Genomic DNA, 143,354 nt, shown 5'->3' with positions numbered 1-143,354 from the left:
GAGTTATAAAAGACCCCCTGTTGTAGCGCTTTGTGCAAGATATGTCAAAGAGCTGAACACGTTGTCGAATATGTCACTATATTTGGCAAATGTTTTCATGACAGTTATATAAACATAATCCCTTGTTTGTATCCTGTTAAAAAGGCCCTTATTCGACGAGAAGAGTTTGCCAAAAGCGTACAGAGGGTGTTGTGAACTTCTGCTAACAATAGGTCAAACGTTTGACATAAAGTAATTTTATCTAGTTTGTTTTATCAAAATAAAATATCAGTAAGTCATGAGAAGAGCTGTCACTAATATCATGAGCTCTTTTTGGCATACACAGTCCTTGCCAAGCTCTCAAATCCAAACCCCTCTCCTCTCCTTATACACAAAGAGGCGAGGGATTGGTGTTTACGCCAAGCCAGCGAAAAAGGTTATACCACAGCAAAGCAGCCAGCCTTGAATGCAGAGACAGAACAGCGTGCCCGAGACGAGATCTGAACCCAGGGCAGCCAATCCTCACTGTACCGGTGACCGTTGCGCCACAGGACCTCCCCAAAGGAGAGGAAAGGAAAGGAAAAGAAAGTAGAAATAATCTGTTACGTGTATAGTTTACTTTCTGATAAGATATGAAATATTTCAAATGTTTTGGTGAAAAGCTGACCTCTTTATTCTGTAAACCAAATCTTGCAGTCATGTCAGCGAAGGGCGATGCATCATTCATTATATCCCGGGCTTAGGTTTACCTCTGGAAATGCAAGGTCTAAAAGGTTTAGCCAGCGTAGTATCTCTACTACTTTCCAGTTGACTCTCACACGCGACACGCGCACCTTGTCACAAGGTATTCGGCTCCATCTCTCATCGGCGCTTAGGATGATGATGCTTGTGATTGACCTAGGTACAACACAACAACTATTCGTCTTGCTTTATTAAAGCCACACCAAAATGAAGACAAGAATAGCTGCTTTTTCGTTCAATGAATTAGCCATGCTACAACCTTCGGTAACCTCCAGGAGATATGCTATTGGTCCTCCCCAGTCTGATGTCCACAATGGTGATCTTCGTGAAGAACCTACGCGTTTCGTAGTGAAAGTGCGATAGAAATAAATTGTTCACAAACATGTGTCCTTACATTACTTCAGAATATTTTGCAGACTAATAAGGACTATTCAATGATATTACAGACATCTAGTTGATAACTGTACTTTCTGCTATATGTGTATAAATATGTTTATATTAGATACTGTCATGGTTGTAACCTTGTGATGGAGAGAGCGCGAACCCGCGACATCTCTGAGAATAACTTACAGCCTGACACGCAAAAGCTGTTTGCACTTATCTACAGTCTGGAGTGGCAGAAGGTTGTAGCAAGATATACATCAAGCATCACACTACACCGTAAACATCCAAATCGCTTTCTTCCTCTTGGCACGCGCGCTCGCAGCTGACATCCGTCATGCTGAAGCGTCAGTGTAGTGCGATCTCGGCTCGTCACCCTTCACCTTCCACCTTTCGCCTTACCTCGAGGGTGAATTCAGATCGAATAGTCACATATACGATATACGGCGATCCATTACCGTGCAATATTCACGTCGTTAAAAATCAAACGCTCTGAATGGGGTGTATGCGCTGACAGTAGTTGAAAATACACTTGACGATTACCGGTACGTCTGTGAGTTAAAGGTCCAGTGTAGAGTATATTTTTTCCCTCTAATGACTGAGAAAACCTCCGTGTGTGATGCTATTTCCTCAAACCAGCGAGGAAACCCCCATTCCGCTCTAAGGTTCCACCTTCAAATTTTCACCAGGTACAGAAAGATTTAAAACTAATGACGTCACGTTTGACATGCCTAATTAACATGCGACCCCAGTTCTCCCTTTGGTTGAAGCCATGACAACGTAAACATATCAATGTATCCTCTCTCAAAGCATGATGATGTTTGAACGTGTTTATCTCGATAACCGAAAAGGAATAGTATTATGTACTGAGCAAGTCGTTAGAAAAAAAAATATATAAACCCTACTAGGCCTTTAAGCCATTCCGTCTCTACCAGTCGGCTGCTCGTACGGGGACTGCTTGTTCAGCTTGCCTTTTTATATATATTTTTGGACGACAGCCTGGAAAAACGGCGCAGACCTTATATAGCGAGGCTTATCGTGTATCAGGTTATGCCATGTCAACCTCGTTCATACAGCTTGGCAAAGCCACATCCCTGCCAGGTGTGATGAGTGGCATAAACGCACATCCAGGTATCAGCCCGCTGTCCAGTCAGCTCAAAATTACAGGTACTTAATGCGCTAGTCGGCTGCATTCCCTTCCCGCAACAAGGGCCAGCCCAAGGCAAGCACAGCGAAGAGTGGATGGGTTAGTGGAAGGGAGGGGAGATCAACGAAAGGGGTGCAACGTCGAGGAATGGCATCCCGTGGCGGCGGCAGGCGCCCAGGTAACTCGTGGCCCGCACAGCCGTTACTATGAGGACCTGCCCGCAGTGAGCGAACTGAGCGCGAACCCCACAAAGCTCGCCGGACGCAGAATACAAGCTGGGGGTGAACCGGCTCACATTTTTGTGATATGATGCTACTATTGGACAGGGTACTTTAATCAAAAGTAGATAATTCCTACGGAGTGAGGCCAGGTGTGTAGTCCTCTTCTTTTATCTATCCGAGGGAGGAAGGGAATGTGTGGATATGCCATAGAAAATGGCTTCGCGCTGTCTGAACTTTGAAAGCGATCAACACAAGAGTTAGGAGCAGGGTTGCACTGCACTAAAGGTCACGTATTTATGAATCGAAAGTATTCACGGCTGCAGCTTGAAAAAACTTGACTGGGGTAGGGGGGATATGAACAGACACTAAACTGGCACACGAAGACTAAAGGAAGGTTTACTCACCACCTGAACGGATAAAGGTGTACTGAAATCCACCCCTCCCTGAAGACGAAACCCCCATGGGGTAGCTGAGTCTGGCCTTCGGAGCTGGATGGTGAATTTTTCAGCCTGGTATTCCACGTTGCTCATCTTGGTGTTGTAACAAGTCCTGCGCTCATTAAATTCACTTCGGGAGCTTTCCGCAAGTGTCGTCTGCTAAGCCCTCTTGACCAGCTAGGGAGGGTAAGGCCTACGATAACGACACGCCTGCGAAGGCAGCCGACATTCGTGCAAGTCCGTAACTCCCCGCCTGGCTGTCGGCTTGCGTGTTTTGCGCACGACACTCTTCAAGGGCTATGACGTCAGGCAGCGGGAAATTCTTGGTGCTGCGGGGGAGGAGGAGGCAAAACGGCGAATTTATCACCGGAACTGCGGTGTTGTCTGCCTCAAAATGCAAGGTTCACACATGGCATCGCTTATTATCAGACGACTCGCATTGTAGTCTGGCAAACGCTTTCTGATTGCTAACACAATGCGACCTCTCCAGGCCTGCGCTAACCCTGATCATTACACCGAGCTAATCCTCCAATAAGACGATCGAGGATGTGGGGACTGGGGCAGTGTATGATTAAGCCCTCCAACGGTGACGAATCTTATCAGTGAATTTGTCGCCGTTGTGGTCAATTTATATAAAAAAAAAAAAATCTGATCGGAATTAATAGTGCCATGACACACGCTCACACATTGTTGCTCACAATCGTATTTAGAATAGCCTATATAGAATTTATAAAGACATATTTAACTGAAGGCGCTTTTTGACATAAATCATCAGTTTTTCTTCTGTCACTATATCACTTCTCTTCCTAAGCCTTTTTATCCCCTCGAATTCCTGACAGGCTAAACTTATGTGTTTATGTTTTCTTAGGAAATAATTAAACTTCCTGTAAATATTTACATTAATTTCACAATTATTTCTTTTTATTATATATTTTTTGCAAATGTTGTACAGTTAGTATGCATTTTATTCTTTACAGTAAAGCTAAATTAAAAAATAACCCATTCTGATGTGCTCACTCTATATTCCCCGAGCCAAAAATGTAGTTGCATTTTTCTTTCTTTCATCCCAAACTGTGAGGCTTGGGAGAGCACGATCAGTAATACAGAGTGAGAAGTCGAAAAATAAATTACATAAATTAAACAACTGCATTTGGACTTTTTCCCGCGATCTTCCGAAAGTAGTTTTGTTTATCCAATATAATCCATCATTGGTTAGGCAGCTTCTGAACAAAATCCACGCAGTCTCCTCCGTTTCAGGTAACTTAAAAAAAAAAACAAGACAGTGAAGCCGACAAATAAAAAACTACAGATACAAATAAAATGAGCGTCTTCAAATATCTTAATCGCCACACCATATACACAGTAAATACATACTCAGTATTAACGTTTAAAAATGTGTAAGACATTTTCGACTAGTACGTGCTGCTGAGTCATGAACAACAGAAAGTTTCAGCGACACACCTCTGAGCCTCGGCGATGCAGAATGGTCTAAGGGGAGACAAGCAGCCGCGAGGTGTTAAGGACTTAGAGTTACTCCAAAGTTTTGTGTTGATTACAAACAAAAGCTTCCAACATTTCGCAGTGCACGTTATGGAAAGTGATGATGATGATGACAACGAACGTCAGTTTCTGTCAGAAGTGCACATGGCCTCCCTGGCTGAAGATCTCGGTGTTAACCGAAGAGGTGCGTCGGTAAGAGTTCGTGTACTGCAGTCAATGTGTGTTCTTGCGGAAAAATTCAAGACGATATCAACGTATTCTCATTGTGAATTACCTTAATAATAAGGTTCATGATTAAAAACAAATATACACGTGCATAGCGCTTTACCAGGACATAGGGTCATGCTCTGATTTGTTTACATAACAACACCAGCACAACTTCCACAACAATCGAAAATAATAAAAGCTGTGACAATATGCTACAAAAACGTACATGGGGTTTAAAACTCGAGATTTTTCTCAAACCACGGATGTATGTAAGAGATAGAAGTTCATGCTCGAACTACGCATTCGCAATATCGTACTAAAATGTTAAAAATAATATTTTTTTATGCTTTTTACTTTTGTTTGCTTGTCAAACAGTTTCCAGATTCTTCTTTCAAATACCAAAGGCACTCAGACCAAACATAGACTGTGATGGGGGTAGTGTTGTTGAAGACCAGAAACGCGGCATCTTGCAGGACGCTGTTCCCTCAAAAGAAATACAAGAGATACTACAGGGTACATTAAGTGAGACAGTACCTTAAGTAATGCAAAGGATTTATCAGATTTGTAAATTATAACACTCAGATGAGATTGTTAAAAAAATTCAAAAACAATAAACATATTTATATTTATAAAAAGATTACAAATTCTGAGTTTATTATTATAAGCTATCATTCTGTTGTGAATTAAGTACTAGTAATGTGTAATAAAAGAGGATTGTTAATCTGCATTAGAATTACTTTCTCTTCTGTATAGTTTGAATTATTAATGACCTTAATATAAACATAAAAATTACCTTTGATTATTTAAAGTCTTTTTCATTTTTTATCTTGATAAATAGGATCATCATACAACGGAGAAGCATGTAAATATGATGACGATGAAGATGGAGACCCAGTGATAAGCAGACAGTCAATACAACAACAAAAGAGAGATAACAGCAATACTTATGATGCTGTCATAACTCTAGGTATTTGCAAAATATATCTAGCTATTTTTCTACATTTTCTACATATATTTTTGTACATGTGCGTGCAATGCTTTCTGTCATTGTGCTTAATCAGAAAGCTATATGTGATGTATGAAATCTATTTTTGAGTCAGGTTTTTAAAAAAGGAAAAATGTTGAAAATATATTTCTGTATGCACTATAGTTTTTTTAAATTTCCATAACACTTCATGCGTTTATATGAGACATTTGAATTATATTTCTGTTTAGGTATAAGGAGGACAACTCTTGTGACCTTCTCTTTCTTTTTCATCTGTATACAGTTCTCATTACTTTTGTTGCAGAACATGCTATGACTACACCACTAAAAGATGTTGGGCACCAGGTAAACTCTGTGTTCTTAGCTCATTGTTCACATTATTCCTATGAAGGAACAATTTAACAAAATCTAATATCTCTTCATCTTCTGTATTGAAGACAACTTGGTTGAAAATGTTGGTATATGATTGGTAATTTTCCATATGTCAGCAGTTCAAATCTCTTGAGATCATATGTTCTTAATACAGGTGTGGCTGGGTGCTTTGCTTTTATGCGATTTCATGCTGTATGCATGGCAATCCTTTCATGAAGCCATTGTGTTGGATCTTGGAGCAGGCGTAGGGTTGACAAGTATTGTTGCAGCATACATTGCCCAAACTGTCTTTTGCACAGGTGTGTATAAATGAAGTTTTATATTTTAAGCATTTGTGAGTGGTTAGATTACTGGCATCAGAAACTAGAGTCACACTCTTTGGTTGGTTTTAAACCCTTGTGGTGTAGCATACTTCTCTCAGTAGACCCAGCTGTTGAATGGTTACCAGACCACTTAAAAAGGGTTGGGGAAGACAGGCACACACTTCAGGTGTGTGGCATAGCATACTTCTCCAAGTAGACCCAGTTGTCTAAAATTGGCTGGGTAAGGCTAGCAGGCAAACAAACTGGGCAGTGCCCGTTCAAAAAAAGGCTGACCTTGAGAAAAGACATGCACATGATTTATGCCGTCATTTGTTAAAAAAATGTTAAAGATGTAATTGTTTTGTTGCTCTCTGACACACATAAACTTATTTTTGTTCATTGGTCAGATGTGGTAGTATTTATGAATTTATTGTTTATTCTGAAAAGACAAGGGAGACCCCCTGCTTAAGTTGGCCCAGCGTAACGTGGAAAGGAATACAGACACATTACCAGTGAAGGGAGAAGTTCGTGTTCGAGAATTAGACTGGAATACTCAGGCATTTCCTTCTCCAGAATATAGTGAGTAGTGTTTGCTCTAGCATTGCGTTTGCTTTATACTTAAAAGCCTGTAAGAGTTGTGTGTGTGGTTTAGAACAGCAAATGTAACATTAGTTCTTATTGTTTGTAGTATTTTCCAAAAGACTAGAGCACTAGATATATAAGTGAGAGACAGGAGTGGGTGGAGACCAAAGAAATACATTTTACATAAAGATTTACCATGCTGGGTAATTTACGTGACCAAAAAGATATGACATTATAATTTTTTTTAACATATTCTCGTTTAGGTGAAATATAGAGGATGAGCAAGTCGCTAACTGAGACGAGAACTTTAGAGTAAAGTAGTAATAATAATTTAGACCTTGAGTATTCACTTGACATGTTAATGCTTGAATATTTCATTTGTGTAGATCAACGACAGACTAGGAGTGAGTTTCCATTCAGGGCCCAGGATTTACAAGTTTTGGAGAACTGTTCAGTCATTCTGGCGGCTGAAGGTAACACCATTAATTGAGATAATCAGAACAAACAGGTTCTAAAGTTATTTTGCCCCAGAAACTGCAGTTATAAAGCGACGGCAACTGTGTCATAGGGTCAGGAACCAGGAAGTGTGGACAGTGCTTTATAACTTAGGAAACGAGTCACCGCTCCTTGAGTTCCACATTTTGCCATGGGGAAACAACTTGCTCTTGCTTCATAACTGCAGCCTCTGGAATTCCTTTCTGTCTTTCCATTTTATCCTCATTGTTATTGTTAGCATCTCCTGTCTGGACTGCTATAGCTGCTAAGCTGAGCACCTCTTGACAGCTTGGTGACCATGACAACAGACAGGCGCGTCAGATCTACTGAAGAGTGCCGCCTAAGCTTGCCCGGAGGAAACCAAGGAAGCCTGAGCATCAAGGCGCCATCAACAGGAAAGGTGTAACAAAAGGAGTAACACCTGCACTTCACGTCAGGCGTGTGTTTTGCATTGTTCTCTTCTTTCTCTTTGTTGCAGTCGTGTATGATGTAGAGTTGACTGACGTGTTCTTCCGATTTCTGTACAGCATTCTCATCAGACCTCCGGCCAAAACGGCCTACTTGACAGTAGAGAAGAGGTAACTGATGTTGTGTCTACAAGCACGCATTTTCCAGTATTTATTTCCTTTACATTGCATTTTTTTTTATTGTGTTTCCCACAAAATTACAAAAATGTGGTTTCATATTTCATATATCTCTGGATGTAACACCTGTTCGCAAGGTTGGCCGTCTGGGGTTTTCTGTCGGTGCTCCGGCAGCTCCTCTCCTACACAATACAAACTCAGAACCAGGTGGTTACTAATGTAACCAATCCACCCACTCGAATGCACGCACCTTCCGTCTAACCTTTCCTGCATCCCATATGACATCTTTATATGTTAAAAAATATATAACGAAAGGTGATATCTTCGCTTTGGTTAGAGAATGCTGCCTACAATGAAAGATGATATTTTAATGTTGGTCACTGGATATGACCATTATCGAAAAATGGTGATATTTAAGAGTTACTGGATATTGCACAATTGAGCCAATAACTCTTTCGTCTGCAACAAGGGTCTTCAAAAAAATGCAGATTTCATAGCAGCAGATGGGGCTGTTGAAGGAATATTATGTATCATTTGAGTCTGCTGATTGACACACTCTATCTTTTCCTTCTACTTTAGATTTTCTGAGAGGGGAGAGGAGACGATTAATATTATTATCTTTCTCCTTGAATGATAAAATGTCTCGGTAATTCCCTAGATCGGGCATGCTGCCTAAATTGGACACCGGGGCCTTTTGTGTCAACTCCGACACAATGAAGGGCTCGGAGAAATTGGAAGAAAGCTTAAGCGGTACACTCTAGGGCTACACATTTTGCGTTGATTGTATTAAAATATATATGATATTTATATGCGCACGCGTGTGATATGTGTGTGTGAGAGAGAGAGAGAGAGCATGTCGATTATAGTAACAACTTTTGTTTATCGAAGGTGAACGAATAAGAAAAAATGTAAGGTTTTATTTTAACATCTTGCTTTTGGCTTAAAAGGATAAATAATGTGTTAAGCAGGAAACTAATAATATACTAAGATGCACGAAACACTCAAAAGCAAAATTCTACAAGCTAGTAATTATAATCTTTATGCAGATTTATAATGTTGGAAGTACCTACAATCACAAAATTTAGTGACAGTGTATGGCCCTAGTCGTCATGCTAGTATTGGTATGAGGGCTCTGCAAGAAGTATAAATGTTTCAATAATTCTGTTTTGTGAGAAATCGTCACCTTTCAAGTCTATAAATATATAAATCTGATTTGTGAAAAAAATTGCTTTTTGTGTTTCTCTAGGGTTTGTCTACTGTAAACCCTGGAGGTTGACTCCGTCGGGTTGTAATGGTAAAATGCAGTTAACACTTCGATTGTCTGTTCTCCAAGGCAGGTGTTCAGCATAGCTGACCTGGACATCGTGAGCCCCGCCTACGAGCAGTTCCGGGAGAACCTTGCGGACCTGGCGAGCGTGGACCAAGGACCCGTACGCTTTGTGTGCACACAGGTGGACACCAACTTCCCACAGTTTTTTCAGTACCAGCGTGTAAAGGAACTGGTACGTTGTCTTGTCTGTGGTGTGGACTTACGGAAATCTTTGCTTTTCGATTTTTTTCAATAGTCCAATAGGCGACGTATGTTTTGATGGCATGACCACTTTGTTATAGGGTTGAGCTCAAGGCAGGAGTTTGCAACTCAACAAAATTCCCACAGTCTGCCTATCTACCTGTCTGCAGTGAGATCCTTGGTCCAAACGAGAACGCGAGCATGATGTGTGTGTGTTAGAGAGAGAGATTGAATTGAAGGAATTGCTCATTGCACATTTCATTTTGAATAAAACTTTTCAGTACAGTGTCGTCGCATTTTATGTAATTTTGTTTTTTTCAGGAGTTATGGAAAGTGGAAGTTGCGTTTACAAACAGCTGACAGCCGCTGACCTAATGCACTAACATGTTTTCACATGCTGGTTATCGGGATCACCTACGAGTTTGTTCCTTTGTGTTCCTATTAAGGTGAAATAAGGCATTGAAAAAGAGACAGTCGTTGGTAAAAGTGTTCCTGGAAATCATTGGTGGACGTCGCCCAATCTTTTCGTCTTCATAAGTTTTTTCCCTTGTCATAGAGACATAGACAAAAAGACACTGCCAACGCTGAAGTGATTATCTCTCTTGGATAAATGGTGTGATTGAACTTTTAACACAACAGTTTCAATGGTTTATACACATGTTTGAGTGTTTGCAATAATAATAAAATTATTACCCTTTTAAGGCTCAGTCCTCAGTACTCTTTCCGTCTTTCTCACACACACACACACTCCCTATCTCTGGGGGGGGGGGGCGCGCACACACACACACATAAGAGGAACTGGGGGACTTAACAGAGTTTAAAAGTTTTCTCTTCGTTCTGTTTTTCTTTTGAACGAGCTAAAATGCTTCAGCTTACATCAGCTTAGAATGTATGGCTGCCAACAAAAATTTTCTCTGCAGAAAAAGCAGCTGAACCCATTAAGAATTAGAACTTTCAAATAAAAGCTGAAGCGTAGCGTGGTTGGACAAGAGGGATTGAACACAGCGGGTAGAGAAAAACAAAATAGACAAATTTTTTACTCACGTTTTATCTCAATTGACAGAAGAGCTGAATATGTGATATGTAGATACTTTTATCAGTCTGACGCCTGCCAGTCTAACCCCCGCTTATGATCTTCGCGCTTTTTACCCCCTGGGCCTGCTAAATCTGACCCCTCGTTAGAAAGTGCATTGGCCAATTCGTAAACTGCATTTCGATGCCTTGTGCCGTCGAGGTCTTTTCCTTGCGTTTATTCCAAATGAGCTTCACCTGCAGGGAACACCTCAGTGAAAGTGCATGGTAGTGTTTCATACCCTCAACCAACGCAATTCAGTTTTTGTTGTTGTTGCTGTTGTTGTTTTTATCGCGATAAATACGTCTTCCCATATAAGTGAGAATGTACGGAGTGTGTGTAAATTCTATGGTCCCAACCCCCGAGGTGACATCCGTGGTGTGAAGTCTTATTGTAACACCATCCCAAGGGTTGGCAGGGCAAGTCAGGCATCTGTAAACAGTGTGGGCAGTTCTTGTGTCTCAATGTCTTGAAACCGAATAAGTCTGCTAACAGGTCCACCCCACTCCCCACAAGATGTGAATGGCGAAATAGAGTGGTCAGAACAGACTTAGGAGACGAGATGTACTGGGGTCCATTTTAAAAGCTCATTTCAAGAAAGTAGATTATTTTCTGAAATGAATTAGATTTCACAAGACGGACACCCTGTCTCCCACGAGCTTTATCGGGGAGTGTCTTACAAATGAGTTTGGTGATATACATTTCCTTTTCTCCATTGTTTTCTTTTCCTCACTGCCACGACTAAAATACACACAAAATACTTTAATTTATGTCTTTGAAACAACAGTGACCCTTTGATGATTTTTTTAATTTGCGAAATGTAGGCTTGTGCTCGCCAGCCATTCGCCAAATTCCCTAGATGAATTAGAATAAAACATTTGTTACATGGCATTCAGAAATGAATGCTCATTAGGTGTCTTATCTTTGACAGCAGGGCGGACAATGCCAGGAAGTAGAGAAGGCTGATAACTGTGATCGCAGAAGTCTTCCAGACTTTGTCTTGTAAAGATTAAAGACATTTCTTCTAGTGGTAAGCTAAACAATGACTTATTGACACTCGACCGTTTTCCACTCAAGCAGGCTTGTAGACAGATCCATGCTCATCGCAGTCCGGCAAATTCGAAAAGTGTCTAAATTATCTTCAGACCTAAGCATTGTAATTGTGCTCCAACATCAGATTTGCTTATCTGCAGAGAGGAATTTTTTTTAACCCCCTAGATTTTACCATCATTGCAATGTACGTCCATCTGAAAGGTCAAGGATGATGGTCATACATCCGAATATTTTTTCCTATTTTAATTTTCGTTCGCGAAGCCGTGCCCTGTGAATATTGCGTGCACTTTCAGTCTTGCTGTCAGTCACCTGTTCACGCACGCGGAGCTAAATAAACGAGAGATAATTTAGAAATCCAGACGAACGAATATTTTTCTTAACTTGAGCACAGGGAAAATAAGTCTTGATTAAATTTAAAATAAGATATAGGTGGTCGTGAAGATGGAGGACAGTCAAATATAGCTTACTAATGTCGGTCATTTGCTCGGTAAAAATACACACAAATGCCACTACACTATAATATGTAGACTATTATATTAGAAGATGAAGGTGCTTTTTGGAGTGCCTTTTCCCCTCTATTAAGGTAGGCTCAAAGCACAAAATAAAACATGGTTGTCAAGGTTCTGGCGCACACAGGTATGACGGAGGTGGCATCACTACAATGCCAGTGAAGACGAGGAGGCAGAAGTATACACAAAAGGTCAGAGGGTCATGGCCACGAGTGTTGACTCATCTAGTTCAACTATCTAAAGCAGCGGGAAAAATGTGAGAAAATGGACCTTACAGCAGAAAGCTTTGAACACATGTGGGAAAACAGAGAATTAATGCAGCAAACGAAAACCCAGAGACAAGATGGCGCAGATATGGCATTTGAGACCGTCAGACAAAAAAAGAAGGCAACAACGAAGCACATACTCAGGAAAACAGTTCAGAATGGTGGCAGGCGAACATAACTGAAAGCAGAGATCAGCAATATTCAGTAAACAGCCAAAGGAACTATTAAAATAAAAGAAAGAACGGAGAGAGGTCACCCTTCCGCTGAAAAAGGCGAGGGGACATCACTCTATCTCACTATATATATAGTACACTATTACATGTACACTATGAACTGAACATTATTATTTGTGCACTACTAAATAGATCCATAGAAAATGAAATAAAAAAAAGTCTCTCCATGCGTCCAGACATCACACCCCTAACACACGCACAAACCCCATAAAATGCAGGTCAGATAAATCAGAAAAAAGTAGGAAGAAGGTCAAGAAGGGAAAGAAAAAAAAAAAACTCATGTAGTTTAAGAACTCGCCTTAGGTGGATTTTTTTTTTCGCTTTTGTCCCTTTGGGGCGAACTTGGCGTGACATTCTGTTATTAACTCCTCCGCAAGGTTGGCGGCGGTTCCCAAGTACAGTCACTAATTGGAAATCCTACTTTTTAATACTTGCCCGAAGTGTTCGTATTCTTGCATCCAAGTAATTTTACAGCCTCGTACAATATCTTCTGCCGTCAGACTGTCAGTTGGAAGACCAGAAATACATTCCTTGTCATGTTCGTCAAAGTTTGCATTGACAGGAATGGTCGACAGGGTCATGGTAGGTCTTTAGACGTTGAGCGTGAATAGGCGACCTAATAGGAGCTTCACCTCTGCTACAATATATTTAATAATTCTTTTTAAAAAAACCACTGGGAAGTAAATGAAGCAATCAAGTTGAGAGTGTTATAGCCATTTAAAATCAGAGGAAATAAACTCCGCTTCTCCACCAGACATAATGGCGCTTTTATTGAGGCCATTCAGCCAGTGACACACTTGCACACAAAAGAGATCGAGGCTTAATTACACTTTTCCAAGTTTATTTTTTCAAAAAGGCGGCGACAGTGATTATAGTCAAGGAATTTGCCACAAAATTTAATGTCACAATCAAAACAGTAGGCAAAGATAGTGGTCAGAGCAGTGAGGATCAGGAAGACTCGCCATATTAGTCTCATTTAATTGTCAATCTGTGGAAAAAAAGTTAAATCTTGTGATCGTACTGCAGGTGGTCCATCTCATCAGAATTGTAGCTGTTACAGCTTTGTTATTAGTAAGTACTGTCTGCCTTAAAGCTGGTCAAAGTTACAGATGTCTGCCACTCATAACCCGAGAGATGTTCATTCTTTCTGCCGACAAATCTCCAACTGTTTGAAAGGAGGTGGGCTGCATGTGACTAACCATACCTTCAAAGAAAGATGGTATCTATCTCTCACACGCACGCAGTACTTTCTCTCAAAATACAGGCATGCACGGATATAGATAATGCATCACACTAGCTGTTTGCAATGAATACCCAGGAATTTTTTTTTTTTTTTTTTTTTTGCAGCCTCGCAAGCTGAGAATAAGTCATCTTTTGCCCAACCACTCACTCTAGCAAATATAACAGAAGTAGCGCCATTCTCATAAATGACAAGCAAAAATTGTAATAAGGTCAGGATCTTAATAAGAGAAACACTTTAAAAGAGAGAATAAAAGAAAATAGGTGAAAATGGTTAAGCTGATTCTTCCTCATTCTTTTTAATAAGAGTTATTACTCTTTGCCTGTGTGGGAAGCTCATTACGAGTGTGTATATTTTTTCGTTTCTAATTATTATCCTTCTCTGCTAATTCATCAATTTATTTTAAACTTTCAACATTTTTATCATTAGTTTACTTAATTTATTTTATTTCATTGTCCAGTCCCGAGTCGTTCAACACCTTTCGTTTTCTCTAGTCGCTTGTCAGCATGGTCGTTTCCTTTCTTCTTGCTTTTTCTCGTCCATCAAGTCAGAGGCGTAAGAAGATGCTTAGCTTTGGAGGGGAAGGGAGGTAGCAAACTCCATGTTGACAGTGAACGATGTTCACATTCTTGCCTCATCAGCATCTTCTTAAGGGAGCGGCTGTCCTCCCTCCTCCTTGTCCCTCCTGGTTTCTCCACCACTGCCTCAAGTATTAGAGGTGTTAGCCATCAGCTAACTCTTCATGTCTGCACAGAAAGCAAAGAAAGCCCATAAGCAAATAAGTGCCAAGGGAATTAGTGTTTGAGGTTTTAACTTAAGCTCGCAAGTTGAGAACCATTTCCGTCAAAGAAATCGTCTATGCAAGTTATGTATCCTTCAGGAAAACGCATAGCCGTTGGTGAGCATCATGGGATTGCACAAAGCCTTGTCACATGGAGTTTTTCTTGATGGGCACTCGGACCTTAGCACCCAGGAGCAAGACACGTGATAATTAAAAGACCTACTTTTGAGATAGCACTATTTTATTTTCATTTTGTTGCGAAACTGATGTGTTAATAGCCATGGATGCCTCCTTGCCTTCGTGTGTATGAAGATAACACTGAATATGATGTATGTTGTATAAAAGGAAGATCCCGTACTAGCGGGAGACGTTGATAGGTGAGAGAGAAAATGTATTGCATCGGACGTTTGTGGAACATTCTAGACCAGTGGTCTCAAACTCATATTAGCATGTGGGCCGCAGTGGAAAAAAACAGCCAGTCAGCGGGCCGCACCACGAAAAGAAAATGTTTTTTCATTAAATTTTACGAACACTACTGTCACTGCAGTTAAATGCTAAAATAAAGTTTTTATAATTATTAATTACATTTAGTGTAGTTTATTACATGCACAGGCAGTTTAGTTTATTAAAATAAGTTGACGTTGTCTCTGTCACTAATAACGGGGGTAATTTTCACTGCGGGAGTTAATCACCAAGCACAACATACATATACACCGCGGACGTGGCCGAGGGCCGCACAAAAATGTTTCGCGGGCCGCATTCGACCCGCGGGCCGCGTGTTTGAGACCCCTGTTCTAGACTGTGTTCACTAAGACTGAGAAGGAATTGTGTGGTATTATTGTTGGACATTCGGGGGATCGATCGTGTAAGACATGTGTAAGATGTGTGTATCATCGAAGCCTTCACTGTCTAGCCTTGTCATATATACGCAATACATTGTATTTTACATCACTTTATTGCTGAAAAGTCAAATTAATAAAAAAGAAGGGGTTAAAAATAGTTGTCAATATGTTAATACTTTATTTCTAATAATAAGACACAAAGAACTCAAGCTCGTACAACTTTTTTGTGTAACCACTTTGAGCTCAGAGGTAAGCAGCTTCAGTTACTTGGGAGCCAAGAACGTCCGCTCCATCAGATATCCGCATCAGGACCGCAACAGCAACAGCGGAGATTGCTAAGCTGGATAGGATCTGGAATAGCCATAACATCAAGCTTGCTACAATGTAAAACCAGTACAAATCTCCTGTAGTTGCGATCCTGCTCTGTGAAATGTGGACTCTGCTCGCCGACACAGTGAGGAGAACCAAAGAATTCGAAAGCAAGTTCCTGAGGAGGCTTCTTTGGATCTCATTCAGAGAACATTGAGCCAACGACAAAGCACGGTTTCCACAATCGCAGGACATCAGAGACCTGAACTTGCGACAGAGGCTGGTCTCCTTTTGGTCATGTGACCCGGCACGACATCCCGTTGAAGACAGTACTTCAAGGTACCTTGGATGGTAGTCGACGCCGCGGTGGCCAGAAGAAAAACTTGATTACGAATGTCAAAGACTGGACTGAGGCATTGTGGGCCCCGTCAGCTGCCGCTGTCTATCCATGTGCTCCAACCAACGATTGGTACCGGTAAAGAGACAAATGACTGACTGACCATGGTTAAAAAGAAAAGAAACATTATTATTTACTTATTTAAAATAGCCTGGTCTGCGATTTTGAATGCGAGATATTTTGCATTCCGTCCAGAAAATTTAAAAAATCTCTCCCCGAGATACCCTTCCTAATACAGTTGGTTTATTAGGTTTGCAAACTTTTGGAAAGAGCCAAAAAGTTATTTTTACGAATTTGTCCTTTTCAAAAAAAAAAAAGAAAAAAAAAGACGCCAATATTCTGTCTGATATTCTTCATATTGGTATTGACGTACTCCAGCTAATGCGCAAAACACTCGGAGAGAGATTGTTTGATGTTCATTTTTCTATGTGATGTGGTAGGTGAAGCTTGCAAAATAACGTCGTTAAAAAAATCAGTGCGTGATAGAGTTGAATAGAGTATATTTTTAAATGTGTGTGGCACACCTGTTTAACCCCACAACTGAAGTAGAAAGTATGTATGCTTCTCTATATGTGAGGACACGTGGGCGTCCTCGGCAGTCGCACTGAAGGCAATAAATTGATTTGGCGGCAGCTTGACAAACCACATTTTTCGTTTCTCATCAACGATTAAGGGCTGGCGATGACCCTTGGGTGTGACGAAAGAGCAAAGTCGCATGGAGCCTCTTATATATGAACGGCTTGAAATGTTTTGCCGTGTGATGTGTGCTTAATCAGTGCGTTGTACACTGTCATTCAGACAAAACAAGATGGCAGAGCTCAAACCACTACCTATTCGCTGCTCACCTCTTTGTACTCCAAGCACTATTTAAAGGGATTGTAAAGGCAAAATAAAACTGCTTAGAATCTCGTAAAGAGTAAGACTAATTTGAATATCGTCTATTTTCGTGTCTGTTCATGTGGAAAAAGTTGAAGGTTTTGTAGAATTTTGTGTTAAGTAAGAGAAATTTCACGGGACTCTTTCGTTTGCTTAGACAAAGTCTAGTTCTCCGTCACGTGACCTTATGACATGACCAAATAATAGCAATGATCAACGATACTTCCTGTCTTAGTTCTACGTCACACGGAAGTTTGTTTGCTTACCTTTAATAAAACGTTTGTTTTGCGTGCGTGCCGCTTACATCCCTTCTCATAACAGTATTCAATGACTTACAAATAAGTAAAACAAAAAAAAGTGATATGTCATCGACTTTACTGTGTTGCCTGGGGATAATTTTTGTATCCTCTCCACCCCCCAACCTGTGTGACATACGATAAATATGTTTCAAGCTGTTGCGCCAGTTGGCACGTGATTTCTCCTCTCGCGCTCCTCTTCCTTTCACGAGCGACCCTTCAAAGGCGGTGAGAAGTTCCGGTTAGGTCAGCTTCCGCTGTCGGAACTATTTTAATGATTGGGAAGAAGGTCGGGAAACGTAGTTAGTGACCCGCCACTGGATTGATCCAGCAATGGAGGCTCGGAGGCTCCGCTCTCGGGACGAACCACTCTTCCAAATGTTGAGCTCAGACCGCTCCGCCGTTACCACCAGCCTCCCTCGGCAGCCATCTTCAACTCCCGTAGGTGTGTGAGTTTATTCCCACCGGCGATGTGGCAAGTGATGTGAGGGTCTCTTCCCACGCAGAGAAGGAATTCGAAGATCGGAAAGGCAGGGACGAGAAAAGTGAGTGCATTGTTCTGGAACTCAAACCCACGTTTATATTTCTTTTTTTTTCTGTTGCATATTTGCTCTCCGGCTTTTCTTTCCGTGGCGGGCATTGGCAAAAATGTGTAATGGTTGTAGGGCTGTATCGAGCTGTGGCTTTAAACAAATACAAAAAGGTGTCGCGTGTACAAAAATAAAAGTACACAATGCATAAGTTCAAAATCATGAAACAGCGGAAGTTTTAACAGGGCGTTAAAGGCCCTCCGTTCTCTCTCTAGTTTATCTTCTATGTTATCCTTAGTTAAGCGTGTCAGTGTGTGTGTTTTCTCTTATTCTTGGCCTGTTAGCCAAGTCGCGGAGAGCCTGGCCAAGTGCTGGGATTCTGCATTATACAAGGAAACATCATACAGCCATCCATTAATGTCTATGAATAATCAATCAATTTAATTAACAAGGCAGCAAGTGAGTGAGGGGTGAGAGAGAGAGAGAGAGGCAAATTGGTGTTTTACACCCAGCCAGCAATTAAGGCTATAATAACGACAAGGCAGCCATGTAAACAAATGCCACATGCAGAGAAAGAACAGCGTGCCCGAAACGAGATCTGAACCCAGCACAGATAACCCTCACGGTATCGATGATAGGCGCCCCAGCGCGGGGTATCTAATGATCAAATACAAACCATATGTCCTACCCCAATCGAATTTGCCAGGAATATTCGTTTTGATTACAGAAAATGTTGTATGATATGCTTAGCAGTTGCTCGTTGTTCCAGAACGTGTTATTTTTGTTTATTTTTTGTGTTCAAAGATTTTTCGCTGGTTCAAAATAAAACGCTACACAAAATAAAATTGCTCCCGACATTTAGGTTCCTTCTCCAGGCGAACTTTTGCTCTCCGCCCCAAAACTGTGCCTACACTATAAAAATGGATGTAATAACAAATTGTAACCCCTAGTACATTTGAGTTGCGGTTTTCGAAGGAAATTTCGAAAAATTAGAATTTATTTTTCAAACCGAAAACACGCACCTACCGGGATTTGCGGCTCAGTCGCCAGTCTCCATCACAACGTGTCCTGGCACCTACTTGTGTCCTCCGGAATTGAGTGGCTGGCCACCCGTTTACAAAATATATTGTACTCATTCATCCTTCCAGAAACTTCCAGTCGCTCACGCAAGCACGCACTCATTCCCATTCTCCCACAGTCTCAGGCCGAGCAGTGAAATATGAACCAGGTCACAGCCTTGACAAAGACATGACGAGAACAAGTATTTTCACTTTTTCCACACACGCGGATGGGTGGATGGGCGGATAGGTGCGTGCATAAATGTGTCTGTGTGGTTTGAATGACGAAATGAGCCTGTCATGCGAGTTGTGAGTGTGTGGGCGTCTTCGCGTATATGTATATAATTATTATTTCTCGACCCTGATGCCGCACACGACATAATTAAACTCAAATGAAGCGATAAACAAAAGATGACAATAAATCTCAGCTGGCAGAAGTGGACCCGGTGACATCAGATCTCTCTCTCTATATATATACTCTCATAGATGTCATGTGGACATCTCATTCAACCTGACATCGTGAATAATTAAACATGTTGATGGAAATTCTAGATGAAGGAGGTTGATGTCAAGTGTGTCGATGAGAGGAACCTATCCGTATAACTAACATATAAACCAGCTTGCACGGCCTTTGAACGGCAATGTTTTTCGGCCAATGGCAAAATCGATTTTTGTATTGATTTCTCTTCCAATCCGATTTGAATAATAGTGTCTATCTGCCTTGCCCAGGTTTTGCCAGAAAGCAGAAAGAAAGAAAGTGGAAGAAAGACAGACGGGTAAGCAGAGAGAGAAAGAAGAGGCAGAGAGAAGAGCTGTGTGAACTATAGCATAAACAGATAAAGGTGACTGTAGAAGATGGAGAGTACCACGAGTTTATTTATTTCATTGTGTTCCTCTCACACGTCTGCCCACCTTCTTATTTACATTTCAGTGTTCGCTTCTCTAATGCTTTCACCTCCTTACTCCCACAAATTTTTTTCCATTCCAAAAAAGAAAAAAAAAAAAGAAAAGAAAAGAAAAGAAAGACAGTTGAGACCTTAATTGACTTCTGAGGCTGGAGTGTGGGCGACGGGTCGGCAGCCCATCTCGTTACCAGGTAACTAAATAAGCTTTGTCTCTTTTTTTCCGCCTTTCCTCGTGATCTGTTTCGTTTGCTTGTGTCTGTATCCGCCTGTACCCATCTCAGTTACAATGATGCAATTAGGCTTTGTCCGCCTACATATGAGTAATCAGTAAGTTAACAACAGGCTTGCCTTTAGTAGTGAAAGTCAACAGAGAGAGAGAGATATCGGTGACCGAAAATGTGAAACAGCTTACAGAAAATTATGTTGACAGTTTGATATTTGACAGAAAGTTTATTTAGATGTCTGTTAGGTCCACATCATGGAGAAAGGATTTATAAGGCCTTCGTGCAACAGTTAAAGGTTTTGTCTTGGACTAAATGTTAGTGCATAGTTCAGAGCACACACTGGTTAAGAAATAGTCCATCCGTGTGTAGGTCAAAGGGCACGGACCTTCCAGCAACGCTCTTCTCTCACCATCAACTACACTTCCGGTTGCCAGTGAATTATTTCATTTGTTTCTCACCACAAATTGAGACTAAAGTTCTATACTATTTTTTTTAGGAGAGGCTTCATTTTTTGAACACTTTATGGCGTGGAAGAATAAGTTTAATTTTGTTGTGAACGGATGGGTCTGAGAGTATCGAACATCTGAAGCCACACTAACAGACATTGAGTATCCTTGTTTCCGGAATCTCGGCAATCCCGACAGGGCAGGTAAATTGAATTGTAGATACCAGATTTGTGGGAAAAATCTGCCAGACACCCCATCCCTGGCAGACAAGGCACAACTAAGCTGATTGTAGCTAATATCTTATTGTCGTGTAGACAAATCCCGAGAGCGACTATTATCATTATCACATCCAAAGTCACATTCAGACTCGTTAAAACGCTGCCGTACACATCCATCAGGAAAAAAAAAGTTTTTCATAAGTTTGCAAACGAGCAGAAAGCGTGGAATATAATAAAATGGAAGGAAATTTAAACTAATTTATCGAAACTAGTTGATTTCTCAACCGGACAAATGTCATTGAGAAATCAACCAAGTTTGACAAAGTTTTATGTGAAGATCACTGGAAACCGATAGTTTCGGATGAACTTTTATTGAGACTAGAACTTTTTTCAGTAAGCTGAGCCAAGTTTCAACATATCTGCCAATAAATTTGCCAGTAAAACGGAACTTTGTGACACGTGGGAGGTTGGACACTTCGGCTCTTTACTCGGTTAACAACGGTCTTCATTCTTACTCTTCTGCTGGGAGGGTGAGGAAGAAACAATTTGGAGGTGAGACCGCATCACTGGCAGCCCACACATCACAACTGATCTGTCACTTCCCACAGGCTGCTCTCACGTGCTCCATCCTGCATTGGTATACTTCAGAAAAAAGTCTTCAGTGAATGAGACATTCGCGAGTGATTTAAAAAAAGCAATCGTGAAGTGAAGAGCTTGCTACAGGCCATACTTTACCAGACAATTTAGATAGTCTTTGGATCAAGTTCCGCAAAGTTTTTACATGACGATTATATCAGTGTGCGGTTTTTAAGGCCACGCAGCTCCAGGGTTAGTTTGTTTTGTTTATTTATTTTTTGTATTCCGTTTATTTGCTCAGTCAGCCTCACTTTCGTCAACACAAAGAAGAATGCTTACAACTGCGTAGGGTTCAGCACGTTCATTCCATGACAGTAATGAAATCAATGATGAATGGCCGGGAGAGGTGTGTAGAAATGTATAGTAAATAACAATGAAGCTTAAACAACAAAATACATGTCTTAATTTATCGTTTTTCGCCAGTCTCCCACAACTGCAAAGAAATAATTTCCTTCTATTAGTCTTTTCTATTCCGGCTTTCAATCTCTGTCTTTAAAAGATTTAGAATTTTTTTTTTTATCTTTACCTGTTTTGATTATGATGCTTAGCATAGCTTGGAAGAAGACCCAACTTCACTCTTCCATTTAAAGGCTAGATAACTCTTAATACACCGAAATTATATGCACGGGCTGTTTTCTTGTTCACCCTGTACCCTGATGACCCTTTTGACCAGGGTGGTTTACTGGCCTGTTTTCCACCCGTGATAGGTTATGCAAAAACTTTGCCAAACATATCAAACCTGTGTCCATGTTTGTCCAAGTAAGAAAGACCTTCAAGAACTAGTGGCGACTGGTGGCTTTCACATGATTAGGTGCCAGGGTAGCTATTATTTCCCAAAATCTGTGTGAAATCCTTTCTTCCGTTGATGAAAAACAGCGGATCACTACACCTAATTTGTTTTAAAAAGACATTGTAAGGTTTTCGATTTGTTCAAAGATTTTGCATCGTATGAATAAAATACGATGGGATTCACGATAAACTTTATTCAAAGGCATCAGTTGCGAAGAAATCGCATTTTTGGGGAAAAGGATATTGTGTTCTGACGATGAAATCATAGCAAAATTTTTATTAAGAAGCCCGTTGACCTTACAGATGAAGCAGATTTTTTCCAGCTCAAGAAGAACAACTCACTGCACGACTGAAGGTGTTTGTCTAAGATTTTATACAACTGGCAAGTTTCAGGACTAGTAGAAGAGCAGGCTGGCATCAGTCAACATGTTGTATCAGGATGTGTAACCAGACTCACAAACGCATTTCATATCAGAAATAGAGACATCTGCTATTACAACAAAATGCAGACGACAGAGAAGAGAACTGTTTGCTGCAGCAGGATTTACGACTCCAAACGACAGCATTGATTGCATACATGAAAAATTCAAGCACCAGCACACAACGAATTTGTGAATCGGGGGAAAAAATCAGTTAATCAACAAGAAATCGCTGTTTGTGTTTCTTTCTCTCTTTCTCTCTCTCTCTGTGGTTTTTTCCAGTGCATGTATGTATGTGTATGTGTATGGTTTTTGTATATGCTTCGGTCCCTTCCCAATAGCTTTCCATTTGCGTTTAATGTCGGCAGCGAACCATTTCATTACCTTGCAAACATGTCTTTATAGCTCTGCCCCATCCCTGACCCTGCTTGTTGTTTTGACAATGTAAACATGTATGTTTATGTGTGTGTGAATGTATGTTGCCGACTTTGTTTTTGTGCATGGCGATGTCTGAGGGTCTTTATCCCGAGAACACAAAGTAAGAGGATTAATTACCCCGCCCCATATTTCCGGATCTTGGGAAAAACGATCTTGCATTGAGCTTTACCAAGTCAATAAACTGCACCCTACCAACGCCTCCTTCACCCCAAAATGGGAGCAAAAAATAGGTGGACAGAGATAAATATTGTGGAAGTTAGTGACAAGAATTAACCTGTAGGTCCTGATTGATTCCAGGTGGTGGCGCTGACCGCGCTGTGACCCGCGTCTTGGACCACTTGCCCGCCGCCTGCTGGACGTCAGAAAGTGTCAGGACTGCGCATGCTCACATGATCAAACGTATCGATTATGGCTCTGCTGACTAAAGCCGGCTTCATGCGGACTCTGCGTGCTGTTTAAAATGATGGAGACCATTTTTGCAGGTCTGTTTTCAGTGTCGTTATGACAATGGACAGATCAAAAAGAGGGACCTTCGTGGGCAAGTCGACTGCCGGTGTTCGAAGCTGCTGTTGTTTGTTAATAGTCTAGCGTCTGCGAATTTTCTGGGTGGTCACGTGGTACCCGAGACTGGTCATTACTCCTGGGGAGTAACTATTGTTGGTGTTCAGTGAATTACACACACTGTCATCGTCAACAAAGAAGATTGGATTGGACATCAGTGAAATTCTGAATTTTTTTCTTTATAGTGTATGCCGGTGTTCATTTAGCGCTTCAGTATTTAAAAAAAAAATGAAAGAAAGGAAAGGATCAATGAAGTTTTAAAGAAAAGAACTGCTGAGGAGGAAAAAAAAGTGAATCGAAAACAGAGATTGAAATGATGTTGTTTACAAGATAATTCTCCGCCTGTCTCGTGTAGCTCGTCTATCGACATTAAAGGGTCTTCATGAACGTGATCCTTGTCTAGTCCTGTTAACCTCCCCTTCGTCTCTGATTCCGTACTCGATGACCTTGTTTAACACGTGGGCATCCATGCTGTCCCTCGTTCGCAATGCCTCTCTGCCTCTGGAATCAAACAATGTATCCCATCGGCCCTTCCTCTCTGACGTCAACGATGTGGTGGCCTTCACCTTGACCCTGCCGGAGAACTCGAGCACGCCGAGGAGGGATGCTTGGCGGCGGATCTGGGAGTGGGAGCGACTGGTCGACCCCCACTGGCTGCAGCAGGAGCCTCTACCCTACGCCATGCACGTCTGCATCGGCGTTGTCGTCTTCTTCGTTGCCGCCTTCGCCATCGTTGGCAACGTCCTCGTCCTGTGGTCCATAGTGAGGTGAGGTGGTTACTGATACTAGAGGCATGTCTGGCTGGTAGACCGGCTGGCTTATGGATGAAAAAAAATGAAGAAAAGTATGAAAGGAAGAACGAATGAGTAAAGAAAGGAAGGTATGATTGAATGAATGAATAAAGGAATGAAAGAAGGGATGGAATACAGGAAAAAAAATGCCAGAAAATCCTGACCAAAAAATTCAGTCTTTATTTGAAATCAAAAGACCATATTTGTCAGTGACTAATCACTTTTTAATCAGTTGCTTTAATCAAAGGGATGGGGTGGTGATGATATTTATCATTGTTTCATTTTTGTTGTCGTCTGTCTTTTTGAATATTTCTCTGCCATCTTGTTTTTTTATTTTTATTTTGCAAGAAATACTTTATTTATGTTTATTCATACAAAATTTTTTAGCTTAACAGAAAATTGCGAAAGGTTTCAAAGAACAACAGCGTAGGAAACAGAAAACTGTTTATTAACTGTCATTAACTATCATCGTCATCTGACATTTTTCCTAAACTGTTTGCAATCCGATTCTCTAGATAAAAAAAAAAAACAAACAAAACAACACCAACAAAAACCCTCATTATACCGTGTCGTTGAGAGCAAAATAAGAAACATGATATACAAATATTCCTTGACTCCCTGTTTGCCACCTACTCGTCTCTCGAGTTCGGGAAAAACGAAAAAGCTTGTCTGGGCGTGCGCTGGATTTCGAATCTCACGGCAGGAGAGTTGCTGTAAAAATATGTGCGGTGTCTTCTCTGCTCTTTGCCCTTTTGTCTGCAGTTTCATCCTCACATGTTCTGCCGACTGCAAATTGCCAGACATCTGACATCATATCTAGCCACAAACATTCTCATCACGTGCTTCAAAGGGCTCTTTGTATTATCCGACTGCATTTAGTCTCCTGTGCGACTACAGAACTCTGTCTGTTGAGATGTAGAGAACCGAGTTCTCATCGATGAAATGTGAGAAAACTTCTACATCATATTCTGCAGAGTTCCGTTTGTCTTTGAGCTTGCTCTCTAATGTTCCAGTGTTTATCACGATTCTTGCATGCGTCCATCTCTCTGTTTATGTCTTCAGGTTGTTTCGCAGTCCCTTAATACAAAAGAAATGATACTAGTGCACAACCTCTCAATGTTTCTATCAAGTAACCATCAGTATTTGATGTTGATATGGACCAGATGGCCTTCCAACAACTGAATAAAAAATTATACACACTCTATCCCTCACCCACACACACACGAACACAGGCACGCATGCGCGTGGGAGGAAACATTATCTTGGCTGAACGACAGAGGTGGACAGGACTTTGAAGGAGTGTCCTCAGCAACCAGTCTTCTGTTACCTATGTCATTGAGTGCAAGCATGATCTTAATTTTGTGTTTTTAATTATTAAGTAGGCGACTGACATACGGTCGCCTCGACATTGATACTGTGGTTTTATTCAAAACTTTGTGAATCGTGTCCGAAAGGAGGCAGTACATCATTGTCATATGGCAAACACAACCTAATATCTACATCTCGCGACAAGATAAAGCTGAGAAATATGTTTCAAAAATTTGTATCTTAGGGTTAAGTAATGGCAGGATTGAGATGGAATATTATACCTGTCTTATCGCCGAAAATATTGTCTTTTATTTCAAATCTCGTGAAAACTTATTTTAGGTGCTACTTAAATTTTTTTTCAGTACGTACTATTCCCAGATCAGTTTGTTTACAGAAAGTAGCCGATGTACTCATAATATTTTAATACATTTAATGATTCTTTAAACTCTATCTACATAGCATGAAATAGTAATGTCCCAGCTGTATTAAACATCAGATAGTGTTAGGTATTGTAAAGTGTTTATTCCCTACAAACAAATATCCTTGACAATAATACTTTTCTTGTAGCCAAAAAGTTTCAGAGCAAGCTGTGTCATTTTACCCTAAGTAAACAAGGAACTGTGATGTAGATATATCTCGTGCTAAACTGAGACAAAAACATCCGACATCAGGCTTCACGTCTGACAGGTGTAAATATAACCGGCGCAACATCCTCATCCCCTGCGCTTTGCGGCTTCCCTTTCAGCATCCTCCATCAAGGAGTTAGTAGCATTTATTCGATACGAACTGCAAGCCCAGTCAGTGCAGATGAATGAGGTTTGTTTCTATTTTGCTATGACGTCAGTGCTATGTGAGCCGCTCTGGCGCCGGCCTCCAGGCCTCGTCACGTGCCAGGTCACGTGGTTTTTGACACGTGTGCGCACCTGGCTGACTAGTAGGGTACACGTGGTGTTTTTGGTGTTTAGAGTTTCTTTTGACAGTCACGTTTCATGTCATGTAATCAAGAAAATCTTTAGAACTCCTATTAATTTCTGTTTGACTCATCTCGTCCTCAACCTCCACAGTGCAAACTTATCGTTAAGACAGAACTGTTGCGAGCTGATTAGAGTTTTGATGACTGGTTGATGATGAGGGCGATGATGAGAAAAAAAAATCTCTTAAGATCGATAAGTAATTCTGTTTCCCGCCTGCTCCCATCCATCCTCGCAAATACAGGGCGTTAATCAAAATAAATTTTTGAAGACCACAGTCTTAATGACCTCATCGCGATGGAGGCAGAGATAATAAAATTTATAATCGCTTGAATTCTACCCACTTACCCATCTTGGCACAAGAATCTCGACAACACAGTGATGATATGGAGCTACGATGATAACAAATCTCGTCGGAATTAAAATGTTGCATACTGTGATGTAAAGTGATTGACATTATCTGCAATACATCTGATTGTATGGTTTGTTGTATTTCCATCAACTTAGACCAGGGGTGGGCAATTAATTTTCCCAAGGGGCCGCATGAGAAATTGGGATGGTTTTAGAGGGCCGGACTAATATAGTTAACTCAGTTTTATCCAATACTGTATATATAGTATATATACTGGCGGGCGGGCCAGCGGGCGGGCCGGCCAGAGACAGGAGGCGGGCCGGCCTTTGCCCAGGTCTGACTTAGACCAAGACCATGTAACAAATGCAAGCCTTGGAAAAATGTTGCATGCCACCCACACATTTCAGTCTGCAGAGTTCAGTGTATTTATTACCTACAGTAATTATGGAAGCAATTTTTTATATTTTACTGTATTACAAACATAAAAAGAGTTCTTCTAAGGGCAAAGCTGTCAGTGTTAACCTTCTCAAGATAAACTGTAAAAGAGAAATGAGTTTTCCAAGTCGGAATATAACACGATGCCTCTTCGATCAGGTTTTCTTAACATATTTTTTTTTTCTTCTTTCTTTCCTCTCTTTCTCTCTTCATCAGAATGCTTGCGCTTCGATGGTAAACAGCGGCAAAGCCCTAGGAAGTCCATCTTTTCCAGTCCCGCGATTCTTTTATGTGGAGTGTGGGGAAGGAGAGAAACAAATCGTTGTGGTCTGCGTTCTCCAATGTGGTGACTCGATTAGCCTCATTATTTGAGCTTCTCACTCCTCCAGTCCTTTCAGGTCACTCGATCGGTCTGGCAAGGCGAAGGTCGTCTGGTCGTCACCCCGTCCTCCCTTCTTCAGTGCAAAATCTTTTGTAGTACAAGTCAAAGCAAGTAAACATTCTTGAGCTCATCGGGTGAGATGATTGCTTTCCCTGAATGTAATGAGAACAATTTACAAGAAAAAAAGATAATCTTTAGGGCTGGAGTCCCCATTTTGTTAATCCATTTTGACAATTTTCGCTTCTTTACATGGATTTCCTGTTGTAGGACAACATTTAGGCCAATGGCACAGTTCCTTGTCTCTCCTGACATTGATTCTAAGATAGGTTTTTAGGAGGGGGATGTCTTGGAATATGTACTTAATTGGTATAATCGTAATCTTGTTCACAATTTTGATGATGCGATCTGCAGAACACATTAAAGGGTTTACGTCCTTCTTCAAAGAATTTTGGATTCTAGTTGCTCGTGAGAGGAAATTACGGGTGAACACTGCAGTCAAAATTCTTCCTGTATTTACCCAGCAACACCCGATCATGATTTACTGGGGAAAAAAGCATTTACCCGATGTGCCACAAGACCGTGCTACATAGACATACACAAAGTCTTATCAAGACCTGGATCATCAAAATTAATTCCCCTTGACATTTCCAGAATCCACCTTCTCCCCCTACCCCCGTTTCCCTCCCACAAGATGTAATTTTACGAATCAGACAAAGATTAATGAGTCGGAGTCCCAGAAAACTTCTCGCTCCTGGCTGAGCCCCTGGCACAGAATCACTAAGAATACTTGTGATCTGACAAACTATCTTAACCGTCTAACAGGCTTTCTGTGGCTTGTCATTTTCTGTCAGACGAGAAGCCGTAGCATCCTTCTGTGCTTTCATGGAGCTACTGAAACTTGAACCACACTCTCTACATTGACTTTAGTCCACCAAACAAAAACAACAAAATCAACAACAAAACAATAAACAAAAACACCCACTCTGTCTCTCTGGTCCTCAATAACTCACAAGTACTGGGAGAAGGTTTGGTGTGGAGCTCACTCAAGGGACTCTGGCATTTACTGAGTAGTTCTAAATAAAAACAGTGAAGTGCTTGGACCAAAGGTCGAATGACGGTTTAGACTAGTGTCTTTGAAAAAGACTCGAACAAAAAGTTTCTTAACATTTCACTCACATTTGAAGCTTGAACGGAGAAGTATCTTCAGCTGAAAAGTTTTGTAAGGAAGGGAAAATCTACCATCGTCAAGTTCTCTTTCTGATATTTATAGTAGGTCTTGTGTTGTTTGGTGTATTTGGTGTCTGGCTTCTTTGGGTGTTTGGTCCGTCGGACTACATCATGCTGAAGTAAAACAGAGGTTGTTAGGAGTGTTTAATAGGTCTGAGTGGAACTAAAAAGAAAGAAAACAAGACCAGTTGACAACAATCTGTAAACAATCTAGTGTACCCTACTATTCTGACCTCAGTCGAACATCAACCACTTTCACTTTCAAGCTTCTTAACTACAGTTGAAAGGTAAATGTTTCCATTATCTTGACAACTGAAAATTAACCGTCTGCTCATTCCTTCTTCGTCTGCGGGAGTTCGTCAGGGTGTTGTTTGTAATTCGTTGTGCGCAAGAGCAAGTGTTTATATAACTTACTACAACTATGTTACCATAGTTTGGAAGCCGGTTTTCGTTGAGATATTTCTTATTTTTAGAAGGGGTGAGGGGGTGTGCAGATCTTCCCACAAGCCTCCCTCCCCCATCAAAACTAAAATCTCTGATCGATTGTTACTCATCTGATTTAAAGAGTGTGTTCGTTTCCAGCCTTGATTATGCCATTAATTTCCAGCATGTAGAGCTGTAACATTTGTTCTTGTCTCCCAAGGGAAGTTTAGGATGCTGGCTCAAAGACCTCGGTTGGCACACAGAACACAAAGCAATCTGCATCCACTGCACGAGCAGAAAACAACTATTGATTGTCGTGTTCTTACTAAAAAAAACCATCTTGGTTTACGCCATAGGGAACAGTGTCAGGCGTGTTATTTAGACAGCCCCGTGATGTTTATTATCGCCATGAGTCATCCTGTAACTGGCACTAGCTGATCATCAGTTGACCGACTGCTGGTACCGGCCATCGGCCTGACCTGGCTGGACGCAGGAGGGTCAGTCGTGAGTAGGTCTTTCCAAGAACGACCAGTCCATCATTTTAAATTCGCCATCTCCAACTAGAACCTTGAAGATTTCTGCAGCGTTTGGGTTTTGCAGCTTCTTTAAGTCAAAGAGAATTCTGGGAGAAGTTGAGCGGAGTTTTGCCTGAACTTCTTCAACTTAAGGCTCGATAATAAGACTAAGCTTTGGTAGCTATGTCCAAGCCTGGATATGTCCTCGTTTTAGTCTTGTTGATACTGGATTTGAAATACCTTCGCAACAGAATTTACCAAGATAAGATTCATGACGTATCGTGTGTACACGGAGGTTTGTCTCTCTGGACTGCTGGCTGTTTGCCGAGACCAGATCTTAGCCTCTCACCAAGTTGTCAGGTCTCAGTGAGCCATTTAACAGTTTAATATTCAGAACTTCAATAACATTCTTTAAATCAATAATAGACTTGAATAAATTTCATACTTAGCTACTTTTTATTTCCTTGTTTACGGCGAAAGACTTCGACCTCCACTTCCCAGTACTTATAACCAATAAAGACCATAAGCTTCATACCTCCGTCAACCCAAAGATAGCACCGTCTGCTGTATATCTTGATGTTGGTAGTTAACCCAGAAGCAAATTTGTGCTCTGACCTCGTTCTAGGAGTTAATGCTGAAAATATGTCTTCAAGCAGTCCATCGTGGTGTGCAGGCTGACAGGGCTTTCTCCGGTTTTTCTTTGCTAATCGTATTCTCATTGCTTTTGGTGGTTCTGTGCCACTAGGCCCAGATTTGGTCCACAAGATATCTCTGGCAATCGATGGAAGCTTTGCTGTACGGATGTCCTCATACGGAAAGGGAGATCAATTTGCATACATATACATACCTTTGATATCTTCTTTTCCTGTGCCCCCCATCTGCTTCCTACCAAAAACTCGTTTGGTCCGTGATGAACAGCCCAGCTCGTGTATCACGTGTTTGTACACTTCTTTGTCGCCGGGGTCTCACTTTGGTGATGTCAGGGAAGCAATCAGATATCGGATGCGACCCACTTTCACATCATCTTGTAATTCAAACCGTGCATCAATGACCTGCAGTTCACTAGGTTTCCGTGAATACATCTACAAATTGGCTGTCTTAGACCACTACTTGCGTAACGGGAAAAAAATCTCATTTTCCGCAGCTTGTCTTAGAATTACGATGTCACGCACTTGGGTCACAAAATTCCATTAGCATTCCAAGTTTATCTGACAAGCTGTAGGTCAAGGCTGCGTTCTTTTGTTTCCAATCAATAACATTATCTTAGTTTCTAGAAGGATCTGGTCAAAGAGCGATCTAGGATTACTTCATTATCATGATATAATCCTAAAAATATAAAAGCAAACAAAAATAATAGTAAACAAACGAGAGTGTTTGGTGTTTTATGGCAAGCCAGAAACTAAGGATATACAACGGCAAAGCTGCCAGCCCTATAAAAAGTGGCAACACGCAAATAAAGAACAGTTTTCCCGGGATGGGATCTGAACCCAGGAAGCCAATCCTCACTGTATTGTGACAGGCGCTAACCTTTGATACTAACCGAGCAGCGTCCTCAGGCACTTGTCGAATGTCGAATGTCACTTTATGCATATAACTGATGATGTAGTTTGAACATACAGAAATTATGTTCGGCACGTCCACGTTCTAAACACTGGAATTTGGACAGACCCGATGGCAATCACAAAGGGCAAACGGCAAATAACTCTTCTAGACGCTTCATTTACTTTTTTTCAACCGAATGGCAGGAGTTTCTCTTCTCAGCTTGTCTCAGGATATGTCTTCTTCCCAGGAAAATATATTAAATGGCTGGAAAAGCTGGAGAAAAAGCAATGAAACAGCTCGACGAGCTCAGGGACACTTACTCGTTTCGCCTGTAAAATACTGGCCAGTCATTACCCTGGCAGGATGCAAGCCACTCTTGACGATTATTCATCCTGACTGTGCAAGAGGCTAGTAAAAAGATTTGTCTGTCAGCAAACTTGTAATTAGTAGTCAGTCATTAAGCCTGCAAGATTTCAGCCTGTCCTTTCATCTCTGTGTAGCCAAAGATTGGAATCGTTTCTCAGCTTGTGGGGAGTAGACTTTTCCATTTGTTCATTATCTAACAGGCAAGGACACTCGCACTCGATGATAAACATTGTACAGTCATAATGCATCTGTTTTAATCTCAACAGTTACCTCTAACGATTTTGTAATAAATTCATTCTGGAGAGGAATGATGCCTCAGTAAACAACGAGAAAGAGATAATTGATGAAAAGCTTTTCGTGAAATGTTTTCTGTTTCCTAGTGCATCTTTTCTAAATTGTAAAATTTATGTTCTAATGATTTTTTTTACAACAAAATTAATTCTGGCGAGGGCGAACATGTGGATATTTGAAGATAAACAATAAGATGATGGAACTTGTTTTGATAACATGTTTTTGCTTCCTGCTGCAGGTTCCGCAGCCTCAGAACATCCTCCAACCTGTTCATCATTAGTCTAGCCGTCGCCGACATCATCATGTCTGTTATCGACTTCCCACTCTTTGCTGTCTCCAGTTTCCTGGGTTACTGGTCCTTTGGCTACAACAGTAATGCATATGTTTAAGAAGATTGAGACGAATGAACGAGCGGACAAGTTAATGTGTGTGTGCGCTTGTGTACTTGCGCGTGTGTGTTTGTGTATGTGTGTGTGTGTGAGAGAGAGAGAGAGAGAGAAAGACAATAGAACATTTATGCAAAGATACCCCAAAGATGTTAATGAGAGTGTCAGGCGACCAATGAAAACTTTATATTATATTCATCATACTTTTATCATCGCCCGTTTGTTTGCCGCCCTCGCTACCTGTCAGCTATCCAATTGTGACTGAAATTTTTCTTAAAGCTCAACTTCTCTAATCTCCGGGCAATCAAAACATCTTTTATAGAACATTGCAACATTGAGAGGCCGTGTGCTCAGCAAGATGCTAATCGCTAACTGAATAACTAGCTCCTAGCAGTCAGCTAAGTCAGTTTAGCTGAGTGTTAAGTCAGTTTAGCTGAGTGTTAGTGGGCTTCCGGCCGCTGATTGCGTGGCCTGAGGACAAGTTGTAAGTTTGATTATTCAACTCACTTCAAGAAGCTGTGTAAATGCCACTGTCACGGGAAAAAAAAGGTGAGCGGAAATGAGGGCGCGCTCAATATCTTTGAGAAAGTTCTGTCGCCGCGGGAGGATGGGAAGCTGAGAGGGTTAACGCCTCTGCTGTCGTCTGCATCTTCCTAGTTCTGTACTAACTGGATGAAGGTCTGAGCACAAATGATAAAAGTATCAGGCATCACACAAATAGATACCAATATCAGATGAGATTGGCTTTTTCTTCTACTGATAGGAGCTAAAAACTAGAGGCTGAAACCCATTTTCTGTTATTCACAGGGAGTGACACAGATACTACGTTGTATTACATTTACAATAATTGTAAATGAGGTTTGCCGCTTAATAAACAATAGACCAATTTTTCAGGTCCAGTAGGTCAAGAACAAATAATTCATTACAGTGCAGTTTTCACAGAAAGTCGAGCATAAACATTATTTGCCGAAGGTAGCACAGGAATCTAGTTGTGTCCCTTGTCGAAAAAAAATGAGACAAACAAACAATGTCTTTAAAACTAATCAAGCAAATAGAAAAGAAAAAAGAAAGAAAGCCAAAACAAAAACAACAGAAGCAGATAAATCAAAATAATAATTGGAGGAACATCCTCACTAACAAGTGCGAGACTTCAAAATGAGAAAAAAGTATCTCAGGCTGCCAACGTTTTCAAGAAAACAACATCTTCTAATAAATATTTTCCTTCCCACTTTTCAAAGCAGATCTCAAGAACAGGAAACTGCCAAAATAAGAAGAGAAAGATTGAAAGCTAGAAAGAAGTAATAACATAAAAATGTAATTTTTCGGGAAGTACTGAACTACCAGTTTATTTTTGTCCTCTTTTTCATCGTCTGATTTCAGCCTGTCTCGGCACAGTGCAAAGGATTATTTTTAGTATTCTGTGTACTACAGAACAGCTACAGAGTAGCATTGGCAATTAAGTAGTAAACAGTGTTGTGGAAGCAGCATTAGTCAACAATAATTTCACCTCTGATCACACCGCCATTGTATTACTGTTTTTGTGTATTTAAAAGGGTTTAAACCCTGTTTATTTATCCAAACTAATTTACCGTAAACCAGTTTATTTAGGGCTAATTTCTCCCATCAGTGAATGTACAGGTCAACAGTAATCTTCGCCAAAGGACATTTTCATGTCAACATGTTTACTGGCCAATGTCCTCCCTTGGGTTTGTGAATGCGTAGAAGAACAAGAGAACCGGACATTGGCGAGACAAAAGGCATCGGGTGGTGAGCAGATTGCCCTGGCAACCAGAGTACATACAAAAACAAAAAAAAAAGAAAAAAAAATTTCCAACCTTGCCACAACATCATCGCGTGATGTTGGTAAATCGGAAACTCCGCAACTCCGAGCATTTCATTACCGCGACAAGAGATTACGAGTGCGACGGTGAGTTGCGATGCACGATCTGTGCGAGTATTTGTCTTTGTCGGTTCGTTTCTCCACCCAGTTGATGAACAGTTGCATGTGAGCTTTACCATGATCTCAAGCTCCATTCCCACTCCATGAACACGCTCCACGTTTTGTGAATTTCGTTTGAAATTCGTCTCCATAGCTCTACACCATTTCACGAGTACAGTGATCGTAAATTCACAACTTGATTAACCCTCGACAGGTGGCTTGAGGATAGAGTCGGAGAAGTCTGCAAATGAATGTCACATCCACCGTTGACGATCGTTATTATGTTTCAACATCTGTCCTGTGTAGTCTCCCCTTTCCTGAATATTTTATGTCGAGATTTAGTAAACCATGGATTATGTCCCTTGAAGTGGCATCTCATCTGTCTTACTCATTATTATTTTTTTTTTTTAGCTTGTCCTTTTTATATATTCTTCTTTCTAGTTAAAAAAATTATTCGCATAGAAATTTCTACTTTCTGCAGTATTACTGCATTCACACTAATTGAGACAAATTTTGTACGACTTTTTACGAAATAAAACCTCGATCGTTGTGTCATTAAGGACATAAGCCTCGCAATGAATAGGTCTGTGTGCACGACAGTTTTGCATTAAATAGGCGTGTGTCGTACATCAATAGTTATAAGTAATTATGGCAACGTTGGGAAAGTAATTATCTTCCGGTAATATCGAGATTGCATCGGCGTAATTCCCGCCCAAAAAGGACAATACAGCGGGCTACAAAGTCCTGGAAAGTTCAGGAATATTTGGACTCAGAACCAAATTTTTGAGACCATTTAAATGTCAGCAATATAATTATTAGAACTGAGAAAAAAATGTTTAGAGTAATCTATAATGAACTTAAGAAAGGTTTTAAAGGGTAGGTGGACTGACCGAGAGATGGATCTGATGAAGGCCACGTTCAGTGTGAAAAGAGTGTTGCCAAGGTAACCTGGTATTTTGAAGGGTTAGGGTCTTTAGTTTTTTTTTTCCTCTGAAGAACAGAGTGTGCGATGCTCAAAGGTTTGCACCTCGTAAAAAAGAACCGTATTCTGGCTCCGATTTTGAGAATCAGGACATAATACACTTATACTTGCTCGGATCGAGAACCGGTCAATGAAACCTCTAGTTGGCTAAATTAGATCGTCCACATGTCAGGCAAAGTGGTGATGGCACAGATGTGCAGTCTAGACATTTCCAGTCAGCGCACCAGAGCGAAATCACGAAAGTTGGCGGGCACTTCTCTGCTCTGTACTTTATGTCCTCCAGACGCATTAAATTCCACCTCCCTTGTTAAAGCAAAAAATTATGGTAACAGTTTTATTTCTTCCGCCACCCGACTCCTGAATACTAAAATGTGATGTAGCCGCCTGTGTGTGTGTGTGTGAGAGAGAGATGAGTTTTTACTTTATGTATGAAGGACTAAGTGGTGGTAATGGTTTTCTTTTATGAGCTTTCCTTTCAGAGGATGAATTTAATTTAATAATTTCATATAATAAAAAATTTTGCCCTCGTTAAAATTTAAAACGTGGTGAAATGGTGGCCAAGACATGTCTTGATTATGACGAGTGTGTTTTGCGTTGGGCAGTGTGCCAGATGTACACCATTAGCACGGGCGCGGCAGGCTTGGTCAACATCAACACCCTGGCTGCCATCTCCTACGACCGCTACACCGTGGTGGTGCGTCGAGTGCTGCCCGTGCATCACGTCTCCCGGTCCATGACCCGTCTGGTCATCGCCGTCATCTGGATCTCCTCCGTGCTGTGGATGATGTTCCCCATGATGGGCTGGGGCCACTTCACGCTGGAAGGCACGGGCACGTCCTGCACCTTCGACTACCTCGACCGCAGCGCCGCCAACCGCGCCTACGTCACGACCTTGACCCTGGCCAACTTCGTGGTGCCTCTCATCGTCATCGTCTTCTCCTACGTCCGGATCTTCCTCTCCGTGTCCGCGGTCCGGCGTGGGCTGATGGACAACTGGCCAGAGTTCAGCCTTCAGAGCCAGCGACAGGGCCGCAAGCTGCACACGGAGCTCAAGATGGCCGTCACGACCCTCGTCATCGTTGGGGTCTTCTGCGTGTCCTGGACGCCCTACGTCATCGTCGCCACGATCGCGCTGTTTGGAGATGCGCACTTAGTGACCCCGATGACGTCTGCTGTTCCCTGTTTGCTGGCCAAGGTGGCCACCGTGTCCAACCCGCCGTTGTATTCGCTCGGACATCCCAAATTTCGAAAAAAAATTCGCCTGCTCGTCATGTCCGCCATGAACAGGAACCCCAACGTGTCGATGAGCAGCTTCACGGTGTCCATGGACCACCCACCCACCACCCTGTAGTGGTGACGTCATGCTGCAGTTGCACCCAGTGGATATCGGGTATTTCTGCGGAACAGGTGCGGGGACAAAATCGCGAAGGTAACTACACCCAGACTAGATAAAGGTCTACGTGCTAGTGACAGCTACATCCTGGTGACGTATACTTCGTAGTGACGTAAATATAACAGATAATGGTGACGATTGCATCGTAGTGACGTAAAAGATAACGGTGACGTCTGTATAGTAGTGACGTAAATATTACAGATGTGCAAAGATCATGGTGACGCAAATATCAGTATCGTCGAGATAATGATAAACTCACGATCGTGGTGACGTACAGATGGCTGTTACATGTGCTTCTAAGTGCTTCTAGTTAGTTGTGACGTCTCTCTTATTGAAGAGGCTGCTCGGTGGCGCAATGGTTAGCCCCTATCACCAGTGCAGTGAGGGTTGGCTCTCCTCGGTTCAGATCTCGTCTCAGCCACACTGTTTTTTCTCTGCATGTGGCATCTGCTTATAGGGCTGCTGCCTTGCCGTGACGTAACCTTAGTTGCTGGCGGCGTAAAGCACCGATTCCCCCCACCACCTCTTATTGAAAACATCTTCAAAGTTGTGAACATGTCTGAAAGCCTCTCTTGCCGTCGTGTGTCCTACAGTGGATACAAACTTCGGATTCTTTAGGGTCTAACATCGTGGATCGTCTGATGCATCCATCTGCTACACCTTGAAGTGTGTATTCCATTCTCTGGAAGGTGTGTGTGTGTGTGTGCGCGCGCGCGAGGATAAGCGATTAATAAACGAACTACAAGATGAGTTCAATGACATTATCGTCCTCTTTAAACGGATTCTCTGATTGTCACGTATAAATCTTGTTCTCTTTGTTCATTCGGTGATTACTAAGTCTTATACCTGTTACATGCCAACAAAACTGATTTAAAACCGTTGAAAAGAAACATGTAATATTTTAGCTTTGGTATTAAAAATATTGGTTGTTATTTTGTTCAATTGTTTCTGCTTGTGGAAGCTAAAGTAAGTATTTAAGACACGCCCGACCTTCTGAACTCAACAAACCCTTGATTTCTTGTCATAGCCACTCCACTCTCTTCCATAACCATCTTTCTATCGACAGAAAAATGTTTAAAATATTTCTCTTTTTTACATTTGTTAAAAGTATGATAAAACTTTCATTTATTGCACGTTTAGACATGTAAATATAGATTGTATGTATGTACAAATAGGAAAGATAAAACTAGTTCATATTTTATTTACAATGTGTACAATAACATTAAATTGAATTGTCTTTCTGTTTTAATATAGCTTGTACCCTATACTGAAAACGATTGAAAATAACATTTAAAGGAAGAACGAAAATGAGGATAGCACCCTGACCATACTTCATGTGTACACAGATATGTAACTCAAACGTGAATAAAATGTTCCTGCTCTTTCTATGAACCTCATGTAGGGTAAATAGGTAAGAAATGAGAAAAGAAATTTATTTATAGTTCGTGTCTCGTGAAGAAGTTTGTTTGCTGGATTTGTCTGCAACCAGAGAACGTTGGTCCACGTGTGTGGGAGAGAAAACAAGATCAGGCTGGAAAGGTTGATAAACAGTTTAGGTTTACCCCTCTAAATACCACTTTCTGTGATGTAGATAGGTGCGTGCAGCCAAAGAAAGAAAAGGTGAAAAGAGATATCATTAATGATTAGTGTTAGGTAAAGGCAATTTGAATAACTTCTGTCTCTCATTTTTTGTAAAGAAGCCATGATACTAATTTCTGCATCTTACGAAACCTTATTGTCTGTCCTACATCTACATCTTCTGTTTGGTTTTTTTTTTTACATCACCGGGATGTTCGAAAGGGTTAACACAGAATGAACCGAATGAACCTTCACCACCTCTACAACAATTTATGGTGTGACAGGAAAGGATGAGGAATACTTGCTAATCAGATAATTATATTTGTAATGATATTTGTTGTCTGATATGATGTCTATGTAACATAAATGCTGTTTCTGTCACTGAGGAGTTTAAAAGATTTAGGCTTTGCCTTGTACAATCTTTAACCATTAATATCAGAATTGTTAAAGAACCTTTTGAAAAGCCTAATATTCTCTCTCTTCGTGTGTACTTACTTGAGATTAGAACAAGAAGTTTCCGATTTCTCCACGAAGTCATTCATATAAAAACAATTTTTAGCAGAAACCGGAAGAACATCGACAGGCATATGAATTTTGGATATCATTCGGTCTTCTCTAAAAGAAAGTTTTGAACATAATTCATTTATTAAAAAGCATTTAATCTTGGTAACACGTCTATGAGCAGGTGAAGGGCAAAATTTTGGTTAATGAGAAAATGTCAGCATTCACGAAAAATATTCCAAGCTTTTACCAGAAAATTAGGTGGTTCCATGCACTCTCCTGAATAATAAATGACTTGAAATATTTCCCTGCAGCAATCAAGTCAAGAAGAAAGCTTGGGTTGGGATTCCTACATTTGCTGATCACTCATGCCTACTTGAACAGTCATCCGTGACCTGTCACCTCATCATTATTTTGGTTTCTCCCTCGTAAGTGATTGTAAAACCACGTACCGATACTACTACCTATCCCCTTCTCTGGAATTTTTTTAATTTTGGAAAGTGCCGAATGACAGGTTTGTTGAGTCTTGAGTGTTCGTCTGTCTCTTGTTCTTCATCACTACAAGTCTTCACGATTTTCACCCGGCATATTTTCATGTGGCCGGGAAGTCTTCTTCTTGATGATGTAGTATAAAATGCAATAGAAAGGATCCTTCTGTATCACCTTTTTTATGGACCATATTCTCCTTTACATATCCGATGCCATAAAACCAAGTTTCGCTTGATTCTAGGAAAGCAGATATGGTTACAGAGCGCATGCGCATGATTTTGTAGTAGTCTAAATGCAAACTCCAACAAAACCCAGTCAACATTTTGCTTTAAAAATAACTTTTAAGAAAATCAAAGTAACATCCACCTGTGCCTCGTGCTGGCAATGAGGGAACATTTCATCTTCCCTTCCTCGTCTGTCGGCCGCGTGGTTATCTCTTATCGTCGTCTCTTATCGGAACACGAAGAGTTCTTGTACACTTGGGGGAAGCTGCTCCAGTTTTCGCAAACACTTCGGTGAATCGCGTGCACCACTGACTCAGTTATGATCACAATGATGTATTTAACTGTTAAAGCAGGTGTTTCAGACCAGTGGCGAAGTTTTGTCCAACATGCAGGTATCAACAGGTTGAAAATAAGGACATAAACAGGACGTGTTTTGTATCAGGACAACACATGGGACTCAGATGTCCAAATACACCCCCGGTGTTTTGTTAGAGCTGATCTGTGAGAAAAAAATCTCTGTCTAAAAATGAAATAGAAATGTGATATGTGGCATTATGCTGTGTGATTATATTGTGTGTCTGAATGCGTGTGTACTCATCCTCTCCTTCTCTCCATTTCTTTTTGACTACGTTTGGAATGTGCGAGACTTCGTGTCAGCTAATCACTGACATGGATTTTCCAATGAACTCATTGACCTTTTCAAGAGGAAAAATCGCTGCCTACAGGCTTTGGAGAGAAAGACTTCAATATAAATGTTGCAAGATTTGCGCCTGTAAGATGGGTTCACAAATGAAAATCTTTAAAAACAAACAAATAAGCAGTGAATGGAGATACATGTAAGCTAACAAAAAAGAGAAATAACTCGAAGCTTTCAGCTGCTAATTTATTTTCTGCGGTGAGAAAAAAAAAGTCTTAGAGCCAGAAGTTTTACCAAAATGTAAATAATTTGCTGAAGTTTGCATCAGAACAATAGTAATAAGATTGTAGATTGCTCAAAGTTACTTCCCATTTCCTGTAAAATCTTAATTGAGTGTGGGAAGATGACAAAACACATAAGCCTCAGATGTGGTATATGTTTTAAGGTTCCCCAATCTTCTTATACTTTCTTTGCTTTTTGTCATCCTTCAATATGTGGGTGTGTGCTTGCTTGCTTGCTCTTGTGTGAAGAAAATAAGTCTCTGCCATATGGATTACAAAGCTTGTACATATATTTTTGGCAATCTGAGAACTGAAAGCAATGGCTATTCCTAGTTACTTGCCATAGCTATTACTGTATTCGTGTACTGTAGCGTGAGGCTATTACTTATTTTGCTACTTTGCCCTCCAGGGTACCAACCCCTGTAACGAGGCCTGTGGTCGAGAGACTCTGGTTTCGTGTGATTTACTTTCAACTGCTTCCTATGATTAAATTATTCATTCTGTTCTGTCTTTTGGATGTCTTTGGTTTGTCCGCTTTCTGTCTCTGCCCCAAATTTCTTGGAATGAAAGTTTCTTAATGTAGGAGTTATCCATTATCTTCACTCTCTCCTTTGGTCTATTTTTGTCTTCACTTCCCATCTTCCCCACTCCTATTGTTCGTCTGTGTTCACTTGTGTAGTGTATATTATTGGTTCTTCGTGAGCTTGCATGGTTTCACGAGCTTTGCGCGTGCATGCCACCCAAACATTTGCAGAAATCAGTCACTGATAGGAGAAGAATATCATTTTGTCACGGCACACTCTGTGATTCACAGATAAGTATATATATATAAAAGAGTAATAATAAATAAGGGTTCAGGATCCGAAAGCAAGAGTTCAATGCCGCTGGAGAACAAATATTAATTAAATTTGACCATCATGTCAGAACATATTGATATTCTCAAAGTAAGGGCTCAGCCGCTCATTCAAACACTCTGCATCATCTAATACAAGATTTCATGTAAACATTCAACATATCAAACATAACTATAACAACGTCCGACCCATCGTCAAATCATAATAAATATTTATTATCAGAGTCAGAAAAGTTGGACGAAAGTTTCAAGTAATGTAGTTACTGTCAGACCAGCGTATGACTATCTCAGTTTCTTCAAATTTTACAATTACTGAGAGAGATGGACCTGTGCTAACATAATTAATCAGCAATACTCGTAGTTTACTCAAGTCGGTGCCCAGTCGGTGTAAAAAGTGATAAAGTCACGTGTTCCAAAAACAACAATCGTTGAATCGTCCAAAAGAAATGAAGTCTTTCTAGTTTCTGTATTTCCCGAGGTGGGGGATCGCCAGGTACAAGTGGAGGTATGAGCTCACATTTACTCCAGACCAGTAAACACTCGAATCTCCATTTCCAGGCTCGGGGTTACTCAGGGCACACCCAGGTCACCGGTAGCATTTCTTGAAGTGTCTAATTTACAGAAGTATAGAAAAAGTATACATTTTCCCACAAAAATCAACTTACGGACTCTGATGTTCAGAACAGAAACCATTTTTTTGAGATTACACACCTAAGAGAAAAAGTTAGAAGTGTAAAATGGTTTGTTTGTTTGTTTGTTTGTTTGTTTGTTTGTTTGTTTGTTTGTTTGTTTGTTTGTTTGTTTGTTTGCATCGATTCTATGAAAACCAATCGTGTGACATGAATAAAATCAACTTTTTTTGTGGCTTTAATCAAGAGCAAAATGAACGAAATGAAAGCGAACAGAGATATCTTGTAAATATTTGATTTTCAATTTTCACTTTTCTTGTTCTTTCTTTCAAAATACTTCTTGTTATTATGCCAAAGGCATCCCCTCTCCACATGCCTTAACACCTTTGAATTGGAGAAAATGCTAGACCTGGAGCATCTCTCAAAACCCACAAACTTTTAACATGCTCTTTGTGTGATTAATATCTTGATTACATCTCTGCCGCTGCTTGCCGGGAATTCAAAGTTGTAAGCTGTTTACTTGTTGTTGAATATATTTTCTGCGTGTTGTGTGGGCGGGAACAGCTCTGACAAAAATTTGTTTTGTTGCAAATGAAAGAGCATGCATGTCAGAATGTGAGTGGTTGAGAAAACCACACACACGCGGGCGCGCACACACGCTCGCATACGCACAAACTGAGAAACAATAAATTATGGTAAATGTATATTAACAGGTCTGAGTATACTTAGGTATTGATGTTGTCTCGACACCGACCTCTGTATGGGGGTCACTTGCTGACCGTTGCTGGCAGACAGCCATGGCCCTGTCGCTGGTGTCGTGTGATGACCCTCCAGCACGCGCAGAAATTGTCCTCAGCCATGAAGTGAGGACAGAATCATTCTGTCTCTTGCCGATATTGCTTACGTTGATTGATTTCTTTCCGTTTCCTGCACGGAATTAGTTCTTATACTCAGTCTATCTCTGGCTTGCTCTCATTCTCCGTCTCTGTCAAATGTGCTCTCTCTCTCACACGCATGCTAACCTACATATACATTCTCTCTCTCACACACACACCAAGGGGTCGCTGACCCGTACCCTCTATACCTGTCTATCTGATACTCAAAATAGACAATTTTCTCTATATTTATTTTTCTCTCTCAATCCTTTACTATCTTTGTACGTTGGTTTCATGACTTCTTCTGCTCTGTTATTTTAGTAGTCTTGCAGTTTTCTCATACACTCTTATGAGTAGGGGTTAACCGTTAAACCCTCCTATCTCTCTCTTCTCTGTTCGCTCGCTCTCATCTCTCTGCCTGTTGGCTACTTTTTTCGTTCTTTCTCACCCCCCCCCCCCGACCTTTCATTCCCGGTCTTTTGGCTGCTTTCCTCCCCACCCTCTCTCTCTCCGCCAGTCTGCTAGTGGGTCTTTTTCTTTCCATTTTCCTGCCAACTTGTTTTTAGTTTGAATTTTTTCCTTATTGTGGTTTGTTTACATTTCTGTTTTTATTCTGTTCTTATGCAATATTTTTTTATATACAGAAGAATGTTTCCGTTACATTTTTACAAAACAAACTGACATAGCTGCTCTGGCTTAAAAATACATTATAAAGACAATCTCTAAAACACAGTTATCGTTGCACGAAAAAGTAATTTGGAAGGAAATGAATCTCTTCCCTTCCAGTTCTAGTTTCTTAATTTTTCCCCGTTTGCCTTTCTTTCGTCGCCTTTTGGCATTAAGTAAGTGAAGGCTTTGCTGCTGCCATCCGCTGAAAGAAGGAAGAGACTGTGAGTAGTGGAGCTTCCATTTGTCTCATTTAATCGGGAGATACACCTTCCTGACAGTCGCTACATTTTTTATGGGGTGCGCCTCCAGACACTCCCTCATCCCTCTTCCCTCGAGGCTGTCTTGAGATGCTTGCTGCCTCATGGACTGGTCACTTGGGTGAGAAATGGTCTCTTTTGTTCCAGAAAAAACTACAGAAACCGAGAACATTCGGAACAAATAGCAGGAAGCCGCTTTCTTAGAAAAAATATTTCAACAGCAACACACTAAATACAAAAGCACATATTCTTTTCACAAAGCAAAATGGAGGTGTCCATTATAGAGAGATGTGTGTGCCGTTCGATGGACGAGACAGAAAGTAGGTTTTTTATGTGTCGAGAGGTTAAAATATGTCTCAACTTACATCTCATTTATCCGGCTACCCACCCATTGTTCGGATTTTGCACCAAGTTTTAAAACTTTTCTTTCAGACAAATACTGTTAAGTCTGGGAGGGAATCCAGTCTAGAAGATTCCAGTAAATCCACGTGATGTGTCTTTGTGGGATATTGATGCTTACTGATTGGCTAATCAGCTAAATCATGCACCTAAGGGTGGATAAGAGATTGGCTTCAAATGTCGACATAAATTTGCGATATTTTCATTACCTCTTTTGGAACTGGGTCAGAGACATAAACAGTATTGCGTGGCTTTGAAGCGCGAGAAGTGCGCTGAGGAGGCTGAGACGAATGATGAAGAGAAAACATTGGTTTTATTGCCATAATCAAGCATCTCTCCTGACGAGCCTCTTCACATTGGCTGGATATAACTTCGTTTAATCCCTTGATGAAAAACGACAGACACGCCTCTGCAATTACCCAAACATACCTTCTGGTGGTCTTCCTTATTGAGTTTCTGAGGTTGATTGGCCCCTGACTTACAATTTAGCGAAATGAAATATCAGACCCAGTCGGTGGCATTGACATTACCTCCTGATGGACTCCCCGGTGTGTGGGACTAGGGAGCCGGGAATAATTGGCTTCCTCCACCTGCATCTCGCTCAAGAAGCGAAAACTCAATCGGGATCCACGTTTTACACAGATTCAGTTAGGTAGACAATATAAACATAATTCTGTAAAATTTCAGAGCATGCAATACAACCTTTTATTTATTATCTAATCTCAAAGTTGGCGATGGTACCTGTCATTATCAAGTATTGCAAAATCTCTCTCCAGTAACAATCATGTTACACGCACCCAACATAACCATAACAGATGTCATACAACTTAAACACATAAAATTTATTTCAACTTAAAAAAATCAAGTGTCATGCAGACCAAAGCATCATCAACAGTTCATTCTTAAAAACATGTGAAATTATTTACAATTACCGGTCCACATTGTTGTCCATCTTCAAGTGTGATTTCATTGTCATCGCCAGAAATAATATGAGGCACGTATGATAGCAGCTGTATTAATAATGGCAACTGTATCACTGCTGGCAGGATGAGATGAAGACAAACAAAAACAAAACAAAAACAAATAGAAAGAACAATTAAAGGCTAGCATTACCAGTCTTTTTTTAAGCATAACTTAAAAAACCTTATTTGATTTCTTTGATACATTTCTCTCTAAATATTCTGCAAATGAATCACATCTTCTCCAAAATTTACTTAGTGTGTTCCATCAACAAAGCTGTGGTATCTTGGCTTTTATATGCTGTATACCACACTCTTACTGTCAAAGACCATTTTTGCACACACAAATCCCGGCTCCAGGTGGTATCTACACTTTGTAGACCTGCTCCACGGACATTCTGTAGACTTTCATTGTTAATATGTGTTCTTCTCATCACATTGTAATCAGTAAGATGTGTAAATACTGGTTTGACAGCCTTACAGGCAAAGCACGAGAAGGTGGGATGGTTTCAGAAGGGAACCTCTTGCCATTCCTGGCTGGTTCCATAGTGTCATAGGGTCCACATCCCTGTAGGACTTTTCCGGAGAGTGTTTCTATTCTTATGAGTAGCAAAACTCCACTTACATAATTGTAATCATGCCTCTGTTGGCTAAACCATAAATATGTTCTTTCACTTTCACGTTTTCTCCACGTACACTAAACACCTTTGTTCATCAACTTCTTTCCATCATTGAATACGGCCACAACATTTAAGCTTTTGTTCACCGGAATTCACCTTACACCAGCATCCTTCATTGAAGCATGTAGTGTTCGCTCCCCATTACCTAAATAAGGATGGGTAATTTTTAACACGATAATAAAAAATGTTAATATCCAGAATTACCATTCAAACAACACATGTCAAACAGCATGCATGATTTCTTTTAGTCTCGTAAAGACCATTCTTCACCGGACAAGTATGAGTGTATCACAATGTGGAGTAGAACTTTAAAACTGTTCTTAACCGGGTAACATGAAGTGTCCTGAAGTTTGACTACACTGACAAATGTGCGAATATGTTAGCAAACAGGTGCGGACCTAACTCAGCATGTTGACATCAAAAATATGTCATTTCCCCTACAAAAAATAATGCAAGTTAAAAGTAATATTTTGAGCTAAGAGAAATAGTAATTAGAAATTATTAAATAATAGTTAAGTCCAAGCATCAGGAAACATTCAAATTGTAATGTCGATTAAACAAGTAATGATGAGAGAGCAGTTAGAAGTACAATGAGAGGGAAAACAAACACCAAACAAAAAGGAGCAAATCTTTCAGTTTTCACATTTTCAAATGGCAAACGCCATGGAAATACCCTAGTGACATCGGGTAAAAATACCAACAAGTCTTTAATTAAACCAAAAAGTCTTCAAACAAGAGGACATATTCACAATGGGTTAAAAAAGTGTTGTCGACTCCACTTAAATATAAAACAAACGCAGGGTTAGTGACAACAAAAGAAGTCAGATGTCATCAAGCCAAAAAAAAAAACAAAATACCAAAAAAAAAAAAACAAAACCAAAAAAAATAAAAAAACAAAACAAACAAAAACCAAAAATAAATAAACAAACAAACCAAAATGAGCCGCGAGAACTAACTGTTATTAAAGCCACCAGTCTAGTTGCACTAACCGGGGGAATAACAATTACTTAACAACTTTGTTTGTGTCTGTGTTAGGGGCTTTTCTTTCAGACTCGATTAAATGATCGTATGTCGTCCACGGAATTGTATCCGAGTAGAATTACTTGTAGAATTACTTGCAGACATCTGTATACCACGCTCGCATTACCCACATACCCTATCCACCCCATCCACACTTACAGACACATGCGTGTAGGACAGATCGTATGCAGCTACCAGCACATGAAGACTAACGCACAAACACATTTAGGGTGGCATATATCTTAATTTATATATTAACAGAAAATTTATATAAAAACATCGATGCAACCATTTATTTATGTTCAAACTCTCTTGAGCTCAGACACCAACACACACGGTCCCACACCCACCCACACGCAGAGCCAGAACAGCAGCATCCTTAAGGCTGTGAACTTACAAAATAATGTCATAAAAAGTCCTCATAGTTTCGTCCCTTAATGTCAAAGTCTTTCTTCACACCTGTGAGGGGACAAGTACAAACAAATAAATAGCTGAAGACCCTCCTCCACAAACACGTTTCGGAGGGAAGAAGAAAGAGAAAAGGTCAGACGACGATTAGTTGGAGTTGGATTGCGTGGGTTTGTTTATTACACTTTGATGTAGCGGCGACAGTGAAAAGGTCAGAGTATAGATTGTGGAGGTCAAGGTGACTAGTATTCATCATTTGTGCTGTGTGTTGTTGACTCTTTACCTGACAGTTCTCATCTTTGTTGTGTTCTGACCAGACGTGAAGTCTTGGTCAGACCTTTCAGAACAGTTTACTCACTTAAAACCCACTGAGTTGAGTTTTGTGAATTTTGAGTTTGCATTCAGATTGTTGTTAGCTTTGGTTTTAAGCAGTGGGAAGTAAATCAAACATATTTTGACGCATATATAACAAACAGGGTAACATAACAAATTTGCAGAATGTTTAGATATTGAGGACATTTTTTCTACCGGTGTTCTTATGTTGTGTTTTGGTTTTGTTTTCCAATATAGGTGTGCCAGTTCTAGCTCACTGGAACCTCGAAAAAGACAGTAACCGGGAGAAGGACTGTTCCTTTTCTGATTGGAGCTCCGGAACTGACGAGTTTTAGGAGGCAACCCAACACGTGGGCAAGAAACTGTAACTGCCAGAGATTTTTTGCTATGGGGAAATTATAATTTATTGTTTATAAATTTACTTGCAATATACTTTAATTAATTATTTTATTTTGCCAAAAAGCTTTTAACATTATTTATATTTATTTCTTAGTTCTGATCTTGGTGTTTTCTCTCTTTAGAAAGCCGCGGTAGAGTATCCGTGCCAGAAAGCAAGAGATGATAGACGGCAATCTGATATCGATGGTACAGCTAATCGCTTAGCACATCTACCGACAGGTAAAGACAAAACTGAAAAAAACTGTGACAAAACTGCAGAAGGCTAAAGGCACTCAAAGACCGGTTTCCACAAGGAGGAAAGAGCTTTCAATAAATCATCCCGGTAGGGGGCAGCACCTACACTTGCGTTCATTACTACCACCGTATCCTTAACTGAGCACGATCGTAATGTCTTTAAGTGTCAATCTGCTTGGCTCGTGAAATGATATTATAAGTCGACTTAATGCCAACCCTGTTAAAATAATCTGTCCACATTGCATTTTCCTTCCTGTCACTTTTTATTGACCTAATTCTCGGTCTAACTTTTCCAGTTCGTTCTCTCCGATTTGTCCAAATAGTCAAAAGAAGATAATTACATGTTAAGACGACAAATATTGGTATTAAGAAGAAGACAGAGGAGGGGAAGAAGAAATGTCGACACTATAGCTTTCCTATACAACCCCGAGGCAAAGGACATGCAATGCCCAACCTGATTCTTGACGATGATTACCCAGGAGAGACGGAAGAACACAAAATTGGATGCAAAGAGGTGGAGTTCATGTCCTTTCTTTCAACAGACGCTCGTAACTGAGTATCGATAGGAATTTTTATATACTTGTTTGATAGGACAACAGGAATGAATATTGTGAGGAAGCGACGATGACACGATGCCTGATGAGAAGCAAGACCTGGCACACATGACCAAACTCCAGCTGTCGTGGTTAAGAAAGATGCATCCATCTGTCCGTTATACATTCCTTGTTATTAGCTAAGAAAATAAACCAGTCACAATTTGAAGAAAAGGTTGTATAGTTAAAACAAAAAACCAACAGAAAAAAACAGAATGCTGTGTGGCAGTTCGCTACCAGCAGACGTGCGACCATCAGACCAGACAGCAGGTGTGCATGTTAACAGGCAATTCAACGTGTGGCAGGTGTGCAGGTTAACAAGCCATTCAGCAGATCGTGTGGCAGCTGTGCATCAGTTCGCTACCAGCAGACCGTGCGACCATCAGACCACAAGCAGGTGTGTATGTTAACAGGCCATTCAGCAGATCGTGCAACAATAAAACAGCCACCAGGTCTCTAACAACAGGCTGTGCAGCAGCGGGGGATCACTAGCAACTAGCTGAAGTTCCGGGCCGGAGATCGTTCTGAGGTCGAGGATGCATGGAAGCTGCGGCGCGGTGACGTACTCCACAGCAGACGTAGCAGCGTGACGTGCAGCTTGCGCCGGACCTTGGGGTGGATGATGCAATACAGCACAGGGTTGGACACAGTCGACGTCTTGGCCACCAGGCTAGACACCACCGAGGCTGTGACGGTGACTTGAGATCGGTCGCCGAACAGCCCGATCATGCACACCACCAGGTAGGGGAACCAGGCCACCACGAACGCCAGCACCAGCGTCAGGATCGTGCACGCTGTTCGTGTCTCCGATCTGATCCGCAGCCGCTGGTTCTGTCCCTGCAAGAACTCGCGCCCATGGCGCCTCTGACCCACCGTGTGATCTCGCCCCTGATGTCCTTGGCCTTTCAGGCTTCCATGCGCATGCGCGGGCGATTTCGTATTCGTCCGTCCGGCGTAGACGTGGACGTTCTGTTCCTTCAGGCGCCGCTTGGCGTCCAGCACCGCTCTCCAGATGTGGAGATAAGAAAAAGTGATGACGCCGAGCGGGATGACGAAGTTGCCCATCATCATGGCCATCACGAAGGAGATGTTGTTGGCCGTGCGGGTCAGGAAGTCGAAGGTGCAGGTCGTGCCAACGCCATCCAGAACGTAGCGACCCCAGCCCAGCATGGGGGCCACGGCCCACAGCGCCGACCACCCCCAGATGAACAAGACTATCAGCAGCGTCGTCGGTCGTGACGTTCGTTGGTGGTGCTGGCACAGGCGGTTGACGATAGCGCGGTAGCGGTCTGCGGAGATGACAGCCAGGGTGTTGATGGTGACGAGGCCCGCCATGGCGGTGATCAGGCTGTACACCTGGCACACTGCAAGATGAGGAAGGACAGACTGTAACAGTTTCCGGAAATGACTTATATACCGCTAAATTTTCTTTGGATCAGGACGAGACATCAAACACAAACGGGACAAGCTGTAAACAATGACAACTCACCGTTCATTCCAAATGGCCAAAAGTTGAAGAAAGATGCGACCGCAAACAGAGGAAAATCCACTACGCACATGACCAGGTCCCCGGCAGCCAGGTTAACGACTAGCAAGTTGCTAGTGGTCCTCAAGCTTCGATATCTGTGAACAAAATAGATAAAACTTTTGAGTGCATCCATACAAGGTGGATTTCGTTTCGTAAACAAGATAATACCTACCAAAACTTCGTTTCGTAAACAGGAGAATACCCACGAAAGTCAGATCTTCTCAAAGTGCAACTTCCTTTGATGTTGTTTACCGAGGCAAGATTTATTATTTTCGTACAAAATATTATTGGCTTGACTGGATTTACACAGCAGACAACCCAATTCTTTGGCCTCAGTTGAAACCATACATCTTGTGCCGGAGAAGAATCGATGTCTTTGTTTATTTGACCAGAATGGATGTTTCGTGACAAAAGTTTAATGGATGGTTTCCACGCGACATCTGTCTCCAGATTTCTATACAGCTTCTTCTATTGCGATGTATTGGCGAAAATTCAAGACGATGAACTTAAGTATACATTACTAAACAAAATATAAATGCACGACTGTGGGTGGCATCGGATAATTCAAGTGGACTTATTGATAATTAGGAATGTCGTGGTAATAGGATTCGTTTCACCAGAATCGTCCTGTTCTTTTATTACAGTCAAAAAATGTGTGAACCTTATAAGATTCAGCGAGCTTTCTTTGTCTAGAATATTCTTTGTTTAATGGATGTGAACTAGAGGTCTCCTTCTTGAGTTCACGCTGCTAATCGTCTGAGTGCACTTTGTAATTCCCTTAATTTGCTGTTTTGCAGGCTCACTTCCTCCCAAACCTGAAAACTTTGGCAGTCTGGAGTCGGAGGATCAGCGGTGTGTGTAGCAGGCTGGAGTCCATATCGCTCTTGTAATTAACCAGAAAAAAATTGCTTCTCCAGCAAGATCGGCATCGCACCGTGAGACACCGACTGAGCGAGAAGCTATCAATCTTCTTGTTCTTACAGTTTAGCGTGAATGTAGGATATTCTGTTTTCTGTTTCTTATGTTTTAGTTCTCTTAATAATTCTGATTTTTTTTTTTTGGCTTAGTATGTCAAGACATTATATTTTAATCATTTAAAATTGAATATCATCCATTATTTTAGCTTTAAATCGTTCCCTAACCGTCTTTATGTCGTTTTGATGGAGAAGGAGGTTAATGGTGGGGTAAAAGGCTTCATTTTTCTCTGTCAGGTCTTTTTGTGAGGGCAGAGAAAATTTCTTCTTCCTTTCACTGTCTTATCTTCCCCAGCTGACACGTTCCTGATAGCGGGGTCGACAGGAGGAGATTCACTACTCAAACTCAACAGTATGAGTATTTTCACATGAATGATGAGTGTTAACTCAGCTGGATTCCAACATCGTGGGTGTAAAAGTGAAAATACACAAGCACGAGCTACGAGCAAAGCAGATTTTTACAGTGTAAACTCGAACTTCTTTTCCAGTTGGAAAGAAATCAGGGTAAAGGATGCGCTTGGCATAGTCAGGCATTGATTCTGAAATAACAGCTGGTTGAGAGAAACCCAGAAATGTGAAGATTAACACTGATGTCAAATATACATTGATAAATATCTATTAAGCTGTCACACAATTACTATTCTTTTATTATAAGAACGAATCGTTGGAGAAACGGAGAAATGTGCAGAATGATGTTTTGCCTCTTGCCTTTAAATTTAACTGTTATGTGCTTGACAGATCCCTAAAATATACATGTATACAGAGAGTGCAATAAATAGCAAATAATAATTTTTGTTACAATTCTACCTCCCCCCAACACACACAAGAAAGAGGGAAACCAAACAACATTTTCTTACCGTACAGGACTCTTTCACACATTGAGAGACTGTCACCCTTCTCTTTCATCAGTTTGTCTTGTTTACTCTAGTCAATAGTTAACATAACTACTTCTACAAGAGCAGGCGGCTGTGAAGGTGACTAAGAACTTCTCTTTGATTTTAATGCCTTTTTCTCCATGTTAATGAAGCTGAAATAGTGAAGCTTGTAGAAGACTACAATGAAACTACAATATAAGCCAAATCACACACATACTCTTGCCCTACTCGCTCCCCAACGTTTCTGGTTTGCAGAAGGCACTAAGAAAACTGCTCAGCTCTGATTGGATGTTGCCGTAGGACACCGATTTAAAACGAAAGATCCCCATTATATCTCATCGCTGAGTTCATTTACAGTTGTTTCCCCACCATCATGGTTTACTTTAGCCAGGCCCTTTGGTGCTTTCCTCTCGTATTTAACGATGGTCTCCACTTTTTCTTAGAATTGTTAGGGTGGTCCCCAGTTGACCATTGACCATCAACAGCCTGTTTACTCCTCGCGACCCTTTGTTTGGCTGACCTCAGTGGCAAAATCCCCTCGGATGTAGTCTGAACTCATCGTGGTTTACATCTGCAGCCTCGTCACGCAGCCTCGTCACGATGCTCTCCATCCAGCGATAGCTCCGCCCGACTGCGTCCTAACCTGATCCGAACCTGCAGACCTCGGTAATACGAGCAGATTGATGTTTTAAGAAACTTTTTTTGTTTGCACAAAGTCTGGTCCTAGACATAAATGCGATTTCTTGGAGCCCATCTACTAAATGTGTGAGATTTCCATGTCCCACGTGCACCACCAACACTTGACAGTAATATTATGACAATATTCAAGTTTCCTTAATATTACAGTAGCATTACTGTGCCATTACATGATGGCTGTTGGCGCAGTAATGACCCATGTATTTTAGAATATCCCATTGTATGAAAAATTAATTTATATACTGCAACGATAACAGCAAGAGTAACAATGCCGAGAGTTTTAACCAGTCAATGAAATCATTGACCGAAAAAAAAGTTAAAAAGTTATTCTCCTTTAAATGTGAAAATATAATTAAATAAGCCATTCTCTCTTGAATATAACAGCGTTTTGCGATTCATTATTTGAAATTCGAACTTATTTTTGTTGTAATCTGGATTTGGTCTATTCATGCTTGTGTCGGGAGGCTGTCATCAATGTTTTAATGGTGAAAGTGGATTGAGCGCCATTGGTGTTAATGTGTTTCAGGGAATGGTACGCATTGTCTTCTAATCCTATTTCCTTTCTGATGTTTTTTTCCTCTTTATTTTGTTTCCTCGCATCAGCTTGCGTGATGATTCGACACTCTGTTCTTTGTCTGGTAATTTAATCCTGTTTACAGCTTCCCATCAGTGGCTGACAATAGGCATATCCCCTGTTGTTGATTTGTATGAGTGTTGTGAAATCCCGCCCTGTTGGACACGACAAGATCGTGTGTTCGCAATTGCTTCACTTTTATTTAAAAAACGAAATTCGCGAAAGCTTTGGTGAGCCGAGTACATTTGTTATTTTTGTAATCTGTATAATAATACCCGCGAATGTATTTTTACAAAAAGTGTTGAAGATTCAGGATCTCTCGCCAGCCTGTCCTCGTTACAGGCAAAGCTGTTGTAATGCCATTATTTAAAAACTCGTGACCTTAATGGAAGATTTCACTAGACATTTCCAGAAACTCTGGCAAAGAAGTGACACTGCTGAACAAGCATTAACGGAAGAAAAAAAATTCCGTCTAAGAAGACAAAAAAAAAAAAAAAAAAAAATCACGAGAACAGACTCGTCAAGATGATTAACTTTTTGCAAGAAAAGAGAACTCGCAGAAATCAATGACGTAAGCAGACAACAGATGTACATAACGGATCTGAATATGAGATACAAAAAACGAAGATCTCTTGAATTAAGGACTTGCATCAAGTTACAAGCATCAAGTTTCATATATTAATATCCTAATTTAAATTATCCTCGAGTTTTGATGAATTTTGTACGAAAGGACACTCGTGCAATCTACCTTTTTAGGATATGTGTGTGTGTGTCTGTGCGCGTGCGCGCGTGCGGATTTGTGTTTATGTTTGTAATTGTATGTTCGTAGAAGGGAGACAGCCTAGAAAGGAGTAGAATACACTTTTATCCAGTTTTACTGTTAATAAACTTTGATTTTAACAAAATTTGAAGCGCGTTGTGTAGTTGCTCTTATTTTATTAGCACTGAGCAACTTCCTGTTCAATAAAATCCATTTAAATGCTAGAAAAGTTTTGCGCCCTGCTGCCCTGGGTTGTAGCTTAGGGCTAGGAAACCTGTATAATCCAACAAAGGTCAGGTAAAGTCTTGAAGGGTTTCCTATTATCATCTGGGGACAACCTTAGAATTCCAGAAATCACCGCTAATTCCAAAACACTAGGTTTGTTTGATCTTACAATGATTGAGCACATGGAAGATGATCGAAGTTTACAGATTTCCCCTCTGGAATCAAAGCTTCCTCGGTGAGTATTAAGGTTGACCATCCTAAGGGTAGGCAGGTCTACAAGAACCTCCTGGAAAGGTAAGAAGCGAACCGTTTAGTGGTGAGGCTTGAAGAAACCAGAACCCTTGTCGCACTTTGACTACCCTGATCCATCAAGTTCTCTGTCGGGTGGGCAGTCTTCCATTTGATGGTGCAAGCGAAATGTCAAGTCCAGCACCACTAGAAGCGGAGGCTATTAGTCAAAGCAAGCGGAAAACATCAATCTTTGTCCAGCCTCGCTTTCACTGCAATGGTCATCAGTCGCAGACGACACCCAGTAGGCTCATTATTCTACACCAGCAACAGAACTATGGACGGCGTTTGAGCCTGATTTTTTTTCTTTATCCTTTTTATAATTATCTTTGTCCTCTTTTGCCAACATGATATTTAGGTGCCCACGTTGCTGAGGTTTTAAAAGCTTCTAAATTTCGTTGTGACCTTTATCGGACATTTCTGTCAAAAAAACTTAATGCTTTGGTTCAATGGATCTTTAAAAACACCGACCAAGTTGATTAAATTTTCATTTAAATACATCAGAGGTTAAAAAGCGAGAGAAAAGTTCTTTAAAGAAGCGAAAAATGCAAATAAACTAACCGAAGAGCATAGTATTTATATCAGCAAAACAGCTTTCATCAAAAACGAGACAGATGAAGTGCGAGAAAAAGAAATATAGTCAGACAAAAATAAAAAAAGAAGAGAGAAGAGGGATACTTAACTCAGAAGCAAGCACTAAAAAAATTGTGTGATCAGATGACCAGAGTCATCATCAAAATTACACTTCACTGTGTACACGCACTTTTACAGATGACAAAAGTAACATATGAAAAGAATGTGGCAGATGAATTGACATTTCCCCCAACCATAGAACTGGAGATAGTGGAGCTGAAGTAAAAACTGATAGTAATGAAACATAAGTCAGAACACAAAGAAATCAGAACATCTGTGTATATATATATATCTGGGTCCTGTACTCACCCCAGACAGGTAGACACGACCAAAATGTTGCTGACGGTGGCGGTGACCGTAAAACCCACCAGAAAGACTCCGATGGCCGTGTGCTGCAACTGCGAAACACCTTGCACACCCCACCAGTGAGGATGACTCAAACTGTTGTTAAGTTTGTTGGCGTCTGACATCACGGAACTGGCCGTCTGTACCCGCACCTCCATACCCACCGCGCTCTCACCTTGCGCCATCTTCAGTCCCTCCATCGGGTGCGCGAGAGGTGGGTGAGGGGAGGGGAGGGGATGGGGGAGGACTCTCTAGGAAGTTACTATCTACACCTGTCTGCAGGAAGCCTCTGCAGCAGTTTTGCAACAGCGTTTCCGACTTCATTCAAACGGAAAGATGGAGATATGCAATCAGAACGAAGACCGATCGTCTGCTGTAGGCATCCATTGGTTGTCGGAGGTTTGACTAACTGCTGGACGCGATGCGGACCGTAGCGGTTCGCGCGGCAAGTGACACGCCAGCAAGCGGCAGAGTGAGGAGGAAGCAGACTCGGCATCGCCCGCCAGATCGACTGAGATCATCGAACCCCTTTGGCTTACCCCGGATGTATCCAGAGATTTACGTCTGTCTGTGGGTTTAGTGAATTCTATGGGGCGCCCGATGGCTCTGCTGGTCACATCCCTGACAACGGCACGATGCCGGGCGACGAGGTTGTCTCGAACGAACGAGCAAGACATGCTTTCTCCATCAGCCTTTTCTATTCCTCAAGGGAGGATCACATTTACTATATTCTGACATCGACCTTCTATAATATTTGGGAAATATGTACATGCACAATCCATTTGCATAGCGCACTATTTTTTAAAGTCCCATTAAAGTATATTTTGTGTGTAAATATCGTCTGTATTTTGAATATTTTCATATTGTCACGGTATTCTGTGTGCTGCAGTCTCAGAAACAGTACACGTTGAGATGATGGGAAGCAATTTTTTATATTGATTGTGTAATATTTTGTTTCACATCATGTGAGCGAATGGTAGCCTGCACTTTATGTAGTATATATACACTCTGATCTGTTTTCGACGGGGGCTAAGAACCCTGACTATGTTACCGTTGTTCGCCATCTTGTTTTACATGGGAAGCAGAAACAAAACAAGACAATAAAAGCTAAACAAGGCCTGGCTCTGGCCCGTTTAACGCCTGAAAGAACCCGACACGGTCTGCCTGCTTCTCTCTTCCTCTCCCTTGATCATACCCGGCATAAAGAACATCTGTCGGCTGCTATTCTCATCAATTGTCCTCTGTGGCAATGAATCTGTGCACCACGAAATACATTTTATACATCGATCATTTGTGAAACACATCACGGCGAAATTTATGGCAGTAGGCAAAACCATCAAACTGCTGATTTCTACGCTACCTGTGCAAGGATTCGTTCCTACAACCAGAATAATTATTGTGCGAAAAGCTTTGTAAACATTATTAACGTACATCTTGCAACAGTTCTTCCACAGTTTTTCCGCCAACTGTTATCTCAGAATCAATTCCATCCGCACCTTTCTTGTTATTTTTCTAACATCCTGGAAAATGTAGACTGTTTTATTATTATTTTTTTCTTTTTTTTCTCTTTTTTTCTTTCTTTCTTTTTTTTTGTTTTGTTTTGTTTTTGTTTTTGTTTTTTTTTTGCCTGTTCGTGGTGAGGCTTGCATGTTTTCGTTCACTTTCCTACCCACGCGGTATTTTGGGATCCAGTTGATTGAACACGGGTCATTTGTCTGACATCCTTACTCGAAATGTCGACCGCATGTTGCTGTCACCATGAATGTCTCTCCTCGAATCGCTTGCAACCACAGTTTTCTTTAGAGCTTGAAGCTTTTATTTACTCATCGAGGAAACAGATGATACTAACTTTAAATCAAGCTTGTCTTGATTTTAAAAAGGTTGTTCTTGCGACAATTGATCACACAACAGGGTGTTTTTCCCATACATCTCTTCGCATTCGTAGGTCTTGGGAAAGGTAACTCTCAGCCGCGCCCCTAGCTTCCGCTTTGAACACTGTTACTTGTTTACTGCGCATGCGCTGAATGTTTGACAAATCACCTTATTGCATTGTTTTTTTCATCAAGTGAGTGAGCACTGCTTTTTTTTCTGACAAACCCGATGTCTTCTGTAATGGTAAACAGAAGAAGATGTCTAAGTGCTGAAAGGGAAAACAAGACATTTCATTAAAAAAAAAGCCCTATCCTTGAATGAAGATCGAAGTCAGAGAGAATAATAAAATAGAATAAAAGAGAAAAACATGAAGTTGATTTAGCTGAAATAGAAGAGTTGGAAAAACAACGCAAGGAAAATAATAACAAGCAGAATGTTACAATTGTTTCTTACATTTGATTAGAATCTGCACTGACCTTGTCTCAAGCAGATGTGCATGTGTTCACTATTCTTCACCAAAAATCTGTTACCTTTTGGATTTCCGTTTCCCACAAAAAAGTCGAGAATCACAGAAACACTTGCACTTGCTGATGGACAATCACAAGAAAAGTAAATAAATAAAATCAATTTACTGAAAACCTCAATATTAAGGAGTAAAAGGCGATCAAGGTTTCCTTGAACATTTACAAGACAAACAGATAAAATACGGTGCCCTTAAACTACCTTTTTATCAATATTAAATAAATATTGATTTAAAATGCATATTGCAAACGCAAACAAAGACAATACAAATACAATATCCGAAGTTGCCCGTTATGCGAAACTTCGGCTGTCTACTTTCCGACAGGGGATATAATTAGAAATGTAATTTAATCTGAATAATGAGTGACGAAGGCTGATGGGTAATCCGTTCCAAGTTGATGGGACCAGGTAGGAGAAATATCTTTGTCCATAGTCTTTGTCTTAGTGGGACTCGCAGAAGCTTGGTGTCAGAAAACGAGAGAAGAAGTCGTGCGGGCGAGTAGAGGGGAGTGAGTTCGGAGAAGTACCGAGGATCGGTGCCAGAAACGGCAAAGTAAGTCAAAGTGGAAAGTTTGTAGACCACACGGTCCACGACTGGCAGGCAATGAAGAGAGCGAATGATGGCTGATAGATGTTCACATCTAGATCGTCTGCAGATGAGGCGAGCAGCGTTATTCTGGATCCTTTGAAGTCTATCGACACGATACTTGGGAATTCCAGATGAAAGATAATTATGTATACACAATATATACAACATACATCCTCGAGGTCACAAAAGGCACGGATTAAAGTTTTAGTTCCATTGGTGATGATATAATGACGAATGGGACTGATCCTACAAAGTTCACGAAAAGCATTTCTGAAGACATGAGAAATTGGATGAAGAGTCAAACTCAGACCACATGACACCAAAGCTGCTAACAGAGGAAGAGAAAGGAATAGTGAGTTGTTTATAGACAGAAACTGAGGGATAGAAGGATGACAGAAATTTTCTTTGGACAAGAAAGTAGCAGTTCACTCCTGTCGTCAATCAGTTGTAGCCTGTTCTGAAGCATTTAGGACTTTACATCATCTATGCATGCTTGTGTCCGTGTCAGTCGTCCAGAGAGTTCAGTAAGTGGAGCTGACTGATAAAGCTGTGTGTATTATCATCATAAAGCACATGTCACATGGCATGACATGAATATATACTGCATGAGATAAGTAATTAATGAAAAAACTAATGAGACGTATATAATTTGGCAACGTGTTTACATGTCTATAGTGGTGTGTAAATTATTTCTCATTATTGGGTGAAACTGAAAGCCAGACACAATTGCCATTAATCTGAGTGAACATACCCTTTCCACCTAAAAATATTGATGCAGGCAATGACAGACTGGATTGGATGACTGGGCAGACGAGTCACAAAATGATCTATGATTCTATGTCAACGTTTGTTCAGCTGACAACAATGTTTGGATATTCGCGCATGCGTACAGCATGTCAGCCGCTCGTCAGTACAAACATCAAAATAACTGCACACATGCCAAGGGAACTAACCCTCTTGATCTTCCTACCAGGCACCTCAGTTACTTTTCTTTTGTGAAGAGACACTACATCTTGTCTGAAAATAAAGTGACAAGCAGTTATGATAATGATAGGAAACTGTAAAGGGTCTGTAAGACAGGAAATTGTCCTCAAGAAACTTTTCCCTATAATTATATTGTCGTAAAAGCAAGAGATCGTTCAATGTATTTTATAGCATTTTAAAAAATGTCCGCGACTGAGGCAAAACCATTGTATATCAAGCTGTATTTCTATCGTATATACATGCATGCCTGACTGACTGACTGACACAGATGACAGAGCATACCGACACATTTATATAGAAAAACCAGACACTTGTACCAACAGGTAGACAGATATGCAAATCGATGCGTTAAGAGAGGTTTTGAAGAAAATTTAAGCTCGATCAAGTTATTATTAATTTAAACTGGCTTCAATATATGATTTTATTTAAATGTTTGGATTTTATCATATATTAGTAAATAAGTAAGGTAAATGTCCCGGGGGACTTTATTTCACTCGTTATCAAATTATTATCTTTAAATCGACTAAAAATGTTTTTAAAATTAAAGAAAGGTTTTAATTATAGGTAAATACGAAGTGGGTTTTTCCAAAAATTGAATGCATAGCTCTGCGATTCATCGTGAACATGGCAAACGGCCTCATACCTATTCTTCAGCCACCTTTGACCCTTCCTGATAAATTAGGTAACCATCATCGTCATCTGAGACAGAGACAAATTTCACGAGGGATATATGCTCCAGCGAGTCTTGAACTACTTGAACTGCTCCAAATCAGAGTGAATTTCGCTGAGACCAACTCCATCACCCACTTTTGTGTTTACCAATACTTCTGCTAAAAGAACAGTTTTTAATGTATTTTTGTTAAATTGGGAAAGAAATCAAAAGGGACATCTTTTAGCAATGTCTGTAGGAAACAAATCGCCTGACAGTCAAAGGGAAAGCACTGCGTCTAGACTAGCACACTCGAGTTATCGTAGTCGTCTCCCTTGTATCAACTGTCCAATTTCAATATGGCGTTCATCGCTTGTCTAACAGGTATCCATTTTTAGCCCAGGCCAGACGCTGCGGCGTCGGTCGATTCGTGTCGCCACAGCAGACGGTTGGCGGATTGTGTGGTGAGCACCTGCGCGCTCGACACGCGGAAATTGAGAGACAAGAGGAGCAAGAGAGAGACATCAAGCCGCGTGTGTCCACCGACCCCTACGTGCTATCACACGGACCAGTTGGCGGCCACATTCCTTGTAGCAGCCGGAAGCTGCCCCCTGGATGCGCTCTCGCATGCTCGCACACAGCAGCGGCCAGTGGGGACGAGCGTGCGCTCGCTTGAGGAGGAACAGCAACAGACCTCCCCAGTGGTGCGAGCAGAGGGAGCTGTGTACACATTCGCACAACACACGGTTGACGAGTGTTCGAGTGCTGTCACTGGAGACACGACACTGCGTGGGACAGGAAGACCTGTCAACGTCTCTAACGGTGAGTGTCATTCAAATAATCCAACTCGTGTCTTTTTGTCGCAGTTCACCTCTTACAATCCGTGACCTCATTTTTTTTTCTTGAATATTCGTCGAGGTCGCATTGATCAAAAGAGCCGTGGCGTCTGCTGTCGGAGTTAAGAAGACTAGTTTGTGGTTTTGCCACGAGGCTGATGTAAGGGGTTGGGGTTGCTGTGAAGGGTGATTATTAAATATGACACGTGTGGGTCGCCATAAATGTAAATACCGCGCGGACACCGAACACGACAGGCAGGTGTTCAACGCACGTGACGATGTCTTCATTACCTGATGACACTGGGATAGGCTGATCGTACTGTGTTACCTCCGTCACAGATTGGGTTCAGGTCAATCATTATCAGCTGCGGCTCCTGGTCCCTCCCAGTCCCCTCCTAGTCCCCCAGTCTCAGTCTCAACCCCCTTTTTTTAAAAACCTGTACAGGGTGGAGTGTGTACGTACTGTAGCCGCCATGACGAGGGTCAGGTACTCGATCTGTAAGTAGGTCTGCAGGTGTAAAAAATTCATAACCTTTGTGATCCACTCCTTGTGCGTCAGGGACAACAACGGCTGTGTGTTAATGACACTGATACGTCACGCACATGGGACACAGATCGCCCCCGTACATGCTGTCGACTATGAGGATTTGTTTGACAAAGTTTTCATATACCTGTCCTGTAAAATCTTTAGCCAAACTTCGCCACAGGGTGAGATGGCAAGTGCCCGCTTAGCTAGGACCTTGTTTTGTGCCTCCTTCACTCGCCTCCGTGTTTCATTGCATTGTAAATAAAGAGCTCTTCCTCCCTTCCCCAGCCCTTATGCCACTGTCCTGTTACTTCCTTACTCTTCTCTCTCTCCTGTCTCTTCATCGGCTTCCTTATTCAAGTTACTTTAACACCTTAGAGGCAGTTAAAATTGTTCCTTTAGCTTCTGCTCCCTCCCCACCCCCTAAAAAAAATGTTGGGTGCCGAAATACGAGACAAGAAACGAAGATAATCAGAGACAGACACACAACATTATCATGAGTCTACACGACGCTTTTATGTTTTGCCTTAATGTCGTAAATATATTTACATATCTTTTCTAATCCTTACATATGTTCTTACATAGATGTGGAGAGAGGAGAGGTGAAGTTACAGGTGAGAGTAAGATATGAGTCATGGCGTAAACAATGTTTTCGCGTCTGTTTATTTATATGTAGGTGAATGTATTCTGGACAAGGGGTACTCGTGTAGTGAGGGGTGGGTGGTGTGTTGTGGAGTGGAGGTACTGAAGCAGGCAGACATCGCTGAAGGCATAATCTCACAGGGTCTTGGTCTAATTCAAGCTCTAAACCCGAGGGGCGTGGGTGGGAAGGACTATAAGGCTTATTGATCCAAAGGGGGTGTGGGGTAGCTTGGGAGGCACCTAAGTATCTCGCTTTCTGAGCGAGTGTTCTCGAGGCCGTGTGTAGGGGTGGGCCTCCTCTCTCCTCCCTTCATAGTGCGGCAAAGGAAAAGCACTTTCTCACAAAAGCACGCAAACAACCCACCAACGAGTACTCTATGGTTTTAAACAACAACACCAAAAAAAAAAAAAAAAAAAAAAAAATAAAATAAAAACAAAACAAACAAAAAAACAACAACACAAACAAAAGAACCCATTATTTCTGTCTCATTGTGCTCTCGGCCTTGATAGAATATTAATCAGTTATCAAACTCTCTGTGGTTACCATCATCATCCCAGCTACAACCTGTAAAACAAAAGAAGCTACTATTACCTGTTTTGTTCATATTTATTGTTTTATCGCCTGACTATTCTTTATTTTGAGTGCAGGTCTGTAAAACTAAGTTATGTTGTCAAACGAGAGCATTATTGTTTTGTAATTGCATTCGCAGCGTTGATGTTTGTAAACAAAAGTTTCGTTGTTTTGTTTGCCTCTCCTCGACCGAAGTATCAGTCAGCCAGCAGATAATTCTGTGAACATAGATGGCCACCACTGACAGAAGTTTCCAGAGAAGTGTGTGTCGGGAATTGTGTTAAAGTGTCCCTGTCACCTTTCTGGCCAGGCCTGCAGTTAGCGACAGTTAGAGAGACGCCTCCGGTGCGTCATTAGCGAGGGGCAGCGTCAGGCCGCAGACCGCGCCAGCATCAAGGGACACTTTAATGGCGTCTGTCGCCTCGAGTTCTTCCTGCTGCACGTCAGACGCCGGTTATCGGCAGCAACGTCTGCTGCAGCTGAGATGGAGATGCATTGAGACCATTTGGTGTGCGAACATCGTAACTTGTGTTGAAGAACTACAATCTTGTCTTGCGGGGTGTGTACACACGTGACGCATTGCCGCGCGTGTGTGTATATTTCGTTCGTGTAGGGATTGTTTTCAAATAAAAACCATTCATTCAGATTTCTGATAGTGTTATCGCATGCTGCCCTGCCTTGTCATAAAGATACCTGCAGGTAAGGTCCTCTGCTTTCGTCCGTCATGAATCGCGCGCATTTTATTTGCGCATGTTGACCCAAACAACCCCGAGGTTGTCCGCGTCCGTTCTAGTGTCACCCAATGTGTCGTAAGGCACGTGACCCGAAGAAGGTTCGTCTGCACTGCCTCAGACTACTGACATTAAGAAGATTTAAAAAGCTTAGTGTAGGGCTGCTGTGACCTCACCTCGTTATCTACAGTCTACACCTATAAGCCACGGTTCATTGCTGCAGTGGGCGTCGGGTGGTCTGGCACCCGTCAGTCGCTTTCTTTGATCAGCCGTTGTTTGTTACTTCTGACCCGCATGCCCTGTTTATATATTTTTATTTTTGGAGCCGAGGTGCGATGCTTTTGGCAGTATACCTAGTAATGCTTACCCCCGACACACCACCACCAGTTGATACCCTTAAGTAGAAGCATAGGAAAGCCTTATGCTAAGGTTCCATCCACCTGAGATAACAAATTAAAAATGACACAGGTGAAGACTGAAGTGGTAGTCAAACAAATGGAACTAACTGGCGAGTGTACAATATTTTGGTGTAGCTCCTGGTGTGTTTTGCATCAAAGTTTGGGAAACGGTCCTCGATACTTTTCTTTTAAAATGGCAAAGCACGAGTGGGAGGGATCTGTTAATATGGCCTCATTATGTCAATAATGGGGAGGACCCGTTAATGCTTCTTTCTCATGTAAACAGTGGCTTTCTGGCTAATTTCAGACTTAATTTAATAAACAATAATAATAATAGACAATAAAGTCTGATTTGATTTGATTTCATTAATTATCGCAAGACAGTTTTTCAGTTGTAATCTCTCTCCATTTTTTTTCTGCTTTACACTGAGCTGTAAATATCTGCCCACGTTAAGAAGTGTCATGTGACATGTGTCCAGTAGTTATTATTAATTTTTTGTGTTGGGGTGGGGGGAGTTATAACCATTAGCCTTCCACGTGGGAGTAATTGCTTTTCGCAATCTGGAAATTGGCTGCTGAATCTTTGTTTCTTACTTTCGTGATTACCTCGCATCGTCTTTCAACGAACTTGTTTCCAAAGTATTGATCTGTCATGGAAAAGAAGAAATACTATATTGCCCTTAAATACAATATTAAAGAAGATTTCGTTATCTCGACAGACGAGGAAAACGATAACGTGTGAGGAAGAGGGAACGAGAAAGACCGTGTGTGAATGTGTGCGCGCGCACACACACGTGTGAAGGAAAGAATAGTGTAGGAAGTTTGAGCGAGAAACACAGAATCTTATCGAAAACAGCAGTCCCTGTCTGCGAAGCCTGGTTCCAACTGACGAAAGGAGTTCTGGGATCAGGCAAGTGGCTCTTGGCACAAAAGCTTTGAAGTAGCGGCTGGATGCTGGCTTATCAGCAGGCGAGGATGCTGGGGGATGCCAGTGGAGGGGGTGGAGAGGACCTGGAGGGGGTGGTTCCATTGTGATTCACGTGAGTTGCAGGTGTATCGGTCTTGCTTTAGTTTGGCTGACGTAGCTAACCCACACGAAGTGCCTTGAAAAAAAAGGTCACGACTGGAGCCTCGGGTCAGCCATCAGGAAGTTCTCTCTCTCTTCCTACACCCTCTTTAAAACCCTTGGCGTTCTTTATAAAGAAAGGAAAGAAGACGACAAAGAAATAATTAAAAACACGAAATCGCATTCGTCATACAAAGATTAACTTCCTTGTGAATAGTCCTTTGGAAACTCTTTTGTCTTGTTCTGGAGAGAAAAGAAGACGCAGCAAATCCCAACGCCCGCTTTCATCCAAAAAAAAAAAAAAAAAAAAACCAAAGGAGGCAAGGGTGAGTGGTTGGTAGCGATAAGGCAAACAAAACGCAAGGCCAGTGGCTGATGTCGAAATACCTTGATCCTCGATAAGACCTATCTTTGAAGTGGTTTAATTAGGAGTGCTAATGATACCTGCTCGTTATCACTTCAGTGACCCTGCTGAGGTCACGACAAACGTATGTCAGTCTTGTTTACAGAAGATGGCGGCGGTTCCTTGCAAGGTGTGATGCTTTGCCAGACTGCACTCCGTGTTCTCGTCTTGTGCGTTCTTTAAAATAAATAAAATAAAAAGCTGCATAGCAGCACCTTAAATTTAGAATGAAATGTGCTTTGTGGACAGTAACACGGGCCAACTGCCAGGGTGAGCGGGCTCGCCGTACAGAGGTTAGCCTCACCCTTCCCACCGCTTGTATCCACAGCCTGGCATACAGCTTCACCCTTTCACATATTGAATCCCATCACGTGAAGTAACTGCAGCAAATTTACAAGTCTGAATGGAGCAGGTTGCCGAGGTCCCTTTTACACTTATCACTCGCTGGATTTATTTGCATCGGTGCGTCTTTTTGAAGTCTCGCAGTGCAAGCAAATGCAAACCTTGGGTTACAAGAATCATTTAAGTATGTTTGGTATGGTTGTGCTTGGATAGTACGAGTAAATATTCTGTGGCTACTGGTGGTGTTTGTCGCAGTATATTACCACGTATATTGAGAGTCAACCGAGGTTTGTTCACAGAAATACCGGTGATGGTGGGAAGAGGGGTGGACTGTAGATTATTAAACGACCTGCGTGTATTTCCAGTTGCTGGTCCGTTACTAACCACTGGGGGCAACATTACCTCCACTTCGTGACTACGGTCATAATTGAGTTGAATGTTGATGTAACTTGACAGCCACACCCACAAACACACCGCCGCCTGTTGTGCGAGACTAATGTTGCTGCTAGCATGCATACCCAGGATACTGGAGCTGTCGGTGTTCGCGTGCAGACACTGCTACCTCCGGGGCTGTCAGTAGATAGCGTGCTTACACTGATTTGTGACTGCCTGCCATCTTGTACGTGTTTTCTGACATACAGTCTATCGGAATGGATCCCTCCTGTACTTAACGATAAGCGGTTTCGGTTCGAGTGCTTCGTGAGGTCGTCTAGGACGCGTTGAAGATTCGGGTTTCTATCCAACACAATGCCCCCTTTTAAATCTCTATCGGTTTTCTTGGTAGCCGGATGAAGAGGAATGATCTAGGAACGGCTTCTGCCCGTGATGAACAAAGTTCAGCAGTGAGGCCCTTGGTCACCCATGGACTGGTGACTCCTAACTAAATGTCTGTTGATTCATGTAATTTCTGTCTCCTGGGCAGACGTCTGTTTTGATTTTTTTGATTTTGATTTGATTTGATTTAAATATTGTGTATGGTGTCTTGTTTTTCTTTGCATTGTTTTGAGGATTGGCTCTTGTCTGTGCAGTTCTCGGGTCCGCGCCCCGCCCACAGACGCGAGTGATGTCGTTGCAGAGGACTGGCAGATAGGCCATGGGAGGAGGCTCCTCCGTGCAACTGGTTCTTGTGGGCCTGGAGAACACCGGCAAGACGACGCTGCTGTACCACCTCAAGTTCGGCCAGTACATGCACACGCAGCCCACCGTGGGCTTCAACTGTGAGAAGGTGGAGCTCAACTCCGGCAACACCAAGGGCGTCACCTTCTCCATCTGGGACGTTGGCGGCAAGGACAAGATGAGGCCGCTGTGGAAATCCTACCTCAGGTAGCCACATTGTTCTCTGTTTTATCCTGCTGGTTTTTGTTTTTTTGTTTTTTTATTGTTTTAAAAGGAAACTATCACGTTTCCATTGTTCTCTGTTATATAACTATTATGGCGCATGTGTCGTAATATTGAAGTTCGCGTTTTTGTCTGATTTTTCTGTTTGTTTTTATTGTGTGGTGTTTTTGTCTTTATCGGCTTAGCCGTTTTGTTTATTTTTTTTTTGTTTTGTTTTGAAGTATATGCAGCTGCGGCTGTTTACGGTTGTTGCGAATATCTTATAACAAATAATAACAAAGTGGAACCCATCTGGAAAGCTGTGAATTTGTTCATGTTGCGTATAAAAATATTGACACTCTCGGCAAGAATTCAGCTCTTCTTTCTTGTTGCTTTGTTTGTTTATGGGCACTTTATTTTCTGCTCTTAAGCCTTTCGGAGCTTAGGAAAATGTACAACAATTAAATACCCATACTGACATATTTGGTCTTTGTTGCAGATCCGCTGATGGAGTTATCTACGTCGTCGACTCCGCCGATGCTGAGCGGTTTGAAGAGGCCAGGATAGAGTTGCTGCGCCTGGTGAAGGGTCAGAACAACCCGAGTTGCCTGCCCACGCTTATCCTGGCCAACAAGCAGGATCTGCCAGATTCCCTGGCGCCGGAGGAGGTTGCCAAGGTGATGTCCGTGCAGGAATTGTCCAGCACGCAGCAGTGCGAGGTACTTCCGGTCTGCGCCGTGACGGGCGAGGACTTTCGGATGCCATGGACTGCATGTTCGACATGATCAAGAAATGGCGGAAAGGCAAAGGAAAACACGGGAGGTGACAGGTTCTAGAGGAAGTCTTGCGATGCGGAGGAGATTACTTCCTTGTCTGTTTTTCTTTTCTCGTGTCGTCATCGGCTGGGAAGATGTGCGCTAGGTGTCTGCCTTGGCAAGAACTCATTCACTGGCACTGACATTGTGGCTGTCGGCTTTCAATGTGGCTAGACGAGCCGCCGTAGTAGCATAACTTACTCGTATTCTCTCCAAAGTGTGTGTGTTTGTGTGTGGTGTGTGTGCAAAGTTGTTTTTTTTCTCCTCACATCGATCTGCAGACATTGTCCCAAATCTGAGAAAATCCGACACCACACAGGAATATCAACTGCGTCTGTTTACGAGCAGGACATTGCTGTGACCCTTCACGCCGACCTTCTGCATCCTGTGTCTGTGAACAGTGTGTTGAGAGCAGCTCACCGCGCCTCTGACAGTGAAAGGAATAATTGGAGATGTCCTTTTTTGCCAATGTGACGCCCTCCAGTAGAAATCACTGTAATGGTGAGGGGGAATGTAACTCCCATTTGGTCAAACAGTTCATCTTGGAGACTTCCGGTTTGGACTCCAGTTTGACGGATTGTGATTCTCTGAGAATGTCTCAGGTAGGACAATGAGAAATGAAAATCCGTGTTAACAAAAAAAGTGCTAAGAAGGGATCTGTTCTCATAAACGTGTTACTTGTGGCGGCAACCGAGATGGGAGGACACTAGATGCTGCACACATGTTCTGAGGTCAGGTGAAACACACACACATACGTGCACACATTTACATGCATATCACACACAGGTACATATCCACATATTGTGTATGTGTGTGTAGGTGTGCCTGGTGTCACCAGCAGGCTTGTCGCCTGACAACTTGTGTCTTGGTCTGTTGAGTCTGTGATATGAGGAAGAAGTGCAGTCAGTGTCAGGTGTCGGACAGGATCGCTCTGGTGTTTGCGTTGACGACAGCGATAACGACGAAGAGAGCAAAAAACACTGATGTATGATCATACATTTCATGCCTGACTGGCGAACTATCTGTCCTCCTCCTCTCTTTTCTTTTCTCCCTGCCCCTGACCTCCTCCTGTCCCAGTTGTATTGTAATAGTTTGCTAGACATGTGATGCAAGAGTGACGAGAGCTGCTTACGAGCGTGTGTGGTAGAGAAAGTGTAGAGTACCACAGAGCTAAACTGAGTTTGCCAACGACCAAATTGTATCCTCCATGAACCCAACGAGACGGGACCAGTTCGGGGCAACACCTGACTATTTGCATATTTATGGAACATTTGCTTTTGTTGTTGCTGGCTGTCAGCAGAGCGCGAGTTTGTTTTATGTCCTCTTGGTGACAACGATTGTGCCGCTTGCAAAATGAGATAATCCTGAGTCTTGTTGCAAAGCCATGTCGACATCATAATGTACAGGGATTCACATGCCCGTGCATGCTGCTTATTCCTTGAAATTTGCTTATCGTTTGAATTAAAAAATACTTTTTTTAACAATAGTTTCCCACTCCCACAGAAGAACGATACAGAAATGCAAACGAGCAATGTGTTTATAGCTGTGGACCCTAACTAACAGGATCAGACTCATTTGTAGATGTATTTATAGGTAAAGGTGAATGTCAGTGTAGGATTTATTTGACGAACAGGCAACCTAGGTACAGAAAGGATGTACTGTTTGTGATTCATCCAGAGCTTCAGAAAAATGAATTATTTATGAGGGTTAGCGAGGGTAAGAGCAGTGGATCGGTCCCTTGTCGATGCAACGATATGTCAGGCTAGCATGGTCCTCCTTAAAGACCAGAGCCATCACCTGTGTGACTGTCTTTGTAGTGTTGAACGTTTATGTTATGTAAGTGAAAGGATGTTTTTCTTTCTTTGTTTCATTCTTTCAGTTTTTCATGGTCAAAGATAGTGAATGAAAGCTTATTGTCGCTTAATGCTTGCTGTAGATGAGCTGTGTTCACACAGACTGTCAGGCGCCCATGATGGCCTAATCATCTTTTAAAATTTCTGAACTTCAAAGCAGTTCCAGAGGCTAAGATTGTAGATTGTGGTTCAGCTTGAAGGGAGGGAGAGAGTTACGATTGATTGTAAAGATAACAGTGTTTTGTCATTTCTCGCAATGTCTCGTAAGACCTCGTGCAAACATGGGAACTGACGAGATGCTTTGTTTTTCTTGTACACAGGGTTATAGGTGAGGTTAATTGTTGACCTATTGCAATATATATCCAACAGGTGTGGTTATATCTCAGTAGTAATAACTCCTGTACATGGAACGAACGCGGTGAAAAAACGAATCAAGTAATTGATGTTTACAAGTCACGTGTCTTACTTCTATCATTGATAATGTCCATGCATTTTTGTTTACACGTGTAGTCAGTTCGAGAGTGCATATCTGATGTTTTGAAATTTATTTGAATATTTATTCGCTCAGAATGTTTATGTTGGAAAGGCAGCAGTAATCATTAGTTCGTTGTAGGTTTTAACCTCTGTTGTTGTTTTTTTTAAACAATAGGCATCACATGTGACAACATGTGGCGATGTTTGCATTTTGAAAACTTCAGTTACAGAGAAGATTATGTGAAGTTGCTTTTGTGGTTACTAAAACATGTGCAGGTTATTTCTAGGTCTGTAGTGCAGACTGATGCTACAGGTGTCATATACTTTTTTTTATTGCTACAAACCATAATGTTAAGCCCTACCTCTGTAGTACAGCAAGCAGGTAGAGAGGCAACAGATACAGGATGTTTGTTTGTTTACGAAACAAACTTTCCTAACGTGAACGCTTTTCAAACTCGGTATTACAAAAGACGGGTGGAGCAAAAGCGAAACAAGGAAAGTGGGTGGATTTCAGGTGACGCTACTTATTTACTGCGTACAGACAATGTGAGTGAAGGGGTATTAAAGTATTTAAATTTCTGTTAGAGAGTGTGTGTGTGGCAATACGCGGGTCAAGGTGCAAGGGTGAAAGGTCTCTAAACTGAAACCTTATCTTCATGTCTAAGAGAGGACGGGTAACAGTCGTCTTAGTTTGCGGGTATCCTGATAACTCGATATTTTTGATGACTAGCAGAGAGCTTGGACATTTCGTGACTGTCACGAACATGTGCAAACTGATAAAGCCATGTTGAGTAGTATAAGAGAGAGAGAGATACGGTTGGCTGATTTCCTAGGTCTAATAAAAATTAAAAATCGGGCAAATATTTGCCATGTTGCGGTCTACAGCCCACAGTAAGATCCTCCTGTTCAGGAATTCAGCCGGTGGGGGCTAAAGGTTCAAGCGTCAACCCTCCCAAGTGTGACAAAGTCCCATTGTGTTGGCAAACAAGATTCAGAAATATGGGCGTGCCAAACCTTTGCTTCTCCCTGCACCCTCTCACTCCTACCCCTGCTGGTATCTGTTAGACTTCTCTCTCCCCGTGTAGTCGTAGTCGTTGCTGCGGGAAATCAATTCCATCTACACCCAACTCGCCCAGTGCATGGCTCCTCCCTAATGGTGTGTGACGTGACCGTGATCACCGCTCACTCACATGGCCAAACCCGGCGCCGACAGTTAGAAAATGGAAACAGCACTCGTGAGGCCCCTTCAGTCTTCTCCAGGGAAGGTGTCAGGGTTGGGGCGTGACCTCGCGAAGAAAGACCCATTCAACATTGATTCCATCCCCCTTTTTTTTTTTCATTTTTAACTTCAATGTGTGTATTGTTTACAACTTCAATTTTCTTTCGTGCTAAAGTCAATCAATACACCCACGGAATATTTTCCTTCCCTAGTTTATAGGTTGATAAACATATCTAGCAGTTTCCAGACGCGTGCCGACACGAAGGTGCGTTAGAGGAGCGGTTAGCAACCAGATGCGTGCTTGGACTCGCTAAGAACCTTTCTCGTCTCTCCGATTGCTAACGGATAGCACATTGGCCATCAGTTACCGTTCAGCAGGAATACAAGGTGCATTTAAAGTTGATTCCCAGCTTCCTGTTGCAAAGACGCGACTGCTGCACGCGAGGCTAAAAATAGAAGATGGGGAGGAAAAGCTTGCTGCGTGTTTGTAAGTTTTGTCAGGTTTGGAGGCTAGACGTAGACACCACAGCAAATCAATATCCGAAATATCGGGCGAAACAACACGATGTTTTCTTGTGACGGGGACCAAATCTCATCTTCATCGACCTCTGACAACAAGGCAAGCAGAGCTGGGCACAATGGCGGGGGAATCTCAACGGTTCATCTGGCGCCACTCTATCGGTTCTCCCTGCGATTCCATAGAAGGACCCAGAGACAGAAATGTTTATTAAATCGTTTCCTTGAGTGAGTGTTTGAAAGAGGACGGAAGTGACTTGGCGACTGATTCTGTTAAGAAGAGGGGCGGTGGTAGTTTGAGAGAAGGAACTGGTGTTGATGTTTGGAAACTGAAAGTAAATCATTGTTTACAAAGTAAAGCAGTTCGATAGAGAAGGGTCAGGTCACTTTTTTTGAAAATGTGACCACAGCAAACGGTATTGACTTGTTTGAAGATGTTTGTGGCCAAGAATTCAATGTGAAAAGCGTTTCTCTTTCTTTTTCTTCCTGTCTCTCGCATCCTCCATCTCTCTTAACATTGTTAAGCATGCGCGCTGGCGCGACTGTGTTGCCAAGTATTTCCAGACTTACATTTGTTATTAAAAAAGTAAATTTATGACGAAGAGAACACATGCCTCATCATTAAAACTAACTTCACGAAATGATTTCCTGCAATGTGCACCAAAACATCTGACCATGAGTATGTGCAATATTTATTCTGGTTGTTAGGTGGGTTTTGTTTCGCATGGTTGTATTTCTAGGTTTCGTGTGAAAGTGTCCACATACTTTGTTGTAATCAAACTTACACTACCTGGCGGAATTAATATATTCCGTCGAGAATTCCGTTACCTGTTCTCAAACCCGTTACTAACGACCCCAGCTAGCGCCATGATTCCTCTGCCACCGGAAGTACAACATTCCGGGAGCGAGCCAGGACTTTTGAACAGAATTTGTCGCAAGCTGTGGACAGTGACTGACGGCTCATGCAATATATATATACATTATATAAGGTGGATGAAGCTTACTTTGTTCCTGTTTTCATAGATGTTAGTCTGAATGTGTGACAGAGTAATGTATTGGAAGGCGTGTGGTCCAGGAAACTAATTCATCCCTGTATGAGATGGCATTCCATATTGCAGAACATATTTTACAACCTTACACGTCTGAACGTGGTTCCTTGTTTTTGTGGGGAGCAGTGTTCAGGAAAGTAATAATAAAGACATTCTTTCTTTTACCTTTTAGTTTAATTTTCATTTACGATTGCTGTGTGTTTATATGATTGTGAATATATATAAACAATTCTCAATAGAAGTCTCACAGCCGGCCATAGGAGCAGTTAACGTGAGTGGTTTACTGTATCAAAGAGTGCTACCTGTGGAAGACAGAGCTTCGTCTGCCGTCGTCAACTTCCCTGATAAATCAGGAACCCTTGCTGGTTGGGACAGGTTGCACCTGCACATGGACTCCCAAATCCCAGGGGTTCCTAGGCCAATATTTACTAGGCCACTTAGTTTTATTGACACTGGCGGGTGTAGGGGCCACCGATTCTTCTTTATCTGCGCACGAGCCTAGGAGTAGAGTACTGACCAGTCCTTGAACCCATCAACCTTCTGACTTGCTGCACAGACGAGCGGACTAACCTCCGTTCCCTACATACAGCAGTGAGAACCCTGAAGATGACAGTTTGTCGAGAGGTAGAAGTCGATCTAATCCAGCTTTATTTCCAGTGTTGAAAGTGAATGCTAGCTGGAGCATTTAAATCAGGTAAAAGCGGATTTTCAGTTTAGTGGAGACTACACGGGGCGACGGTGTGGAGGAAGTTGTCGTCTGCACGTGTGACTGACTTGGCGCAGCGATCAAACACTAGCGCCACCAGACGACAATTCAGTTCAGTTTGTGTGATCGATCACTCACATCGCCATCCTTGTGAGGTCACCGCTCTGTTGATGGGCAGGTCAGGAATGGTGGGGGGAGAGAGGGAGGGGAAGTCACACGAGGTGCGCCACCCGCCTGTTAATTACACCAAAGGTCTGACGTCTCGCGAGAGTGCGAGACACAGCGAGATTTGGAGCATACAACTACGACAGCGCCGTGATCCCATACTCATCAAGCCTGATCCCCACGACAAAGCGATATTTCTAGTTCGCACGTGCAGACCCTCAGGGCGACGGGCAACAAGCCCTTGGTGACCTCGGGTCTCTGAAGAATCTGCCTGCTCGGGAGAGCCGGAACCGACTAGAATGGCTCTTCCTGACCTGCAAAAATATTCAGTTTTTGCTGCCAGACGGATGAAAAATGTCGAGCGATGTCGTCTTAAGAGGAATTTCTGATTTCCCCGAAGATCTGCAATTACAGTTGTTGACTGGAAGTCGAGAGCCAGACAGCTTGCATTATTTTGCTTATTTATTTAGGACTGAGATGGAACTGCGAAAAATATTTCAGGACATGTCATTACATGATCATATGGAATGATGATTTTCCATTATAAATGAAATAAAAACATCAACACACACACATAGAATTCAATTCGCTTCTTGCAGCAGACAGCTGCTTACAGACATATTCAATGTTAGCTGCAGCTTCACAATATTTTGTTTACACAGCTTTTGCAAATATTGATTGAACAGTAAGTTCTATATTGTTGTTCATCAAGTCTTTATTCAGGTAGAGCTTCCACAACCCACAAAATAAAAAAAAAGCAGCACTAAACTGCTTGACGACAGAAGGTGACAACTACCTGCTGTGCATTCAGACAATGCACTTTGACCCGAGACACGTGACATGAGAGATGTCGTACATACAGGTGACATGATGTCAATAAACTGTCTTACATCTGAAGATGAAAGGTGAAGAGGGGAAGGGTGGAGGAGAGATTTCATACTAAATAACTGATTAAATTCAAAGTTGTGGATTGGGTACCAGAAGTACAGGTTCGCCAAAGCAGAGAAGGCAAGTGTAAGACTATTTGACACGATCACTAATCGACTGACAGGTAATTTGAACACTCAGATTGAAATAAAAACATTGTGGCACCCAGAATACAACTCGGACAAGAACAAGACAGTCATGATAAAGCATGATCGTTACTTACGACATCAGCACCAACCTCCAGCAGATGCTGGCCCCTCACAAGGAGGAAACATGGAAATCGATTCCCTGTGTGCAATTTTCTCTGTTTTTGTCTTCCTTCTGTCCCCATTTTTTTCTTCTTTCTTCTACCCTCCTCTCTCACCCCCTCTCTTAAATGATGTTTTTTCTCGTTTTCCTTTTCTTTATTTAAAAAAAAAAAAAACAACTGTTTTGGACATTTTCTAATTCAGTCCTGCTCCGCCAAAAGGCCGAGTGGCTCGCAACTCGACAGTCAAACAAAAGTAAGGTCGCAAAGCTCGCCACACGGCCTGTAAATATTTGATTAGCTTTTGCTGAATGTGGCGAGTGTACGAGAAGGATGCGCAAAGCACCATGGGAATGTACAAGCTACAGTTAGCCAGGCGAGGACTATTAGGACTCAAGATGAGCGCCATGAGCACACTACTTGCAGTCATTAGCTTTCTTCTGGAAATGTTTCTCAGTCGAGATTAGGTTTGAAAGTAAGGGGAATCCTGTTATTGTCCCCTAGGGACTGACTGTAGAATTGTTTTGTGGATGTAGTCATTATGTTGATGGACTTCTGCTGTTATCACTCTTTTCGGTTTGTGAGGATTGAGGTGTTAGCTACCAACCTGACTATGGTGAGGTGGGTGTTTAATCTTTCGGAGCTTAAGTAGCCACCTAACAATTTGAACTGGAAGGTTTGATTTACTACTCGGAAATCAAATTGCTAGTGTACACACATACGGGTGCAAGCGTCAGAGGTCTACTGGCGATATTTTATTTGCTTCCATTCACCTTCTGTGTTTGTTGCTGCGTATGTAACAGACAGTTAATTTATTGCCGTTGTATACCAGTTGCTATGGCCTTGAGTTGTGATGGTGGTTGATAATGATATTACTGATATTACATATTAATGATAATGATATTACTGCCTCTGGTATCCTTTCCTCCTTTCATCCCCTTTGTCACAGGATTGATGTTCTAATTATTGCTGCAGTCAGTTTTGTAAAGCTATTGTGGGTATCCTAATGACATACATTGTTACTGGTATCCTTGAAAACTGCTAACGGTCTTGCTGCATCTGGCATCCTGTCATCCCTTGGGGAAACGGGTAGCTGAGTGGTTAGAGCGCTGTTGTCCCAATTAAGAGCGCGCTGGTTCAGTTCCCGGTTATCACAGCAAACGTCCCAGTGGACCCAGCTGGCGGCAATGGGTACCTGACTCCATACAGGGTAAGGGGAAGTAAAGAAGGGAAGGAAAGGAGACAGGCACCGCCCTCACTTACAGCTGGCACTGAGAAAAGTAAGGTCTCTAACACCTCGCACCCCTCAACGACTTGAAAAGGTCAGGGATGACCTTTACCTTCCACCATCCAATTAATTGTCAAAGGATTAGTGTTTTAATTATCACTGCATGCCACTAGAATCGTATTGCTAAGTGACATCCTGTTTTAAGCTCATTTAACAGAAACAGGTATGGTTGACTAATGCCTTGTCCTGCTTAGAGAGTGAAGTGAACTACTCTCACCCTATAATGTGTTAGTGCAGGCAGCAAGGCCACACGCCCAGCCGCCATCGTTCATTCACTGAGGAGGCTCATGTTTGTACTGATACAGTCGATGACATATTCTCAGATATTCCATCGATTGGCTGTCTCAGACACTGTGAGATGAGCTGTCAGCAAGAACAAGAAGCAGAACCTGGAGTCAACCAACGGAAGTTGAGCTCACAGATTTGTATGTCGAATACTCACTCGTCATGAGGTGCTCCTAGTGCTTCAAACACGAACGAGACTTGGACAACAGAGACAGCGTATGAGGAAAGGAAGAATAAACAAATTCTTCTTGTTCCTAATCGTCCCAGTGGAGGATAGGGCCGCAACTATAAACAACATTACTGATGACAAATAGAAGACAAATACGGAAAACGCAAAGAGGAACCAAACAACAAGAACTGAGAATACATGTATCGTGATTCTGCTGAGGAAGGCGAGAAGGAAGAAGGGGGAGGGTGAAGAAGGACTAACATGTGTTAGGAGCAAGCAGGTGAGTTTTCAGTGCAGACCTGAAGGATTCAATAGCCGGCAGGTGGAGGATGTGGAATGGGAGAGGGTTCCATTGTTCTGATGCACAGTGATATCAAGTGTCTCCCTGTAATGCGATCCTCAGGTTGCAATGAAGTTCTTTTGTCTAACTCACACACAGGTTTTCCACTTCAGATTAAATTCCTTTTAAATGGTTTTCTCGTTTTGTGTTTCTCTTTAACCCTCTAACGGCCTTGTTTATAGCGTTAACCACAACTGAGACCCCAATACTAGTTTGCCATTCGTTTCATGATGAAAACGTACACACTGCGGAAAATGAATTACATATTTTATTAAAAACTAAAATCAGTGTAATCAGCATATACCACAAATTACAATGACAATTATACCTGAGTCTGCCCCTAAAGTGTTAAACTCAAGAAATTTCAACATTTTGAGATAAATGGTTCGCATTTGTAAATAGCAAAACTTCGGTTGGGGTCTGTATGGACCCCAGAGGTCGTTAAAGGGTTAGTCTCGCGTTATATTTAAATTCAAAGAATCTGGAAGTATGAATAGAAAGCCATCATCTATTGTAATTCATGACAGATGTTGTCTCGACGATCTTTTTTGAGCACACTGAGAGAGCGACTGTATCCGGTATGCACGCGACTCGTATTGTCATTGTACATGGGTATCGTCTTTAGAAACTAAAGCTAATGGTTGACAGCAAACGGAAATGAAAGCTATAAACGCCCAAAGCAAATTAAGTTAAATTTGTTTTTTCTCTATTGGTGTTTTATTGCCCCCACTGGGTACCTTGGGCGACTTTCGACATGACAATCAGGGACTTGAATGGAGTGTAAATCATTGTCACAGCGAGCACATAATCTCTCGTCTTTCTCAGTCTCTCTGATATAGAAATATATAGAGGCATAGGAAGAGAGAGGCAAGACTAGTTGAAATGTGCAGTATAAAGTGTAAAGAGAACAAGAGATAAGAGTAGTTCAACTTGGTGTAGTGTACAGCGCCGAGTCGTACGAGAAGTGAGTGGTTAGGAGGGCCCAGCGTGACGTCACGAGGCTAGCGCAGGCGTGCTAAGCAAGCAGTCCGATGTTTTCTCCCTATTGTGAGGGATGGTCCTATTCCTTGAATCCACAAAGTCTGTTGACACGAACAATTCTCCCTCCGCCGCCGTGAGCCCTCCCTGGCGTTCACCTACTTTTGTCTTCTTTTCAACCATCCTCCCCTTCCCATCCCAAACCCCCAGCCGCTTCTTTCCCCACATTCCTTCACCCCTCTGTCCTCCACAGCTCGACAGCCGCACGTGCGGGCACGAAGTCCCATGCCCCGTGCCCTAACCTTGGCTACACAACATTCCACGGTGTGCCCTGGGGCTGACGTAGTCAACACAAAACACAGTGTCGTGACGGTCGTTTCCCTTTCCCTACTTCTCCCCCCAACACCCTGCTGACTATAGGACTACCCTCGCAGGTCAATTCAAGAACGTGTCAACTACGCTTCAAGTAGTCGGGGAAACGAACCCGAATGACGTCACGCATGTTCAGGGGTGGATACCCGTCTATCCTATCCATTTCTTGTACGCAAAATTCAGGTCACGTGGCTAGCACGTGATTACAAATGCCAACGTTTGTGGTGTGGTTAGGATTAGTAATGAGTCAATCTTGAATAAGCATTCGGATTTAGCGTTAATACAAAACGTGTTTTCAGTCGAAACTCTGAGAGGAAACCAATGTGTATTTACAGCTCCGTGGAGGAGTACGGGGAGTGAAGAAGCCGAGATGGAGGGTCCCGAGAATAGTGGGGTCTCTAACACCTGTCCCCCTGACACTGAAAGGTTAGGAGTTTTTAGGAGACTACCTGTACAGGTAGACGGCACGCACAAGCGACAAGGGCCCGACACATGGTTGGTAGTAGGACTGAGACTTGCTGGATGACCAGACCTCTAGTTAGTCCAGGTACATTTTTGTCCACGAGCAAGGTGTCAATGATGGTGGTACTGACAGACGGGATGACAAGGTGTCAGGTGGTGATACACACACAACAACAGCGGGATTTGGTTGACGTGGCAGATAACCGAGGGCTTAGAGGACAGTCCTAACCTGGAGACTCAATCGCGAGGACGTTCGATACCGGAGTAGCGCAGATAACTTTATTTGCTCTCACTTGAACCCAGTTGTTAAAGCGATACCCGACTCCTTAGACGGGTTGGGGTACCTAAAGTACTGAGAGAGAGAGGGAAGGAGAAGATCGAAAAGCTGGTTTCTAGAAAAATGTGGTGTTCACTTCACTGCGACCTGAACGTTAGAGGATTTTTTTTTTGCTGTGACCCTACATGATACTTAACCCTATTAAAATGTAGTCCTGTTATCAGTACAAGGACCTTACGATAACAGAAGAAGGAGAAGGACAGTGTCATAATGACGGGATATTTATGATCTTGAAAAAAAAAATCTGAGCGCGGAGAACGACGATGACAATGAGGAAAAATTTCTTCTAAACATCTCGCCGCCGCGCTCAAATAAACTCTCTAACGACGCTCGGGCACTTTAAAAGGAGGCAAAGATAAAAATGGAGATACTGCAATTTGGAAGTGATTGCTTATTAGCTTGGGAGTGGAGCAACATTAGTCTGTTTTTTTTTCATATTAAAAAATAGTTTGGACTTCATTCAAGTTGAAATTGAAAGCAGACCTCCGGAGGCTGAGAGGCTGTACCACGACCTGATGTTCAGATGATGCGCGAGCACAGAGTTAATGAGCTCGAGGACCAGAGAGTGTGACAGACAGGTATCCAACTTCAAGGGCAGGAATTTGTACAAGTCACATTTAAAACGATTTACGGAGGAGGCAGATGAATTCTTTCGAACCTTTTCATTGAGCTGTAGGAGTAACCTGCATGAGGGTTTGTCTTTCCCAACAAGTGTCCATCAACCCTGGAATATTTTTTCCATGGAAAAGAGCCATCAACGGTTATTCCACAGGCAGTGAGGACTAAATGATCATGATAGCGGATACACAATGATGAAAAATAAAATATTAAACAGTTAAGCAATATTAATAGCTAATTTTTTTAAAGTACTCCTTTACATCATAAACACATTTCTCAACTGGAGACTTATCCAGTAATTTCTTGACTGGAATTTTCCAATCATGCAATAATTATGATAATTTTTCTGATATGAAGACAAAGTATTACCTTTCTGGCAAGTGTCAACTTGATTAATTATTAATTTTTAGTTTTCGTAAAGGTACTTTTAAGCTGTTAGTTTTCACCTGTACTACCCCACACTTACAGTAAAAACATCAACACACCTGTGAATAACGCACGCATACACACGCTCTCTCATTCTCACATCTACACAGGCAAAGACAGAGAGAGAGCTTTCATTCCCCTATCTCTTCCTGGATTCCCCAGAACAAGTGCTCACACTGAGTGGGAACACAGTCTTATCAGCAGCAGGCAGCAGGCAGTCAACTCATCTCCTCCGTGCCAGGAGATACAAAGAAACAACTTGTCCGCCGCTCCCTCGTCTCATCCCCGTTTCTCGCCATGTCAGATTATTTTTAGACTTCTGCAGAAACATCTCTTTTCTTTAATTTCAAGGAAATTGCCGATGCAGCATAAAAGGCAGGTACAGTCAAACACATTGGAAATTGCTTTGGAGCCAGGGGCCAGAGTTACGAAGGGGAGGTAAGTCGTTTCCATAGGACAACATGGGATACTGGGGTCTTGGGGTCTTGTCTCAATAGTTACTAAGGGGTGTCCAGGCACCTCAGATGTTGCTTTAATCCTGGAACTGTACTTATACAACTGTAGCAAAGGGTAAAGAAACATTAAGAGGTCTGGACAACGTTTTATTACTTGGGAAACAAGATTTTTTTTTATTTCCCAATTTTGTCCTGGAGCAAGGACTTCCTCTCGCTTGATGACTAGCCTCTCGTGGTTTATTCTCTCAGCTTTGGAGCCGGTGGTTTGGGCCCAGCAGTGAAAGGGACCTGATTTACGACAGAAGCTGAATGAAAGGGTTTTACCCTGACCTAGAAGTGACCTGAAGTTCACTTCTCTACGATCCACAAGCCATGATACAGTACTTGATTTCTCCGTACTATGCTGTCTTATCCTTCGGTTTGTTGTGTCTGTCAGTTATTCACAGTGTAAATTTTTACTTTGTAAAACTACTGATTTCAAAACTTGACAAAATCTTTTATTCTGTGGTCTGAGAGAAGAAGAAGAAGCTCCCGGAAGCAGTGGGAATTGAAGCGGAACGACTACAAACTAAGAAAAGGAGACAGCAACATAATGCGAGGTTACACCTGAGATGTGTCCAACGATGGCCAGGTGCTAACCAATGTCAACAAATCAAGATGGCAGTCTGGTCCACGTTCGCTACTGCACGACACACACACACATGTAAACATACATATATACAAACAAGCCTATTTTCCAGAGAGATCCATCCGTTTTTTGGTTTTTTTTTCAGTGAATGACAGATTTCAAGATATGTTTTCAGATAATCAAAACATCGTGGTTTATTTTTAGTAAGAAAGTTTTAAAAAACACCAAAACCAAGAAGCCAATAATTCTGCGAGTGGCAAATTAGGGTAATTGGAGGGAGTACAACTTCAGACTGAGTTCACCTACACATCCCAGGGCTGCTAAGATTTCAGCACGTGCTGTAGAAAACACGAGTTACATGTTTTTCTCTTACAGCGCTAAGTGTTGTTTTCCACTGCAGTGGTTATTTCTGAATTACATCAAAAGCTAACCTTCCGACTCGGGTCTTGGAAGTAGGGAGGGCTGGTGGGAGGGTGGGACCGCAATAATGAGTTCCTCGCAGGTCAGTGGAAGGTTCCCCCGTTGCGTGAACAGGCCAAGAACGATTTGCCGAGGGGCTAAAATAGCGAGGGCGACATGGAGTATTGACCGCTCGGCACCAGGCTGCTGGGGATGAGGAGGGACAGGGAGGGGAGCGAGTCTTGTTACTCGTCTGTAGGGACGTGAGTGTGATAGAAGCATCGTCACGCGGCGCTGGATCTGCCCCTGAGCTTTTTTTTTTCTCACAACCATTGTCTGACATGATGAAGAGAAAGAAGGGGTACGATGAGAGAAGAAAAGAGAAAAGGAGATAAGATGACCGAGGAATTGAGAGAGGGAGGGAAAAAGGGAGGAGGACAGAGGATTGGAGAGAAAAAGAGAGGGATAGACAAATGAAAAAAGAGAGAAGAGGGAGAGAAGTGAAGAAGAAAATTTTTTGTGCGTGCGTGTAAGTGCGCGCTTCTGCTGTGAATGATTACCAGTTGCCTGGTAGTAGAGAACATTTAGCCAATACATGGCAGTGACACGCACATCGACTATTTTACTCACTAAGTGAGCACGTTACGGGAACAGCTGCGAGTGATGCAAGGCGAGTATGTCAGGCATCGATGTGAGGGTGGTGCTATATATACATCACAGACCAACCATACCTCTTAACCATGCTTGCAAACTGCAGCCGACAGTAAAATCGACATGTCGATGAAAGTGGAAAGAAGCCAGAAATCAGAAATTGTACACACACGTATACAATTTAAACAAAAAATAAAGTAGGGACTTGTTGTGAATGGTGCTGGCTGTGTCGGAGGATATGCTGAAATGTAGAGTCGTAGAAGCTGATAAAAGGAGGGACATGTTTTGCTGCTTCTTACCCCACAGGACTTGTGAACAGGACGGGTCCTACATGATAGTCAACATGAAGAAAAATGAGCATCCAATGTGAAGAAAAAAGTAGCCAACGAAGAAAGAAGAGGAGCCGACAGTTAAAATCTGTTATCTTGCAGGTAGGCTGGTCATACAAGGCGAGAGAAATCGTGCAAAGTACGGTTTGGTAACATCCATGTAACCTATCAGTTTAAAATAATATTGTAATGGCATTTATTTGACCCTTTTCGAATTAAAGACATTTACTCGCAAATTTGCGTCCAAAAAAACAAAACAAAAAAAAAAAAAAAAAACCAACACACAAAAAAACAAAAACAAACACACACACACAACACACACACAACACACACACACACACACACACACACAAAACAACAAAAAAAAAAACAACAAACAAACAAAAAAAACAAACAACAACAGAGATTGTGGTCTGGTCTGGTGTGTTGTCTCAGTTGACTATCAACTTAACTCCAGTTTAAAGAACTCGTACAAACAGCTTCTGACGAGTGGACGTTTCCATGGGAACAACTTTGTAGATTGATTTAGAAAAGCCATTTTTAGGGTTGGGAGACAGGCAAATTTAATTTTGCCCAGCTTCCTCAAGACAGAACTACATTTGTTCCGGAGAAATGCTTAACTGGTCAAAAGTAAAGATACAAGAGGCAAATCTCAATGATGGGTAAATGTCAAAGAAGACGAACTGCATAAGTATGATTAAGTAGAATATTTCAAAAATGGTGTACAAGACATTGGAAATTGTAAGCTACGTGGTTTTATTGGAACTTTGTCTTGCATAGTATTCGTCGGTAAAATATTGTTTCTCTCTTTCGTTCTTTGTGTGTGTGAAGGAATGCATGTGCGTGTGATCATACATCAGAGTCGATCCATTGTCTGTATGAACACGTGTATCTTTGATCAGATTTTCTTTTTAACTTGAACAAAAAAAAAAAAAAAAAAAAAAGGTATAAAACCAGCAAGTTAAAGGTCACAGACTTTAATTAAGTGTATCTGTGTACAAACTTGTCTTGATTTTAGTGCTTGGAGATGATTGAAGATAGCATCCTCTCTCGAACAACAGAGGGGATTATTGGACCCAGGGAAATACTATCTGAATAATTCTCTACTAGGTCTTAATTAGTTATTCCAGATTAGGTTCACCTGATATGTTCATCGAAAATTAAAAAAAAAAAAAACCGCTGGAACATCCCTGTTAGTACATGGAGAAGATGGGACATGTGACGACACAGCAGGCTCACCCCGTTAAGAGAGTTTCTGCGGCAACATCTGTCTTGTTTACTTGATGACGTATGTCCACAACGACATCTGCCAACCGTAAAGTCCCAGCAACCCTCGCGGTGAATAGGTGTGATGGCTGCACACACTGGCCCTTTAGTTCGTCATCGAGCCGAGGTTCGATCTCACGTGTACTTGCATGAGTAAGTGCAGGGGTAGGGGAGGCGACTCTGAATATAGTCACGATTAAAAAACAAAAAAACCTACCCGATGTTTCTAAATTGATGACGATGACTGAGATACAGGTAAAGAGATTAACGCATACAATAAAAACTAATGATGATAATACATTGTCCATTACAACAAACAAAGCTTGCAATGGAAATGATTCTTTTTGTAGCAAATCAGCAAATGTATAAAAATAGAACAAAAGAAGTCAGGGGTCACAATTAAATTTTTAAAAAATGCTTCACAAACTCTGCCACATCACACTTCACAGAAAGTTGTTTAAAGCTGTTGGTTTTAACACTATGTCACCAAATAGTGCTCATTTTCTGCTTCGATGTTGATTATTGACAGGTAATTAAGCGGGGTCACTCCCTCTGTCACAGTCTTAGACGTTAGGATTATGGCCCCTGGCTGAACTTTTAGACAAACTGTCTGCATGGCACGAGTAGGAAATCAGCAAAACGCGTCCTCATTCACACCTGAGTGCAGAGACAGACCGCAAACACACCTGTCAACAGAAACTGTCCCCAAACCATCCTGTGTACAGACACCAGCCGAAGAACATCCTGTCCACCGAGGCTTACCGCAAATACACCTGCAAACATGCCACAAACATGGATGTGTACAGAGATGTACTGTAAACATGGATGTGTACAGAGATGTACCAACAGGGCTGTCTACAGCGCCGTAAAAAAGGGCAAAGGTCATTTGATCTTTCAGTCGTTACAGAAAGTGTGGAGGTCGAGAGGTCACCCTCGTGGTGGGAGGACAGAGCTTACGTCAGTGGCTTCGATGTCTGTCCTTTCCCAGCGACCAGGTAAAAGCCAGGTTAAGTGGAGGTAGTATTCTGGTCCGATACGGGTGTCAGACAGGTAAGTGTACTCACCTCCATCCTACCTGCGTGCTGTAACTTCTAGTATTTTCTATCCCCGAGGCGCGCTCCACTTTCATAACCTATTCCTTTTCAGCACCTGCAGACACGAATACAGATTCCCTCTAATTAGTACAATATTTTCTAGAATGACTTGCACAAATCTCTACATTTTGTCCTTAAAGATCTGACATAAACCTGAACTGGCCATGTGTACACACGTGCACGTCTGTCTGTCCGCATATAATTATTTGTATGTACGCATGTGTAAATGTGAACATGCATAGATGCCCGTCTTTCGACCCGTCTAATAGGCGTTGTGCTTGAATAGGCCAGGTGTTATTCCTTTTACAAGAATGACAGATGAATCATCACGTGATGCTCTGACATTTGAATGCATGCTTGCCAACACTGCCGCACGGCATGCTGGGAGCTGTACGTTTGGCCTTTAGCGGCGATGAAGACTGGGCATCCACCTTTTTGTTGTCATCTACGTGGCAAGTAACCTACAAACTACAGGACTGGGAAGAGAAGAAGTAGAGAATTGTTAAAGAACTGCAGCTCCATCAAAGGTGAATGGAGCAAAACTCGATTAAATGAGAAGTCTGCAGACTTAATGAGAATTTTTATCATGAGCAGTTTGAATCATTTGTTGTGGGAACTCCATCACCGGCTAAATCTACTCCTTTATTACTACTCAAGGCTTCGTAATCAATCACAAGGAAAACAAACAAACAAACAAACAAAAAAATACCAAAAAAAGACCCAAACAAAAATATAAAATCATAGTTAACAACATTCAACAAATATCAAACAAAAATATGTAACCCTAATATCCTACACACAAATGTTGCGCTTTCTGAAAACAAACAGAAAGTTGAGGAGAGTTGTGTGGCGTCCATTCTGTTTCTGTCCACCAGAGGTCGCTGCTGTCTGCACAGCGTATTGCTGACAGACTGCGCAGTAAGGACTCCAGGAGGCACGAGCTCTAGTCTTTATCTGACGCTGGTGCGGCCATTCTTTTTTTGAGGTTCGTAACGCTTTCTCACCCCCACTCCAGCCCCATTAACCCCTCCCCACCTTCCCCCTCACCCTTTCTTTGTTTCAGCCTCGCTGTGGCTTGCAGCACGCGGTTCCCCTACCCCCATTTCTGCAGACCGTTAAGGCACTCCCTCCCTTCTCCCGAATCCTCCGTGTCCCCTTATGCAAGTTCCAGGATCGGGCAAAGCGATCCTTCTTCTGGCACCCACACCCACACCCACACCCCTATACACGCCTTTTCTCCCTCCATCACTCCTCCTTCTCCTCCAACACCTTCACGCCTCGTGACGCTGGCATGGAGCTCCGACTGCATGAGTCATGTGGTGTGACAACGTGTTATGCAAATCACCTTCGCTCATTCCAGCAATTATTGCCAAGGCAGCTCCTTTTGATGCAGACGCAGATGCCGACGGATCAAACGGTCCTTGCGCATTGCGACGAGTCCGGCCACCACGCACGACTTCCTGCAGCTGACCCCGACCCCTCCTCTCCCTGACCCCGAAGCTAGGAATGGCCGCCGTTATCTGTCATTCTCAGAGGCTGCGTCTGCAACTGTTGTCATGGCATCATGCTCGTGGCGGCAATTATTGCAGACTTTTGATCAAATTGCAGAATTAACTGTGGAGAGCTTTGAGGAGGGTTAATGGGAGCACGGCTGAATCGTTACCAAGTCGCGTCCTTTCTCGTCGACTGTTACGCATTTCCCTTCAAAAGATATCTGTCAACATCCTCTTTTCCTTTCTCTTAGAAAGTGAAAAAAAAATCCCATCAAACTCCCGAGAGGCTAATATTGGACTGGATTATGTCCCGAGAGAACATATATATTTTGTAAAAGATTTTCAACAAGGGTGTCTATTTTTAAAGCGGACTGTGAACATATTCATCATTAACAATATATTCTGAAGATGTTTATTGTCTGTCAGATTTTATTGTTTTTAGGGGCTGGACGTGCCGTGGGTATCGAGTTCTTTTGCTAAGACGAAGGGGTGGACAGAACTAATTTGAATTCTGGGACTATCTTGTTCTTGGACGTTCGAGGCCGTGCGCATGTGTAGAAAAAGGACACGTGACGCAACCAATGTATCGTTTACCAACTTGTCTGCACACACACACACACAGATGTAACACACCGAGCACAAAAGTAACATGATCCGACCTCTTGTATCATGCATGCAATACACTTCATAACTCTCATTCTGTCTTTTTCTTTCTCTCTCTCACTTTTCCACACACACACACGCGAAACACGTCTACATACACAGACGCGCATTCCACTCGTTCCTCCATCTATCTTTTCTCCTTTTTTTGACAAAAAAAATTCATGTTTTACATTTGAAAGCCACTCGCATGAAGAATGATATATTCTTTACATGTTTGATGCCCAAAGAAAGATAAACATGAAAGTCAAGAAGCGTGCAACCATTTGCCATTCTTCTAGAAATTTCTTTCTTCAGCTCCAAGTAGCTCCCGCCTTTACAATGTCGGTGCATAGCACACCGAACTTGACATTAGGAACAAGGATTCTTCGGGTCGTCTGGGGAAAAAAACAGTTGCTAGAGAGGAAGAAAGAAAGAGAGAGGAAAAAAAAAGAGAGACAAAGGTGCAGCTAACCCTTGACATACCCCAACGGCACCGGCACATTTTGAAAGATTCTTTAAAAACAGATGTTACTCTCGCAGCCTTCACCTTACACCCAAGGGTTAGATTGGTCAGACGACAATAGAGACGGGTGAAATGATATATATATATTTTGTGTATGTTTTTCTTGAGATCAAAGTTCTAAATAAATAGAAAGGAAGGTGAACTTTATTTCCAAAGTTGCATTTACCGACAAAGGCTCACTTGCACCCTCAGTTCATGGATGGTGATTGATAGAATGAAGCTGATAAGGAAAGTAATTATATGTCTGGACCGATTCATGATCTGTAATAGCTAATGATATGAGATAATTTGATGAAGTAATGGCTTGTCACTACTTGCAGTCCATGTACCAAAGAGTGATCGGGTGGTTATGTAACTTTGGGATTTCTCGTTGAGCAAAACGCAGATTCAAACACGAAAGAAATGCAGCAAGAAATAAAGAATATGACCCATCATGTGTTAAACCCATTAAGTAGCAGCTTTATTGACTTCCCATGTTTCCTGAAAATCTATCCAAGACTTTGAAGAGGTGCGGCTTTAAATATATTTTTTTTTTAAGTGGAGGGAATTTCTCCAACGCACACAGTGGACCACGGGACAAAGGTCATTATTTCCGCAAAGGATCAAAGAAAAAGATGCTTCAATGAAAAAAATCAAAGATGTATCTAGGACCAAGTCAAATATCTTAAATACTCTAGTCACTATTTCTTTTTCCCTCCCTCAGATGTCAGAAGGAGGTCCACACACTGTACCCTGGCCTCACAAGCCCACACGCGCTTTGTTCCAGGGTCTGGAGATCAAACAAGAGACGTGGGTGTAGGGGCTTGTAAGGTGAGCAATGAAGTCCCTCTGCCGTTTCGTGATGCCGAGGAATAAAAATAAATAGAAAAGAATCAAGGGGCCGCAGAAAGGAAACATTATTTCCGTCCAAGACGCCTGCCTCGTCTCGACTAGGAGTGTTTTTAAGCTCAGATGGGTGATGGCAGTTAATTTCTGACAGACGACACTCGGAGAACGGCGAACCTTTATCTTTCTCGTCCATGAGCTGGAACAAATAGGAGGGAAAGGGAAGAATGCATCCCGCTGCGATACCCCAGGGTCCACAGTCATGAACCAGAGGTAAACAATGATGGGTATGTTTACAGGTTTGCCTTATCTCCGCTTAAATACCTACAGTCCCTGTGTAGTAAAAGCTGTAGTGTAACCATGTTCACGATGAGGATATAAGATTGTTAACCGATCTTCTACTCTTCTTTCCAACACTTTTGGTCTATAGCTAACCGGAGGATAACTACGTTTGCTTCATGAGTACTGCCCCTCGGAGGTGATGAGGTTCTTCCGGAGACTTACCTACTGCACATACTTAAAACCCAAACAAAAAGTTCAATAGACTCAAAAGTGCGAAAACCCCTTTTAATGAGCGTACTTGATTAGAAGATAGGAATTCCAAAAAAATCAAAGATAATAAATCCCTGAAGACTTAAGCCTTAAAATGTCAATAATCCTCTAAAAGGTTTAAATCTGTAACATCATTCTAAAGCATAAACTTTTATCTCATCGAGGGTTCAGCCGATGGAAACCATGGATGGGTTTGCTAATTAGGTGTATTCGTGTTAAGCTCTTTCCTCTCATAGTGCTAAATAATCTCTTGTTGGAAGGACTTTTTCCCTCAGTCAACCAACCAACACGTTCGCTCAGAAATGGGAAGTTATAAAAATGTATAGAAATAAAAACTGTGTCTTTAAAGCGATAAATTCTGCATATTTACATAACGAGAATAAGATAGAGAGAGCAGATAACAAAAGGAGAAATCCATAACACTACACAACTGTCTCACAGTCTGTCGTCGTCTGTGACCTTTGCCCCAGTCCCCATCCCGCATCCCTAGCGAGGACTGTCGACGTCTGCGACGGTTTGTCCCCAGCTTGCCAGCACCGGACATTCATGGTGTCAGCAGGTGACCTCGGTGGTCAGTCGGACAGAGGGTGTCTAGAGGGACCACGTGTTCAGGGAATTACCTCTAAAGATAACGAAACCAATCTTTGCTAGTCAAACTCCAGACAAGCACACACTACGATTGCACTTGTCACCTCTTGGTGAATAGTTGTGTGAAGAACACAATTGCACTGCATGCTGGGATGTTTGTTGTCCACATTGTTTACTCTACGTTATTTCTTGTTGTGAGGAACCTGAAGCCGCGTGTGGAGATGTGGAATTAACAGAAAGGAATGCGACTGAGCTAAACTTGGAATTCAAATTTGATGTGGTGAGGTCTGGCGGTGTAGTTGTCGTCCCACCTGTCACCACCCACACTCACAACTCCCTTCTGTCATCCATCTCCATTCATCAATCAGCAGCCATTGCGATTTTATTTACCTACATCTCGCGCCCACACACACACCATACATTTTATTGTGCTGAGCATTTTTTGCAATGTCAATTTTGTCAGAGAGATGACATCGAGTTATATTAGACACTTGGCACATGCGCGCTGACTGAGATAAACAGTATGTCTAAGTGTATATAAGTTTTACAAATTCCCTTTGTTTATTTTCAATCCTGATGATTGAAAGGAGTCCACGTTTTACACGCCTGCTGCTTGCATCATGTACGGGGCATGAATCGGACAGATGTGGATGTATTGCATCAAGATAGACAGGATGGATAGATACCTCGGTCTCTCAGTATCTCAGAGCTCACTCACCCATGAACAGAGGATCCTGGCATGTGTCTAAGACCGTGTGGAATAAGAGATATTGAGATAGCACAGAGAACCTTGCGAAATGGTGGAAAGGAAACAGTTTTCTGGGTCCTGAAAATGGAAAAAACAAAAACGGACCCTTAAGGAGAGGGATTTGTAGATAAAACTTTTTAATTCCCCCATCCAACACTTCTCAGAATCATCACCTCCCATTCCTCTCCCAACAACACACACAAAAGATATTTCATTCCAAGTACAGTCCCAGGCATAGACTTGCGGAGACTGGTGTTTATTTGTTTTGTTTTTTATGAAAGTTGTGCAATGTTTGCACTGCGTGCTTGGGGTCAAGTTTAAGGTCGGCCAAAGCTGTCAAAAGGGAGGTAAACAATTCATCAACGTGATGGCATGGTTGATTTAAAAAAATACTAATTTACAAAGCAGGCTTTATGTTGTTGTCGGATACTCGTCACAAACGCAAAACAACGGTAAATAAAATAAATAAAATGTGAATGGGAGCACGGTACTGGCTAACTTTGTAGTCGCATACGATGTCGTCTCAGGGTTGAACATTCACACTGGCTGTGGCTTAAAAAACTTTTCTTAGTTTTTCAGAATTGGTTATAAAAATCACGTAAATCTTCAGGAAGGAAGGAATATAAAGAATGAACACACAAAGTCGGGAAAGGAAGAGTAAGAAAAAATTTTTTTTTTAAACAAATGGAATAAAAGAAAGACGCAAACAATCAAAGAAAGAAAAATAAAGGTGAAAAAGAAGGAAGAAAACGTTTATAAAATGAAGTAGAAATAAAAACAAATATGAAAGAAGGAAGAAGTGAAAAAAAAAACAAAAAACAATCGGCACCTGACACGATACAGCACTCGCTGAACTTTTCTTTTAAGGATTAGACTTGATTAATTAAATTTTTTAAACTCAAAGCCTTTCAAGAGAAAGAACGCGTGAGAAAAGTCAGCGAGATGGAGATCTTACCCCCTCCTCACGCCGAAATAAAGTCACGTGCACTTTAAATATGAACTCAGGTTCACCATCAGTCTTTCTGGCTCGCTGTCGGTCCTCCAGTGATGGTCTGTCCACTCACTTTTCTGTTTGTCTTTAAGGAGATTTTGTGTGAACAGAGATGGCAGCCAGATTGGTTGATAAAAAAAAAAAAATTAAAGTCCAGGTTTGGATTGATTTTTAAAAGCATCATGTCTCTCGACTTTCAGTTTGCTCGTGTGATTTTATTCATTTTTCTTACATGCAGACCTTTCATTCTTTCAGGACTTTGTGCTGTCAGAGGGTTTAAGAATAAATAAAAAGAAACAATCCCTTAAGTCTTTCGTCCAAGAAATGTCAAGAAATGCTGCTGATTTTTCTGGGACGTACTTGAAAAAGAATTCACGATTTACATTTGCGTGCTGAGGGCGGGTGCTCGGTCGTACCACCTGCCAGGTAAACTACTAATATGCAATACAATACACAGTCAAGCGTTTGTGAGTGTGTACCTGCTTTTTCTCATCCTTGCTTTGTGGAAACTCTCAGTTACATCTTTGTAATAGTCTGATGGTGGGTTAGGTTTCTGTACACGTGGCTAGTAAAATACGTTAGGTAATTTGTTCAGAGACAAAAGAAAAAAAAAATACAAACTCTAATATTGTACACGTGGGTTTTTCTGAGATTGATTTTGTTGGAAATGTGAATCACTGCTGTGTAATAGTTCTAAGGTGAGATAGGGTTTAGTACATGTGGCCAATAAAATATTTTTAGTGATTTTCTCAGACAATGCGAAGGAAACTAAAACAAAGATTAAACCAAAACTAAAATGCGCAGGTCATCTATGGATGGAAAATAAACAAAGACTTGAAAGTTGCTTGGAATGGCATTGTCCGTGGCTCCACAAGGTCATGTTTATTTGGATGTCTCAAGTTCAGATATTTGTCTAGCAACGGGAACCATGACTCATTCCCAAACTGCACGAGCACGGCACTGGAGGAACGGAATATATTTTATCTTCTAGTGACTCAGGTGCCCCGGCATCTATGTCACACTCCGCCATTTGCTGGAGGACAAGGTCGGTCGTCTGCTTTGCCAACTCCACGTCGTTTCTGCTGGCGAGTTGTTTGTTCTTTTTCTTTCTTCCGACCCTGTCAACCACTCACCCCACCCTTTCAAAATAAAAATTCCAAAGAACACGTAGAGCTAAAGTATTCTTGGGAGCAAACGCATCCTACCAGAAGGATAATGGTGTCTGAGTATCGGATTCTGCGACCTTTGCCGGAGGAACCTTTGATGAGCAGCCCACGTGGTGCAGGCTTCCGCACAAACAAGTGTGGAGGGAGTGATACAAGGACCTGTTCCTCTCAAGTCAGGCAGCTGAGGCTTTTGATTAGACCTACAGAAGAACCTGAGAGATGTATCATGGTCCAGGAGCTTCTTTGTGCTAGTTAGTGCTTTCTTCGTATAAGAAATGAGGGGGAACAGGAAGGAAACAAAAATAAATATGACAAAAATAAATGAATGAAGAAAGAAAAGGATGTGGGGAGAATCTGGTTGCCGTATCATAGCAACGCCAGTTGCTGTCTCCAGTTTGTCTAAGCTTCTGGCTAGAGATGAAGCTGTGTGCTGAAGCGGGTGGATCCGACTCCCACTGGGTAGAGCCTCAGATCCTCGGAGTATGATCGGCTTAGCTGGTCCACTTCACATAAAACCTGTAGCAGGCGCACCAACATCGATAATGTAATAGCAAAACACACTGGGAGGGATTAAGACAGAAAGAAAAATAAAAAGAAGGGAATGAAGAAATTAATTATACATCATTCGAGCCGATTGTCTAACCTAATCTTGAAGATGCTTTGTATATTGAGATGGGTACAGAAATGCCTGGGCGTCCTTCTACTGACATCAACTAAACATTTCGCTTTTATCTTTTCAAGACAGACTACTGAGAGTCCGTGTGTATGTGCCTGTCGGCATGCCTTTTTTTTTTTTGTCTTCCTTGCTTCCTTCCCCACGATCATCAAGTTTCGAAGGATTCTTTGACTGGTTGTTTAATTGCTTTTGTCAGCCCCAAGCCGAATCTCTTTGCCCGTTCCTGGGTCATGTGTAACTCTTGTATTGATCACCAAATGGAGGGGAAATAACGAGCCCCTTGTTCCTCCCAGCAGTAATCCCACCTTTGATTGAGGACTAACAGGAACACACACACACTTTCTCTTACTCACACACACTCTTTCCCTCACACACAAAGAGAGAGAAAGAAAGAAAAAAAACCGAAGGAGAGAAAAGGAGGGGTGAGACAGGGAAGGGGAGAATTTATTTCTTCAAGCCACAGTTTACACGCCCCAGACCAAGCTCCTTGCACAGCCATAGTGCAGACAAATATGCAGAGCTGCCCGATTTGTCAGTGTAATTAATTAACTAATGCTCTCTTACACTCCCCTGACACTCCTGTTGAACTGATGTCGCTGTCGTCGTCCAGTTTCGCTGCTACATGAGTGTGGTTAGAGCTCGTTCCGATTGGCTCTTTCCCCAGTCATATTATTTACATTTTATATTCGGAAGTAAAAAATAAATTCTTAAGTTGCTAAAGTAATTAAATTCTTCTTTAATTCGTCCTAAATTTTTTTGCACAAAAGAACAGAACATTCACCTGATGTCACTAACCCTTGTTTTCTGGAGTCACCGTGAAATCAGTGATCACCATTTGACTCCGGAACTCAAGGAGTCATTCTTCTTCGTTCTTCATCTTTGTGAGTATTTCTTGGATTCTTGTTTATCGCAAGAAACTTGTCTTTTGGCAGAGATATTGTGCTATACACATCAACTATTATTGTTATTTACTGTTGAGGCTATTTTCTCCTCTAAGAATAGCAACGAATAAACAAACAAAACATTTTTATTTGCAGTCTTTGCTATCTGATATTTTTTATTCTTTCGGAGTTCGATTTAAAGTGTTATCGTCAGATGTTTTAACAGAATTAATAAGTTAGAGTAATGAGAAGATAATTTAAATGTGAGTACGACCGATCTGGTCAGTGTGCGGTGACATGAACGTTTTAACAGTCATAGCTTTTAAGTAGAGTGTGCAATTTCCAAGTTATGAATCAGTTCGTATTTTTTATCCTAAAGAAGTTACAAAGCTATTCAGAGCTTTTTGACCCAATAGATTAGAATATATGCTGCACAGACAGCACGACTCTTTTATTCAGTCCTGCCGACAGCGCGTGCACGTGCAACATGCATTGAGATAAAGCGCGTGTAAACTTTTATTTCACTCAGTCTCCTAGCGCGTGAATGTCATCTCGCACCGATCTTGCTGCAATAAAAGTTTACAAACAAGTTCCCACCCTTTCATCTAGTTTCTTCTTCTCCACCCGATTGTATAAGCAGATAGATTAATTCAGAGAAAAACACATACCGCTGAATGAATATGGAGTGGTTCATCGTTTCTAAACTGTGAAAACTTTTGTAAAAGACCAGCTGCAGGATATTTTCCTTTTGGTTTCACGTCCGCTCTTTTTTGAGACAGTTTTAGCATTGTAGATAATCGCCACTCTGCGATTGTATCAGCGAAAGGAAAACATTCGTCCGAGGCAGGATGTGTTGTTACAAGAACTTTGGAGTTGATGCCCTCTGACCTTCGGCGGCAAAGAGAAGGGCAAGGCTCATGCCGGGCGCTTGACAGAAGCAGGGCAGACAGGCAAATAAACACTGCACAAATGTGGTACGAGATTCGAGACTCGTGACCCTTGACCTGTGAGTCAGCCTTGACTGTTTCATGTGCGGCCTTGACCTCTATCGTGATAGGTAGCGACATCTGTTCACTCGTCTTTATCTCCATGCGCTTCGTGTAAAGGATTGCTTTTACAGCTTCCAGATAAGGCGATGTTTCTGCAGGTAGTAACGGAACATTAGAAATTAGACAACATTTACGGGTAAGAGAATATTGCTGAAACATGGCGACCCTCGGGCTATCTTGCCTCGTTCTGACACGGTGCGCGAGGACCGCCATGTTTGCTGGTTTTTTTTTCAAGTGACTTCAACTTGTTGGGTTTGAGTGTTCACTTTTAGTCTCCTATTGTTGACATTTTGGCATTATGGATGTAGAAATCGTGGCTTACAGTTTTAGACATGAGTACAGCAACGAAGAGTCGAGGGAAGTGAAAGTCTGGGATGACAGAATGACTTTATTGTCACGTGGTATTTTCTACATCATGAAGTAGGTTCCTTTTATTTATTTATTTTTTGTGAAAGAGTACGGAGCATCCATGCATCAGCTGTTTTTATATACGATTGTATAAGTGGTTCATTTGAAACCCGAAGTCTACGATTCAGATCGTAGGAATATACTCTCAAGCCCAATATGTCTTTTCCTCCAAAGACATTTGTGTGTTTCTGGGAGATGTTACTGATGTCTGATATAAAAAAGATGTGATGACTAGTTTATCGCTTGGAGATACTCTGGCGTCTGCTTGAGCCACATTTGATGTGCTTCTTGGCGATGTGTTTACTTCGAAATGAAGATTCTCTTGGCGTCTGCTTTAACGACATTTGAAATAAGTTGTTTGGACATAGTGTATGAGGCAGGTTTGATATTTGCTTCATGGTATGAATGTTCTCTGCCGTGTTTGTGTGAGCTCAAGTTCGGTCCCTTGCCTGGCATGGATAGCAGAACGAGATGTCTTCACGTGAATATGAACAGATTCTCTTTCGTGACTGTATCAGAGTGACTCGGACAAACATTTTGCTTCTCTGAGAAAAAATTTCTGTGTATTGGCATTTTTTATGAACAGCAAATCTGATGTGTAATAAAAAATGAATCCAAGCTCATGTTGATAATATCGTTTAACAACCTATTATTTTGATATTACTGATAACATTTTAGCTAGAACCAAGAAAAACAAATTCAAGGGTCCTAACAATTTTTAAAACTAATTTTCATAAAATTTTTTTTAACTAATGATACTCCCATCCCCACCCCCTGTAGAAAAACTTAGTTAACAAATCAGAAATGTCGGATTTTGCTCACGACACACATGCGATGTGTACACATTTTTTTTTTATCCTGTGGGATAGATAAGATATGCAGGGATTTACTGTTCAGACACCGAACCCTCATCTTGCAAATACCATTTGGCTACCGATTACATAAGTAGCACCAATGATTGGCTGTCCACAGAAGAGAGTACCAAAAGCAGCAGTAAGTGGATGCTGACAGGAGCTTTTAGCAACCATAAATATTACCACGGGACCACTAGATGACAGGTTTTCAGCAACCCCTAGGTAATGAGGGTCATCACTCTTGGTCAGGGCCGCTAACCTACTCGAGAAGTGCTTTGCTCTTTTGTCGTTCCTGGAGAACGGAGGTCACCCTGGGACAGACGCCAGCGGTCCTACGAGACGTTTCCTGCAGGTTACAGCACGTGACTTTGTTTCTCTTTTGTTGAGTCGACCTTTTCGTGTCTAGACCGCCCAGGGAGGTCAAAGGTCACGCTTCAAGGGCCCGCCGTCCTCTTCTCTGCTTCTATAGAGAGTAACCTGTAGAGGGAAGATGGGGGATGATGGAGAACGCAGCATTTGTCTAGCGGATGGAGTTACACCTCGGTCTTAGCTGGATCTTCCTAGAAAAACAAACCAAAACAAAAACACGGCAAGGGATAAAAACACTCCATAGCTGTGCATAATTCTTATAAACATAGATGTGCAATCAGGAAGACCCGCACTCACCCACGCACTCAGTCATATACACACAAAATGCGACACAAATCCTTGAACTATAATGATAATGTGAATGTGTGTTAATCACGCGAGGAAAACACAGATGGCAATCTCTCAATCTCTCCAATCCACTAATTAGTGTGAATCACATTTAGTTTGAGCAGATTGCTTGATATCGATATGCCTGATATTGACCCACAGCGGAGGGGAAGGTTACAGTTAATGATTCAAATGTTCATTAGTTTTGCCATTTCCGGCCGACAAATAAAGTTTTAGATATTTTTATCAGTTCCCGCTGAAAAGTGGGTTGCATCCTAGAAAAATCTCTTCCGATGATTCATTAAGTAGACAGATTAATGACTGCAACCTACTTTGATACGTTTCAGCTCGACCTTCTTATTCCTGGTTTCAATCAGTATTTTAATGGAAAGTTGAGGAACAAATAATTTTGTTAAAAGTTATTTTAATTACTTTCTTAACGTTTAAAAATATTCGAACGCCATTAGTTTAAACTCGTTTTTGGTCTGGGTAGTATTGGTTTGCTTAAATGATTCCTACATCACCTGGCTTGAGAGTTCTTCCGAAGTGGTCAGGATAATAAATTTTCTCATTTTGCGCAGTTTTAGCGTGATGAAGCAGCAACAGCAACAACAACGGTCACACGAAAAGAAAGGAACAAGAAAGAAACAATTAAATTTTGTGACTCAAATATTTCATGCACTGCACATACTCGTATGTAACATCAAATGACAACAGTACAAGAATGGAGTCCGCAGAAGGCAGGAGGGGAAAACAGCACTTGGATGACTGCTTGCTGCGGTCTATACCTCCTACTCCACACCGCCTCGTGGAACCCGCCATGTAGGCCACGATGACCCACAACCTCCAGCGATGCCCACTCCACGACCTCTCTGGAGATGAGAGAGGCTTGGACTCAGCAACAGCGGGACTAGTGTGTGTGGGGGGGATGGTTTTCCCCATTTTCACAAAACATATACCAAACGATTATTATATACACACAGAGGCAAGCGCGCGAAGGATTGGCAGATGTAAGTGGAGAGAGATGGACAAGAGGAGTCTTCGGAGTCAGAGGTCAGTGAGAAGACAGGGTAAGGAAGTTATTGATTGGGCGGGAAGCGAATCCGTGGCTGCCTGTCTTCATCTCCGCAAGTCCGCAGTCGTATTCCCCTAGCAAGACGCATCGCCGCAGTCGTATTCCTCCTTCTGAGACTGAACACTCGTCAGACCGAAGCTATAGTTCGAAGAGGCACTTCGGTCTCATCACGAAGCCGACACGGTTGACTGCGCACCATCAGAGCATACTCTTGCCGTGAAGCGAATCACTGAACATCATAGAACCTTTGGCATATTCTTTCACATTCATTCTCCTCGCGCATTCTAGAACACTTAAAGTTCTCGTCCGGATTCAAAAGCCACGAACCTGAAAACACGCTACACGCAGATAATTTCCCATTATTTTTTCCCCTCTATTGAGCTTAAATCCCGACTTTTGTCTAACAAGCGAAGCCCATTTTTATATCATTAATTCACTTGGCGGGAATATTGAGAACTGTCTTTACCTTCACTACCACCCCCACTGGTAGTAGACTCTGCAGGTGCTGGGTAATCTTTCTGCTAATGCAGCTCTGGAACTTTCTTTTTTTGACATGCTGACATTTTCTCGCTTAAAAGCACAGTTCTTGAAGCGTGGGATTGGAGTTTTCGATTAAAGGCAGGCATTTTTTTCTGCCTAGAGGTGGTGGCTTCTGCATTGCTAGACAAATTTCGCATCAGACAGAAACTGATGGCTGTAGAGGAGACATAAAAATCAATGCTTGACAGATTGTCTGGAGAAACAAGACGGACTTTCCTCCTCAGAACACCTCCTCGTCTCAATTATTTCCGGTTGGGTGGCATTCGATGTTGCAGGCGGTAAACTTCATTTTCGTGAATTACAATCGTCGGTTAGACTAGCCTTCCTTGAAGACGGGATTTTTTAAAAATAAAGTTTCATATCCTTGATGCGAAGATTGGGCTATCAGTTTGTCGCCAGTCATTGGATGAACTGGTTAATGACTTGCTTGCAAAATAACCTCCTGTCTACCTGTTTATATGTATCTTCGTATACCTTTTATTGATTACTGTCTGAGCTGCACTGAGCCTGATTGGCAATAAAGCCTGTTCAAAATACATTGGTCAGGGAAACGATCGTTTTTATAATTACATGTAGGAGGGAAGGAACCCCATCCAGACAACGTACTGACGTACTTATTGACTTTCATTCATTCTTTCAGCTCGTCTGCAGCTGCCTGCTGTGTAATTCACCCCCAGCCACCGAATTGGATTGAAATTAAGCTTGTCTGGCTTCTTTGTCAGCGAAGACAGATACCACAATGAAGCCATTGCTCTCCCTTGGAAGACACCCACCACAACAACGGACGAACAGAGTTATCGGTGTTGATGTCGGAAGTCATTACATTTTTTTTTTTTAGAGAGTTCAATGTTTTGTAACCTTCTATACATCTTTAAGCGCTTTTCCTTCAATCATCGATTCACCGTTCCTACCCTGTAACACATATCCCTTCGTATCCCCTCCTTCCATCCCGCCCTTGCCAGTCAGTGAGCTCTCATCAGTTTTTCGCCGGGTTTCAGGGAACTAAAATGTAGCAGCTACCTTGTGTCTGCGGTCTTATAGGCAAGCCGTGCAGGGTCTGTGAAGTCTCTTGCTATCGAATATGTTAGCTGTACCGACTGCCTGTCCTGCTCTGCAATTTACCTTTGTGAAGTTCGCCGCTCCTTGGCCGAGGACAGAAGGTTGCCGGTGCAAGGCTGTGCTGCGCCCTGGGCAAAACACAAATACTGCATCTCCCTCACCCCTCAAAGTGAACCACTTATAAAAAAAGTTGGATACGTTTAGGTTTAACTCTGTTTTCTTACCTGAAAATTTAAGCAATAAACCTAGGCTTATATATCACTATTAATGATTGTCGTGGTCTATCTCAGGACTCATCAGATTTGCATTCGCGAGCACACGTGCAGTCAAAACAATTAGCAGTCATTCGACAAGTCCAGACACAATGCCAATCGATCCATAAAGAACGATTTTTGGTGACAAATTAACAATATAACCTAATTGAATGTGCATCAGGTGTAACCTTCCTTCCTTCCACACAATAGCAGAGGTAAGCTTATCCATTCGGTTGCCTTCCTGCCTGCAACCACACCGAGTGTGATTGTGACATGATAAAGACTAGAGATAGATAGTCAGATAGAACTGTAACGGATCGGTTCGTGCAGTGGAATGTTTTAAGCTTTACAACACCAGTAACTCAATTACTCGCATCCATACAAGCAAGAAATGTACTATAAGAAATAAGGAAATATAATTAATGTAAAGAGACAAATCGTGTTAATAATGATGATAACTCATATAGCGCCATATCTCGGTCCTATGGACAGCCTCATGGCGCTTTACAGAAAACAAACGAAAAAAAAACAAAAAAACCACACACACACACACACAAACGCAGGCAACATAATGCAAAATTGTTGACTAGAGAATGCCAGATGAGATTAAATATTTGTAGCAAGGAGCTGCTCCAGCGTGGGCAAATCATTTGAAAAACTGATCCAGGTTGCAAATGTTCCAGTCCGCACTACAAGTCAAGCAAATATAACGGATCGAACAGCTAGAAGTTCTTTTTTGGGAGGTGGGTGGGGTTGGGGGTTGGAAAGGGTACCCATTGGGCTACCTGCAGAATGCCTATCTGAAAACCAAAACCAGGTCACAATCCATCAAAATAGAAGCAGTTCGAATCCACTGATATAATAGTGTCAAGGTTTCAACTGTTAGTCAACCTTCACAGATGATCTTTTACCAGATTAGGATGTGCAAGAAGTACAGGTCAAAAGCTCGTAGGTCAGAGCCACAAAGTTTGAGATAAAAGCAGAACTGATATAACGGGAATTAGTTCTTGTTTACAGAGTAAATCGTCGTAGATAAATTATCTACACGATCACGTGGCAAATATGAAGTCTGTAGTTGTAGAGACAGTCTATCTGGGAACAAGAACGACGGAATTTGAATTTATTAGGGCAACATAATAGGCTGGCGTTTGGATTTCATGTTCGTTAGGTTCTACTTGAGACCTGGGACGCCATTCTGATTCTCTGGACAAAGTCGGCAGTGTCTGTGGTGCAGCATATCTTGGTCAGCCTATCCTACATCCTTTCCTCAGCTTGATGGCGGAACCGTACGCTATGCCTCCCGGCTGGAATTGGGATGTTTTCCACGCCCTACCCCCTTACTTTTTCTTTATTTTCCATAATTATAGCTACTGGGACAGTACGAAGAAGAAAAACCATTTTCTTTGATGACTTACCAGATGACATAACTCACTAACTCTTTCCCGCCTCCACGAAGCGGGTTTCTTCTCAGGCGAAAAACTGGCTGGCAAGGGCAGGGTGGAGGCGAGTTGGTCAAATTTGTTGTCTCCCTTTCTATTGGTTAGATCAGTCAGGAATGGATAGCTGGCATTGAGGTAGCTAGTCAAGAAAACTCCGTATAGTCATATCATCTGGGTCAGTATGAAGAAGTTTAACTGTCTTCCTTTTAGAGTGTGTACGAGCTTGATATGTTGAGAAAAGGGATGAAGGGGAAGACACTCTTGACTTATCAAAAATAACATACGAAGCAGCTTATGCAATTTAATTAGTACATGCCTCACCTTCACAAAGAATTCCTATAAAGGTCTGAGAATGAAACCAATAAACTAGTGTATGTGTGAGAGAGAGAAATACAGTCATAGAGGGGTGTGTGTTAATTAGATTTTTCACCATTTTTACACTATTCATGATACAAGTCACTAAAATAAATAAAAAGGTACTAAAATATTTTTCAAAAGTGTTCATATTCTTTTTTTAACACTCTACAATACACTTCAGCAATTGACTTTAGTGGTCAGAATATAATGCAGCAAATACAGTGAGCTCTTCATTTTACAAGATTCCAAATACAGATGTGGTACGTGAAGTTGTAGAATGGAGGCAAAAATCAATGTATACATGTAAAACACATTATTTTTGCACAGCATATAACAGTTTGTTACAGATCTAAAGTATTTATGCATATTTTTCTATGTTTCTGTATGTTAAATTTTAAGCAAGTGATGTACCTCATATATGTCATATTTATTGTGTAAAAGAATTACAGATATCTTAACAAATTCTTGTCTTTCAGTAATGTTACTTAAATTTCTTCTAAATTCAATACAAAAAACAAATCCATTAACAAGGAAAATAGTATTATGTTGTAAACAATTTACAAATAAAAACGTTGCTCGGAATGAGCCAACACGCAAACAACATTTGAAAAACTGAAATATCTTTAGTATAAAATTATTTATCAAACAAAAATATAGCAGGTAACAAGCCTCAGTAAACAGACCGATGCATTGCTAAAATATCTGAGGAAAGACACTTTTACATGTAAAATCCTGCATTTTTCTTTCAAGTTTTTATGCTTAAGCTATTATAAAACAGTGTCTTACAACAGTCATTTCCTGGCAGGCAAAAATTAAAGAAAACTCAAAGCTGCCTTTTGAATTATTTACCCTTGTGTAGACATGGGTTAAATCCCCCTCATGCAGGCCCAGCTTTTCTGACCGTGAGATTTTATTTAATAATATCAGCTTTTTAGAGATCCACTGACTACTTCATCTTGCCATCAACAATTTATAAAACAACCCTATGCATGTGTTAAAAAAAATGATAAAGAAAGCTGTAAGTTCTTTACTGTTTTTTTTCTGCGAACCCCATGCAGCCTAGGGTAATGCAACCTTTAGAAATAATAATTTAAACACCGACTCAGATAACAGGCTTCCGATGAAAAACATTGAAAAACTACCAGAAAAATGTTTCAGAAAGCCTTATCTTGAAGTATCTCTTACCTCTATAATAAAACATTTGTAACTGTTATGTATGAAACAGGCTAAATTCATTTCACCGTGACTGCATGAATAAATCCACTTATCTTTTCACATAAAAGATGAAATAGACACAGGGATAACAGGGATAGTGTGTGGTGAGTGTTTCGGCAGAAAGATTTCATCCACATAACTAATAATTACTTATGGGCTTATGGTGTCTTGTATGATGTCTTAGCTGGACTTTCCAGGCCAATATACACTGGATTTTTAGCGGAAGCGATCACCCGGACTCCAAGATAGGAGATGAATCCTTCAGGTGAGAAATTGAGCCCATTGGCGCTGATAACATTAGTATATGCTTCTGCTTCTGTTCGATACTGTGTTAAGATGGCTTCAGCTTCAGCTTTGGCTCTGCAATTATGTGAAGAAAACTTTTAGATGTGGCTTAACTACATTGTAATTATCCTTAATTTAGCAAAAACATTATTTAGATATAAACAATTTTCTGGTATTTTATTATGAAGATTTGAATCCGAGGCACATTATTTTGTCTAATGATTGAATGATCAGTAGCATAATTTATTTAACTTCTGACAGTAAGGCATTATACAATCATGATAGTTATAAAATACAACCAGCATTGAAGTTTGTGTGATTAATGCAAGCATAGCAATACCCTTTATAATTATGCTGAACACTGGGAGGTTTTCATTAACCCAGTAGCAGAGACATATTTTAGAAAGTAGTGGCAATGATTTTAGAGAATGGAATGACAACATTTGCATGATTGCAACAGAGGATCAAAAATAAATGGTATAAATACTTTAAAGAATAAAATATAACTTATCTGTGTGTAGATATTTATTTTCTTGAAAAATGTTTTAATGGAAATGAACACTGATAGAAGGAATTCAGAACTGTGACACAATGACAGCCAAAGGGGGAAAACTACAACCTCCCATCTCAATAACAACTTCAGTATATTCCCCTGCTGCCTGGCTCTTCCACTATACACCACTTGGTGAAAAATGTGTTAATGAACTATAATCCTTTGTGCTGGATTAAACATACATGTATATAAGAAAGAGGTATTATAAGTATTCTCCAAACAGTTTCATCATTAGAAGAAATAATAAATGGTAACCATAACAGGCTGCAAAAGTGCCTGGCACTCAGTCTATCTCAGACAAGATCAGGTAAAAAAAAAAAATGCATTTTTACTTGTTCTGCATTATCCTGGCATCAGATTCTGCTTTATCAAGTATGATCTGTGCTTCAGACTCTGCCTCTCGCTTCTTGGTGTTCGCCTCAGTAAGCAGTCTAGGACGTTCATTCTTGGCTACCTGAACAAGCACATATTCATCATGTGTCTTATGCATTCTTTATTTGGTGTTTATCTTCTCTCCTTTGGGAATCTATTCATAATTATTTGTTTTTCTGTACACTCCCAAAATGCTTTGCTCTCATAATAAGTTTTATTACACCCAGATGCTTTAATATTTTTCTAAATGATTAATACTCAATATAAGAAGAAACCTAACAATATAGATCTCTTTATTATCACTATTACATCTCTTTGCAAGTGATGTTACAGTATTGTGCTTCTATTCTATGTTTCCTTTCTGCTACATTGTCCAGGACATAGAATGATAAACTAAATGTAAATACTTTTCCCCATTTTAAGGAAAACATGGATTATTAAGCAAGAATATCAGAAACAAATTAAAACAACTTATAAAAAGAAGCCAAATTTTCCTTACTCTTACTTATTTAGCTTCTTGCCCATTTATTGGTTTTCTAACTTCTTGTCTCCTCTATGAAGAGTATGACAAATCAGATAAACATTTCTAAAACAATTTCCTAAAAAGGAAACACCGCAGGTTTTGATTTTTCACTTTATTCATAAAGATCAAACAAAACTCTTCTTAGCATATTCCACTAATGGCTTACAGTGCTTCAAAAATGGCTTTATCCCAAAGCTTTTCATTTTTCTAGTGTGGTTATGCTTTTTGTAAAATGAGAAATATTATAGCTACTTTTATACTTACCTCTATGTCTTCTCGAGCCCTTTCCTTGCTGCGAATAGCTGCTTCATATTCTGACGGCCTCTCAATGTTGTTGACCTAAACAACAATTAAAATGGAGGAAATGCATTAGTTATTTACTTCCTTGTTTTCGCTGTTAATGGCAAAACACAGAAAAATTTAAATGCCAGTCTTCTGATCCAGCTTAGTATATTTATGGTTGCATTAAATAACCAATATGTCTGTCTTTCATTTTCAGATCCTGTTTACCACAGTTGCCAGTGTTATCTTAGACAAAATTCATTTACTTTTTTATCAAGGAAAATATTTGTTTAATCATGCTGAATATATGATGTACATAAACATAGCATTTGAGGTGTAAACATCTTTGACTGGATTTTTTACATAACCCATCAGGTGATGACTTCAGCGTACAGGTTTACATGGGAGTTATACAGGCTCTGACCACAAACAGTTCAAAATAGGGTTCATTTCATTAATTTCACTTTGCCTCCATTACCTGTAGGTCAGTGATGTCAGCGCTCAGCTTGTCAAAGCGTTCCCTCAATATCCGTGATAAGGTTGACTGAAAGTTACCTCTTTCAGATTGAAACTGAGATGTATTGTAGTGGCTGCATGCCTCGTGCACCACAGCCTGTCCTGGAACACCAAAAAAACAAGGACGGTAAAAAAATTACTAAATGGCTAGTCAACATTTCACTTCAAGTTTTTAAAGCTGTTAATATTATTTTTAGCAGATGTGATGGGCAGCACATCCAATGAATTTTGCTTATTTCTTTCATACAAATAAATTTATAAAGAATATTTAAATGTCTTTACATTTTTACAGTATAAATTTGTAAGCAATACACAACTTGTTTTCATGCTGCCAGTACCTGAATTTGTGAGAACTTGTTTATAGCCATCAAAATCTCGAAAGTCCATGATGATGTCATAGATTTGACTCTGCTTTGCCTTGAACTGAAATGTTATGTCCAGGCGTATAGGTACTCCATCTTTGTTCAGGCACTGTTTAACATAAGAGGTCATAATTATTTACTGATTTCAAACTTGGAAGACAGTGATATAAAGTGTGCATCCATCTCTATTAGCAACGAATTAGCAAAATAATTATAAACAAGCCTTTTAATATAATATAACTTAAATTTCCTTCAAGTGGGAGATCAGACTGTTGCATGTTTCCTTGTATATATATAAGATTTGTGGCTCAAGCTTAATAATAATGCTCACCCTCAACTTGCTATATGTCAGTGTAGTGTAAGTGTTAGGGAAGATAATGAAAGTAAACCCAGGTGGGCCAGCATGCAGCCCCTCTGTGTACACCTTGTTGTCTAGATTCTTCCATATTGTGTTATACTTCAGTCCAACTGTTTCAGAAATAAAATATAATAAGTACAGTTCATAAAATGGAATATGGATGAAAACAATGGATATTTTTACTATTGACATCAATTCCTTTTTTTTCCTTGATGTGAGGTTCTAGAATATATATGCTGCATTAAAAATTTGCAAAAGTTTTTGGTTCAGTGCTGTTTTATGTATACCTATAATGATACTGTCTTTACTAATATATAAACAATAAACATATTTACTGACAAGACTGATGAAAACAATTTATTTAGTCTTATCAACAACAGTTTGCCATCTGGAAGAATGATCCTTCTCAATCACCAGTCTTATCTTAAATAACAAAATACAAAGACATATTTATTTTGACAAATGTCTGACAAGAATAGGCAAACAATTTTAAAACAAGATGCATTAGTAATTATATTAAGTCTCAGTTTTAACATATACACATAAATTCACAATGCCAAAATCGTGTCAAACCTTCAGCAGATTTCAGCTTCTTCAGTGAAGTTGCGATCAGACAGATGCTCATGATGACCAAGGCAGCAAGGACAGCAATCACTATTATGCACACTGTTCGGCTGGCTGTCGGCATGGTTCTTTATCTGTTGTCTTGCTTTGATGTTCTTGCTACCAGAATGACCACATATTTTATGCTGATTTTAAAGACGAACTCAACCTTTATTCTTCAATCTCTATACAGGTGCTTGTAATATTAATTATATGTATATATGCAGGCTGATGCAAATGTGGTTCTGGAGGAAGAATGAGTGAGAAAGCGAGCAACAGAGAGAAAGAGAGCTTTAAATATGTGAAGAAAGCTATAAACAAAAACTTAAATAACTGAAATTACAAGTTATAATTTTTTAACACTAAATAAGTTTTCAACTGGAACTCAATTGCACACTTTCAGAAAACATTTTAATATTAACTTTTTGGAAAAGCTAATTTCAATTCCATTGTGTTAATTCTTCCTCAGGATCTACAATGTTTTTTAGTAATTACATCTTCTGTTTGTGTGTACAATGGCGGTGTCTCCTCTAATAGAAAGACAAGATCGAGTGTGAGGTATAAAAGCACTCATTTTCTCATCTACACATCAGTCATTTCCTGGATAAGGTCTATATGCACCAAAAAATGCATGTCACGAATTACGTCAAGTAACTGGCCTGACGCCAGCCTAATACTATTTATGATAATGATAAAAATGTACAAAGCGCAAAAGATAAAATATTATAGAGACCGGATAAGTCAAAAGCTATATAATGTCATGTACATTGGTCAGTGTTCTTTGGTACGAATGCCTTAGCAGTAAGGCAAAATACAGTAAATAGCGCTTTCACTGATATAATAAACGTATATTTTACGTACGTATCTCTATAACGACTAAAGCTAGAACAACAAACTGTTGGTGTTTATGCTTACCTGTAATTTCTGCTCCACACACGAAGTAATCACGTCAGTATCCGTGCTGCTAAGCGGCCGGTTACAGGAAGGAAGACCATAGACGTGTATAGTCCGTGGGAAGACGGATTTGTTTTCCTGGCAAGTCCCCGCTCGAGAATGTGGAGCCTCGACCTTGTATTTCATTGGGCGCCATTAATTGACGATGCGGGCCAGCGGAATCGTGGAATGCAGAGCGGATTGCGAAAGTCTTGCAGCTCCTTTCTACACTCAAATAAATATGCAATCATAATTTGTAGAACATTTCGGTAAAAACAATTATGGACTCAACTTTTATATAGTGCATGGGATGGGGGTTAGAAGCGTAGGGTTTATTCTGTCCACACAGCAGTACCAGTCCTAGGCGTGGCTACTGTGAAGTTGGGATGCGCAAATCACGTGATCATCCCTGGCCAATGGTGGCTTTATTATTAGCTTGCTGTGCGCGGTAATACAAAGTCGTCTGCTCCTATCAAAAATGGAAGTGCATATAGACACTGTTGCAGTATCACAAGAAAGTGAAGTTATTACGTGGCGTGTTCCCTCTTGAAAGATTTATTTTTGATGAAGGTGCAGGGAGACTATTTATTCTTGCAGTTAGGGAGCATTCTGGAGGTATTTTTCATGTTTGTTCGTGGCTGTTGATTAATTAAGAGCATTATACGTGATTTAATTGTATATATGGTACCGTAACGTGTTGAGAAGAAATTTCAGGGAGGGATCTGATAGGATCAGGCCCGTTCTTAGCCCCCGCGGGGCCCGAGGCAAAGGGCATGTGCGGGGCCCTCACGCCACGATCACACGGTTTTAGTTGGGATCTAAAGTCACTTGCCTATTATAGTTACCATATCAATCAAAAGCGCGGGGCCCCTTGAAGCGCGGGGCCCTAGGCAGATGCCTCGTCCGCCTGCCCCTAAGCACGGCTCTGTCTGTGAACCACAGCACGACAATGTCTTCTGTCCAGCACATCCACAGACGACATCGTGCACGTGTGTAACCCAAACTACAAGTAAACGATTCACTTTACGCCTGGTGAACTGTGATCTTTGTCAAACCCTCGGTAGTCAGTTTGTTCCATGCAAACATGATTTCTCAATTTGCGTTAGTAAGACCTCACCACTACAGTGGCGTAAGATGTTCGGCGTTGGGGTCACTCACTCACTCACTCTGTGATATCATTTGTTTTAAATCGGAGAGGGAATCAACACCACGATGCCCAAACAATAAGGAAAGTGGAGAAGAGAATACCGAAGAAGAGGAAAGATACAGGGAGGAGGATACATGGAAAGTGTGGACAGCGCTGGTGTGATTAACTCCCCATGGGGCTTTGAGGAACCGTGAAAAATGGACAGAACTGGTGGCGAGGTCACCGTTGGTCAACGAGCATGAAAGCTGGGGGTCACATGACAGTGATTTGTCACTGGCCACCTTACAAACTCAGCTTCATCTCCATGTTCCGGTGAGATGGTCGAGGAACTCGGGAAAATGTGCTTCTGGGGAAGAGATGGAGATGAGAAATGATGTTACAAAACCAGATGCGTAGGTAGAAATAGTAGGTTGCCATGAGAACGCTGCGGTAGGTAGAAATAGTAGGTTGCCATGAGAACGCTGCGGTAGGTAGAAGTGGTATTCGAATATTAACGTCTCTGTGGTAGGCCTGTAAGTCCAGATGTAACTGTGCTTTCAACATGATCATAGACTTACAAAATGGTGGAAGCAGCACACACACACACAAACCCACTTATCTTTTTAGTCTTCTTTGTCCTCCTAGTGCCGCAACCATACCACCCCAGCGGATCCGGTTCTGGGCCGAGGATCGATCTCCTCCTGGTCTGTCTCCGAACCCTGCGTTTCATCTGTGGGTTTAAGTCCAGAACTTGTCTGGTTAAACTCGGTGTCAAATTGCAATAAAATCAAATTGTCAACCGTACACTGCAGTCTATGCAAAAACTTAGTAAATACATTTTTTACTAAAAACAAGGATATCGGCCGGCAGCTCTTCCTTGCGATATAAGTGTAGAAGCAGGACTGAAGTATCGTTGGAAGTCAGAGAAACATTGCAGTGTACTGCTACATTCAAGCAATGTCTGTAAGACACAATAACAAACTTGTTCATGCTTTGTACAAAGCCAGGATAGTGTGTTTTCACGAGCAAACCTTCGATGTCGCAGTTGAAGATGTGAAATATTTTCACGGGTAGTTGAAGATGTGAAATATTTTCACGGGTGAGTCCCGTGCTGTGTCCTGGTGACCGTTAGCACGGACACCTCGTGTCGCGGCCTAGTGTCGCGTAGTCACTGGGTCAGTGGAACTTATTCTCTCCCTTGTCTTGCTTGTGTCTTGCCGTCCACACAAAGTCCTCGACATTATGGGATAGCAATTGTCATGAACTGTGGAGGGCCGGGCCATCTTGTCACTTATTTCTTGTTGGTGTTCTTTGTAGGGTACTGTTGTCCGTTTTCGATGTCCTCCATTGACTGGGCAGGCAACTCTGACCACGCGTACAATGATGTCTGGAGGGGAGAGGATCGGGTAGGTTGTTGCCGTCTGTCACTCCGATCTTGTTCACTCCATTGAGTATGACGTGTGTGTTCCTGGCAGTTGGAGGTACCTAGGGGGACAGTAGCAGGGTGTTCGTGGTCCGTCGTGCACTAGTCATCTTCGTTAACAGCAGCCTCGTTGTCGATGACGTCACCGGTTCTGGGACGTGTGCGTCTCGGTTCAGCGGATTTGTTCATTGTTGTAAACGGCGAACTTGACTTCTTCACGAACTTTAGACACGTTAGTTGGTAACGGCTGTATAGCCTGGTGGTTAGAGACGAGGTCTGAAGACTGAAAGGTGGTGTGTTCAAATCTGACAGTGAAATCTAAATCAAATCTAAAAAGTGAGTGAGTGAGTGAGTGAGTGAGTGAGTGAGTGAGTGAGTGAGTGAGTGAGTGAGTGAGTGAGTGAGTGAGTGAGTGAGTGAGTGAGTGAGTGAGTGAGTGAGTGAGTGAGTGAGTGACGCCTGCCCCTAAGCACGGCCCTGGATAGGATCCATTTGAATCGATCAGACTGAACAGAGTGAAGAGAGGTGTGGAGTTGTGTGCTTTTAATTAACCACCTTCAATGCACCGGATGGATTTTTTTTTAAAAAGATTTGTGCTGCGTTTAGATGGTTTAATTAAGATCCGCTACCTTTTTCAATGTTGAACTTCCGCATGACTTGCCCCAATCCCTCCTGCCAAACTCAGTCAAATAATTGTAAAATTCAGTAAAGTTATCATAAAGTTCTTTCCGGTGTTGTAGGTATTTTTGTATCAAGATGCGACAGCCGAAGATTTAACTGTGCTCCTGACTGCTTCGAAGCAGAGTGCTCTCCCGTTAGCAGGTCCTCTAGCATCAGTAGAACAAATGCGATTTTGGATAAGCATGACTTTGCTTGGGTGGCTGATTAGGCTTATAGTTCTGTAGTTTTGGCGCAGTTTTCTGTTGCCTTTCTTGAAAGGGATATGACAAGCGATTGCGTTCATTTGTTGCGCCACTCTTTGCTCTCCCAAATGATTCCACAGAGTGGTGCTGTCCTTTACTGTTTCTTCCCTGCCATTCTTGACCCTCTCGGGAATAGGACGTTGTCGACCCTCGGTGCTTTACCTACGTTTAGACTTGTGTAAAGCTATTTTGATCTCTTGCCGTCAGACTGGGAATTCGGTAGAGTCACTGGTAGTGAATCTGGTTACCTTGGGACCCGTTTTCCTATTTACCTGATTGAGGACCGGCTTGCAACCCAAATCACCCTTCCTAAGAGTTATTTTAAAGATTATGACTCTTGTGATGGTCAACAATGGGCAATAGGAGTGTTGAATGAATGTATTTATCCTCCATCACCAAGTTTCCAATGAATATTTCCTATTTAAAAACAGCACCAAGATGAGTATTAGAACCAAACATAAGCTTGCATGAACCATTTCTTATGCCATTAAACGACGATCTCGATGTACCTGCCCAGGAATTACAACAATCGTGTTGGCGCTGAAATTGACCAAAACGAGACTGCATTTTATATGTTTAAATGCGTTAGACCATTACCATTTTTAATTATGTGAGGTTTAATTTATCTCACTTAAATGCTTAAGTGCTGCTTCAGAACGTCACTGAAATGACCGACCAGTTACATACCGATATATTTTCAAACAAATCCCATTATCGCAGTTCTCTGTCAACCGGAGTAAGAAAGTGGCTCTTAAAGATAGCCTCGAAAGCTTCGAAGGGGATCACTGCGCAAAAAAATAATAAATAAATAAAAATAAAAAATCAGTCTCTGCAACAACATGTTTGCCATTACAAAGCTGGTATGTAAAGAAAAATGAAAAGTGAGAAAAACTGGGGAAGAAGTACATTAATGTCAGACGACTGCAATGATGGACGCTCTGCCATTCCTCATGACGAAAAACTATGTTATACGTCACAATAGTGACGTCATGCTAGAGAATGATTGGCCGTTTCAGTCAAACAGTGCTAATGTCTCTTCTTCCAATGTATCAGAGAAACAGCAGACCGACCACAAAACATGTGACAGCAGATGATAAAGGTACCTGTTAAGTGTCACTTAGTGCGTTTTTATATCGCTTCTTTGCAGGGATTCAGTGATTCGGACAAACAGTATGTAATTTCTTTTTTTTCTGAGTTGGTTATTTGTTGATTTATCCTCCATTTTACCGTAAGGGTGATGGCAGCATTTAGAAGTGATCAAATGATCTGACAATACGTTCTTGCGTTTTAAAAGCTAATGTGGAAAGCTAAAATTCAGTGCAGTTCTACTGCTCACTCTATGCCGGAGGTAATGGCTATCACTTTCAAGTTCTTTCTGCCAGTTGGAACCTAGTTCTCATTTTCATGAAAAGGCGGTTGTGAAATCTCTCTATGTTCTTCGTCATTTTTTAATGTTTTTCTTTTTCAGATAGCCTCTCTCCGCTTTTTTCGGTGGTTTGATTTAAAAAGGCTTCTCATTTCATGAATACTTACCTAGACTGGCAGTTAATATTCATGTTTATTACCTCCATTATGACAATTGTGACGACGACCTATTATTACCACCATGACAACCACAACGATCACCTCTTTACGTGAGAGTACACAACTTTTAGAGAATGGAGTGACTGCAATAATAGAAGTATTAAAGTTTTGCTCTTCCTGTTTGTTCATTTTCCTTGTGAGCGCGACTCGCACCATGTTTTTGTGCTAACCCACTATGGTGCTGCAGATCTTATGCATCGGGTCCTGCGTCGCCAGCTGCTGTCTGCTTATTATCCTCCTCGCCCGTCTCCAACCATCTGCTGCGCTGACTGAGGAAGGTAAAGCCAACATAACAATGAGTTGAGTGTTCACTTGAGGCCCTTATCCCCGGAAGATTATCGTAAATTTCATTCTCTTGAGCGCACCTGTATATAAGGCGCACCCACTAATTTAAAAAAAATCTCTATGTGTCTTTTTTATGTTAGTCATTTTATAGCATTCAAATTCTTTTTGTGTGTCAAAGACAGCAAATCCTTGTGGCACCAAATGGCCCATGCATTAATGCTTGTGAGGGCAGAAGACAGAGATGATTTTATGGACATATGTATGAAGTCATCATACTTTATGTGACGAAAGGAACTTCGAAGGACCGAAGGGAGATTTCGAATGGGAATCAGGCTTTATTTCCCCAAAAGCAAAGGTGAAAAACGAGCTCCGTCTTAGCTGGAGTATGGTGTTGTTGTAATCGCTGTGTGAAAGAGCATTTCTAGAAAGTTTCGATATTCAGCTTTGTTTTCCTGCACCCACAGAAAAAAACTCACACCAACAAACGTCTTAACCCCCAAATGTGCACAACTCACATAAGCTCATGTTCACAGAATAGAAACTGTAAGATTTTACAAGTTCTCAAGAATCTCAAATACCATTTCACAAAACTCCCTAAAAAACAGAGGTTCACAAATAATCAAGAGAGTCATCCGGCAAATATAGATATGAGCAACGGAAAGTGCTAAAGAAAAACAAATAACAAAAATGAAAAAATTAAAAAAAGCAAAAGCTTCCCCTATATTGACACGATTCCAAATTTACGCATATCCTTTAGACGCGCTTTTGGCATGCCTACGCATGTACCATTCGGCGGGACATTACCCTGTGCCCGATAGACGGCGCCTGGAGCATGTGGAGCCCCTGGACAATGTGCAGCGCCACCTGTGATGGGACAAGCAGCCAGACACGCACTCGCACGTGCAACAACCCCGCTCCCATAAATGGCGGGTATGCATGTCAGGGCAGCATCTTAAGGTCTCGTCCATGTGTTGGGACTTGTATCGAAGCTGAGTGTGAGTATAATTATTGGCCTTGTTTCTAACTGTTAGACCAAAGGAATTGCAAAAGAATCATTTGATGAAATAACGGATGTTGTACCGATGACAGTGTTAGTAGCACTTGATGTAACGACTACAGTGATAGTAACTATTGATGTTGTATCGATGGCAGCATATGGAGACGGACTTGAAGAGGCTGAGGCGTACCTCAGAGCTGTCCACAAGTCATACCCAATTCTGAAGCAAGACTGCTTTATCGATCACTGCACCTTCGCTGACGTCAAGAAGATCATTAAAGAATCAAGCACTAGCGTGAGTTTGGCAGAGGTTGACAAGGCTCACCAATTATTAATGTCTTAAGTGACGGTGAACAGGTCCTGCACAGAATGACCAGTCCACTGTTTTATGTTTTCTACTGTCCATCTCGGCGCCAACCATTTTTAAAGACTGTCTGAGTGGCGTGCAGGGTCTGTGTCGCACCACTGTTGCTAGAAGAGAGGTAGCTGGTGGTCAACGAAGATGTAGACCATGCTCCATACTCATTCGTTGGTATTACATTCTGTTCAGGAAATTCGGAACCCTTTTTAGGCATTGGGTTTCTTTTGGTCCGTATCAACTTGCATTGACTTTAGGCAGTACTGGAGTTAATGGGTATATTGCAGTATAAACTGCACTTCTCATTCCTTCCACCAGTCCATTTGCTCACCCACTCACGTTATATTTGGGTTATAGGAGATATTTTGTTAAAATATTTTTTTAAGTCTAAAAGATGACAGCAATTATCCGTATAAAGTCACACGAAAACATGTTTTTGTTTGTACACGAACAGTACAGACACTCACAGTATTGTTAAATGCTTAAGAGAAAACTATATTTGTAGTCAAAAGGTTTCCTTAGTCTGAATGATCATTATATTTTCCTTTCAGGACAAATACTGGTCAAGTTTGGCCTGTGTGAAATACAAGGGAGCTTGCCCGAGTAAGTGATTGTGAGACCTGATTTGGTAGGGCTAATTCCGAGCAGCAAACGATTTTTGTTCTGAAAGTTTTCCTAAATGACAACTCATCTGATGGCTTTAAAGATGACTTGCATAATCACTTGGTTCCTTTAAAATTCAGTAACTGTAAATAGTTGTATGTCATGGTTAGCGCCTGCAATTAAAGAAGAAGCAATACTTGTAAGATTGCGGATGTAGGTGAGTAAAACTAGTTGAGCGACGAACATTCTGACTTTTGCTCTTTGTTTCTGTCATCAGTGGATGGAAGCTGGGGTGATTGGGGCGTTTGGGGCGACTGTTCTGTAAGGTGTGGGGCTGGCACTCGCTCCAGGACACGCACATGCGACAAACCCCCGCCACAGTTTGGAGGTCATGTCTGCCTTGGACTATGGGTCGAACAACAGACCTGTATCCAGAGGAACTGTCCGTTTTCCGGTAGGCCTCTGTGGGACTAAATGCCGATTGGATAAATGCTCAATTTAAGAGATCAGCTTTACTGTTTTTAAGTCATTAAAGAGAGAAACAGATTGCTCCGCCGTTTCTGGCACTGATCCTTGGTACTTCGGAAACTCACTCTCATCTATATGCCCGCACGACTTCTTTACTCATCTAACACTAAGCTTCGTTGAGTCCCACTAGCTAAGACAAAGACTATGGACAGAGATCTTTCTCCTATCAAGCCTATCATCTTAGAACGGATTACCCATCAGCCTTCGACACTGATTCTTTTACCACCTTTAAGTCTAAACTTAAGACTCATCTTTTCAGAACGAGAACTTCACTGTGACCCTGTCCTGACACAGCGGGTATAACGTGTGTCTGTAATTTACTTTGTGTATAGGCGTATGTCTGGTGTAGAAGTGGTTGTGTCTGTTATATGCGAATATGGGTGCATGGTTCTTGGTGATTTAGTCTATCATTTTTGTAAAGCGCTCTTAGTAAATCAATGGAAAAGCTTTGTGTAGACTTTCGTTATTATTAAAACACCAACACATACATATGAACATCACACAAATACAAACCCACATCCTGGGCTGATAATAATGATTACACTGCTCTTATCGAAGATTAAGTGCAGGTAAAATAATAATAAATCCTTTTATACACTTTTCCAATCTTTAAAAGTATTCTCAGTGAGATATACAAAATTACAAGCTATATAAATATACAATGAGAGATTCAAAATTAGCAGTATAGATTCTTAAATCCTAATATAACAATATAAAGGTAGTCCTCGACTTAAGACCTTGATCCATTCTTACGCGGCGTCGTAAACCGAATTTCGACGTAAGTCGGATCATACGTTCATACAGTACTGTACCATAATAACAGAACAGTACAGTAATGCAAACACTTAGCCTATCCAAACACCTATCCTAACACAGTACCCTACATAATTATCAATAAACATAAGTATAGTACAATATTGTGCAGTACAGCACGCTTTGTCATCACTGTCGCTTTCATAGGAGCAGATCCTTTCACATGTTCAAGGATGCGATCTTTATCCTTGATAACCGTAGCGACAGTCGAAGGAAAGAGTGTCGTAACACGAAACGACGTAACTGGAGACCGTCGTAACCCGAGGACTACCTTATATATATTAACCAACACACCACTGCATGAAAGTATAGGAGTAAGATCTCGCAATTACGCAATCAAAAGTTTGAACAATTAGTGTGACGTTGGGTTTGAATGAACTTCTGTAGTTGTCAGGCACCGAGAAAGCATTAACTGACACACTGTAAATACACTACAGTATATTACCAGGAGAAAAGGAATTCGTTGAGAGGCGTGTTTCCCGTAAAGGATTTATTTTTTCGATGAAAGTTCATCATGACCATTTTTCTTGTTGTTTTCATGCATATGAGGATATGTTTCCAGTTCTTTAGTGATTGTTCATTAAAAAAAAAGTAGTAATGTGATTTGTGAAGTGATATTGTACAAAAGTTAAGTTCTTGAGCATCGGTATCTGGTACGATCCAATTGAACAAAGGAGAGTGGAGCTGGACAGATTGAGCAGAGGGAAGTGGGGCATGGAGTTATATGCCATTAATGAAGTGCCTTATCGTGTGGTAAGATTATTTTAAAGCATTTTCTTCTTGCATCCGTCAAAATGAGGCCTAGGCCTTTTAAAGTGACGTGATCAAAGTTGAAACTTCGCATTATTTTGGTGCGGCATATTGGTTACATGGCGTGTCGACTGCTGACCACCTCCCCCAACTCCACTTACCCCTAAATTAAATGTGCTCCCATATTTCAGGTAGCATAAAATGCAAAGAAACAGGTAAAGAAAATAAACGTACAAGCTCAGTTACTTTAACAGGGGAGATGGATCTACTGATGGCGTCCTTCACTGTACGTGTGTGTGTTTAGTAGCGGACACTTTCACGGAGTGGACTGAGTGGTCGTCCTGCAGCTCGCCGTGCGACTCATACGGTACCCAGTTCTCCACTCGTGTGTGCCTAAAGCACGGCGGATGCAACATGAACGGAGTGCTGACCCCCTTCATCAACCGCACGCGACCTTGCTTTAAGGGTCCCTGTTCACGTGAGTTGTAAACATACGAGTTGGCGCTGCTAGAATTCTTACCCGAGGACTCGTAGCAGTACAATGCTTGACATAGTGTCTATATATGTATATAGTTGATGTAACAGAATACAAAAAGCGTGACAAAATCCTGAAAAAATTCAAATGCTGACACTTTTTTTTCATATACAGTAATATAGAAAAAGAAAACATCACAATAAGCTTTATACACAATGAACCATTTACAATTTACTGCGGCCACTAATCTATGGTAACCATACGTAGCTGGTAACTGTCAAATTGACTTTGATCAAGTCTCCTCCACTACTTCTCTACTACTACTCGGACTGCCTGTCTCTCACTGCAAATCATTTCCTTTACTATTCTGTTCTTTGTCTTGTCTCTAGCATTTTCATTTCCTCTCAAAGACAAGGTGATAAAGCAATCCCGCAACGTACACGCGCATACACGCACCCCCCCCCCACTCCACACGCACACATGCAATTATGCACTCAATAAAGCACCTTACATATGGTAGAGTGGAAGAGCCAAAGTAAAACTCTAAGTTTTTATACATTTTAGAACATGGAGGCTGGTCACTGTGGACTGACTGGACAGATTGTTCTGCAAGATGTGGAACGGGTCGACAAAGCAGACTGCGGCTCTGCGACTCACCCTACCCTACTGGTGGACTGAACTGCGACGGCCACCCTCTTGACTTCAAGGTGTGCACTGGCACCAGGTGCAGCATGGAACCATCAATTTCAGGTGACATACGCAGAATAGGAAAAAAATGTCTTTGATACAGTGGTCAGCAGCAGCGAGAGTGTCTGAAGCCTACAGCCGATATGTTACAGTGAACAGCATCCACCGTAGTAGCATGTGTTAGGCTTGACTACTAAGCTTCACTTCCCACTTGTGAACTCTGGGCGAGAAGTCTGAATCATTAAAGAATATCGTATCGTATCCTACCTGTGTAAGATCAAGCGCACAATTACTGCAGACCTCCACCCTTTTTTTCTTACTTAAGAGAGAAAGAGAGTCACGACTTGTGAAACAAGTCTACAATTCATCAAGAATTTAACCTCGTGTCTTCGTCTCTCCACTGCTTTGGTATCAACAGATCCTCTGTCGAGCACATATTTTTAGCTATAACAGCCTAATTAGGAACAGAAGGACTTTACGTGATTGATTAAGTAGGCCAACATATTTACGTTGAAGAAAAGCACGCTTACTGTTGTGTTTATATTAAAGATCATGTCTTATACACGCTAGAAGAAAATATGCAGAAGGGTAAAAGTTGTCTGCCTTCACTGAGGCCGTAGGAAGTGGCTCCATCTACTGGTTTCTTTCTACATGATCTATTTGTTTTTAAAAAATATTTTTTCGCTCTATACCCGAAAGAAGCCACATGATTAGCTCCTACTAATGTTGGCTGCAGACTTGCAGAGCCTGTCGACACAGAGGTCTCGTTGATGCTTGTTTTCTGGTTTGCTGTTGGCAGCGCTGAAGGCGAAGATACACGAGGGGATGTCAAAGACCATCCTAGCGGAGGACGTGACTTTGGGTGTCAACGACGAGTTCTTGACTGGGCCCCTCAACTCTTTGGCCGAGCGTCTGTACTTGTCGTGGACTTCATGGTCCCACTGTACCGCGTCGTGTGGAGGAGGGCAAAGAATGAGAACGAGGCATTGCGAGCCACACATCCCTCTCATAGTTCAGAGTAAATGCGAAGGCGAAGTTGTCCAGGAACAGTTCTGCAACATCCACGTTTGTCCTGGTGAGGAACTGGGACGACCAATCTTTCATTTCAGGGCCCTCTTAAGAGTCCAAAACTTGCATCAAGATTCACCGTGAAATTCAGATATGGGGTTAGCTGCACAACACTGTTCGAATACCTGAAAAACTGTTCTAAAGAAACAAAATTAGAATTTTTTCCCCAACTTCGCTCACATGCCATTTAGATGCATTACACAAGCACATATGAAAAATTAAATGACGATAATGAAAGTCTGATTTGAATCTTATTTATATAAATTTTAGTTCTAAAAAGTACACTGTAAAACTAATTATCTAAATGGATTTAAAAGGCCTGTAAATGTTTAAAGTTACAAATGTGTTGCACAGCTCTCTCCCTTTTTCAAAACTCTATCGCCCCCAGAGCGAAAGCGGAAAGCTATTGAAAACGCTGATCAGGTTGTTGTACTCGACTTGTCTGGGACCCCTTTGGTAAACATCAAAGACTTTCCGCACTGACAGTTTTTGCGCACTTTGACCTCTGTATAAATGGAGTATACTGCTCAATTATCTTCAGTTTACTTCGTAAAATAAAACACTTTGAATGCCCTACTATGTCACAATAAAACGTTTTATTTGAAAAATATCATTGATTAATTGAAACATCTTCCTAAATACCAATGACAGCTTAATATATATTGAGATTAACGTGGGAGCAAGCTTCTTTAAAATTAAAGTAAAAAGAAAAGAAAAAGAAAGAAAAGCTAAAGCTCTGACAGTAATCCAAAAGCTTCATGGTGCAGTCAGCGGAGGGTGGACTCAATGGCTACCATGGACGCCGTGCAGCACGACGTGCGGCATCGGTCAGCGTCACCGTTATCGTGAGTGCAGCAGTCCCTTGCCCAAGAACGGAGGCTTTTGCCCCGGTGACAGCAGCCGTGTGGAAACGTGCGTCCAGCCTGCCTGTCCTGGTGAGTTTTCGTATACAGTCGAGGCGCAGCAAACGTGCTAGATTCTGGTGCTGGTGATGTTTGCGTCAACATGTTTCCGTCTAGCGGTTGGTTGGCGCTATGAAGAGATGGGGCGTTGGTATAAGGCAGCGGTTCTCAATCTTTTACTAGTGACGCCCCCCTCACGAACAAAGGTACGTCCGCCCCCCCCCCTCTTCCCTAGCCAGCAATGTAAGCTAATTTCACTAATACCGGTATAAGAAACTTTAAAAAAAAAATGACCACCTTCACGCCCCCCTAGTAAGCACGTCGCGCCTCACCGTTTGAGAACCGCGGGTATAAGGTGTGAGAAGGTGAAGTGGTTCAAAGAGTAAAGAGAGAAAGGATCTTAGCTGTTTGCTTTACGGAAGCAGTAGGGCGAGTAGGCAGTAGCTACACCGAGGCGCAACGCATTCTCCAATTCAATTTCAGTCTGACTACACTGACCTATGCCATCAAAACTTTCCGGGCAGAAAGTATATAGTTTGCTTACTGTGTGATCCTGTCGTGTTACAGAAGGCACCTCCTGGTCCCATTGGTCGGAGTGGTCCATGTGCAGCGAGAGCTGCGGTGGCGGGTTACGCATGAGAGAGAGATCCCGCCAAAAGATTTTGACTCCTAGCAACGAACTTACTGAGCCCGAGAGAATAGAGGAGAAATTGCCCTGCAATACTCAGCCCTGTCCAGGTTCTGCCGCTACGTTTTTATAAGTATTATATCGTCGTATTTTTGTAGACTGGCAAGCAGAGGTACAATGTACAACACGTCGCCAAGTTGTCTGGACTGCTAACGCGTAGCAGAATGCTAAATGACTATCAGCTTCACTCACTGCGACGACTAGCGTCTTGTTGTTCATTTACTTCTATGTGTAGAATGAAAAGAAAAGAAGGACAGAGAAAACAAAAGCTTAAAAGAAAGAAGAAAATGAAATCAAGGAAAGGCACAAGATATTGGTTTCAAAAGTATATAAATGCCGCTACAAAAGTAGTTCGTTTGATTGTTTTGAAAAATAATTTACTTCAATATTGTTGTTCATACCTTGATACAACGTGACAATGACGCTGAAGTCTTTGCTTGGTTCTCGTCTACAGAAAACGGAGGCTGGGCCACTTGGGGCGAATGGTCCAAGTGTTCTGCAGCCTGCGGCATGGGCTACAGGGAGCGGGATCGAACCTGCACCGACCCTGCACCGATGCAGGGAGGGGCAGCGTGCATCGGACCTGGCACGGATGTGACCCACTGTTATTCGGGGCCCTGTCGAGGTGACAACAGAGTATTCTAGAGATTTTGTTATGACTTAGAACTCTTGATTTACTTTGTCACGATGTCTGAATATCCACATATCATCTGTACCGTCTGTACCCGTAACAATGTAGAACACAAGAAGAGAAGATCGTTGCTAAACAGAATAGACCTAAACGCATTATGTTTCACAAACATTCAAGGTTAATTTAAGGGTAATCTAGAGTAAACATTTAAGGTCTTTCTAAAATCCAGTTAAAATTGTTGTAGGACCTTTTTACAGGAACACATTGTGTAGTATGCGGGCTAATATGGTAACGTTTACACGAAGATCATACAAAGCAATTGTCAAAAATACTAGCATTCTCTAATACGTAGCTAGCTAAAGAAGGCCGTATAACTTGTCATCGAAATTGTATTTGGCTATCAGTGCGGAGAAACGAAGACAGGTGTCGGAAATAAGCTTGCGACATACTGGACATACAGTCGAGGCTAGATGTCCGTTTTTGTGGGCTGTCATGTGTGGGTTGGGTGTTGACCCGCTTCATCCATCGCCTTGTTCCAGACGAAGACGACCAAGCGATTCACTTAGATCCCACCAGCTGGCTCCACTACCCCCCTTACAACCGCCCAGAGAAGTACCTTGCGATCTACCTACACTTCAAACCCATTTCCTCCAACGGCATGATCCTCCACCGCCATCGAAAGTGTAGCGACAACGACAATACGGAGGAAGATGGCAAACATGAGGCGAATGAAGAGACGAACCTGAACGATTTCGATGTTTGCCGCGTGCTGGTGGATGTGCAACTCAAGGACGAGAAGCCGATGCTCCGAGTGCATGTGAACGACGTCTCGCTCACCATCACTTCCAACGTGTCTCTGGCAGTACTGTGTCATGTCTTGACCTTAATGTCATGCTGTTATTCCAGTTGTACTGATATCACGTTGTTATCTCAGTGACCATACTGTTACGTTCTTCTCTTTGTGATCCTGCTGTCAGCATGTCGTCATCTTAGGAATATTGCCAGGATGTTACTTTCACATAATGATCTCATTATCACACAGGTCTGGTGGTACTAAGCTGTTATCTAGGAAACGTGTTACGTAGACAAAAGGCCTATACTAAAAGAACATTAACACATACACACACATCGTATCTTATGCGTGGTTATAATTGGCTAATGATTACAGTAGGGTTACATAAAAAAAATTTCCCCAACATACTCGACGATATTGTCATATTCGGCAATATGGGCCCAATATACAGATCTAGTGGGGTGCAATATTTTGCAAATGCCAGAGTCGAGCACAGTATCTCAAAGTCTGAATGAATAACATCCCCTTCCCTAATCCTTTAGACACATTCCTACAAACACCACTGAACAGAGTAGTAAAACTTTGCCTCTGTTTTCCTGGCATGTAGGGTAACAACAAGGGCTCTCCACGTCTGCCTGTCCCGAGCTTCCTTCTCAACCGTTCCCCAGGTGTGTACCAGGGTCTGTAGCTCTTCATCTGCTGTCCACCGGCAGATGTTTATGGGGGCTTTTACCGCTTCTGCTTTATTTAGGAGTCCGTTGTACTGCTTCCTGTGTTGGAGGATGCTGGATGGAGATCTGATTAAGCTGCTTACACTCCCCATCAGGCACAGATGGATATTATAAAGCACCCTCTTCTACCACCCCTCACATTAAACATGTACCTGGATACGATTACGCAGTCAATGGTACAACCAACTGGAGAGCTAAGAACAATTAGGCTTATAGTTGGGCATTTGCAACGTCACAAGTGTGGCGTCTTTGTGCATGATGATATTTGCAGGCCTTCTCACTGAGAAAGGAGGGACGTTATTTCCTTTAGGAGAAAAAGACCTCTTTTTTTTACCAATCTCTACTCAACTATCCAAAATAAAAAATAAAACACAGAAAACCTGCGCCCCACTAGGCCTTTAACACAAGTAACTGCTGACGTTAGTTGTAGGCGCTAAGTTTTTGCGCGTGCTCGGGCCGCAACTTTTGTTAGTAGGCATATGGTGAGTCTTGGCGATTGTTACAGCTGGGCAAGTGGCATGAGCTGTTGGTGGAAGTGCTAAGTTCTGGGGCGTCGCTTCGGGTCAACGACCGTGAGCGCGTTGAGGCTATCTACCCTAAGACAGTAAACATAGACCTGGATTTTGACGCCTACATGACCATCGGCTTCGTCAACAATCAATCGTATGGTGAGGTGGCTTTGTTGAATGGTAGAATCCCTTTACGCCAACAGTTAAGTCATTGGCTTCCATCCTTCTGTCCGTCTGTTTAACTGTTCAAAACGCAGACAATGGCCATGGGGAGCTGGCTACGTGGATGACTGCTATGACTTAACTCTTACCACCCACCTTAGCACAATCCAGCAGGGGATGTTGCAGACAATTTTCGAACATCAGTCACTTAAAAAGATTGCCACAAGGCTCGAGACAACCCATGTGCCCAGACTTTGTTCATACCTCCGCTGGGCAGCTGTTCACGTTTGGCTCGCTCTACCCACTTAGCCGTCTACCCTGCATAATGTGTCCCTGTAAGCCTGTACACAAAGCCTGTTTAATTACTTAAGAGGTCTCTTTCTGGGGGACACGTGATCAGTTTTAGACCTTTTAATCCCATTTAAAGTTACCATACGACACTTTCTTTCCTTCTTTCATTCACTATTTCTATCCATGATAATGGCAGGTTTCACGGGCAGCATCTGTACGCTTAGCGTCAACTTCCGGACCCTGGAATTGTTTGCAAGCACCGACTGGGAGGGTCAGGGAATTGCCATCAACCGTCATAGCGTATCTGTAGAAAACATCAGTGAGTGTATTTATTTTTTCCACGAAAGCCAACAGATACATTGTAACAGCCTTGATTGTAAACTACAATGCTGAACACGGCTATGACATTGTCGCATAATATGGATGCAACGTAATCCAAACGGATTACTGCATCAAACTTGGAGGCCGTGCCTTCTCATCCTTAAAAGAAAGCGATCCCTGTGCATTCATGAATGATTAAGATTTTCAAATGCTATATTTTTTATTTTTGAAAATATAGGTATATAGTCTCTCTCATACACACACAAAGGGAAACAGAATGTTTCTATTTCTTTGTCTGGAAGTATCGCAATAAGAAAAGTTAAGTTTTTTAATACTTTTTTTCTCTTAGTAATTCCCCCAGAATCTCAAAAACTGTCTTTGGTACTTAAAATAGGTAGAGCAAGCGAACAAACCTGATAACGATAATTATAGTTATTCAGAGGACAGGCATCCATAGCATCCGCTCAGTCTCGTTTAACACTCAAGATCTTGCTGTGGGCAGATCCTATCGTGCAGATGCCTCACCTGCATGGTATATACTACTCGTCCCTCCGGCTGCCGAAAGCAGAACAGCTTTCTCTGCAGGTGACCGTCGCTGTGGATGAGCCGGACGGTCTACTGATGTATGTGCCAGGCGAGAAAGAGAGCAGCTTCCTGTCGCTGGGCCTGCGTAAGGCGAAGATGGACGTGTGTCTGCAGTGCGGCTATCAGCCCGTGTGCCACCTCACTGAGCCGTTCAAGGTTAGGCATTATATCGGTCAGTCGGTCTTTATGTGTGTCTGAATAATGTCTCGAATAGACGATTATCTGTAACTATGTACGTACGCTTGTATATTTGAGTGCGCTTTTATCTGTGTGTGGGAGTGTACGTCTGCCTGTTTGAGGATGACTATTTATCTACAGCGCAAACTAATATTGTCTACTTTTTGTTTTCATTACACTCCAACAGCACATATGAAGCGTTAAAGACCTATCCGATTGATCCAAGTTAGAAACTGATTTTGGTAGGTAGAGATAATATAAAGATATTCTGTAAACTTCAGCGCCTGAAGCACTGGTTTATGTATTATCTAATTTCGTAGTTGGTGATTTGCTTCTATAGTCAGACTGTCCTTCAAAATCTGGCTCCCGCTCGCGAATAACGTGCGACAACACAGCCGGTGAAGTCCCCGCTGTGTCTCGGTAAGCAGATAATGTCTAGAAGATGTATCGATTCAACGGGTTCATCAGACGATCTTCATTTTTCGTGTTTTAGTAGCAAAGACGAGTCTGGAACGCTGTTTATATAGCTGTGAATGTATTAAACCATACATGTTTGAACCCGAAGATTGTTAATGCTGAAAACCCCAAACACGATAAACAGCAGCAGATGACGAACAATTTTAGAATACCACATGGTAAGAGTGTAAAGTTCGTCCAGTTTTTCAAGCTGAAGGTGTCGATTATAATTTATGATTGTACGTTTACTAATCTACTGTCACAAAGCCTCAAGAGTGAAAATTTACCACTGGGACTGTTATATTACGTTTATGTGGTCGTAGTTGCTCTCATGTTATGGGGAAGGGGATGGACAGCAAAAAAGCATAAACAGCTGATCATTTTCATCCGTTTTTATCGGTCATTCATTGAAATTGTTTTTAATCTTTTCCCTCTGTGTTCTGGTTTCATAGTGTGTCCATGATAAGAGCAGTTTGAACATTATTGTCAATATGCTTTCTCAGTTAATTGGTGTGAAGGAGAGGGATTTAGCTTCCTTTTGTGACCACCAAATTATCAGAAAGGCATCCAGGAGTTTTTCCCTACCAGAACATGTATTAGACTGGACTGGTTGTCCTGTACAGGACCTGCTGACTATTGCTCAAAATAGGCAAGAGTGGCGGCCTTGTCAGCTGCCGCGTCTATCAATGTGCTCCACCAACGACAGGTGTCGGTCAATGGACGACTGACTGCTGTACTAGCAAGAGAATTTGTTTTAATGAGTTCAAGTAAACTTTATGTTATGCTTGTATGCAAATGTAACAGGAATTTGTAATCTTTTATACACTGCAGCCCAGCTGCTTAACCACAGATGAAGTGTGTGTGTGTGATGTTGGTCTCTCTAATGGTCTAGATCAGGGGTCTCAAACTCAATTTACCCGGGGGCCACTGGAGGCAGAGTCTGGATGAGGCCGGGCCGCATCAGGTTTTCCACAAGAAAAGCTCTTACAAAAACATTCCAATGTTATCAAATGTCTTATTTTTTGTGTTAAAAATTAACAAATTCATAAGAAAATAAATCAATTAGTAATAAATGAATAAATTGAAAATGAAAATATAATAATAATAATACAGCAGATATAGAAGAGCGGCAAAGCACCAGGGCAGATGGAATAACAGCAGAGATGTTGAAAGCAGATATAAATGTGACAGCTCCCAAGCTGACTGAAATCTTCAGGCAAGTTTGGGAATCAGGGCAGGTCCCTGTTGCGTGAAGACAGGGCTCATCAAGTTACCCAAGAAAGGAGATCTTGGAGACTGCAATAATTGGAGGGGCATAACACTTCTTTCCTCACCAGCAAGGTCTTCAGCAAGATTGTTTTGTCAAGACTGACGGCAACTCTTGAGAAAGACCTCCGACCACAGCAAGCAGGATTTCGCCCTGGGCGATCCTGCTCTGAACACATCTTCATTCTGCGACAGATTCTGGAGCAGAGCAACGAATGGAACACACCGCTGTACATCAATTTCATCGACCTGGAGAAGGCTTTTGACAGCATCCACCGCGAATCCTTATGGAAGATCCTGAGGCATTATGGGTCCCTGCAAACTTGTTCAGGTCATTGCAATGCTGTACAGCGATTTCAAATCCCAGGTTGTCTGTGACACGGAGCTCACAGACCCTTCAACGTCAGTACCGGGGTGAAGCAGGGCTGCATTCTGTCGCCGTTCCTCTTCATCCTGGCCATGGACTGGATCATGAAGACTTCCACGACAGTGAGAAGAGAGGGATCAGATGGACCATGACTATGACAGCAACAACAGCGCGACTTAGACTTTGCTGATGACATTGCCTGCTGTCACATCGCCACCAGACATCTTGGCTGAAGTCAGCACAAAGAAAACAGTGAACGCCAAGTCCAAGACAGCATCAAACTAAATGGAGAAGAGATTGAGGAAGTTGACAGTTTCACCTATCTTGGGTCCAAAATGTCAAACCGGGGATGCGGAGGTGGAGATTCGAGCCGACTTTCGCCTCACTCAGGAGCACATGGAAGGCAAAAACATCAGCCAGAAGATCAAGCTGAGAATCAAGTCAATGTGATCAGCACCTCCTTTCGGATAGAATCTTGGAAGATGACCAAAACATCAGTAAAAACGAACAGATGCCTCAGCGCATACTTAACATCTTTGGCCAAACACCATCACCAACGAAGAACTAACTGAAACGAGTCCATCACCACGCAGGTTCAACGAAGGCGTTGGCGATGGAACAGACCTTTCAGAGTCGCCTACGATGGACTCCAGACGGCCGAAGAAAACGAGGCCGCCCAAAGGAAACTTGGAGAAGAACAGTGGAAAGGGAGATGAAGGGAAAGGGCTGGACATGGGGTCACCTAGAGCGGGTTTCAGCCGATCGACATCGGTGGCGGACTCTGGTTGAGGCCTTATGTGCAACCTGATGCACGAAGAGGAATAGATAGATAGATAGATAGATATAGAAGACTGAAGAAAATATAGTTGCTGACCAGAGAAATGTAATTATTATTATTCAGATTCAAATGTCTGTATTAGCATTTCTTTAACATTTAACTTTCTGAACATGAATGGAACATTGAACATAAACTGTTTTGAACATGGCTTCTTCTGCCTACTTCTTGCTGCTAGAGATGTGGCAGCGCTTACTCTCGCATAGCCAAGCCACATTTGGCTTAAGGGAGGAAGCAGTTGAGACCCTCAGTACGGCTTGAAGATGCTCATCAGTAAGTCTGGATCTGTACTTGGACTTATTGAAGTTCAATGTAGAGAAGAGCTTTTCGCACAAGTATGTCCTCCCAAAAAGACACATGGTCCGCTTGAACATTCGGGAAAGCTCAGGGAAGCTAGGGGGCAATTCTCTCAAAAATTGCCCGAGCTTGTCTGCTTTTCCACTCACCTCCCTGAACTTGGCTTTGAGTTCAGAGTTGCACTGCAAGTCAATGAGCTCCATTTGAAGCACAGGAGGAGCATCTTGTACATAAAAGGAGTAGGGTCCTCAAAAATTTGAAATGTGGTGCTGTGCGTCTTGAAATCCGCAAATCTGTGATCGAATTCCTACTGTAGCTTCAAAATGACATCCACATACTCTTCACCACTGAACGGTGTGCCTGCATCCATGAGTGCCTTGCATGCTGGGAAATGGCAAAGGTCTGTCTGAGAAAGCTGGGCTTTCCATAACATAAGTTTTGTAGAGAATGCTCTCACGTTGTCATAGACAACACTGACAAGTTGCCCCTGACCTTGTAGCTTCTTGTTCAGTACGTTAAGCTCATGTGTCATATCAACCAAAAAAGCTAAGTCCATGAGCCATTTTGGATCACTTAGCACAGGAACAGCAACCCCATCTTTCTCCATGAAGGCTTTCACTTCGGCTCTCAACTCAAAAAATCTCTTCAATGTTTCCCCTGCTGAGTCAACGTACCTCGGTGAAGCAGAGCACATCCCCATATTCTGACTCCATTTCCTCTAAAAAAGCACGAAACCTTCTGTGCTTTAAGCCCCTGGATCTGATTTGGTTGATACATTTCACAACGAAAGACATCACATTGTCAAACTTCAGGCATTTGCTGCAAAGGGCCTGCTGATGAATAATGCAGTGCAGAGCAATGGCCTCCTCCACACCTTCCTCTTCCAGTTTGTTTGTTTTGTTTTTTTTGTTTTTTTTGTTTTGTTTTTTTTGAACAAGTGCCACCAGTCCTCCCTGTCATTGATGGCGCTCCATCAGTTGTTATTCCAACAAACCTCCTCCAAGGCAAACCGGCATTCTCAATGGCATCACACAGCTTGTGAAATATCTCCTGAGCTGTGGTCTGGCCATGCATTGGAATCACTGTGAGCAACTCCTCTATGACTTCAAAAGTGTCATCAACACCGCGGACAAAGACTGCGAGTTGGGCAATGTCGGTGATGTCTGTGGTCTCATCAAGAGCGACTGAGTATACAATATGAAATAATATATATGAAACATTTTGCTTTCTCACACAGTTGATCATAAATGTCACTTGACAGGTCAGAAATGCGCTCTGCTACGGTGATGGCAGAAAGGCTGATGTTGCTAAACCGACCTTTCTTTTCTGGACAGACAATACATGCAGCCTGTAATATGCACATTTTTTAAAATTCACCTTCTTTGAATGGCTTTCCTGCTTTAGCAATCATCCCACTAACCACGTAGCTAGCTTCGACTGCTGCGTCATTCTCTTTGGTTGCTTTCTTAAAGAAATTTTGTTGCCTCAGTAGATGTGTTTTAAGATTAGCAACCCGGCTGACTCTCTCATCTCCCTGGTATTTTGCATACTCCTCAGCATGTCTAGTTGTGTAATGATGTTTCAAATTGTATTTTTTGTGCACTGCAACTTTCTCTGTGCAAATAAGACACGTTGGGCTGCCTCTGTGGGAGCGAGAGAGGAGAAGATATAACAGTATCAAACTCGGGCCGCACTAACATGAAACTTTGATATTGAGGTGGGGGCCGCAAACTTTTGTCCTGCGGGCCGCAGTTGGCCCGCGGGCCGCGAGTTTGAGACCCCTGGTCTAGATGAAGACTGCGTGCTTTTAAGTTTTCTGTATACACCACTTACCTTAACCTTTTCGTGAACATAACAATTGTTCTGTTTTAATTTTTTAACTTTTGTAATTGAATACACTTTCCGAGTATAATTGTCTATAGTGATTAATAAAGTTAGTCATTTGCCATGTCTCATTTGGTACGTAAGAATGAGGAGAAAATACAGAACAGTTTAAAGAACTATAGTAGTGTAAGTTTTGAACAGATTTGCTGCTTTTCTGTCCCCATCCATAAAAGGAACGTAATAGGAACAGGCTAATAGACTATCTGAAGTTTTCACTAGTAATCTTCGATCTTTGAAGATGTTCACTCTTAAAGAAAGGAGAGATAAGAAGATCGCACTGACGACTGAAAGGCTGAAGGAATTGAAAAGTGAAGGTGCCAATGGCAGAGGGGATGGGAAAATGACAAAAGAAAGCAGAGATGCAGAAAGGGATATACCAATAACAATGGGGGCTATAATATCATCTTGATTATTGAATAAGGAAAAAGCTTGATTTGCTTGCACGGACAACAGTAATAAGTGGCCATTATTAATGATCGCTTCTCCACCGGCTCTCATAATGCTGTAATCGGTTGAGCCTCTCTGCGGGGAACCACGCATAACTACTGATATTGTGAATCATTGACCCAGGTGCACCAGTGGTACCACGTGGCGGTGACCGTGGACAAGCAGGAAGTGGAGTTGCGGGTGGACCAGGGCAAGGCTGCACAGTTCACCTGTTCCGGCTCCCCCTTCGTGCCCAGACACTACATTCATATCGGAGGAAGAGACGCCGAGCACTGGAGGGCCGTGGAGCACATCACCAACTATACGAAAGGCTTCTTTGGGGCCATTGGTAGCCTTCTTCTTAACGGCCAGTCAGTGTCATTCAAGCACGACCCCATCCTAAGCCGTGATGGCAGGCTGAATCCATACGGCTTTAGTAAAGCTTGTAAGTTTCTGCAGAATTTCTCACGGGTTCTTTAGAATATTTTTTTCTTTCCTTTGTGGAAAATCTACATCAAGAAACACTATAGGAAATAAAGAAAAGATTTAGAAAAACAGAAATGATAATGTATCTTTACTCCTAACTGTGTGTGTTAAATGTCTGTATAAGTATGCATGCCTGCCTTTGTGAGCAAAAGAAAAATTTCTGTCTTGGGTCTCCTCGACAGACAATAAAGTCTGATTGGATTTGATTTGATTTGATTTGAAATAAGACAACAAAAAAAGAGCGCGTAAGGAATATTTTGTTTTCTACAGCCACTAAGAAAGTAAAATGGCTACTTAAGAATGCTGACTGAGGTTGGGACTGATCATTGTTGTTGTTGTTGTTGTTGTTGTTGTTGTTGTTGTTGTTGTTGTTGATGATGATGATGAAATCTTTCCAAATAAGTGAGTAATGTTTATGTGCGCAAGAAAAACATTTTCTTTTTAAATGGCATTTTTATAGACTTCAAAGATTATGCGGCTGATAAAGGAGCATGATTGACTGCAGGAATGTCTGAGCGACTGACTTACTAATGAACCTTTGTTTTGGCAGCCCGCATCACGCCAGTGTTCGAGCACAAGAGTAGCATCGTCAGCCTGCACTGTGAGATTGATCCCTCTGAAGGAAAAGAGGAGAGGGTGCATGTCATGTGGCTGTACTCGGACACCATCATAAGGCCTTCCGCCTTAGTCGAGATCATCGAGCCCGTATGTCATCTTGAGAACTTTTTGTACACATTAACCTTTTGTACGCACTAATGTACGCGTAGATTGTAAATTATTCCTAACTTGTATTTTCTAAGTTGTACCTCATTTTCATTGCTATTTCGTCATGGAAACAGGGGAGTTAAGTAAGAGGTAAAGCTCTTTTGCTTTTGTTGTGGTGTTGTTGCTGTGAAATTAATGTAATGAAATGTGCATTTTGCTTGAAGGGCAACAAACAGCTAAAACCGCCAAGTATGCTTATCTCATTAGAAGACTGCCATGTCTCATAAGAAGGCTGATGCGTTTACTGAAGTTCAGATGCGGAGCCTGATTAATATGTCTGATTCCGCATTTTCAAAGCGGCTCCTCTAAGGAATCAGTAACTGTCTTTTCTCGGATTTTCGCCGTCTTTCGGTTTGCGATAGAAGTTATGGAATTCATGTGACAATATTTTGGCCTCTCAAACGGATAAGGGACCAGTGTAGAAAATATTTCAGTTTCTTGCAGAAGTCCCGGATAGATATAAATTTCTTTTTTATCTACAAATTTATTTGTTCCAGAGAGTATTTTGGAATCAATTCACACGGTTATAGTCAACAGTAATAAAAATCGCATACAAAGCATCAAAACAAACCAGAACCCCGTACAATCACACAAATCCGAATACTCTTACACGCATGCCAGGGTTCAGAAATCGTATGACCGAAACCAAACCAAGCAGACATACTTGAATCACTCTAGGATGCATGTGCAGGTTGGTGAACCCAATAAAATAGGGACTCTTTTAATGCAACCGGAGGGACACAAGGAGGGGCTGTACTCATGCCTGATCAGCAGGGACGGCCGCCTGGTGTTGACACATGTGTATCCGCTTTTTCGCCAGGCTACCAGTACAGGTCAGTGGGCTGTACAACTTATTCTTAATAGACACCATTAGTTGCGATCGTTGGGAGGTACATTGTACACCTGAAAAGAGACAGGTCACTGGGCTGTACAACATATAATTAATTGGGGACAAAGATACGTAAATTTTGGTCAGTAGGCAATACAGCGTAGAATAAACAGGAATCTAAAGAGATAGCGAACGCAGATTTGTGAGCATGTCTCATGATCTAGCCAGTTGCAGCATTGGCACGAATACACAACCACGTCTGTTTTCGTAGACTACACTTAAACAGGATACAGACAGATGAGCCCGTTGTCGATAAGTTCTGTTGAATGGAATAAAACGCACAATTAAGGAACCGACAGTGCTTTTACATTCCTTTAATACCTTTTATCCCCGTGTCAGTTTATACACTCACGCGCGCGCGTCTGCATGCACAATCCCTCCTCTCATTTCTCACACCTAGATGTAAGAGTAAACAAACTGTAGATTATACGTGTTGTGTGAGGCGCTTGGACTAAATGCTGATGACGTAAGGTAATGCAAGATGAAGTAATGCCGATCTTTGGCCTCTTCCATAGATACCTACGAGAACCAGATAGAGTGGCTGTCCCTGGCACTTCTGGCGATCTTCCTGTTTCTTGTGGCGCTCATACTGCTTGCCTGTCGCAACCGGGAAAGGTCAATCAATCAATCAATCAATCAATCAATCAATCAATCAATCAATCTCAAATGAATATATACTAGGCAGATAAAATTGTGACAGAAACATACTATGATGAAAAAACAAGGACAGAATCGTAATGTGAGACTGCACCGATAACGCAGAGGCAGAGATAGGAGGTAGAGGAGAAAGCGAGCAAAGAAGGAGAGACAAAGACCGAGAAAGCACTTGCGACAACCTTCTTTTTATCTTCACCGAAACTCGAAACGCCGTACCTCTGTAGCCGAAAATGGTCTGTCACTCAAGTTAGGGTGTATCAAGAGTACAAATGTTCCACTATTTTGTTGCAACTCTTCACACGTGAAAAGATTGGCTCAAATTAAGCAGTAGATTGAATGTTGACAATAAAATCACAGCTAAAATAGCTAACAGCAGAAAAAAACCGTGGCGAAAAGCTGGCCACGAGAAAAGTGAGGCCTCACTTCCCATAAGCGACAAAAAAAAAAAAAAAAAGCAATTAAAGGATGACCTTTGAAAACTTTTTTAAGACAATGAAAATATTTCCATTTTGTCTTTGTTCGGAAACAAAATAACCAACGGATAAAGCTAGTGGGCACAAAGTCTGTTCAAATGCTTAATTTTTGTATATTTTCAGGTCGTATTTTAAATACAAATTATGTATTCAGTTTTTTTTTAAAGTGGTAATTACCAAAGAGTTCTGTTCTATTTCATATTTGACCGTGTGATTTATGCAATCTTGAAAATATATATTTGCTTCCTTAGAATTCGATCAAGCTGATATTTTCCATATTTATTAAATTCCCAGTTAGATTTACCCAGCCTTAGTAGTCTAACCCTCTGGGTAAACGTGCTTTATGAATAGGAGCCCTAGATTAGCAAAGTCTTTGTCGTTATACTTCGTGAGTTACTGGCGCGTCCAATGCTTAAATTGCAATCTGTCTGCACAGTATCCTCATCTGTCTGGGGCTGCGAAAAAGACCACCCAAGTTCATGGATGAGAACGCGACATTGCTACAGTAAGTGAAAGAACCTCACTAACCCACACATGTTCCTGAGCTAGGTCATCTGCGGCTGGCCTAAAAACGTGTGCAAAGTTTTACAGTGACAAATGAGCATGAGTATACTTGCTTCATCGGTCATAAGTATAGTGGTGTTTTCCTTCAGGACTTAAAATAATGATTTATGTGTATAACATACTTTAGTCTGTAATAAAAAATGCTTAAGTTAAAAAAATTTAAGATCACCAACATCGAAATAATGGTTACATATCAAATATTCATAAGTGTAACATTACAGTTTAAAATAGTGTCTTAAAAGTAGTATTTACATATTATTACTTTCATCACAATAAAATAATTATATTTACTTATAATAAATCAAAATCCCTTGCAAAAAGAAAGTACCATTCTAAGCTAGACACAAAAGCTTCCGGGTCACTAGCCTCAGGGCTTCTGCTAAGGCTTAACTCTTTGAGGTCCCAGGGACCCATTCTTCAGATTTTTAAGGGGTCCCTGTTCTTCGCCCAAATTTGAAGGGGACCCCATCGACGAAAATTGAAGGGGTCCTCCGAACTTTAAATGCATACTGCACGCAATTTTTTGCGTAAGCAGAAGCCCTGGACTAGCGTCAGCTACGTCATGCACTGGTGACTTCGAAGAATTCAATGTTCAAGGACTAGTAAGCTGCAATCTAATGATTGTGTAAATCTCAGTGCAAGATACCATTTCCCCAAATCTGGGTAAGTTCCCATATTTAGTTCTAGAGATATACGTATACAAACATGTCACACCACAGAAAGAAGACAAAGTCGTGATATGATGTGCTAAATTACCACCTTTCCCGCTTTCCCATTGGCTGAAGTCTTCACAACGTAAATGGATCCATCTGACGTCCGTGTTGTTGACCTGGCAGTTTATCCAGATTTTGGTAAACAAATTATGCACTGAGTTTCACCCAATCGTTAGACGAACAATCTGTAGTCTACTAGTACTATAATATTTACTTGTAGCCATAATCTAAGTCACAACCTCAACAGGCCTTTCAAGTCAGGTTGGAAATACTTTTTCGATAGTATATTTAGTGCCATGTCATGTCCTACTGGGTTGTTCCATTTTCGAGTATGTAAGGGTGCATGTCAAGAAAATGTCTTCTGCCTCATTGTAGTCATATAGGAAATTTCCAAAGCGCATCGGCTAAACAGAACGAAGGTAGATCCCCATTATTTTCATGTAGTTGTGGTTGAAAAAGATAGCTGAGCTTGCTGGGATTTCGTGGAGGTGGAAGGAGAAAACGCTTGAAAGTAAAAGACGCTCGTTATTGTAATTAGTTCAGTGTCGGAGAAAAGACTGGCTAAATAGTTTTTTCAGTCCCATAGATATAGACTGTTCTAAAAGCCTTTGACTTTTTCCCACGTTTCCTGGTCTCTAAAAATTGTTCTGGTATTTACTTTGTCTCTCTACAATCATATCTCCATTCTTTCAGCACATAACACATATTTTATCCAATAAGTCTATCCATTCGTCACTTTATGAATGTGTATACTACACACACAGACAGGACCCCTCCTCTACTGCTTATCTCTCCATTCCTTTCCTTTTCTTCAGCTGCCTATTAATAATACTCTTCTTTCTAACCAAACAGAAAAGAGGTGGAGCTGACATCGGATACGGAGACAACCACCACGACCTTCGAATCCCACCATCTCGCCATCACACCTGGGGTGGTCTCCCGACAATCTATGACCGTCCGCGACGACATGAGAAGGCTGAGCCAGGACCGCCGCTCTTCCTACAGCCAAAAGTGTCCGCCAGAACCCGTCACCTACACAAAATACTCATGTGACATTATGCCAAATGCGGACAATGTTTGGCCAGATTCAACCGAGGGTTTCCAGAACGTAGAGGCATCGTACAAAGGTATTCCTGAGGACGACAGTCAATTTTATTTTAACATCAGAGGCGGGATGCCCTCCCGACGATCTTTCATCCTACGCAATCACAGGGTTTGGCCAGGCAAGGACTACGCAGCCAACTACAAACAGAACCTATCACTCTGCCAGTGTCCACCTGAACTTGTCACATGCACCGACATGGAAAGTACGTCCGACGCTATATCATCCAGGGAAACCGTTTGTCCAGATTCAGCCGTGGGCTTCGAGAATGCAAAAGTCTTACATGCCGGTGGTCAGTCTGCTTTTAGAATTACCCCCGGCGTGGGCTCCAGACGATCCCTCACTGTCCGCAACGACTTGGTTGGGCCTGGCAAGGACCGCCGCACCACCTCCAGCCAAAACGCGCGATTCTGTAAGTATCCGCAGGAACCTGTCATTAACAATGACACACAATACTCGTGCGACACTATGTCGCTTACGGAGACCGTTTGGCCAGACTCAGAGAGGGGCTACGAGAACGCAGAGGCCTCACATGTGGGTATTCAGGGCGGCAAAAATCAATATGCTTTAAGGATCCAGAAGCAGGACTTCAACAACGTATCCCAGCCTGCCAATGCCAGCAACCTTCGACGCAGGCTTTCTTCCATGGTAGATTTTTCCATCCATGGCATGTCTTCGCCTGACATCGTCGCCACCACGAACCCCAGCAGGCAAATGAACAATCCCAGTCGGACATTGATGAAACAAAGCAGCCTATGGCGAATGACAGTAGGCACGTCACGAAGAAAAAATGCTTATTGGAGGACGACCATCGGGACTTGTGTCATGCCATCGGGGAGCATAGCCGCAACCAGAGCCAGCAACATGAAAAGGTCAAGCGGCAGGCGCCTTGGAAAAGATTCTTCCCAGAGCGCCATCTCAAGCATCTGCAACAGGGGCATCTGTTTCCCCAAACTCCTTCGACAACAAACTTACATACACAGCAACAGCAAGATCCGCTTTCTAGAGTTTCTTTGAACTGCGAACAACAGCAGAAGCAGCAGCTTCAAAATGCAGTTTAACAAAAACAACAAAATCTGAAGCAAGTACAGCATGAACAGCAACAACAAAATCCTCAACAGCAGAATAAGAAGGACATTTGTTCTTAAGAGTTTTGCCGAGAATAGACCCACAGCAGCTACAGTAACAACAGCAACCCTGCCAGGAAAAGCAGGTCCCAACGCAGCAACATCTACAGACGGGCCAAGTAGCTTCAAACTTGTCTGCTAAGAGAGTCACAGTTCTCCAGACAGTTCACCCGTGGCCATCCCCTCCCTCTACTCACAAGTGATTTATCTTTTACGTCAGTGTATACTCAGCACTCATATATATATATACACACACGGTGTGGTTTGCAGGCACTTGCCCCTGTCTTTATCCTTTTCCTTTGTCTCTGCTCCACTTATTGGTCTCTCTAAATCCTCATCCTATTTCCTTCCGAATCTGAGCTACAAGCTGGACGAATAGACTGGTATGAAATTTTTTTCTCAAGTTTTTTTTTTTAAAGGAAACGCGTTGACCAAAGAGCTTTAACATAAAAGAGATTTATAAACAGACAAATAATTTTTTAAAGTTTCATCATGGAAAGCTGCATTTTTAGTCGCTGCTGAGCCTAGATTTGCTGCTTCACGCTTTCGTCCCGGCTTCAGTTCGTTGGTTATATAAAGGCATGATGGCACGAACTAAGCCTGATGAGGAAGCCTAGTTCAATGACCTGGCTGCCACCTGATCCCCGTCAAAAGACTTGCCTTTCTTTGTAAGTCCACGCACCTGACGAACAGGACGAGAAATGAGCTCTGACCGTAGCTTTGCCGTTCCTTCACCGTGCAAGGCGGGGGTGAAAGTCAAAGGTGTGCACAGACTGCTACAGAAACTCCTGCGGTATTTCAATTCTTTGCGCAGGCAAAGAATCTACAAGTCATACATACCTGCCGATGGAACAACAGCGTGATCACCTGATCGTGCAATCCTGCCAAAGCCAAAATGCTTGCTTAGAGAGCTAAGAAGGAAATATAAGGTCCAGACGATGTAACTACGCGGACTTGAAATGATTGTGCTAGGACATAAATATTGATAGTTTGTCAAATCGATCGTTCCTTCCACGGGTCTACCTCTCTAGCCATCATGTCGGGCAGCTGTGAAATGCGGAAAAAGACTGTAAAGATTGGTCATAAGTGTCATCACATTTCTTTGGCGAGGGGTGTATAGGAAGGGAAAAAATGATTGTTTCATAAAACCAATACTGATATCAAACGAAAGTACACTTTCAAGGACAAGACTGGAATGAATCGAGTTATTGTTTTTTGGACCGTGACGTTGCAAGACTTGGAATTACTCTGCCGACTGTTCTCCAGCGCATTTGAACAATGGATAATTGACCTTGATATACTTGATTGCAGTATTGTATATAAGTGCTTTTACATGATGCGTGTCGTGTCGTTCGTATTTTGATGGTATTTACAGGATATGAATGTTAAGTATAGAGACTTTTTAAAATAGTCGACCTGACGTTTCGACCGTGACTAACATTAGGTTTTTCTCTTCTGTATTCAAGAAGTGTGGTCAAGAGGTCATGTATTCATTCTTGATACAGTTTTTTTTCTGAAAATATTTTACAGATGTTTCGTCAAAGTCTACATAAAACTTTTGTGTTTAATTTACATGAGACGTTTGGTTACTTCAAATATACTATATTACAGTCTGCTTAATTCTTTTTGCTTTGTTTTTGGTTTGTGTTCAAAATCGCTTCTTAACATGGACTATTTTAGAGAATGCAAATTTTAAACTAAAGAAATCGAGCATAAGAAACATCAAGGCATTAGAGAACAGTTGATAAGTGTCCGATGAAGCTGCTCGCAAAAGAATATCTTGAATAGGTCTTTATGCTTACCCTAATGGCATACTCAAGACGCTTCCTAAAAATAAATAAATAAAATTTTACAGCATAGTCCATAGAAAACCAATAACTTTGTACAAAGCACATTTGTCACAGTCATGACACTAGGAACCCCTACTTGCAACAGGCAATCGTTGTAAGCTGGTCTGGTTTGGCCATGTGATCCAGTACTTTGTCGAAGACTGGTCCTTCAAGCACCCTCGTTGGGGTACAGGCCAGATCACACATTTCTCGCAGTCATCTTTTTTCTGTAAGGGCGGTACCTGTCTCCTGTTCCTCTTGCCGTTTTACCTTTCCTAAACCCTGAAGTGAAGGGGTAAGGTTTATGGCCCGGATAGGGCCCGCGGATGTCTTTGGACCTGCCCGTCTGTGTTCTGACAGAATGTGAAGTGGACTAGTTTTCTTCTTTTTAACTTAGGTTTATTTGATTGCAATTTATCAAATATGACCTGTCATTAGAAATCGGCAACACAGCCAAACACAAAGTACACAAATGACGCGGCTGACGCGCCTGATGTCGTGAGAGACGTCGGGAAAAGTTTGGCGGCAACATGCCGCACACCATGGCTATTAATTTTGTGTAAACATAGTCCGACAACTGTTTATCGGGACAAGAATGTGTCATCTGTAGAGATCAGACGCGTTGCAGGCTTAGCATGTTTGAGTGCCCCCTCCGCCTCCCCCCGCGAACGGTCCTAATCATCTCAATCCAGTCATTCAGTGTCTGCCAGCGCAAATGGTTGCAGTTTTCGCGCAGTTAGTACCGTAGCAGTTCATCATGATGGGTGACAGAAAAAAGTGATGGGTGTGAAAGTTCAATATTGAGTGGACAGCGTGGTATCTTTTCACAGATGAAGAGAAAGCTGTATGCTTAATTTGCCGAGAAGGCATCGACGTTTTCAAAGAGCACAATGTCAAACGCCATTTTAACACAAAACATCTAGGGTATTTCAGGGAACTTTCCGAAGAAGCAAGGGCGAAAAAGTCACACCAGTTAGTTGAACAGCTGAAGAAGTAACAAAATACTCTTACCAGTTAGCAGTAAAACCCAGAAGGCGGCAACAAAAGCGAGTTTTACTGTGGCATATAATATCGCAAAAGATAGCAGGGCATTCGCAAACAGAGAGTTCCTCAAGAAGTGCTTGATGTGTCCAGAGAACACGGAGTTTGAGAAATTAGCTTATACAAGAGAACAACGACGTACCGAATAGAGCACGTGGGACAGGATTTGCTATAACAGCTGATAGATAAATGTAAGCAATGTGACTGGCATTCACCCGCGTTGGATGATAGTACAGAGGTAACTGATATTGCACACAACTGCTTATTTTTATCCGTGGAGTTAACCATGACTTCGATATAACCCAGGAATTGCTTTCTGTGGAGCTGATGAAAGACACTACAAAGACGAGGATTTGCTTATATGAAAGAGTGCATCAAAAAAATTGAGAAGTGTCATTACTTACTAATCTCCAAATTTAACCAGCGGGAATGTTGGTTTTCTGACCAGAATTCGGCAAACTGTTCATGAAATATATCCAGACCACGAAGTCACTTTTTTCATTGCACTATCAAGAAGCGCTGTGCAAAGTATTATACATGAACCATGTTGTGAGTAATGTGAAAATCGTGAACTTTATGAGAACCACCGGCAATTCATCTCGTTGTTAGCGGAAGTTGAAGCCGATCACAAAGATCTTTCATACGACACTGATGTCCGGTAGCTCAGCTTTGGAAAAGTTGTTAAGCTAGTTTGAGAAATCCGAGAAGAAATAGTTCCGTTTTTAGAAATGAAGGAAACGGCAAACGCTTTCGTCGAATTTTGTGATCACCTACGGCGTACAGATCTTGCCTTTCTTGTTGATGACTTAGACGATTTGTACAAACTCAGTGGCACTCTGCAAGGTGAAAACATTCTTGTTCATGAGTTGTTGTTTTTTTTTTTTGCCGTGGACTTGACCTCTTTTGAACCCGAGCGAAGGAAAGAAAATTTCAACACATTCCTGCCCTGAACTCATTTATTGACTGTGAAGCAAGAAAACATCAAAACGTTGAGTGAAAAGAATTTTTGTGACGTTTCGATGATTTCAGAAAATTGGAAAGTAAGTTGTTGCGGCCGTATGCTCCTCGAGGAGTAAGTAACAAGGACTAAACTAAACTGGACAGTAAGTTGGCAAAATTGTCAGACCTGTTTACCGTGGACGTGGAATGTGCGCCAGATGGTCTGCAACTTGGGTGCAACATAGTGTTGAGAGATTCTTTTAATCCCCCAAACGTTTCCAGTTCTTCAAAATCGATGAGTAAAAATACATTTCCGAACTTAGAAGAATTTTCCAAGCTAATGGTGGCGTTTTTTGCATGCGAACAGACTTTTGGGATCATCAAGTCCGAGCTGCGTTAACGGATGACAGACGAGCAAATGTCCGCAGTTCTGCGAATCGCCACATCGGAAACGCGGTCAGGTTTTAAAGGTTCGAAATCGAGTTCAAACAGCTTCCCTTTCACATTACATTTGTTAAGTGAACACAACAATGTACGCATGTTTTCATTCCATTTTCACTCGGTTTGTTGCATAGTCGCGTGGCGTGACTTTTGGGTTTTTGTTACAGGACAGCTGCATAGTTTAGAATTTTGAGACCGGCCCACAAAAAGAAAACTGTGCCCACCCCTGTTCTAATAACTGGTATAAAAATTACTGTAAACAGACGGAATGAGAGTTCTAGACAGGTATTCACGCTTTATATTTATTAGTACATAAGTGTCTTTTTGTCTGTTTTTAATCATAAAAGTAGTTCTCTCATTATTAACTACTTTAATTTGCTATGGCTGTCAACATTTCCTGTCGGACTGCTGATGTCATAAAATACTTCAAAACACAAAGAAAACTGCGAATTTTATTCTAGCATGTCTCACACGGAAACTTCCCGATAACGTCTGCTCCCTTCGTGAACCTTCCTAGAACGTCTGGAAAGTCGTCATGCGATGAGTCGACCGACCGGAAGGGCAACACCCTAGTGTTGATGTTTCTAGATCACCATCTATGTATAGCCCTGCTCCTTACTTCACCAATCTACTCAATATATTCCCACCAGGCAATTCTGTACTTCTGCAGACCAGTTATTTGCTGTTCAAAGAATCTGAAGAACAGCAATTGGTGAATGTACTTTTATTCACTTCCCAGTTCTGTAGCACGCTACTAACCGCTATCAGACAATCAACCTTTCACTGAAGTGATCAAAAATAAAAATATGTAACAGTGGGTCTCCCCTTCTGGTAATAATTAGGTCTGTGCCGTTGCTTCACAGTATTCAGAGAGAGAGAGAGGGGAGTGGATCTATGCTTAGTGAGTTATCTCTTTTAAAAGAAACATTTAAACTGATTTTTATTGTCATTTTTTATGGATCATCGCCCAAAGCATGACCGAACATTTGTGATGGATAGTTGTGGATATCATCTGTCAGATATTTCCACACGTTTTACAGGGCTATAGTTTGCTGTCTCGCGCATAATTCAATACACTTCACAAACCCACATCTTCATTCTCATTTTCGTCACCAGTGCGGATGTTGTAACATACTGTAAGAAAGCTAAATAAAGATGACAGTGTGACTAACAAAAAGTCAAAACAATTATTTTGCATATTGTCCACACTTTCTGACTAACATGCTACATGCAAACATTAACATCTACAACTCTGAAAGATAATTTCTGCAACAGAACCATTCTTGGAAACAT

At 41.7% G+C, this 143,354-nt stretch overlaps 8 protein-coding genes across 14 annotated transcripts in view; 4 read left to right on the top strand and 4 right to left on the bottom strand.

The window, feature by feature from the left end:
• LOC112576249 (PDZ and LIM domain protein 3-like) overlaps positions 1-3,202 on the bottom strand; it is a 15,755-nt gene extending 12,553 nt beyond the window's left edge. The window contains exon 1 of one of the 2 annotated variants that reach the window (XM_025258599.1): positions 2,874-3,202. In XM_025258599.1, the coding sequence (XP_025114384.1) occupies positions 2,874-2,999 (126 nt within the window). In that variant the 5' untranslated portion in view covers positions 3,000-3,202. The remainder of the gene's footprint in view (positions 1-2,873) is intronic. The other variant, XM_025258677.1, reaches the window with a different exon arrangement.
• A 1,195-nt stretch (positions 3,203-4,397) lies between these two features.
• Positions 4,398-10,144, top strand: LOC112576014 (methyltransferase-like protein 22). Of its 4 annotated transcripts, none has more exons than XM_025258399.1 (10): positions 4,398-4,590; positions 4,989-5,126; positions 5,452-5,580; positions 5,903-5,943; positions 6,125-6,269; positions 6,720-6,851; positions 7,241-7,327; positions 7,828-7,927; positions 8,592-8,683; positions 9,271-9,427. In XM_025258399.1, exons 1-10 carry the CDS (start codon positions 4,497-4,499, stop codon positions 9,285-9,287), a joined length of 975 nt encoding a protein of 324 aa, XP_025114184.1. In that variant the 5' UTR covers positions 4,398-4,496; the 3' UTR covers positions 9,288-9,427. The 4 variants fall into 4 exon arrangements, with proteins under 4 accessions (XP_025114184.1, XP_025114259.1, XP_025114113.1 ...); XM_025258328.1 differs by lacking the exon at positions 8,592-8,683 and adding an exon at positions 9,545-9,743 and having other exon boundaries at positions 4,401-4,590; positions 9,267-9,435; XM_025258247.1 differs by lacking the exon at positions 8,592-8,683 and adding an exon at positions 9,765-10,144 and having other exon boundaries at positions 4,402-4,590; positions 9,267-9,435.
• A 7,278-nt stretch (positions 10,145-17,422) lies between these two features.
• LOC112575332 (rhodopsin, GQ-coupled-like) lies at positions 17,423-37,750 on the top strand. The gene is made up of 4 exons (XM_025257110.1): positions 17,423-17,862; positions 23,278-24,308; positions 32,383-32,516; positions 36,054-37,750. Exons 2-4 carry the CDS (start codon positions 23,983-23,985, stop codon positions 36,800-36,802), a joined length of 1,209 nt encoding a protein of 402 aa, XP_025112895.1. The 5' UTR covers positions 17,423-17,862; positions 23,278-23,982; the 3' UTR covers positions 36,803-37,750.
• Positions 37,751-47,950: 10,200 nt separating this feature from the next.
• LOC112567380 (rhodopsin, GQ-coupled-like) lies at positions 47,951-55,913 on the bottom strand. The gene is made up of 3 exons (XM_025244094.1): positions 55,725-55,913; positions 50,352-50,485; positions 47,951-50,226 (listed from the first exon to the last, which is right to left on the bottom strand). The coding sequence occupies exons 1-3, from the start codon at positions 55,883-55,885 to the stop codon at positions 49,358-49,360; spliced, it is 1,164 nt and encodes a 387-aa protein (XP_025099879.1). The 5' UTR covers positions 55,886-55,913; the 3' UTR covers positions 47,951-49,357.
• A 4,827-nt stretch (positions 55,914-60,740) lies between these two features.
• LOC112567921 (ADP-ribosylation factor-like protein 4C) lies at positions 60,741-73,298 on the top strand. Of its 2 annotated transcripts, none has more exons than XM_025244814.1 (3): positions 60,741-61,198; positions 66,920-67,214; positions 67,708-73,298. In XM_025244814.1, exons 2-3 carry the CDS (start codon positions 66,985-66,987, stop codon positions 67,991-67,993), a joined length of 516 nt encoding a protein of 171 aa, XP_025100599.1. In that variant the 5' UTR covers positions 60,741-61,198; positions 66,920-66,984; the 3' UTR covers positions 67,994-73,298. The 2 variants fall into 2 exon arrangements, with proteins under 2 accessions (XP_025100599.1, XP_025100608.1); XM_025244823.1 differs by lacking the exon at positions 60,741-61,198 and adding an exon at positions 66,459-66,510.
• A 19,729-nt stretch (positions 73,299-93,027) lies between these two features.
• On the bottom strand, positions 93,028-97,318 carry LOC112569564. The gene is made up of 2 exons (XM_025247380.1): positions 95,030-97,318; positions 93,028-93,320 (listed from the first exon to the last, which is right to left on the bottom strand). The coding sequence occupies exons 1-2, from the start codon at positions 95,621-95,623 to the stop codon at positions 93,216-93,218; spliced, it is 699 nt and encodes a 232-aa protein (XP_025103165.1). The 5' UTR covers positions 95,624-97,318; the 3' UTR covers positions 93,028-93,215.
• A 4,702-nt stretch (positions 97,319-102,020) lies between these two features.
• Positions 102,021-108,477, bottom strand: LOC112564037 (prohibitin-2-like). Its single transcript, XM_025238605.1, has 8 exons — positions 108,077-108,477; positions 107,132-107,281; positions 106,532-106,668; positions 106,177-106,309; positions 105,801-105,940; positions 105,305-105,379; positions 104,478-104,599; positions 102,021-103,667 (listed from the first exon to the last, which is right to left on the bottom strand). The coding sequence occupies exons 2-8, from the start codon at positions 107,244-107,246 to the stop codon at positions 103,466-103,468; spliced, it is 924 nt and encodes a 307-aa protein (XP_025094390.1). The 5' UTR covers positions 107,247-107,281; positions 108,077-108,477; the 3' UTR covers positions 102,021-103,465.
• An 83-nt stretch (positions 108,478-108,560) lies between these two features.
• LOC112564036 lies at positions 108,561-139,426 on the top strand. Of its 2 annotated transcripts, none has more exons than XM_025238590.1 (23): positions 108,561-108,709; positions 113,338-113,428; positions 113,614-113,790; positions 114,193-114,430; positions 114,588-114,727; positions 115,342-115,393; positions 115,671-115,847; positions 117,789-117,962; positions 118,524-118,709; positions 119,446-119,721; positions 120,482-120,649; positions 121,184-121,354; positions 121,759-121,929; positions 122,475-122,797; positions 123,965-124,127; positions 124,618-124,740; positions 125,245-125,483; positions 131,180-131,480; positions 132,072-132,226; positions 132,978-133,119; positions 133,691-133,790; positions 134,742-134,810; positions 136,435-139,426. In XM_025238590.1, exons 4-23 carry the CDS (start codon positions 114,268-114,270, stop codon positions 137,699-137,701), a joined length of 4,560 nt encoding a protein of 1,519 aa, XP_025094375.1. In that variant the 5' UTR covers positions 108,561-108,709; positions 113,338-113,428; positions 113,614-113,790; positions 114,193-114,267; the 3' UTR covers positions 137,702-139,426. The 2 variants fall into 2 exon arrangements, with proteins under 2 accessions (XP_025094375.1, XP_025094365.1); XM_025238580.1 differs by lacking the exon at positions 108,561-108,709 and adding an exon at positions 112,373-112,665.
• The last annotated feature ends 3,928 nt before the right edge of the window (positions 139,427-143,354 follow it).

This window comes from Pomacea canaliculata, linkage group LG1, assembly GCF_003073045.1.
Source record: "Pomacea canaliculata isolate SZHN2017 linkage group LG1, ASM307304v1, whole genome shotgun sequence".
NCBI classification, from domain to species: Eukaryota; Metazoa; Mollusca; class Gastropoda; order Architaenioglossa; family Ampullariidae; genus Pomacea; species Pomacea canaliculata.
This window is presented reverse-complemented; position numbering and strand designations above follow the sequence as displayed.

Bases quoted from the DNA above. Each gene is read 5' to 3' on its own strand.
- LOC112576014 (XM_025258247.1), top strand. From the start codon at position 4,497: ATGGAAAGTGATGATGATGATGACAACGAACGTCAGTTTCTGTCAGAA. The intron at 5,581-5,902 runs GTATTTGCAAAA...CTTTTGTTGCAG, and splicing joins TGATGCTGTCATAACTCTAG to AACATGCTATGACTACACCA. The intron at 6,852-7,240 runs GTGAGTAGTGTT...TCATTTGTGTAG, and splicing joins ATTTCCTTCTCCAGAATATA to ATCAACGACAGACTAGGAGT.
- LOC112575332 (XM_025257110.1), top strand. From the start codon at position 23,983: ATGACCTTGTTTAACACGTGGGCATCCATGCTGTCCCTCGTTCGCAAT. The intron at 24,309-32,382 runs GTGAGGTGGTTA...TTCCTGCTGCAG, and splicing joins GTCCTGTGGTCCATAGTGAG to GTTCCGCAGCCTCAGAACAT. The intron at 32,517-36,053 runs GTAATGCATATG...TGCGTTGGGCAG, and splicing joins CTGGTCCTTTGGCTACAACA to TGTGCCAGATGTACACCATT.
- LOC112567380 (XM_025244094.1), bottom strand. From the start codon at position 55,885: ATGTCAGACGCCAACAAACTTAACAACAGTTTGAGTCATCCTCACTGG. The intron at 50,486-55,724 runs GTGAGTACAGGA...TTTTGTTCACAG, and splicing joins GTCGTGTCTACCTGTCTGGG to ATATCGAAGCTTGAGGACCA. The intron at 50,227-50,351 runs GTGAGTTGTCAT...CTCATCTTGCAG, and splicing joins TTGGCCATTTGGAATGAACG to TGTGCCAGGTGTACAGCCTG.
- LOC112567921 (XM_025244814.1), top strand. From the start codon at position 66,985: ATGGGAGGAGGCTCCTCCGTGCAACTGGTTCTTGTGGGCCTGGAGAAC. The intron at 67,215-67,707 runs GTAGCCACATTG...TCTTTGTTGCAG, and splicing joins CTGTGGAAATCCTACCTCAG to ATCCGCTGATGGAGTTATCT.
- LOC112569564 (XM_025247380.1), bottom strand. From the start codon at position 95,623: ATGGCGGTCCTCGCGCACCGTGTCAGAACGAGGCAAGATAGCCCGAGG. The intron at 93,321-95,029 runs GTATGTGTTTTT...CGCCTGCTACAG, and splicing joins CACTCCATATTCATTCAGCG to GTTTTATGTGAAGTGGACCA.
- LOC112564037 (XM_025238605.1), bottom strand. From the start codon at position 107,246: ATGCCGACAGCCAGCCGAACAGTGTGCATAATAGTGATTGCTGTCCTT. The intron at 105,380-105,800 runs GTAATGGAGGCA...ATTGTTGTTTAG, and splicing joins CTGACATCACTGACCTACAG to GTCAACAACATTGAGAGGCC. The intron at 103,668-104,477 runs GTAAAAATGCAT...ACATAATTGCAG, and splicing joins GCCAGGATAATGCAGAACAA to AGCCAAAGCTGAAGCTGAAG.
- LOC112564036 (XM_025238590.1), top strand. From the start codon at position 114,268: ATGTGGAGCCCCTGGACAATGTGCAGCGCCACCTGTGATGGGACAAGC. The intron at 124,128-124,617 runs GTGAGGTGGCTT...TGATAATGGCAG, and splicing joins CGTCAACAATCAATCGTATG to GTTTCACGGGCAGCATCTGT. The intron at 133,120-133,690 runs GTCAGTGGGCTG...CCTCTTCCATAG, and splicing joins TCGCCAGGCTACCAGTACAG to ATACCTACGAGAACCAGATA.